The sequence below is a fragment of the Pecten maximus genome, chromosome 16, assembly GCF_902652985.1.
Source record: "Pecten maximus chromosome 16, xPecMax1.1, whole genome shotgun sequence".
Classification (NCBI taxonomy): domain Eukaryota; kingdom Metazoa; phylum Mollusca; class Bivalvia; order Pectinida; family Pectinidae; genus Pecten; species Pecten maximus.
The window spans coordinates 5,165,946-5,307,170 of record NC_047030.1 but is presented as its reverse complement, the minus strand read 5'-3'; the positions used below and the strand labels follow the sequence as shown (position 1 = coordinate 5,307,170).

Here is a 141,225-nt window from a genome sequence, read left to right as displayed (position 1 = left end):
GATATTGCAGCTCGATATCCAGACAGCAATTGATACATTATAATACGACTAGGGAAACCATTCACTGCAAAAAATGAGCCGAGGAGCTGGTGACCCTCAAACAAAATAATATCAGGGTTTAAACCACTGAACAATAGCAGCACTGATAAAGATGTATACACGAGATCCCAACTCAATACCCTGACAGCGAAAGTTAAATCATCATTATGACAAATTCCACTGCAACAAATGATCTGAGGAGCCGATGATACTCAAATAAAAAATAACAGCATGGTTAAAACCAGGGAAAGAAAAACAAAAGGGCATTATTGTATATAAATGTATCTTTAGGTTCAAGCTCATTACCGGGACAATTGTTATGTTATATGACAGGTGAAAAATCTACTACAACAAAAGAGCAGTTTAGCTAGTGATACTCAAACGAAACAATGCCACGAGGAATATCGCAGACATAGTCACAACGCGTGAAATAGAGTAATAATCTATCAATACCAAGCAACATTTTACCAGGGCCATGGAACACTCGAAAAAAACATTTAGATAAAGCACGTGGTCGGAATTTCTGAATATACTTAAATTTAACTATACAGGACTCATACTTTTATACGATACAGTTTGAAAGGACTCGTGCAAATAAATTGTAGATTGATTACTCTTTTATTTAGTTGAATAAAGGAACATGTAACTATGTATATGTAATGCTGTGAGAAATGTCATTTATTGTTTCGAAACAAATAATGACCAAATGTTTAGCAATACTCAAAATATCAATATTGCAAACACGATGTAAATCACGAAATTATGTCATCTGTAGTTGCAATATTAAAGATTAAGCAATAAGAAATGCAAAAAAAAGTCGTAAATGCATCATGTATATAATTAATGATTGTCTACACAGGTAATTATTTGCTTTGCCTCCCAACACAATACAATTTATGTCAATCGAACCTCTATATAATTTCAACCTGCCTATAGAGATAGCTTTCTGATACTGAGTTTCTTCATAGACTGTCCCTTGATGTGAATATATAAATCGTTATGCGTGTCATAATTGACAGTCAAGATTACATGTCGGTGTTTTATATTGAAGTGTTTATCAATAGACCATTATTACACTTGCACAATTTTTAAATTTGAAATGATTGGTACATGTGTACACGACATGCTCTTTAGAGTATCATAATGTTGAAATTGACATCAAATGATTGTATCGCTATCTAAAACAAATAACTAAATACCCCAATTTTAAGTGAGTGAAGGTGTTCAAAGCAAAGCTGCCTTTAAAATCGAAGCATCCAAGGAATTTCAATACCTAGCTAACACGAGACAGATGTAAATAACAGATATTACGTGGTGTAACGTGTTTGTTAGCCGAGGGCCAAGTAATTAATCATATGAGCGAGGTCGGTATAGATGTCATGGTTATTGTCGTAACAGGTTACTTTGTGTCGGTATTTAGATTGTCGAAAGTTAATATATCGCCATGTGATCTTCTAATATTATCTTATTCTAGCCACAATCAATACCAAGAGTACGTTTCTTTAATGTAAGGATTGCTTTACAATGATTCACGAGTTCGAGGTTAAATGTTTAAAGTTAATCAATAAGAAACCGTTTATTCTGTGTTAGTTTTATTTCCAATCTATGTATAATCGAGATTTAAGTCGGTATCAATGATATGGTATCATATTGCCAAGGGGATTGTTGAAACATTTGTTTACCAGAGACATCCTGTGCTTTTTGTGTTTGTCATTATATTAATCTAGCAATCACACTAATATGTAGCATATGTTATACTACGTAATCAACAAGAAGAACCAGGATTATTTTAAAGCCTTATTCACTCCATCCAACAAGCACTCGATCCACAAATTTGTCAAGTTGAAGCAATCCCGTCCCTCACGTAGGCAGAATACAATTTAAACTGCCAGATTCACGATGGTGTCAAAGTCGTAAGGGAGCTAAAACTTATAAATTATGTAGGATTATTGAAGTGATTGTTCGGATAACTCATTTCTGTCTATACCGCCAGGTTACGCTTCTTCGGGAAATCGTCAATCTAGTAATAGTAATTTGTTATGATTTTTTTCATCAACTGTCATTGCCATAAAAGCTGTTAGCTTCGTTGTTTTTACACATGAACAGAAAAAGACAAGGTGACTCGTCGGTATACAATAAATTTTGAAAGCGTCATCATAGTTATCTGCCAGATCAGATTCCCGTTGGCAAAATAAAATTTTGCAATTACCTTATTCTAATGGGGACAGTTTAGGTACATTTCGTATACATGGAGCTAGTCCGCTAAACATAGGAAGTGTTTTGAAGATGTCAGCCTGACTCCTCAAGACTGCCTGGTGCATTTCTGCTCACATTGTCATCGATTCTGTAACACGATCCGTAGTTCTATGTCATTCGAATTTATTCACTGTATTGTAATGTTTTGTTTTTCCATAGCCACATTTGTATACGGACTTTCATTTTACATATGTAGCATAGCAAGTTGTAAAATGTTTGTTTGTTATAAAATTCGCTGATCTGACAAACTTCGCACTATTTGGGAAATAGAAATAAAGTCTTAACGCCATCCTTAACTTAAGTTCACTATACGCAATCTCAGAATTTCATTTGGATTTTTTTTTAAGTTACCCTACATCGTATCACTGTTTACACTTTCTTATTTTCTTACCAACACAGGCACGCTGAACCTCTTATAGAATATCATTAATTTTAAAGATATTTAGACGAGAAGAATTTCAGTAGTAAGACCAGTATGACCTTTACACGCGGTCACATGACAGAACATAAAGATATATCTATCAAAAACGATGTTACCATTAAATCACCGAGGTCTGATAATGTAGTAAAGGTTGTATATTATCGTATTAGTTTTTACTCCATTGTCATATAAGTGAGAATCGATATCACTGAGGTCACCATGTGTTTTGTTTAAGTTTCATAAGAGCTGCTGATAATGTTTCCATGGTAACAGCCAAACAAACCTGATATAAAACCATTGTGATCGCCACCCCCTTTAGCAGTAGCGGGAGCGGATCTATCCATTCGGTATGTACAGTAATATTTTTCCATATTTATTTATATATGTTAACCTTATATATTTATCAAATCAAGTTCTAATTTTTTGTAATTTCCACAGTCATATTGTATTGGGGATGCAGTTTGGCCCGTCAAATGAAAACGGTCCTTACTTACACGAAAGACGTATATATTTATTCAAATAGTTTAATTAACTTTACTTTGTTTCAGACCAATATGAAGGGGATATCTCTCTGTGTTTTTGTAACTCTGATTTATGTTGCATGTGAGTATGCCTATTTGAATATTTAATATTTGAACTATTGAGTTGTGTCCTAAATATACTAGTTTACCGAATTTTAAACCAACAAGATTGCCTTTATCCATGGAGTATAAAAAAGGTTACTATCGCTGAAGGTAATTGTGTGATTTTTTATTTCTGTGTTTGTTCATTTTTGTGCTAAATGAATTGCACGTCGTGTGAATTGTGTATAAGAAATGTGGAGTAACATTAATTCGATCATCGTTTGAGTTTGGACATGATATGATAAATGAACAGGTATATTCCCTTGAATGCGGATCGTAGAATTGCACTGTACAAGTTATTTCTAAACAACAAATTACCTTGAAATCGATCAGCTTGATTTGTGTTTCTGCGCTGTTCTTAAGGTTAAGAATACAAACACAACTACATATATATATGTATATTCTGTAGACGATAGAATGGTTACATCTGGTATATATTCCAGTAGTTAACAAATACTATTTGCGCAACCTTTGGATGCAAATTAATTTTTAAAATCACCGCCTTTATCCTCACTGAGAAAATTATACATTGCTTGAACTTTCCGATTTGAACAGTTTGAAATTATCTTGAACTTAAGGAACTCGTGTCAAAATAGAATTAGAGTGATTTGACGTAAGTAGTTTAATACTAATAGCGTAGCAAAATTCCTTTTGTATTACATATATTACTTTTAATTTAATGAGATTTAGGTCGGAAGTACACAACAATACATATTTAAGAATGCGTTACTTATTTACACAATTGCCAGAAAGTGTCCGACATAAATAATCAGATGGTAATTTTTAAGTCAACAACTCCATCAGTCGTCTGAGTTATAGGTCTTAACCAAACTTACTCTTTTGCTATATGTTGTGTTCAGACATTATTTTCTTATTATCGCATGTACAAGTACCTTTTTTATAAATTATTCAGGAAATGCAAACAACAACGGCATTATCTTCATGATTCAAATTCATTCTGACATGAAATGTAACATATGTAGTTATTTTAGTTAGATCAAATCTTGGGCCTCTGCCTCAAGCGCTCTAACGAATGAGTTTTAAGAGTACTATAGCTGAAGTCAACTGGAAGTACCTCGTATTTACTGGTATGGTGACGCAAAAGTCCTCTAGGGAAGAATTAGTCCTGGAGGTTTCCAGAGGTAGCAACGATGCCACAGGAGTAAAGCTTTTTAATATTCGGGTCCAATCATAGACGCCAACGTAACAGAGGTATATACTTAGTGTCTCTGCTGAAGATTGATACAAAAAAAAAACAAGGACACGGAAACGACGCGGTTATCAATCACCTCAGACCAGATCCGAATCACACTCAATCAATGTTTTATGTGGCACTCAAATAATGGCTCATGACATGTTTATTAAATTCAATATTACATAGCCAAGATTCTCAATATTTTATCAGAATTGCTTTCCGAAATGAAATACGGAAGACGTTTCAACTGAAATTATAATTTCCGTTTGCATATTGAGATGTTTTGTATTTGCAGTATAGATAGGGTTACGTTAACTCTTACTCCGTCGACAGAACTATACACTTACGATGCTATGCTTTTTTGAAAACTGTGTTTTTAAAACTATTTTCATCTCTCTAAATGAAGTAATAAAGTAACATAAATACAAATTCTCGTTTTAACAATTATAAGTAACTTGATTAAATATTTACTGGAAATAGTTGCCAGAGAGGTAATACAGGTTTCGAGGTTCGAGATCTTATTTCAATCCAAAATATCATACAATTATCAAAGATACTGTATTATCTATATAATATATATTTATTATATCTATGTAATTTTGGTAAATACTAGTCCCATTAGCTCGATCGGTGGAGCGTACGACTAGTAAGCCAAAGGTCCTTGATTCAATCCCTAGCGAAGGCAGTGATCTAAATTCACATTTAGAAATTAATCATGCGTTCTGTAACATTAGTGCCCGTGTAGGAGCTCGGGAATTATACTTAGCGTTGCTTGCCAAAGCATCGCTGTAACCCCTGGAGACTCGAGGACGAGTTCTTCCTGTTGATTGAGTTCGATATTCTGGGGGAGAGCAATAACCCTGGTTAATACAAGCTGGAATATACCACTCGGCTAGAGATATCTTCTCTTTAGCTCGATCGTTTGAGAGTAAGACTAGAAAGCCAGAGGTTCAATTACTAGTGAAGGCAGTGATTAAAAGTATCTAGAAATGACAAATCTGTCCAAGGTTTACATAAAGCTGTACGCACTTTTTAACTTTTTTAATACTTAGTTAGATCGAAATAGCTTATTAAAGCATCAAATTATAGAGAAAATGGATCTTTCCATTTCCTTTAATAGTTATAAGGGCAAGCTAATAAAGGTGTATGTTTAGCTCTTTAAGTATATCTGAAATATAATCGTCGTCAAATAACAGCGTGGAGGTAAATGGAAGCTTTCTTTAATGCAGCCTTTCGGACACAATTTGTAAACGCTATTGGATAGATATATGCTCATGATAAGTATATTATATTTGTATTACGATTAGGGAATTAGCTGTATCGATAGAAAATCACTCTTTAATAGCATATCAACACCAAGTGGTTTCCATGAGTATGTCAACACCATACAAGCTAAAGAGAAATGTAAACTAATGGAAAAACGTTATTTTCACAGATGGAACTGATTATTGTGAAAAATTAAAAAATGAAAATGATAAATGTGGAAGAGATGGTAAATGCACCAATCCTACATGTCGACAAACAACAACACCAGCACCAACAACAACGGTAGCACCAACGACGACTGGACCAGGAGCTACTACTACTACTACTCCTACTACTTCTACTACTCCTACTACTACTACTCCTCCTACTACTACCACTACTCCTACTACTACCACTACTCCTACTACTACCACTACTCCTACTACTACCACTACTCCTACTACTACCACTACTCCTACTACTACCACTACTCCTGCTGCTACTACTACTCCAAGTAAATCTTCTTTGTTATAATTACAAGAAAATCACTATGATAATATACAGAAGTAGCCTTTTATAGGTATTTTGGTTTAGCTACACGGCTACAGTAGTAATATATTGAGAAACAAATAAAAGCATTATATTGCTATTTGGGGTCAGTAAAATGAAGCATTCTTCTGTATGCTACATCCATATATACTGCCAAAATTATATAAATATATTATTTTAGATACGATGTGTCTTCGCTGCAACGCTTTGTAGTTTGTATTAAATATTTCTATTTAAGAATTAAGATCAATGAGGAGCAAACTATACCTACACCGGGGAATTATTTTATTAAAAACAATAGCTTTTTACATTGGTGATAATGCAATTAATATTCAAACTATTCCAATACTTTCAAATGGTATTTTGTGTATCGTATATATTATATATTATGTCAACGTGTGTTTATATTTGCTATGTGTTTGCTTGTTGTGCTCAAACACAGTATAAGTTTAATGAATGTTCTTTCTTTTTTATTATATCATCGAACAAACATTAATTAATGCATGTCATTAACGTAGTTTTATAAGCAAGTTAATTGCAAACAGAAGACTGCTTTAATTTTACTTCACTTTCATAAACTGTCATTAGTATTCAACAGCATAACACGCGTCAGCGCAACCTTTATAACAGATTGAAATTAGAAACTTCCACGGAAACCATAGTTAATTAAATGAACGGTGATTTATATTGGAGCTGTGACGGACGATAACGTGTAGTCGGAAACCTGCCGGTTGTCCCGTTATTTATTCCTAATTCACTGTTGAAGCAGTTCTTACATGTTGCCGTGCATTATTTCTAAAAATGTGCAAATACCAAATTTATTGAAATGTGACCGTGTATGCGCCATAATTTACCTACCAGCATTAATGCTGCTGATATCATATGTCACGTGACCCGGCTAAACAAAGGATAACTACGTTTTGCATTGTACACTGATCTATCTTATCTGTATTTGGTGGTTCGCATAAATGGCATGCTTATAGACATGGTTACGGCATCAACTATTATGCAAAATATACAAAATACTAAGCATAGCAGGTTTTATTAATTGCTGGCGAATCTGTTTTCATTTCAGAACCTGCCAACTGTTCGAATACATGTGCAGCAGGCTCAAGAATGTCTTTACGAATGCACAGGTGAATATATAATGTTAGCTCTAAGCTTTATTTCGAAAGGACTTTGCATTTGTTATTACTAGAATTTGTACAAGAACAGTACATATCCGAAAAATAAGCACAATTGATCGACACATTTATGAAATAATATTACATTTATCAATGAATAAATGACGCATTTAAAATAATTCATAAATGAACGGGATATTAATTGAAGTGGTTTGTTTTATTCACCAGGTCAAAGCGCTGGATCCATACAGCGTGGTTTGTCCCCTCTGGTCCTGGTAATCGGGGTCGTCACCAAACTGTTCATCAGCTGATAATGCGGTGTACCTGATATATCTGTGTTATTCTGATTATATTGTTTCTTTAATAACATGACGAATAACACTTTCATATAGACATTTTGCAAGCATTGACTCTGACCAAGACGAGCTGCACAGTTTACAGAATTTTAATTTGGCTTAAAATCATTCTGTTGAGTACCTGGCAATCTGAATTACAAAAACATTTACTGAATTTATATAAAAACATAAAAATGCTGACATTAATACCATTAAAACTCTATGATTTGTTTACTGAGATTCTGAATATAATTCATATCAATTTTGATATGTATATGATTCCTTATGATGATTATCATATTACTTATCTACCCTGTTACCATGTTACTATTTATTTTTGATATCGTTTGTGATACAACTTTAAGGTAAAAATTGTTTTCTGTTCGATCGTATCATCGAATAATCATGTTTAAGGGTTTTTTTTAAGTCTAAATCGAAATGCTTATTCTGCAGGTGAAACATACTATTATGCAAAATATACAAAATACTAAGCATAGCAGGTTTTATTAATTGCCGACGAATCTGTTTCCATTACCGGATGTCTTCATTGAATAATTTATAAGGGGCGATATATGATTCATTCCGTATCGCTCAGCTTCAACGTTGGTGACAAACATTGTTCTCATTGTATAATTTCCTATCAAAAGCTATAGTCATTTAAGGATGTCTCCCCGGGCACAAGATGCTGCTTGTTGTAAGTGTATTAGTATTCAGAGGCTGCGATAAGGTCATGTTCGTCTCCATGTGATAGTTCACAGCTGATGACGACTTTATAGTGCTACCTCACTGAAGCATACTGCCGACGACATTCAGCATGACCCCCTCACCGTGTCACAAATTTTCCTTAATAGGGCGAACACGTTGAGCAGAAATAGAAACTATCATCTTATAGACTCTGATATGTCTCGATCAGGGTTCAGACAGAAGAGAAATGATACGATCCCAAATTAAGTCGCCTCTTACAATTCATGCAATTGAGGCAGCATGTACAATTCTAACACCTAACCAGTAGGTCCGTTTCGTATTGTGGGCATATCCAGGTTCAGAATTATTATCACCGCCAGCCATACGTTTATTTGCCCTACAAAATAAATGTTAGATTTTGCCTGGTGATTACATGTCCAGAATCAGTTTAGCAAGTACAGCAGCATAACTTTGCAAAACTGGTTGATATAGAAACGAATTAAGTTACTATCTTAGGATAGATACATGTATAACTGGTTGGTATAGAGACCAATTGATATATCATTTATTATCGATACATGCATAATTTTGTGAGTTTAAATCATCCGTCTTTAAATTTGATTTATTGCATGCTTCTATTATGATGTAGGCTATTTTGTTTATTTAGAGCCATATGTGAAGTAAAGGTTTAATTCTTTAAAATCTACAGGTCATATGCCTAATTGTTTATTTATCCGAAAAGCGTGAAGCCTATCAAGATACGATTCCACAAAAGCAATACATGTTTATTGATTACTTCTATCGAAAGCCTGGTGTAGAAAACAAAAACATTAATTACATGTAAACGAGCGGCCCAAAGGGCTTGCATCACTCACCTGGTTTCATGAGATATGAAACAAGAATGACACATAAGTATATGTGTCGTCAGTCTTGCTATGTCTATATATCATAAGTATTTTATATAGGTACATGTGCGTTGGTTTTATTGTAATTTTAAAAATGTGAGGTACTGGTGCCAAAAAGTGCATTAATCAATGAATGAAATTGACCCCTTTTGGTCCAACCCTATATAGATGCCACCAGGCAAATATAGGAAATATACATTTCTCTCTTTCAAAGAAGTTGTTTATATCAATTTAGCTAAATCAACCACTTTTGGTCCGGCCCCTCGGGCCCGAAGGGGATCAACCCCACCAATATTACAATTTTGAATCCCCACACTTTAGGGATACATCCAGTCAAATATGAGCGATATCATTGTTTAGTTCAGAGAAGTCGTTTATATCAATATAGGCAAATTAATCCCCTTTTGGCCCGCATCCAAGGCCCCTGGGGAGACAATCCCACCATTTGTTCAATTTAGAATGCCAACCACCTAGAGAAGCGGCCCAGTCAAATTTTGTTTCTTTCCAATCAGCGGTTATGAGGAAAATTGTTCACGGACGCACGACGGTCGCCGGACTCCACGGTATAGCATACCCTTACCAAGTGGACAGGTCATAGCGGTCGAAATCCATATACGCTTACCACACGGCTTTGGAAACATGTATTAAAGTTACATAAAGTAAATTTTCCTTAGCTACGAAACCGGCGTACTTACCTATCGTATGCATACTTTAAAATACCATGTGATGAAAAGAAGTTATATAGCATTTATAGATAATTTGAAATATATTGCAGTCAACAATAACAATACCCATACATAATAAACAATATCGTCTTACCTGTGGACAAAGAAGATGACGTTTTTGACATAATCTTGCTACGCTATGCCATGTCATTTTTACCGAACCGGCGTAGATGTTTGCAAACTGACGGTGTCACCTGATATCTAAATGAAGCGAAGGAGGCTTGGCTGAATATTCCAGTTAGGATGCAGAGCGACAAAGTTTTGCTGATTTTCTGTAAATCTTTAATAAATTGTTTGGTGTCATTAAAAACAATGTGTGCATAATAATATAAGAGTTGTCGCCCTTGGTACACGCGAGGTTAAAATAGGAAGAAGAGTGTGTGTACCTTAGTGTTTTATTGTATGTTGAAGCGACACAATATTAATGGTATAACTGTATTCGTACATTGCTGTAGTATACCCGGACAGACTAAGATCTTGGCCGCACAATCGTCGATTGAAATGGAATGCCATTGCAGCCCTCATGTTCCGATAATACTTGGTCATTTCAACGTGGTTCAAATGGACCTGATCTCTCGCGTTAAGTGGGAGTGGGTTTGACGCGATGACGCCAAAACAGTGCTTCATGTTCCGCGACACGCTCTTTAAATACCATATTAAAGTGTACAAATCTGTCGTTGTAATACAACACCTCCCACTGAAAGTCGGTTAACATTGTGATAACCACTCGTCTGATAAAAGTAGCATACGCTGCGAAAAGTTCTAATATAATGTTGGCGAGTTCGCGTACATTTTCATATATGTCCTTGTATGTTCGTTAGCATTCTTAAGTCAACTTTCTTTCTGTGATTGAATTGCAAACAATCTGAAACACAATGATGTCTAGTAACGCAAGTGTTCTTCATCCCTATTATCGTTGCGTTTGGTTCATTCGTATCGCATTGTGAAGCGTTTCCATGATATTGATCAAAATAGCATTAAAATCATATCATGTGATCTTGACTGCATCATTACATTCATAGATGCAACACAGATTAACACTGAGGTAACTGGAGACTGTTGTGCCAGATGTAAATATTCCAGATTTCTTTTGGCCCCGAATATATAGTTCCGCCGCCAGATAAATTCATCAAGCGCTGACTGACCCCAACGTTTCAGCTGCACACATTGATAACGTTACAATCAAACGTATATACCTGTGTACTGCACATGTATTACTCAATGACTATAAAAAACATTGTCAGTTAGTTATAAGCCTTTTTATATTTGTATATAATTTCAATAAGGCATAAATATGTAAAATCACCTATTTACATCAATAGATTTATTGTTCCAATAAATTAAATTTCCTACCTGGACAAATAAAAAATTTTGGCCGATAGCTTAATGGCCAGTCCTACACGTATGTTATCAAGTACTATCGACTTACTGAGTGGTGGTAGTGTGTTAGGGACTGTAACTCTACCCTACATATTATTTATATCACCGTTATTACATTGTTCATTAATTAGGCAAACGTAGTGTATTCCGAATATATTATTGAAGGATGGATACCTGTATATTTGAATGATATAAGGACATTGCAATACATGTTTTTATCAGTTACGTTAAGGTTTTCTATCCAGAGACATTTAGTACATAACTTTGGTTGTATGTTTTAACGGTGAATGTTTAATGCATATGGTGTCTAGATAAAAGTAATTACAAGACCACTTGTCTTTTCTTACTGAGGACTTTTCAGATCCGGTAAGAATTACAAACAATTCAATGGTTTTAAATGGTCCTAAACTAAATTCCATTCTATGATAGCATACTAAAAAGTGCAGGTACTTTCCATTCAGGGGGAAAATGAAAATTTGAGCTTAAACACAGAACCATTGGAACTTACTTTAATGCTGTTTTCACAACTGCAAACTAAAAAGAAACTGTAAGTTTTCTTTCTTTATGAAGAATTGATCAAACTGTGCATTGGGGTTTTTTTCGCAGATGAATAAAATGACCAAACATTTATAATATTTTACCAATAGAATTATATATTCAAACCTTATATGGTATGGTATAGAAAATAAGACAAAACAGTAAGTTGCCATAATAGCTGCTATTATACATATGTGTACTTGTTAAGGGTTAGCTGCCGCGGTGGACGAGTGGTTAAGGTGTCCAGACATTTTATCACTAGCCCTCCAGCTCTTGGTTACGAGTTCGAAACCCATATGGGGCAGTTGCCAGGTAAGTCGATCGGTGGTTTTTCTCCGGGTATTCTGGCTTTCCTCAAACCTCCAAAACCTGGCACGTCCTTAAATGACCCTGGCTGATGACGTTAAACAAAATAAATATAAATCATAGGAGAATAATTGTGAAATTTAGTAAGCGAATGAATGGCCACAAATCTGTACAAAACTGGTCCTGTAATATACCAAACTGTTGGTCTGCATATGTAGTTACTCAAAACCATCAATAATATGCTGTAGATGCTGGAGTGACGTTGTTGTTAGATATAGAACGGGATAATTACAAGTCACAAAATAGTCCAATCTGAAAGATAGTCAGATTGTTATGCTTACAAGTGAGAGAAATGGACAAACTGTGTATCCCTGAAACTTACATTTTCACTTGTTTTAGTCGAAATCCACAAACATCTTGACACATTGCGCGGCAACAGTAGGTTCCATGATTAGCCATAACACATACTACTACTTGATGGAGCTATTTCTGTTAAATTGCCCCATACTAGTGATTTACAGGTTTAAATGACTGGATTTGCTATTCTTATGACCCAAAAGTTAAAATTAAGTAAAATCACAGTACCATTTCATTGCAATGTTAAATATTAAGCAACAGGAAAAACAAGAAACTCCGCGTGAAATGCAACATGTGTATAATAAATACCTGTCTACGTAGGTCACGTTCTTTGCTCCCCAACACGATACAATTTATATCAATTGAACATCTATAAAACAACCTGCAATCACTTTCTTTCACTGAGTTTCCTTATATACAGACTTGTCCGTTGTATAGAAACTGACATTGCTGGCGTCTAGACCTTAACGTGAAAATCTCCTCGCACGCCATAATTTACTGTCAAACTTTCATATCAATGATTTATAATGAAGTGTGCGTAAAAATAACATTGTTATATTCCTACCTTTTAAAACTTGAAATTATTTGAGAATATGCCTAAAACATGCCCTTTAGAGTGTCCTACATGTTGAAATTGACATGAAATTATTGTATCTAAAAGAAACAACTAAAAATGCCGGTATGAAATGAGTGAGAGTGTTCAAAGCAAGTCTGCTTAAACATCAACGTATCCAAGGAATAACAGATATTACGTGGTGTAACGTGTTTGTCAGTCGGGGGCCAAGTAATTAATCATCTGAGCGAGGTCAATATATATAATCATGTTTATTGCCGTAAATGTCGGTACCTGAATTAATGTTCGTTAAAATACTGCTATGCGACCTACCAATAATAACTACCTCTAGCCGCAATAAATAGGATGCATTTCCTTAAAGTTAGGATTGCTTTACAATGATTCACAAGTTCTAAGTTAACTGAAGGTCTAATGTAAATTGATAAGGAAGCATCATATTATGTGATAGTTTTATTTCCTACATATCTTTTTTCGTGAATTCCGTGCATTAACAAAATAATAAAAATGTACCTTTAAAAAATTGCATGATGGCATTAAGATAGCATACAGAAAGTATATAAGCGGCAAAGACTTCCGACATTATAAAACGCTAAAGACCTGACCTCATTACATTTGACATGGGTATACCAAGTGAAAACGGTCAGTATTAAAAAAGATAAAAATATAAATATATATAAATATAAAAGACAGATCAATGTTAGATTACTTTATGATTCACAATACAAGTATAGAAACCTAATATTTCCCGTGTAATAAGTTTATGGTAATACTAACTCTGTGATTCTCTCATGAGACAGGGTTTGCTCCTTGTGACAATATTGTTGAGAAAATATAAAGATTGGTCTAAATGAAATTATATAAGGTGTGGAACATACATTTTATGTTTTTATCGGCGAAAACTTTGTTGATGCATTTCATATAGCTAATATCCAATATGGAACTCCGATTGTCGGTATCCAAGGTATTAGATAGGAACTAGTATCAACACAGGGACCGGTAAGGCATCTATTAACCAAAGTTTTATATGTATTTTTCGTGAAATTTATCTTACAATCACATAGATATATATCACATATGATATGTTGCGCTATTCTACACATCAGTTTATTTCATCACTTGTCATTGTCAAGATGGTTTGGTTTATTTTGTTTAACGTCCTATTAACAGCTAAGGTCATTTAAGGACGGCCTCCCATGCGTGCGACATGCATGCGTGTGGCGAGTGCGTATGTGTGTTTTTCAAGGCTGTGGTATGTTCATGTTAAGTCTCCTTGTGATAGGACAGATGTTAACTTAATTCTTTACACATGAACATAAGGAAGAGGTGACTCGTCCGCACACAAGATATTTTTGAAAGAGTCGTCATTATTGGCTGCAATGTCGACAAAGTTAATGTCTCTTAACCTTTATTCTGGTCGGTTTCGGACATGTTTTGTAATTATTTTATTCTGATGGGTGAGCATTTCAGGTCCATTTTCTATACATGTATCCTGTCTACTGAACAAGAGACGTGCGTTGAAGACGCATGTCTTACTTCTCAGGATGCACTGTGACATTTTCTTACGCGTACTTGTGTTGCCATCGATTCTGTACACGAGTCATAGTTTTATGTAATTCAAACTTACTCAATATCTTGTAGAAATGAATGTTTTCTGCTCATAGTAATTTGTATACTGACTCTAAACTTTCATTTTATGTATGTCGCATAGTTAGTTATATAAACGTTTTTACTAGGACATTTGCTGATCTGACAAAAAAACGTGCTTTTTGTGGAATAATTATTGTTATGGCGTCTAAACATAATCTATTATGACATCGCACCATTCGCAATTGTCACGTTGATACCAATTGTATCAACATGTCATTTTATCTGGTAAAAGTTATGTGTTATTAATGCTTTAAAGTCACCCTTCATCATATCACTGTTTACTCTTCATCATCTTTCCAACATTGACATGCTTTGTTTTTCCAAACTTCTTATTGAAAATGTCAGTAAATCGCAGATGTATGAAGCAGAGGAATTTCAGTAGTGCGACAGGTATCAACTTTATACACGGTAACACAAAATAAAGATATGGCTATAAAACAACGATTATACCCATCAATTCCCGAGGTCTGGTAATCTATTGAAGGTTGTAAATTATCGGAAAAGTGTTTTATTTTATCTTATTTTTCCTTTTTTCGATTGTTATATAAGTGAAAATTGATATCCCTAAGGTCAACATGTGTTTTGTTTGACTTTCATTCGAGCTGCTAATAATGTTTCCAAGGTATTAGCCAAACAAACCTTATATAAAACGATTATGATAGCCACCCTCTTTGGCAGTAGCGGGAGCGGATCTGTCCATATGGTATGTGAAGATATATTTTTGAATTTATTTTTATATGTGTTTAGCATTGTTGACCAAAACATGTTTTTTATTCTATAATTTCCATAATCATATTGTATATTGGATGCATTTTGGCCCGGCAAAAGAAAGACGTGTGTGTATTCTAATAGTTTAATTAACTTTACTTTGTTTCAGGCCAATATGAAGAGGATAACTTCCCTTGTTTTTGTAACTCTGATATGTGTTGCACGTGAGTATGCCTATTTTAATATGGAATATTTGGACAATTGATTAGCTCCCAAATACACTTGTTTATCGAATTACGATCTTATTGCTTGACCGTTATCCATGGTAAAAAAAAAGTATAAAAGGGTCATTCACGATAAAGATATTTTTGTGATGTTTGCTTCCTATGGTAGCAGTGTACAGTAAAAATGCCCAATATGACAAATGTCTTAGATATGTAAACATTGTCAGTTAACACTACATATAAACTCTAATAAAGTATATATATTTGTAATCTATGCAACATTTTCAATTTTAATACAGCTCTGAAGGATAAGTTAACTGATATTTTCTGTGATTTTAAGAGATGTGAATACCATGGTAACAGCTTAAAAAATGCTCAAAAATTGCAAAATATTATGATATTTGACCCAAAATGACACAATTCTCTACACATTTTTTTTTTCAGAAACCTATTTAAACTCAAATATCTCTATCCCAAAGACAGAATTAATCTTGTTTTGACATATGTTGTAAAATAAGTTTTTCCGCTATCTCACCTTTACTGTGGGCATCCATTTTTCGCTGTAGGCAAAACTAAATTTCCTGTGTAAACACTCTTGCGGGTAATCTGGAAATTTAAAATCCGGAACCAATTTATTGATTTTTGTTTTAAAATATGTGACGCCTGTATGTGCTTCTTCATACTGAATATACCAATTATAGTGTACATTTATTTTTCCATTTTTTATTCATATCATAAGACAGGAGTTATTTGCTTAACAAAAAAATTGCGCCATGGCCAGGCTGTAGTGTGCTACCTATGTTTGTTCAATTATGTGCATTAAAGGTATTATTTATATGAAATGTGGAGTGACATCAATTGAATCATCCTTTGAGTTTGAGCATGACATAAGTAGCGAACATGTATTCGTAGTTGAATATACGTTGTAGATTTCCATAAGTATAGCACTATACCAGTTACTTCACCACTGTGAATTACCCTGAATTTGATAAACTTGATGTAGTTTTGTACATTTCTTGATTCAAAGACTTATAAGGTTAACATAACAAATACAACTATATTCTTAAGACAATAAAATAGTAACATCTTTTATATATTCCAGCAATTAACAAATACTATTCCCGCAAACTGGGACACAAATTAATTTGTAAAAATGCATCGCTTATATCCTCACTGACAATATAATACATTGCTAGAACTGATTTGAACAGCTTAACGATTATTTTTAACTTAAGGATCTCGTGTCAAAATAGAATAAAAGATTTTTCACACAGAGATTTTAATACTTATAGCTAAAAAAATTAATTTCGTATTGTAACCCTGGTAAATACTAGCCGCAATATACCGCTCGGCTAGGGAGATCTTCTCTTTAGCTCGATCGGTTGAGCGTAAAACTAGTAAGCCAGAGGTCACGGGTTCGATCCCTGGTGGAGGCAGTGATTTATAAATTCAATTAATCATGCGCTCTGTTACATTGGCGCCCATGTATGGACCCCTGGCAAAATACTCAGCCTTGCTCCACAAACATCGCTGTTCGCTTGGAGACTCGAGGACGAGTTCTTTCCTGGAGGGGGAGTGTATTTAACCCTGGGAAAAAATAGCCGCAATATACCACTTGGCTAAGGCAATCTTTTTAACTCGATCGGTTGAGCGTAAGACTAGTAAGCCAGAGGTCGTTGGTTCGATCCCTAGCGGAGGCAGTGATTTATCAATTTAATTAATCATGCGCTCTGTTACAGTATAACATATATTAATTTTGATTAAACGAGATTTAGAACAAACGTACACTACAATAAATATTTAAGAAAGTGTAACTAATTTTTTTTCTCCAAATGTCATACATATTTCCGTGTCATCATAGTTCCTCGTTTTTATTATTTATTTTTCATTATGCATTCAAAATATTACATGATTCATGAACATAAGTATAGCACTATACCAGTGACTTCACTACTGTGAATTACCTTGAATTTGATAAACTTAATGTATTTTTTGTACATTTCTTGAATCAAAGACTTTAAAGGTTAACATAATAAACACAACTATATTCTGTAGACGATATAATTGTTATATCTTGTATATTCTAGGGATCCTGTGATAAAATTAACTTGTAAAAGTCACGTCTCAATGACATTAGTAATACATTGAACTTCCCGAATTAAACATTTTAAAGAGCATCCTGAACTAGAGGAACTAGTGTAAAAAATGGACGATAGATTACAATAGAGAGACTTGACGCTGAATAGTTATTTTACTTAATGTTAAACCAAAATAATTTCGTATCACATCTGTCCCTTTTGATTAAACGAGATTTAGGCCAGAAGTAAACTACAATAAATATTAAAGAAAGCGTTACTTAGTTACAAAATTATCAGGAGGTGTCCGACCTAACTAATCAGGGGCGATTTTGAAGTCAATATAACGTTATATGTGTTTAAGGTCTCAATCAACTAATTATTTTGCTATATGTTGTAATTTAGGCATTATTCCTTATTCTCGTTTATAGCCTTACCTATATGATACGAGGTCTGATTGATAACTTGTGAGCCTCGTATTGAAGGAGGTTTGCAAGGATGTTCTGACTATTCTCTGACTATAAAGAATTCATCGACGAAAGCAAACATGTGAAACTAGGTCAGATTTAAGTTAAATATTACGTCTATTAGGGAACACGAAAATACAGTCATTTTCTTCGAATTTCATTTCTTCTCGAAAACAGTCGACAACTTTTCGTGTTATTCTGGGCAAATAGATGATGCCAAACTATATATCTAATAAGCGATTCTAACACGATTCGTTTACAATACGTATTGTACATCAGATACGGACCATGTTCTAATCTGCGATAGAATCATAAACAATCGCGTTAAGCCCCGCCCATCGCTTTAAGCCTTGCCTCGTTTCTAATAAAAACATTATTGCGTTCACCTCTTAGCGAAATTTCAACTTAATGAGTCGTCACTGAAGCATCAAATAATGCAGACAAATTAAAAGAAAATACAGTACCAAAATGGAAACATTTTAACAAAAATAGTAAATATTGGTCATGCCGTCATTAATTGATTGAAACGTTCATTCCGTCCGTATTGAGGCATCTAGCCAAACAAAATCAGAAATAAAATGGAGCAAGTGCACAAAACTAAACTTAACGGTTAGGTCTATAGAAACACATCACCACTGGTTTAGTCGGAACGCACATATCACTATGCATTATATAGAGTAAATCCAAATACGTCGTTAAATCTTTGGTACGAGAACTTTTAACAACAATCCATATACACTTCGTCAACATACAGATGACACTCTCGCCATTATGGGCGTGGTCAAATGACCGACTTTCAAAGCTTCTCACTGATTGGTCGGTCCACTAAAGTATAACACGACACTATCGGGGATCACAGCGTAGTTGTAGCGATATAAAACAGTGTTTCTAAATATATTTAACAGTAAACGTGTTAGAAGTGGGATAGTATGTCTCCGTCGCGAGTTCAAACCAAATTCCATGTTTTTATAGCCAGTATAGCCACTCAAAACATCGTGCTATTCCCTAAATATAACACAGGTAAATATTTTAGTTTCTCCTTGTGATCAAACCACGGACCTCTTGCTCTAGCGCTCTATCGAATTACCTAAGTAAAAATGTATCGTTGCGAAGTTGACTGAAAGTAACAAGTCTTTACTGGTATGAAGTCGCAGACATCCTCTAGGGATGCATTCGTTCTAGAGGTATCCACAGGTAACTACGGTCCTTAAGGAACAAACTTTCTAATATTTTGGGTCCATTAATAGGCACAAACGTTACGGAGGAATATATTTTTGTATCTGCTGAGAATTGAAATCGAAATACTTGACCGAGTGTAGTTTAGAGAAATTTTCTGTAGCTAAATGAAAAAGACAAGGATAAAGAACAAGGAGTAGCTAACGACGCGATTATCAATCGCATTAGAACAAATCTTTTATATATTTTTTACCAAAAGTATATGTCAGCAGAATGCACATTCCTATATAGGAAATCAATAAATACGCATGTGGGTTATTGTTGCATATATAATTAAAAAGAACTAAAATCGTTATGTTTTTAAATAAATGCAGCATTTAATAATTCCCCGTCAGTTCTGTTTGTTTCCTTGACCGGATTTTAATGTTAGGTGTCAAACATCTTTATCGGGAAGTTTTCGTCGGTTCTCGTGTTGTTGCGTGGTCACGTGACTGGCACGAAGGACTACATTAACACTTGGTCGGTAAATATGGCCAGAGCACCCAAATAACGTATTTTGTCGTACAAACAAACGTGTTACACTTGTTCATCGTACTAAGAAACCGAGGAAAAGTGCTGTACATTCTTCTATTTATTCACGTTCAGTTACATAACGGCGTTATAAACTGGTATTAATTGACGAAGTGCCGATTAATTGACTACTTTTTTATAATTTTGATGATGTTTGTCATTTTCGTAGGAACGTACAGCACTTTTCGTTGTTTCGTACAATTTCCTTCACGCTCTTGTCTGTTTAATAAGTATTAATATTGGGTAGTAGGGTGCTCTAGGGCGATTTATAGAGCAAGCGTTAATGTACACGCTTCAAAATTGGAAGTCTTCAGTGTTTTAAGTATCGAAATCGGCATATAGAAACGAACAAACGTTGATAGACGAATGCAATGAATCGTAATCAATTCAATTAATTATTTACAGATGATTTCTAAAGACATAAGGTATAGTTCAAAGTTTTCGGTTGTACAAACAAGTTTGTAGATTCGACACTGTAGTAAAACCACCGTCCTCGTCGTTGCCATGACAGCCGATTTAATCCGCGATCACGAATGCACTGACAAATTGAAAGTTGAAGTATTTTGTGCAACCTGCCGTTTTTACTTAAAACTACATTCACACCTCATATTGAGGTTGTTTTACCATACCTGATCAATTGAAATAAAAGAAAACTAACACAAACACTAAAAAAAAACACAGAATGAAGCTTTCGTGAAATTACATATATTCTCTTACACACCACTTGGTAAATTGTTTCAAATGTAATTTTATTTGTTGCATTATCTAATATTAAAGCTGTACGCACTTTTATTATTATATTATTTATTTTCTATTATAATCTGTTTATCTATTTATCTTTTATTATTATTATTTTCTCTAACTTCTTGTTTTAATACCGATGTATATCGACATATAAAGCTAATAGAAATTTCAAATCATATCAATTACTAATGTTTCCATTTCCTATGAATTTATTATAGCTGTTTGAAATACAATGTATGTATTTATAGATACCGGGCAAACGAATACAGGTGTATGTTTGGCTCCTTAAGTATATATAAAGTTATAATCGTCGTCAAATGAAAGTGTGAAGAAAAAGAAAGGTATATTTTAATGCAGGCTTTCTGACATTACGTTTGGTAAACGCTCCTGGATAGATACAATCTCATGCAAACCTAAATTGTATCTGTTATTGAAAACTAACGAATCAGCTGCACCGATTCACTCATTTATGGCATAATAACACGATGTGATGTTTAATGAGGAACGTATTTCCATTCATGTCAATACCTCTCAATTTTGGAGAGAAATTCAAAATGATGATGAAAACATATCTTTACAGATGGAACTGATTTTTGTGAAAAAACACAAAATGAAAATGATCCATGTGGAAGGAATGGTAAATGCACCAATCCCACATGTCGACAAATAACAACACCAGCACCAACAACAACACCAGCACCAACAACAACGGTAGCATCAACGACGACCGGATCAGGTGGAAATAATCAACCGTCACCGAAACCAACTACTACTACTACCACTCCTTCCACTACAACTCCTTCCACTACTACTACTACAACTGGTAATCGAAGGTTTTTTTCTATGTAAATAAATACTTGAAAATCACAGTGACAATATACATTTACAAAGGTAGATTGCACCCCTTTTTCGGGTACTTATCTTAGCTACACGGCTGCAGTAATAATGTATTGAGAGAGAAAACAAACATGTATTGTATTGTTATTTTGGGTCAATAAAATAAGGCATCTGACTATAGTCTCCATCCATCTATATACTGCCAACGTTTATATAATGTTTATATCACTAGTGTCTTTCACAAAATGAATCATTATAGACTATACACCAACAGGGATTTTTCTTCGGTTTACATGTTTTATAGCTTGTATCACAAATAAATAAGTATATTTATATATATATATACAAAGAGGTCCAAACTATAACTACACATGCCAAAATGATTAAACATATAGCTTTTTTGCATTCATAATGACACTGTTTATGTTAAAGCAAACGATTTCATGACTTCAAAATGGTATTTTGTATATTTCAAATTATGTATATCAATGTGTGTTTATGTTAGCGATGTGCGCTACTGTAATGTTCAATCACAGCACAAGATCAGAAAATGTATTTTCCTTTGTACTTTAGCGAGTGGCGGTGGACGGAAACGCAGATCTGGTAAGACATATTTTAAGTTGGAATGACTGTATCAGTTTAGTATCTTGTAAAGGTTTTTTTTAAGATTACCAAGAACGATAATAGTAAAAGATTATTCGACACCTACTGTGTAAAACATGTATCTTTCATCAAGTAAATGGCATGCTGACAAACACGATGATATTTTATTTTCGCAGATTTATTTAAGAAGTACACCATTAACAACCATGCGAAATAAACAAAATTCAAAGTTAATTCATAGCTGACATTTTTTCTTAAATTGCTTACGTACTTTTGTATCTGTTTTCATTTCAGCACCTGAATGTTCAAGTACATGTTCTCAACAACAAGAATGCCTTTACGAATGCACAGGTGAATGAATAATGTTAACTCAAGCCTATGAACTGAAAAAAAATTGCATTTGTTAAGTAATACAGGAATTTGTAATGGCAATAGTATATGTACGGAAATTGAACACATATGATCGACGCATGTATTTAATGATTACATATTTATCAATAAACAATTGAACCGTTAAGATATATTCAAGATAAGCATGTTATTGATTGAAATGGTTTGTTTTATTCACCAGGTCAAAGCGGTGGATCCATACTGCATGGTTTGACTTCTCTGGTCCTAGTTATCGGGGTCGTCACCAAACTGTTCATCAGCTGATAATGCGGTTTACCTGATATAGTTTTGTTATTCTGATTATATTGTTTCTTAAATAACATGACGAATAACAGAAACATGTGGACATTTAGCAAGCATTGACTCTCACCACGACGAGCTGCAAAGTTAACAGATTTTCTTTTTCACTTAAAGTTATTCCGTTGAGTACAAAATACCTGACAATCTTAATTACAAAATCATGAACCGAATCAGAATTAAAACATGAACGATGAACTTTTTTACGTTATCAATGTTTTGTTTGATTGTTGATAAAATTAATATTTCCTTTTATATGTATATGAATCCTCGATTATAGTTATTATATTATTCATCTATTACCCAACTATTTATTTTGATATCGTTTGTAATAAAACAATTGTTAAGAATAAAAATCGTTTTCATTTTCGTTCGTATTGTCAAATTATCATGCTTTATAAGGGGCAATATAATACCCCTTCGACGGTATCCCCTGGGCGCAACATGCCTTTTCGTGGTGATTGCATGTGTATTCGGAGGCTAAGGTATGGTAATGTTTGTCTCATTGTGAAATTCTAATATGATGACGACTCACTGAAGCATATTACCGATGACATCGAGCAGGACACCTCATGCAGTCACACTATATGGCGAACACGTTGAGAAGAAATAACAACTGTCATTTTTATAGACTCTGTTATGTCTCGACCAGGGATCAGAACCCATAGTCTTCCTCATATGGTGAACGCTCAACTAAAGGCTAAAAGAGGGGCAGTGTCAAGAGACAAAAGTTCAGAAAGAGGAGAAATGATAAGATCCCAAATTTAATCGCCTCTTAAAATTCATGTAAAGAGACAGCAGGTACAATTATAATGCCCTATAAATCTAATGTGACAGGGTAATTGCATTGCATTAGGGTATTGCATTATATAAACGTCAGTCGGGATCTCTATGTATTGTATAGAAAAGGATCCAAAACTATAAAAATTCAATACAAAGATAGGTCCTAAGATGACTAAGATAACGATACTGTAATAATAGCGATCACAAAAATATCAAATTGTATATTGATATGGCATTGTCCTAAATGACTAAATTCAGATTCTTAAAACACCCTAAATACACATACGTACTCACCACACCCATGCATGTCTCACGCACGGAAGGCAGTCCTCAGTTGACATTAGCTGTTGATTAGACGTTAAACAATAATAAACCAATTCATGTTTGCAAGTTCAAGCGCATGGCTTAAGTAAAACTGGTGGAAAGGATAAATATATGTTTATCCCAAAATTACATTTCTGATCAAGTCAAGGTCACGCGTACCTGAGCAAGTCAGTCGAAACAACGGTCCGCAAATATTTGGATTTTTGATCGTTTTTAGACATTTGTTGTCGCCAACTTTTGTCATGGATATTTGGGAAGACTAGACCTTCTAACTTAGCGCTTTAGTAGCGTATTTTGCCAAAGGATAGTTTTGTTTCGACCGTGTTTTATTTGAACAATGGATTGATACTATTCGTGCTGACCACTACTCACCTGACGCTACTGTGTTCTGTATGTTGTATATATATATATATGCATACGTGATCTATACGTACTGGGATTACCGGCCATATTATAGTCTATATTCTTCATAATGGGACTCCCTAAAAAACATGTTTCTGTGCCGGATAGACTCGATGAATTATCTAAGAAGCTTGACAACTTCATCACCAAAGACTATATTACCTCTATGATTTCGCAGTTGAAGGAGGATATTCAAACAGAAATTCATCGCGAGAATGAGGAACTTGTCAACTCACTTAAGTGGAGGATAGGAGATCTTGAAAGTGAAAATGAGCAGTTGAGAGAAAAAGTGAATGTCTTAGAACAGAGGCAGACAGATACTGAGGAATCTATGGCAGAAATGGAAAATCGTTTCAACGATCTTGCGCAACATGGCCGTAAGAATTCTATTCGGATCCACGGACTACCTGATCCATCGCCCAGAGAGTCCGTTGAGGAGTGTGTTGAGAAAATTTTGGAGTTTGCCAAGACTAAATTGAAGGTACCCCTTCAGTCCGGAGACATCGACATCGCCCATAGACTTGGGAGCTATGATGGTAACAAGAAGAGGAGTGTGATTGTTAAGTTCACCCACCGCAGGAAGAAACATGAAATTGTTCGAGCAAGGAGGAATCTCAAAAAGACTGGTTATACAGTATTTGAAGATCTTACACCAGCCAACCAGCAAAAACTGAAGGAGGCTTATCGTCTGGACTGTGTGCAAAATTCTTTTAGTGTGGATGGTAAGCTTTTTGTTGTCCTGAAAAATGGAAAAAAGAGACGGATCTATCTAGATACCAAACTTACTACCCAGTTTCTTGAGAAAGATTCCAACTTTGGATATAAGAGACAGTGACTTCCATATTTACGCGTTCTATAGTTAATAGGTCGTGCGTGACTTGGCCATAGATAGGCCTTTTTCGACCTGTGCTTTCAAATAGCATATCATGGTTTGAAGTCATATGTCGATATGGATTCGTAAGTGAGGATGTGTATTTTTTCCGTATATTTTCTGTATGGATTCGTAAGTGAGGATGGATAAATTGTTTCTGTCGTGTAAGGTAAGCTATACGAAAATATCTTATTTACGATATACACTAGTGTTTTCTCCGTATTGATTCGTTAGCTACATGTATATAGGTAATCATATATATATATAGAGAAATATATACAAGAACTGCTTCTTGTCTCTTTAATAATATTCTATGTATAGTTTGTTGGCTTAAAATACTTGCTGTATGTTGTTAACAGCTTTTATTTTCTCATGCAATAAGTCTTCTCTCTTTTTTGTGCTATATAACCGAATTTGACATTCCGGCCTTTTTTCTTTTTTTTTTGTTCTGCTTAGACTGCTTTTAAAATTCAGCATATTTACTTAGTCTTGATATTAATGCTATCTTAATATATACTTATATATATATATATTAGTCTCGCTTGAAATGCAAATATAAATATAAATTAATTTTATTTTAGTTATTTATTTTCTCACCTTTTATATGTGCACTAGTATTAACCTTTATTATTTTATTATTGCTACATGTATAGTTTGAACACTTTCCGGATTTGTCCTTTCCGATCTGATTCAGTTAGATGTTTTACTTGATGCACATAGAGAAAGAGCTCTGTCAAGCGCTATATTGATATTGACTATGTATAAGTTTATAGTCTTTACTGTACTTCCGGTAATTTATTTGCTATGAGGTTATGGTGAGTAGCGGTCTAGTGTCTCTTGACTAAAGATATGCTTTTACTTCCACACTTTCTTTTCTATCTTTCTTTATCTGTATGGGGAGATTCAAATTTATTATTACTATGTCTCGACTATGATATAACATGAGTAGCATTTCCGTTTTTTCGGCAAACTGCCAGGGTCTTGGTGATAGAATCAAACGAAAGGATGTTTTCTCCTACATTAAAGACAAAAAATATCACATTTATTGCTTACAAGACACTCATTTCACATCACAACAGGAAGATTTAATCAGAAATGAATGGGGTTTTGAATGCTATTTCAGCTCTTTCTCGTCCAACTCTCGTGGTACCGCAATTCTTCTGAATAATAATTTTGAAAATAAGGTTTTCAAGGAAAAAAAAGATACAAACGGGAATTTTCTTGGAATTGATATAGAAATAGATGGTCACAGAACAACGCTTATTGCCCTTTACGGTCCTAATCGAGATACACCAGATTTTTTTAACCTCATCTTAGATACTGTCGATAGCTTTGGTAACGATAAGATAATTGTTTGTGGAGATTTTAACCTCGTTTTAAATCCTGATAAAGATTATGATAACTATCAAAATATTAATAATAGTGCAGCTCGAAGGAAAGTTTTAGAGATTATTGAAAATCTGTCTCTTGTTGACATTTATAGAGATAGCCACCCAGATACCAGAAGATTTACCTGGCGTAAAAGATATCCAAGAAAGCAAGCAAGACTAGATTTTTTTCTTATTTCTGATAATCTTGTTTCATCAGTATCACAATCTAATATTGAACCTGGTTACAGAACAGATCATTCGGCTCCATACATATCTCTAAATTTTAATGATTTTAAAAAAGGGAAGGGTCTTTGGAAATTTAATAATTCTCTGCTGTATGAAAAAGAATATTTGGAATTAGTAGAAAATGTTATAAAAAGTGTCAAATTGCAATACTCTCTTCCGGTTTATAACTTAACTGCTGCCCCAACTATTTCCAATAGCGAAATTCAATTTATTATTGATGATCAGCTATTCTTAGAAACTTTGTTAATGGAAATCAGAGGGCAAACTATATCTTATGCTTCATACAGGAAAAAACAGCAGAACATTAGAGAAAAAGAACTGATAAGAGAAATAGAAACATTAGAAGCTAATTATGATCACAATAGAGAGGAATTAGAAGCAAAAGTAAAAGAGTTAGAAAGTATACGGATAAAAAAGATCAAAGGTAGTATAGTTAGGGCCAGGGCAAAATGGATAGAAGAAGGGGAAAAACCAACAGCATACTTCTTCAGTTTAGAGAACCGTAATTTTACTTCAAAAATTATTCCAAAACTACAGAAAAATGATAATATTATAACGGACCAAAAAGAAATTTTAAATGAAGTACACAATTTCTATGAGGATTTATACAGATTTAAGGAAGTCGAACATGTTAGTCTGGACAATTATCTACATGGTTGTAATATTCCAAAATTAGAGGAACATGAAGCCAATAGTATAGAAGGTATGATTACAGTAGATGAGGCAGGTATATTTCTAAAACATATGAAAAACAATAAAAGCCCTGGTTCAGATGGATATACTGCTGAATTTTTTAAATGCTTTTGGAAAGATCTAAAGGACTTTGTTGTTAGGTCTATCAACTATGGTTTCTCTATTGGTCAACTTTCAGTAACACAGAGACAAGGCATAATAACCTGTATTCCTAAGGGTAACAAACCTCGACATTTTATAAAAAATTGGAGACCTATTTCTCTTTTAAACATTTCATATAAAATAGCTTCTGGAATTATCTCCCAAAGAATAAGAAAATATTTAAACAAGTTAATTAATTGTGATCAAACCGGTTTTCTATCTGATCGCTATATAGGTGAGAATATCAGAACTCTATATGATGTGATGCAGTATGCTGAAGAAGAAAATATTCCTGGAATGCTACTATCAATAGATTTTGAAAAAGCATTTGATTCTGTTTCATGGAATTTTATTGAGAAGGTCTTAAATTTTTTTAATTTTGGAACTGACATCAAAAAGTGGGTCAAAACTTTGCATTGTGAAGTTTTTTCTTATGTAAATCAAGGTGGCAATATTTCTTCTGCTGTCAACATCAAACGTGGATGCAGACAAGGCGACCCGATCGCTGCATATATATTTATTCTCTGTGCTGAAGTTCTTGCTGCTAGATTAAGAAATAACAAAGATATTAGAGGTATACAGGTAGATAATACAGATATTCTTAATTTACAATATGCTGATGATACCGGATTGTTGCTTGATGGTTCAGAAAAATCTTTAAAGGAATCTATTAATGAGCTAGACAATTTTTCTAAGATATCGGGGCTCAATATTAACACAGATAAAACACATGTTATTTGGTTTGGAAGCAAAAAATATAGTCAGGAAACTTTTTTGCCACAATTAGACTTACAGTGGGGTAAAAGCAGGTTCACATTTCTAGGAATAGACTTTTCTGTTGACCTAGCTGAAATGCCAAGGATGAACTTTGACAAAAAAATAGTAAAACTTAAATCTCTAATATCCTCTTGGAAAAAGCGGAATTTGACTCCTATTGGTAAAATTAATATTATAAAATCCCTATTAATCTCTCAGCTAAATTATCTTTTTATTACTCTGCCTAACCCACCTGAGAGATTCATAGTGCAATTAAATTCCATAATATTTGACTACCTTTGGAATGATAGGCCTCATAAAATAAAGAAAGATATTGTTATCCAAAACTACTTAAATGGAGGCTTGAAAATGATAGATGTCCAGGCTTTCATAGATTCACTTAAGTTAGGTTGGGTACGTAGGATGTTTAAGTCTTCAGGCAAATGGGTTATCCTCCTAAAGACTATGATAGATTTTAAAAAGTTACAGTGCTGTGGGAATGCTTACATATCTGTATGTGAATCTAAGTGTTCTAATAAATTTTGGAAAGATGTTTTCAGAATATGGAAAAAATTGAGAAATTCTAGACTATTTAGGAAAAGGGCATTGGATCATGACTCTTTTTTGAAAACTCCATTATGGTATAATACAGATATAAAAGTTGGAAATAGCACCATCTTTTACAAAAACTGGTTTAATGTTGGAATTTATACAATTTCTGACTTGGTTAAAAATCATGGTAATCTAAGTTTCTATACAATTAATGAGTTTCTAGAAAAATTCAGAGCCAACACTAACTTTCTCCAATACCACGGACTGATATCTGCAGTTAGATCTTTTATGGATAATTATGTTTTAGAGCCTCCATTTGAAAATCCAGTTCAGCCATTTATACCTTTGCATTTAGAAATTTTCTATAAGAACCATAAAGGCTCAAAAGACTTTTATAATTGTCTCATCACACCAGCTTCTGTACCAACCGGTGTTAGGAAATGGCAGGAACAACACTTCTACTTTAATGAAGACAAATGGAAAAAAATCTTTAAAATTCCCTTTAATGTCTTCCGCAGTCCAAAGTTACAATGGTTTCAACTGAGAATTATTCACTATATCCTAGTCACAAATACTTTTCTTTTTAAAACACATATAATTGCTAGTCCTTTATGCACTTTCTGTTATAGTGAACCAGAGAAAGTAACGCATTTGCTCTGGGAATGTGTATGTGTACAAGAATTATTGCAGGAATTTGAAAACTTAGTTGATATATTGTTTATTGCTTTTTCTATGAACAAAGAATCTTTCTTATTTGGTTTATTATCTTCATATGCCAACCCTGTTGATAATGAAATCATTATTATAATTAAATATTATATCTATAAAACAAGATGTTTCAACAAAGCTTTAAATATAACAGCCCTTGTTAATGATATCAAGGATCATTTTACTGTTCAAAAATATATCAACAATGGAAATAATGTACACAAAAAATTGATTTTTGAAAATAATTGGAAGAAATGGATGCCATTATTGGAACTAAACTGAATATTTTCCTTCTGGCAGTGTCGAATCTATTTAATTTTGGTAAAGAAGTTTTTGAATTAAATTATTTCATTTTAATATATACATCTTTATTTTTGAATCTCCCTCCCCCTCTCCTCTCTCTTTCCCTTCTTTTCTCTGCCTTTTTTCTTCTTTGTTTTCATGTATAAATTAATTATGTGTGTATGCGAGTTTGAAAGTTTGTTGTGTGTGTATGTGTGTGAGTGTGTGTACGTGTGATGGTGTGTGCGCATGTGCTGTTTGTATGAACATGATGTTTACAAGTAATTTATAAGTGTGAATATGATGTTTGCTTTTCTCTCTTTGTTGTATGTATACAGTATATATTTATATACCGTCTTTGTTTTCATGTACAAATTGATTATGTATGTATGAGTATGTTTTGAAAGTTTGTGTGTGTGTGTTGTTCTGTGTGCATGTGCTGTCTGTATGAACATGATCTTTGTTTACATGTAATTTATTAGTGTCAATATGATGTTTTGCTTTTCTCGCTTTGCTTGTGTATGTATTATGTATACAGTATATATCTATATACCGTATACCGTACTATGTTAATATATCTCTGGATATAAGATTGGATGTGTGTAAATGTATGCAGTATGCAATATGCGTGGGAATTTTATATGCAATATTTTGTCGATGTACGTGAGAGCAAGCAAATGATATATATAGATTAGGTTTTTGTGTATGTTTGTGTGTGAGTGTGTAAAGGAATAATTGTATTTTATGTATATTGATGAAAATCCTGAATAAAAAGATAATTACAAAAAAAAAAAAAAAAAAAAAAAAAAAAAAAAAAATTACATTTCTTTCACAACTGATATTGAAAGAGATGAAATTCGCAATATTGTTTTTGTTTACGCTCAGTGCTACTTCACCACTTTCAATGCGCCTGACTGCTAATTTGTGACCCCCAACAAATATGATTGGGTAACCTCTAGTCTTTGACCACCGACTACTTTTACTACTCTCACTTATTCGTTATGTGTACGTCATTCAAAAGATCAACCTGAACACGTTTTGTTGATTTTATCGGGGATCAACACTGGTATAACTTGGTTAAAGGGCTGTGCTCGTGGAAAGGTCGTTTAATTTCTGATGATGGTAAAATAAACTACGCAAGGAAGCGATATATTGGCGATTCCAAACTGACATCCCATCTTCCTCGTGATTCCCGACATACAGTGGACCTCGATAGCCATGAAATGGTCGCGGACTCTAATGTGGGCCTAAACCTTGAACTCGAGCTTCCCTTTCTCTTCTACAATGGGAGCTAGCTAGATGCGGGTCATTCGATATGGATATTGTACCAACAGAAACAAAAAAGTGAAAAAAAATAACATATTGTACCATAATTTTCCGTTTGAATTTTGGAGGGAAATTTATCAAATTTAGGGAAATCATACAAAATATCTTGAAAACTGTACAAATTTGAAGAATATCCCAAACATCAGTTATTAATCCCTTGTTACATTTGTACACATCAAAGGGCTTTTGATACCAGCGCAATAAAATAATTGTTTAGACGTACCGCCCCTCTTAGCTCTACACAATGCGCCCAAAAATCGAAGCTTGCATTGTTTTCTAATAGGTGGAGCGATGATAACCTCAACATACCAAGTGCGAAATCTGACCTGTTCTCAAGGGAACCCTTGAATCAATTAGACATATAAATGATGAACTGATTCGAGGCGACGCCAGTCCGAATTGGTTAGTGAATACCATAGTTCATAACCAAACATACTTCTTTGGAGTACTATAGATACATAGAGTTTAACCACTGTCAAAGGATTGATATAAACAAATACAATTTCATAAAGCAAAACATTGACCTCACAACTTATGAATAATTTTATCAATGTTGGGTCGACCTTGGTTTACTTTATTAAGTGTTATTCTAACATGCTTAAAATCTTTACATTCTTTGAATCCAGTGTCCCCTTAATACCACTTCCGGGTAGACTGTGAGCTAGCATTGATTTTCTTGTTAAAAGCAACAATTACTGATTTTGAGGCATTATATCTAAACCGCCTTTTACAGCTATGGTTATAACATAGATCCATAACCATATCCAAATTTCGCTTTGATAATGAAAAGAAATGTCATCTGCTTACGTGGTACATGTGACATTGATATCAGAGATAACTAATAAATATGGGGAGCTGCAGATGTCATTTAGTAGATCATTAATATAAACACAATATAACAGGGGGTCCTCGACTTATCTTGAACATGTTTGAAACAAAATTTTGATACAAAACGACACTAAACATATCCTTGTATAAAGACATAATTACGCTTACAGTATTTCTATCAAAACCCAAGTACATGTACATAATATAATAATAACGAGGTACCAAATACAATCAAAAGCTTCCAACGCGTCCAAAAACATGTGAACCGCTTGCCCGCATGCTCAGCTCCATACTCAATGATTTCATGCACAATACATGATATTATTGTACTGCTTAAGTCTTTTTAAAGTCCATGCTATAAAGGATTTACACCCAAAAAAATTGGCAATTCTAATTTTGCCAAAAGAAGTTTTGTTGTAAACCTTCAGAATGACAGGTTAAAGCGAAATCGCTCTATAAATATTCGGATCCTGTTTCGGTTTGCTATGACCCTTATATAAAGTTCAGATCAACCCTTGCTTTAAGAAGTTAGGAACATATTCAAACTTAGCAAATGCGTTATATAAAGTGCATAGAGAAGCATACAAAGAATCATATGCGTATAGAAGGTTTTCGTACACAATAGCTTATATACCTGGAGATTTTCCACGTGGAAGAAAGTGCCAGAAACTTAAACTTCGTCATTCGTAAAACTTATCTCAGAAGTCCGTGGTAACGGCATATCACGACGTTGGAATTTACTCAGCTCAGTCTAAACATGATATTTTAAGTCATCCTCAAAACAGCATTCTGAAGTGTGAGAGTATATGCCGGCGAAGTATTCTCCCCAGTGCAATGCCAACGCGGCAGGATCCCTGACGGTTCGGTAGCCGAATGTAATTTCAGCTCCAATTGAGCCTTTAGATCTTCCTCTAGAGCAAGATTTTACAAGAGACCAAATTGATCTCTGATTAACGTCAGCTGTGACCTCTATATAATAGTTCAGAGTAATCAGATGTTGTTGCGATAAATGGCGAGATTTACGCTTCGCATCCTTGTATAAACGGAATGAGAGATAATCGGGACACCGAGGACGACCTTCGTTATCCCAGATACACCTCAGTCGCCACATCTTACGCTGTAACTCTTGCAGTTCTCCCTTTCCGTAAGGTTTAACGAACTTCCTGAACTTCCGCATTTGGAGTTAGGATAAGGAGACATCATTGACGTCCGTATATCTGTCAAAATCCGATGAATCATTTAACTGTAGAGTGTGGACACTGACCATTGTAACGAGGCGTTGAAGGTTAACCTGATCAGCTGCAGTTCCTGATGTAGTGTCACCCGAAGACAATTTAAAGACATTATGTTCAATTTGAGAACACTCCACAGAACACTCAGTTCCAAATGATATAGGAAGATAGGTCTATGTTTGGATACATCTAAGTTAGCTTGGCCACCAACATAGCAGTTCGATATGAGGTCAAACTTTGCCAAATCTTTGATATGATGATGTATTGAAGAAGAAACATCGTCGTCGGACTGAACGTAAGTATGTAACGCGCCGTAACAGATGGAAGAGGTCGTTAACACGAACAGTTGATGCCGATCTAAACCACGTCGTGAACGGACTCCTCGGTATTTTTGGTAGTTCGGTAGACGAGAACCACTGAGGTGAACGTTGAAATCTCCCATTATGTAATCGATCCTTAAAGGGAAAGCAAATCACGCAACAAGTGTAATTTGCGAGGCTGTTGACACAATGTCGGTCAAATCACAAGGCATACGTCGCAAACATTTATTTTTTTCAAATGGCACACGCGAGTACAGATGGACCGTGGTCAGACATTATCAACGTTGTCGTTACCGTTACAACCATAATTATAGTTATAAGAGTGGCTGTGTGAAGTTAGCTCAACATACGACATACGACATACGACATTCAAAACTTCATATATTGTGTTTTTACCAGCCAACGAGGTTAATAAAAAGACCGAATGTCAAAATGATATTTCATTTAGACAAAAATGTATAATTTAGAGATATATACAATATAGTACAAATGATATTAGTTGTGCATCTGAAATAGATAATAAACTTTCCTTCATTACAACCTATATCTTGTCGCGTAATGATACGATTCACACAATTTACATATATGTAGTTGCTACGTTGAGAAAATTTGTACTCGACAAAATTACAATTTTAAGTAAAGAAATGTTGGGATTTTACGCACCTGGTGACGATTGTTTATTATCTTTTACTCTCTTTAGTTTTTTTTCCTATATTTGAAAATTAACTACAGTTATATACATAATGTAGCATGATAAACAACCGTTACTTGATGGGGAACCTCCATATTACTGGTTGATATAAGGATAAATTAGAATATTATCTAAGGTTAAATACGTGCATAAATGGTTGATATAGAGACGAATAAATATCTATTATTAAAAGCATCAATACATGTATAACTGGTTAGTATAAAAACTTTTTAATTTATCATTAAAGAATCGATACACGTATAACTAGTTGGGAACATATTAATCTTCATACGTAGTTTAGTGTTCGTACTACGTTATACGATGTCTGTACGATGTGCACACACGATAGTACAAACGTGCGTTCGGTGGGCGATCGAAACGAAATGTAAGTTCGGAACGAATTTGATAAAAAGAAGATATATTCATAGTCTTTGTAAACGTACGTGCACGGTGAGCGATATTGGACTATGTTCTATTTCCAATTAATAGACCTGTATATTTCCTAGTGTTACTTGTGGTAAATAAAAATCTGACTGTAATTATTTGTATTAGTCTAACAAATCCATCGTATTTCCTTGTTTTCCAAAATGTAAGGAAATGACCTACAACTACTCTATGTACAGTATAAATATACCTTCCGACGTTGAATATGAACGCTATGCAAACGTAGATTCATACAGATGTACATGTACATAAACAATATAATTATATCTGTATATGTCTATGCATAGATAAAGCTTCAATTTCGCTTTGAAATATATATACTTCCTTGAAAAGACTCATTCGATCTTACGAAACAGATATCCGCACGATGTTTTAGTGCCTTGTGCGCTCCCACAATTGTACAGTAATTGCCAGTAAAATATACAACTGATTGTTTTATGCTTATATTTATGGTCTAAATCCCTGACGAGTTACTGTACAAATCATGTCACTTCAGAGGGTCAGACATGTTGCAATTGACATAAAATGAGTGTAAATTTATCTAACTACCCAAATATGCTGGTATTCAGTTAATGTATACAAAGCAAAGTTTTTTTTTTAATAATAATAATAAAATTTGATGTCTCCCAGAAACAGCTGAAGATACAATTCTACAGGAGTAAGAGTTATATGAACAGATCTTACGTGGGGGAGAACGTGTTTGTCGCTGGGCAAGGTAATTAATCATTTCAGCCAACGTTTCCCTGGTCCCATTCTCATTGTTCTGTAACAATACACGTTAGGGGGGCTTTATCAATATATTTGAAGAAATAAAATGTTTCGACATTTGAAAAAAAATGATAGTTTAAACTTCACCATGTAGTCTTCAAATTATTCTACTTAAGGAGATACGATCAGGAAGTTACGAACCGCTAGTCATAAAATGAACATGAGTGAAAAAATTAGGTCTGTCGTTTAATTAGAGGGAGGTAACACTTTATTGGTGTCACATACATATACCACATCGATACTAACATCGCTACGTAATTACACTATAATGTAAAGATGTAATTTGTCCATGGTTCAAATATTAGCAGTTTAATAAACATTTTAATTCGGATTAAGATGGAGATTTTACAAGGACCGTTACTTTATATGGAAGTTTTATATTCACTGTGTCTATATTTTTGCGATTTATTAGTGAAAATAAAGATTGTGAAATACACAAGATAGCTGTATAGAGAGCATATGTGTGTCTGCTGAAAATATCTCTTAAAACGCTACTAACTGTAAAACGTTCTCAGTCATCTAATTAACGAGCTACCGTAACAACTCTACTCATTATGGCAATGTTTTAAGTACTAATTGTTTTAACGAAATCACAATTACTTCTATCCTTGTTATTAATTTGTTCTTCAACATCATTAATAAACACGTCTAAAGCAGTTACATTAATTACCATTTTAATCACAACCACAGCCAGCAAATAATAAAAATCGCTTTGAAATTACTAACTGGTGGGGATTACACCTGGGGAAAACCTGGTCCATCTGAAAAATTCAGCTTTTATAAATAGCTGTTAGCATAATCAAAAACCGTCGATGGTCAGGAAATTTGGGAATCACCCTAAATAGGGGACATAAACCTACTGAAAACACTTATAAAGAAAGTGATAGGCACCTTAGGGTTTTACGTGGATATGACTAGACTATCGTACGGAGACTGGATAATTATATACTATGTAGTATATTTTCTCTGAAAAAAATATTCATGTGAAAATGAGACTTGATTACCGCACGTTAGAGGGAAGCAACATATTTTCTCTGAAAACATAATTCACGAGGACATGAGTAGATTACCGTACAGTGAAGTTGAGGCATATAAATTATCTCTGAAAAAATATTCGCGAGAAAATGGGACGGGATTAATTTACGTTAGACAGGAAAAATAAAATGATCTTTGATAAAAAAAAAACCTGGCGAATCATCTATTGTCACTGTACTTCCATTAGTAAGTATCCTAAAAGATCATCTAACATCGCAAACTCTCAACGCAATAATATAAAAGCATATCTATTCATGTTATCAATGAAACCAAGTCTTCCCTTTGAAAATTGTCTTTATCCTATTCCAATTACTACAAAAGTTTTTTTAATTTTTTTTTTTTTTTCATTCGATTTGCTTGCCCTTAGCCAACTAATATGTTTTTATATTACCACAAAGCTATGATAATAACAAAATGAATACATCTAATATTACGGATCTATGTTATCTCTTGTTTGGGGCATTAGTTATAGAAGATAAAGACATCCTGAAAACTCACAAACAGGCGCTGGGCAGAGTACTGTAATGAATTTACTGCGATCCTCATATAAATATAAATTTTCAATTGGGTTATTTACTCATAAATATTTGCGCACAAAAAAAGTCTTTTTCTTGAATTAATCACATCACTGTATATCGACCTTTGCTGTGGTATCCAGACCTTTGAATAAGGTTAATTGCGATAGAAACAAAACCTTTCATCAGATGCTGATATTTTATTCGAAATGTAATTTCTCTACAGTAATGATTGAGCACAAACATACATATACCTAAATTCAATGGTACAGCTTGATTTCATTCTCCACTAACTAAATTCCAATCAAACAAAATTTGCTTTTTCGTACAGATGAACATTAATCTCTATGGCAGCTGTTAATCTTCAGTGCAATGATGCCCTACCTTGTTCCGAAGCATGACGTCATTATGATTTCGCGCCAAATGTTGTTTTACCATCCTTTGAAGTAACGTTATAATCGTAGATAATTTAACAGGAGTTGTCAGTAGAAAACATACAAGTATCTCACCGAGTGGGTTGAAATCGGAATAGATTTTTAATAGTAGACCAAAGTCACGCCAAGGTCAGCAGGTCACAAATATAGTACAAATGGAAAGTTCACATTACAAGGAACATACATATAGGAAATGAAAGCCTTTTCTGATACGGTTGACAACGGTACGACGACACCGACACCACTGATAGTGGGATTTTATCCCGAAGAGCAAACAAAATGAAACGAAACGAGCATTTGACAATTAAAGGTACTGTATTGTTTCATCCTACAGAAATACAAATATGATCTGTATTCTACAGGGAAACATATCACTACATGTAAAATGACTCCTACATGCATATCAACTTCAGTTTTATCAGTAGGTACCCGGCCAATATATGTATCACAGAGTACGTGCTACAAAAAGCTCCATTGTGATCGGCACGTGGTATATTGTCACATCTATATTTGTTATTTGCGACACAAGCTGCGTAAGTCATCACGTGCGCTATGTAGTGTTGCTCGTGTACTCCGTGTATCAAATGTGACATTGGGCCACGTGCGTAGATCGCCACGTCCTCCCCGCCATGTGTCTCCGAACTTCGTGGAGCTGCTGCCACCTGGAGGTAGTCTTTGTCGGCTGTAACAATAAAAAGGTAGGTAAAGAACAATACAAATGTTTTTTTCACGTTTTCAAGGATTAACATCTGTTTGGTTATATCTAGTCAACCGCGCCTTAACTTAATTCATTGATGTGATGTGTACCTCATTTGCTATTGAGCAACATGACCGAGATGATAAATCTGTTGATAAGTTTGATAACTTGTGCCCAATTCCCATGTATATATTAAGATACAATAAAATATGTTTAAATCAAATACATCTGTTTGAATTAGGTTTTTGCATACTTTGGCAATTAATTATTCGTTTTCGTTTATCAAAAATGCTATCAGAAGTCATCGTATCTTTTTATGTTGAGATGATTAAATATGTACATTTTGTACAAACATATTAATTGGAGGAAGGACTGTCTTCTCGAGTCACCTACTATACAGTAAATATATTTTGTTAAACAGAGCATACTGGTGTCGACGGCTGAAACATTGATCCTTTTGCCCCAGTCGTAGGTCTCACCATTACCATACAGCAGAGTGGTAAAAGGTATACCATCTTCACCTAAATACTTCTCGCCTACGTTGTTTACAACACCTGTAAGAAAACAAAAACGTTACCGTTAAAAGGATTAACGCGAAATTGCGATCAAATTTTCTAATTCACGAGAACATTAGGTAAAATCAAGAGGCCTATCGGGCCCTGATGATCATCTGAGTTTGAAAATATTAGTAAATTTAACTTTTTTTAGTTCTTCCATCAGCCCCTTTGAAATTGAAACAAAAACTGGTGTTTTGATACTTGATCGTAGAATATCTTGAACATTACACATATCTTTGTCAGTCTACAAACATCGTGTTGACGTCCCGGCGCTGGTGTAAACAACATTGATTATTTCGTGGGCAGCTTCGATCTGGATGTTACTAACCAAATATCTCGTTGCCTCGTTCTGGATGTTACTTACCAAGTATATCGTTGCCTCGTTCTGGATGTTACTTACCAAATATATCGTTGCCTCGTTCTGGATGTTACTTACCAAGTATATCGTTGCCTCGTTCTGGATGTTACTACCAAATATATCGTTGCCTCGTTCTGGATGCTACTAACCAAATATATCGTTGCCTCGTTCTGGATGTTACTTACCAAATATATCGTTGCCTCGTTCTGGATGTTACTTACCAAATATATCGTTGCCTCGTTCCGGGTACCCGGCGATGTTGAAGACATGCGAGTGGTCTGCCGTCACCATGATGAGAGTGTCACTTTCGTCGGTCATCTCTGTGGCAACTTTTATGGCGTCCTCGAGAGCCAGTACCGAGTACAACGCCCTCTTGGCGTTGTTGTCATGGTGGGCGTGATCGATCCTACCCTCTTGACAACAGTAAAAACATTGTCTGTATAAATTATTTCCGTACCATGGTTATATAGTTTTTGGCATGGTTGTGGTAGAAAAATGGTTGGTCAAGTTCTTAATCAATAGCTTTCATAGAAACATATTTTTTATATTTGAGCTGATACTGAAAATAGAAATATTTCCGTTTACCCTTTATTTATGTACCTTCAACCAATAGGAAGAAGCCGTTTTCGTCCTTCTTGAGGACTTCAATTGCCTTCCGCGTCATTTCTGCGAGCGAGGGTTCACCATTCGTTCCGTTGTCTCGATCCAACTCATGCTGCATGTGGCCCGCCTCAAATAAACCTAGTACAGAAATATAAATGTATTAAAACCACGATTCAACAGTTTTACAGAAAATTCGCAATAACCCGTTCGTGATAGAACAGCAAAAGAAAAAAATTTGAATTTGATGTTTAGTTTCTATGACTGAATTCTCAGATCGGTAATCACGCATATGTACCTGTACATTATTTGGCACATATTAGCGAAACACAACGTGTCGAAGTAGCACTAATATCACTACCGGCAACTAAGGAGATGTTTGCATTTTTTTGGTGCTGTTAGCATTGTTCAGAGATGTTCTCATGACATAAGTCAATCATTTAATGACCAAGATAGCCCGTTTGGATGAAATACCTGTCGATTAGGTGCAGATTAACTTGAAGTGAGGTCATATTTAGTTGCAACCCAGATATTGCCATTTTGCCATTTACAGTGTTTCCGCTATCAATAGATTCTACAATTTCGGGGTATTTTCGTGTTTTGTTTTGGGGTTTTTGGGGGTTTTTTTTATTTTTAATTCCCACTGGAGTCAAGCAAGACTTCTACTGTGCTTTTAAAGAACATATTAATTGATTAAATGGTTATTGTTTGCACCTACATATTTTCACTGTGCCACTGCATATCAAATTAACGATTCTAAACGATGGTAGAATTAATTGCCAATGATAACATTTTACATGAATGTCACAAACCCTGAACTCCTTGGGTCATACAAATGAAGTTGATTTGCCTCGAACAAAATAACGAACGGTAAAATTTGGGACATTTTTTTTTCTAAATGCGATTTGTATTACCTAAAGACAAAATGCTTTACGCTTAACCTGACAAACATTGTGCAAATCTTACGTCCTCGGGGTCTTTTCATCACATAATTCATGTTACATTTTGGAATGTTGCTAGAAGTTGTTGTTTTTTTAATGTCTGGAGACAGTTACCTAGAATATAGTCCGTCTTCGAGGCGTCGATAGCATCAAACTGGGATTTGTTCCAAACATACTCAGCTTTGAAATCTTTGTGTTTTTCTTTCCAAACCTAGGGTGAACATTTATACATTGTCATATCAATTAGATGACAGCCATAATTTAATTAGGTGTCAATCTATGAAAAGTAAATTAATTATCTTAACATTAACGCCTGTAATTCAACTATTCTGGCTCCAAAAACTGTCCTCCAATTACTTTCTTTCTATGTGTTTTGTTTAGTCACTTGATTACGTATCGTGTACTCATCTTCAAATGTTTAGGTCTAATTATCTTTTTTGAATCAGGTTCGCCTCAAATTCTAAAATTATTAAAGCTTAAAACAGAAATTATTTCATCGGTTCATTGTCGTAAAAGGTCAATCATCACTATTATACACGGCAACAAAAACATCAATGTATCAATTAACATAACGCAGTATTTCTGTATGTAACCCGATCCGTCAGGACTTTATCTACACGTACTTAATTAGTATTAGAATGGCATTATTATAGCTAAACACATAACAAGAGGTCCATAGACCTTAACAGTCACCTTAGTTTTAAATATTTCCGTTAATTTGACCTTTTTTGGCCCCGCCCTTGGGGTCAGTCACTGCTAACATGTGCATACTATCAAACTGTCATCAAATAATGATAATGCCAACCATGTTAGAATGAATCCCGATAAAAATCAAACAAATGACAGACAAAATTAAAGAGTACTTCATTCTACTTCATTTCCGTCTTCAGAAGATATCTTTCGAAATCTCAATTAATTTGACTCATTTTGATCTTGCCTATCAGCCAATGGGGGTCGGTGTGCCAAATTGTGCATACAATCAAACTGTTACCCCATTCTGATAATGTTAACCAAGTTAGGATGGATTCAAATAGAAATCAATGTCAATTGTTTCCGAACGCACGACCGACGAGTACGACTGACAACTACGGACAGAATGCGATTGTAATAGGGTACTTGATATTTCCTCCCAGGTGACCTAAGATATAATTCTCAGTAGCTGTTTGCAACAGGCGTCAAAACCGATGGCCATGTTGATAGTGAGACATCCGCAGTGTACTCTTAAAATCAAATAACATCTACATTGTACATAGCGAGTTGCCACATGACAAGGAGTTATCTTGGCTTTCGAGGATTCCTGTGACCGCACAAGAATATTACCTAAGAATATGGCATGGGCGGAGTGATATCATTCTAATAAGTGAGCAATTTAAAGGGAGGCTACTCTTATTATAATATACCTGTGTGAGGTCGATGCCATCTAGACGTTGCAACTTAGCATTATACCCGTTAACATCTTTGCTTCTTTCAGGGTCAAGGTGATTCATCGGCAGGAAATATCGTCGTCCTCCTCCTAACATCACCTTTAACGGATATATACACACTCCATAGTATTCAAAACTACAAACATCTTTATACTACAAACTGAAAACTCAAATTCACTTTTCGGGGTGGAGAAAGTGGTACCGATTACCATTTACCATTTATTTGTCTGTTAATTTTTGTTTGTTTGAATGTCCACGTCTGATGTCAGGGAAGGAGGAAACTTGAACAATGACAGTTAGTAAGAAACTACATTCGAGAGGCAAGACATAAACAATGTACTTTGTCGCCTATTAGGAGACTTCGTCTCTCTCATGAAGAAAATTGTAGAAATATCCTTAAATATAAATGAACAACTACTAGGAACTGTATTATTATTTGTTGAAGAAACAGAATAGGCTCATCATATTAAGATGAAAGAACCTGACTTTACTATTATATTACGTGCAATACTGGTTATTTACATCAATGTACGCGGTGCTACTACTAAAAAAGTATATCCCTGCTCAGCTTGTGTATAGTCACTAGTCGATATACTTGGAATAGACTATTCAATCTTTCTTTAGTTTTTTTGTCTTTTTGTTGTTGTTTTTTTTTTTTATTTATACATTGTACAGTTTACATTTTAAAGAGAGCAAGTTAATTAAAACTGAGAGAAACCGTTACGGTTACGGATAAAGTATTAAATAATCCTCCTTACCTTGGCAAAGCTGTTGTTGTAAACGAGCTGGGCAGCAATGTCGATGCACCCTCCGGTCACGCCCATGGCCTTCATTTTCGTGTCCCCCTCCCAGTCACGTTCCGCTGACTTTGCGTATGCACAGGCGGGCGTAGCATGTGTGATCCTGGATGTTGTGACAGCGCCGACGGAGCGACCTGGTAAATCAAAGCGATCAAACTGAAACTCCAGTGTGAGTTTGATAGTGACATATTGACAAACAAAAATGTAGAAGCCCTCTTTCTGTACTGTAGTGACTGATCTGTGTATAGAATGTTCCTCGTTATGATTATGTTACTACTTCTATATCTAATTTCTTGCGATTCCCTGCAATTCAATATTGTTAACCAGTATTACATTCCGGCAAAGTCAATATATTGTTTTGTGATTTCATCTTTTAACAATATGTTACATATGTAACAGGATGGTACTCCTTGTGACCTCGCCTCTAACAATTTAGTGTGATATGTGTACTAGGATTGTATATATGTAGGACCGACTTACCATCCTTACGAAACCAATCGAAAGCACACGGGATCTCGTTGCCAACCTGCGATGGACAGTTCTTGGCAACGGCCCGATCATTTAGACCAATCAGACGGTAGTTAGTCTTTTCTCCACACAGCAGGGCCGTGGCAGTGGAAGCAGATCCCGTCGTCTGTCGGTCATTTGAGTACGTCTAGAACGGAAACGGTACATACGTCCTTAACTCCACTAAATGTATCAGATGTTTCATTGGCATTTTAAAATCTTATATTGGGAAGCTTGGATCAGAATTACTGTCATAGTAAAAACGTGTGGGGGGAGGGGGGAGAGGGGCAATCGGTTCTGGTGTATGTGGGCCTACATCAGAATTTTCAAAAGAATCTATCCAACTATCCCTATAAATGAAAAGCTTTCTGTCTTAAAATGGGAGAGATTTGAGGTTTATCACTTGAGAATTGTTTACGTGAACGTCAAAATGCTCTTTCTAAGCAAGAGATTTGGTTAATTCTACAACGGGATATCATTATATGTCATATCATTATATCAATACTGAGAGCGCTGTTTATCAGAAAATAGATTCCAGCAGTATTAACCTCGTGTACTTTTCCTTTATAGCATCAAAACTGAATGTACTCAAAAAGAAAAGTTTATACATATGTTTCTTAGAGATGAAACTTACAAACCTTCCGTCAACATTGGAAATCTGAATATTTGATCTTTTCACAAATTCGATTAAGTTTTGATTGTGATGTAGTCAACAAAGGTCATGTTTCCTCAAGTTGTAATTGAAAAAGCGTCCTAAATTAGTCCAATTCAGTCGTATGATTCAGATATGCACTGTATGCACTTGCAGCCATGCTGTCAATCTTGCCTCACTGGGCAAAAGATCACTAAAGCTAGAAACAGAAGTCCAGTCACTTCGCATTGGAATTATCATGCATGTGATATATAAGATTTGCAACCCATGATCTTTATGTATGGAACCAAGCTTGTCAGGTAGTGGGAAATCTTATATCAATGTTTGTGCTGAGTCGTGCTGCATGGTCACAGGTAATGAATCAGCACATCTGAATGAAACTATTATAACAAGGAATTCACATGGCATATCCTTACTCACATTTCCTATCATGGAGACAGAAATTGGCATTTGGTGGAGTAAAATACAGGCAGGAAATATTAGCGTCACGTACAGAGAAAAGAAAACTCTATGTAGAGAGCTGTGACTATCATCATGAAGTGTCAGCCATCACTGCCGTTGTAGATGTTGGATTTTGAATTGAAATGACTAAAAAACCGTTCACATATAAGCATCAGAAATAGGTACTGTTTTGTGTGTTATAGAGCATAAAGCAGAAAAAAGAGCTAGCATGACTTGTTTCTTTCAGAGGCTGGTGTGAGGACAGTCAATCAATGGAAGCCGACATCATTATGATGGATTTCCATGAAGCAGAAAAAGCAGGGAATACGATGCATGAGCGTTGTTTGCGATGTGATAAATAGGTCATTCCAGTCTAGCCATCGTCCATTAATCTTCATGTGTAGGGACTAACAGCCTGTAGAGGAGTAGTCCATTAATCTTCATGTGTAGGGACTAACAGTCTGTAGAAGGAGTAGTCCATTAATCTTCATGTGTAGGGACTAACAGCCTGTAGAAGGAGTAGTCCATTAATCTTCATGTGTAGGGACTAACAGCCTGTAGAGGAGTAGTATAATCTTCACGTGTAGGCTAACATCTGTAGAAGGAGTTGTCCATTAAACTTCATGTGTAGGACTAACGTCTGTAGAGAGTGAAGTATCCATAATCTTCATGTGTAGGGACTAACAGCCTGTAGAAGGAGTAGTCCATTAATCTTCATGTGTAGGGACTAACAGCCTGTAGAAGGAGTAGTCCATTAATCTTCATGTGTAGGGACTAACAGCCTGTAGAAGGAGTAGTCCATTAATCTTCATGTGTAGGGACTAACAACCTGTAGAAGGAGTAGTCCATTAATCTTCATGTGTAGGGACTAACAGTCTGTAGATGTTAGGGACTATCATCTTAGAACTTACAACTGATCGTTCCTTTTTGTAGTACTTTTGTAAGTTGAGGTTCATACTTTGCTTACGAGATTGGTATATTAGTATAAAACTGGTAACTTTCTACGGATTTCAAAGGGATTCATTAACCAAACTTAGAAATGGATTTTTATAAGTGTCGTGACTTGTTTCCGAATCAATTTCATTTTTACTTCGTCCGTTGTATCAGGCATATGGAATGAAATAAAGTTTATATTACATGTAACCAACCTTTGATAATCCTATATTAGGGAAATTTTCAAACTCCAGGACAGTTTCCTCGCCAGGGGCCCCTCGTGTTTGACCCCGAAGGATTCTGGCTGCCGTCACAGTGGACACGCCCATCCCGTCGCCTACAAATAGAATAACATTGCGTGCCTTGTTCGTGTTGGGCTTCCGGTTCAAAGCTTTGTTCAGTTCCTGTTGCGCAAGCTTTTTCCAGTCGGTGCAGTCTGAAAAATACATTTACATGTATATGGACTTTCCATACCGTATACATATTTACAATTGTTGATACAGTATATATATCTAACAATATTTTGAGCGGTACACTATTTTTTATCAGCGTGTGTCAGATTAAGCAACCATGATATTCTTGATTTCTGTGCTAAGAGAACTGCAACGTCGGAAACAGGATTTTCAGTTAGAAGGGGGGGGGGGGGGGGGGGGGGGGCGTGCCAAATTACGGGGATCTTGCATTCTAGCGTATTCACGATAGATTCCTACAATTTGTTCGGGGTGTCCCACATGGGACAGCAAAAAGACTGCTTGCTAACTTCGTATTTTGCATAAACCCTTTTTTCGGTGTCCGTTCAATGAATAATTCTATTTCCACGGCTCGGTATTAACGCCGATATAGCCTTTTCATTAAACGAATGGAAACAACTAAAAATAACCTTTTATTTCCGTGTATGTTATCATTTTCAAAGGAGATTAACTTCACAACTTTCTGCTAATCAGGGGGCTCATGCCACTCGACAATATCTTAACACTACATGGGTCTATAACAACCTTCAAGCCGTCCGTCAGTATGTCGTTACCACAGGGGACTGTAACAACCTTCAAGCCGTCCTACAGTGTGTCGCTACCACAGGGTACTGTAATAACCTTTATATCACCTAACAGTATGTCGCTACCACAGGGGACTGTAACAACCTTTATACCACCCAACAGTATGTCGCTAACACAGGGTACTGTAATAACCTTTATATCACCTAACAGTATGTCGCTACCACAGGGGACTGTAACAACCTTAATACCACCTAACAGTATGTCGTTACCACAGGGTACTGTAACAACCTTCATACCACCTAACAGTATGTCGTTACCACAGGGGACTGTAACAACCTTCATACCACCTAACAGTACCACAGGGGACTGTAACAACCTTGATACCACCTAACAGTATGTCGTTACCACAGGGTACTGTAATAACCTTTATACCACCTAACAGTATGTAGTTACCACAGGGGTCTGTAATAACCTTTATACCACCTAACAGTATGTCGTTACCACAGGGTACTGTAACAATCTTTATACCACCCAACAGTATGTAGCTACCACAGGGTTCTGTAACAACCTTGATACCACCTAACAGTATGTCGTTACCACAGGGGACTGTAACAACCTTTATACCACCTAACAGTATGTCGTTACCACAGGGTACTGTAACAACCTTCATACCATCCAACATTATGTCGTTACCACAGGGGACTGTAATAACCTTTATACCACCTAACAGTATGTCGTTACCACAGGGGACTGTAACAACCTTTATACCACCTAACAGTATGTCGCTACCACAGGGTACTGTAACAACCTTTATACCACCCAACAGTTTGTAGTTACCACAGGGGACTGTAACAACCTTCATACCACCCAACAGTATGTCGTTACCACAGGGGACTGTACCAACCTTTATACCACCTAACAGTATGTAGTTACCACAGGGGACTGTAACAACCTTTATACCACCTAACAGTATGTAGTTACCACAGGGTACTGTAACAACCTTTATACCACCTAACAGTATGTCGTTACCACAGGGGACTGTTACAACCTTTATATCACCTAACAGTATGTCGTTACCACAGGGGACTGTAACAACCTTAATACCACCCAACAGTTTGTCGTTACCACAGGGGACTGTAACAACCTTAATACCACCCAACAGTTTGTCGTTACCACAGGGAACTGTAACAACCTTTATATCACCTAACAGTGTGTCGTTACCACAGGGTACTGTAACAACCTTTATACCACCTAACAGTATGTCGCTACCACAGGGGACTGTAATAACCTTTATACCACCTAACAGTATGTCGCTACCACAGGGGACTGTACCAACCTTTATACCACCCAACAGTATGTAGTTACCACAGGGGACTGTAACAACCTTTATACCACCCTACAGTATGTCGTTACCACAGGGGACTGTAACAACCTTTATACCACCCAACAGTATGTCGTTACCACAGAGTACTGTAACAACCTTTATACCACCTAACAGTTTGTCGCTACCACAGGGGACTGTAACAACCTTTATACCACCTAACAGTATGTCGCTACTACAGGGTACTGTAACAACCTTCATACCACCTAACAGTATGTCGTTACCACAGGGGACTGTAACAACCTTTATACCACCTAACAGTATGTCGTTACCACAGGGGACTGTAACAACCTTAATACCACCTAACAGTATGTAGTTATCACAGGGGACTGTAACAACCTTTATACCACCTAATAGTATGTCGTTACCACAGGGTACTGTAACAACCTTTATACCACCTAACAGTGTGTCGTTACCACAGGGGACTGTAACAACCTTTATACCACCTAACAATATGTCGCTACCACAGGGGACTGTAACAACCTTAATACCACCCAACAGTTTGTCGTTACCACAGGGGACTGTAACAACCTTTATATCACCTAACAGTATTTAGTTACCACAGGGTACTGTAACAACCTTTATACCACCTAACAGTATGTCGCTACCACAGGGGACTGTAACAACCTTAATACCACCCAACAGTTTGTCGTTACCACAGGGGACTGTAACAACCTTTATATCACCTAACAGTATGTCGTTACCACAGGGGACTGTAACAACCTTTATACCACCTAACAGTATGTAGTTACCACAGGGGACTGTAACAAGCTTTATACCACCCAACAGTATGTAGTTACCACAGGGTACTGTAACAACCTTCATACCACCTAACAGTATGTCGTTACCACAGGGGACTGTAACAACCTTTATACCACCTAACAGTATGTCGTTACCACAGGGGACTGTAACAACCTTTATACCACCTAACAGTATGTCGTTACCACAGGGGACTGTAACAACCTTTATACCACCTAACAGTATGTCGCTACCACAGGGGACTGTAACAACCTTTATACCACCTAACAGTATGTCGCTACCACAGGGGACTGTAACAACCTTTATACCACCAAACAGTATGTCGCTACCACAGGGGACTGTAACAACCTTTATACCACCAAACAGTATGTCGCTACCACAGGGGACTGTAACAACCGTTATACCACCCAACAGTATGTCGTTACCACAGGGGACAGTAACAACCTTTATACCACCTAACAGTATGTCGTTACCACAGGGGACAGTAACAACCTTTATACCACCTAACAGTATGTCGTTACCACAGAGGACTGTAACAACCTTTATACCACCAAACAGTATGTCGTTACCACAGGGTACTGTAACAACCTTTATACCACCCAACAGGATTAATTACGCCTATTATTATAGAGTGCGCATTGAAGTTTGTACACTGTGTAACGTGAAGATATATGTGGTGTGATGTTCAGCTAAAGATGTGAATATTTTACGTACAACTAAAGATGTGAACATGTTATGTCCAGCTAAATATATGAATATATTAAGTTTTAACGTCCAGCTAAAGATAGGAACATTTTTATGTCCAGCTAAAGATCTGAACATTTTACGTTTTAATGTTCCAGCTAAAGATATGAACATTTTACGTCGTAACATCGAGCTACACATTTTATGTCCACCAACAGAAGCTACAGCTTTACATTCAATGTTAATTGTATTCGACTATGAAGTCGAACTCCAGAAATACACAAATATCACATTTGTATGGTTTCTCGTCAATAAATTCCAAAAATAGATTATATGTATTATTTTCTACATCAGTGTCGCTTCTCCCGGTGATGTTTATGGTAATTATTTGACCTATTTAAGGTCATTGTATCATATAACTTAATCTAGGTATAAAAGTGAAGCAGTCTGGACATTTATAAAATAGGAGTAACCTTTTAAATACATCATTTTATCATGAAACCAAAAAAAAAGATAATTTAACACTTTGATGCAAGGGAGGTAACTTCTGCTAGTTAATTATTCAGAAGATGTTTTGGAGGTTATTTGCTGCTTATACTTTTAAAATCTTAATCCTCGAAATTCAAATTAAGATCGGTGTTTAGTAAACTTCGAGCGTCTGCAATCATTGGTATCCTGATACGAACAGTGTTTTTAGTAAGTGAAAAGATTTCAAAATTCGATTGTTTTGCCGTGAAACTTTCGTCAATCTCTGCTTTATGTTTTGAGCCATAATATGGACAAACGACCCAAATTTGTATTAATATCATGTATAGATAGATCGTGATGATAGAACCGTTCTACCAATAAAATCGACTTGAGGAATCCAAAGGTTTACCGTTAATTCATTTCCGTGTACTTGGTGCTCTTTTAAAATTAAATCTTATTACTTTAAAAATTGCATTACGGCTACACATTTTGTTAAACTTGGAATTATTTCTATATGTCTCAATAAGTCGAACTTCAAAAACATTCGGTTTTTCGAAAGGTAAAACGTAAGCAAGTTGTACATACAATCGGTACCTCAGTGCTGTTCTCTGGGTAATTTTAAAATCAATGATTTTTAAATATTCAATAAAAATACAAAACTTATTTTGCATATTATGCCCATTTAATTTGAATGTTTTGAAATAATTTATGCAATATCAAAGTATCAAATACATTTTTGAAAAGAAAACTTAGATATGAATGTATCCATTTAATAAACATGTAAGTTCTTCAAAACTTTCAACAAGGGAGGTAACTTTCCCATTTATTGTTGGACACGGCTTCGTCGCATGACTTTTTGTTGGTGGGCATTTGATATATATATATAAAGGGACTAAATGGTTAGATTTCAATCATTTCTACATGCATTTGATTTGCGCATAGGTACGCATAGGTATTTATTTACACACATCGAAAAATGATGATATGAATTAGATGCTAGGTTGTTCATATTTATTTTATTTTTTTCATTATTTTTAAACAAATTGTTATGGACACTTTTGAAATTTATAATTAACATAAAGTGCATAACTTTTTACATCATTTAAAATCTTATACCCTTTTTTATATATTATTTAAGTGAAAATCTAGCCATTTAGTCCCTTTAAAGCCTATGACATTGTAATTCAGAAATAATATACATATCATATCAGTAAACGGAGAGGTGCCAGTTTGGGCCCTCTGGTTGATATCATCGATAGATATAAATACCTTGAAGTTAGGTGGTCAGGATATGACAATACATGTATTAGTCTGGTATAGCACATCCTACTTCCTCTTCAGGTTAGCACACCTATATGGATGATGCAATGATATCAGAACTTGTCTGAGTCTGAGAGTGACAGTGAATGAACGACACTACCAGTATGTCCCCAACAAGAACATACTTCAGAATCGGCAGAACAAGACATAATTCATTTTATGTATTCTTTGTTTAAAAGTGAGGGACCAATGATATCACCTTGACAAACCCCTTTTAATGTTTGAAAGACATATTTTATTTTATATCTGACCTTTGGTGTCATAGCAAAATGACCTAATTACATTTTTACATTTCACTGCACAATGTTGAAGGGTAATATAGGTAAACCACAAGTTTAGTTTCGTCATTTCATTTCAAAATCTGTAAACATTCTCGCCCAGATAAGAGTTATTGTATGTATTAAGGCACAATATGATATAAATGTGACATCATTGATATTTATAAAATTGGGTTACTGTGACCTACTTTTGACTTTTGCTATTTTTTGTATTGATTTTATTTTCAACATATCAATGCATTATAATTATGAAAAATGAATCCAAAAATATAATTAAGTTTCGTCAAAATTGAGTCAATTAGAAAACTGACCACCACTTGTCCTTTTTCAAGATGGTAACCATGGCGGCTATCGTGCATTTCAAACCGACCCGAAAAATCGCAAAATAAGAGCACTTTGGTCAAAGCCATCGCAGGATGATTTCAGGGGAGTTTAAGCTAAATCCCACATGTTCCTTTGATATAACATAAAATCAAGGTCAAGGTCAGAGGCAATTTTGAGTTATGAGGGGGTTAATTGGGGTCAGGAAGGAGTTTTCTAAATGGCGGTCATCAACCAAAAAATAAAACGCTGCAAACATCAAATCACGAAATCATGGCCCTTCAAATATCGTACAAACTAAAATAGAACCAACCACTAACGATACAGATACTGTCGTAGCTAAAATAGAACCAACCACTAACGATACAGATACTGTCGTAACTAAAATAGAACCAACCACTAACGAACCAATGAAAGTCTGTACAGATTATGAAAAAAGAACTTTATATATGGACGGCGTTATGTACAGACTTCGGTCAACTTTTTTTCTTTATATTAGAACTACACTTAAAAGTATTTTGTTCTGAAAAGAAAACGTATGGTAACTTACCCACAAAGACACAGAGTGCCAGAAAGATGACCAGATGTTGTGTCCAGTTATCCATACTCAATTCCCGTGATCGTCACAGCACTTAGTGTCCTTCTTACCAATCCTCAAAATTCCGATATAGTATAGTGTCACTATTCCGTAAGTTTGGTCTTATCGGACGTTATTCCACAATAAGAGAGGGAGGCAGTATCAACTGCTTGATATTATCCTGGACTCGGAACACCAGTTCAACGACTTTCTTATATAATTACAATAGCAGCATTGGATTAACGGTTACGGATCCTGCAGGTTGCTATGGCCACTGATGCACGTGTAATTAGTAACTTGAACATCACATGTATATATATTATATACAAATGCATGTATATATAGCTACGGTATCGGTGAAATATGATGGTTTACGTTACTTTCGCGATCTGGGTCACTTCTGATAGATAGCAGCCGGTCATTGTTATATACTATATATACTAATCCGCAATCTTGACAGATATCCATGTACACAGTTTATAAACACCGCCACACTGGCCTTCCACATTTATTTTCATAAGTAATTTATAATTATATACTTTTGCTATGGGATCAAAAAAGAAAATTCTGTCACATCATCTTTTTCTTTTCTTTGTTGTCCATATTTTTCTTGCACTGTACATGAAAAACTGATGACAATGGCGCGACGACGATGACGATGGCAGTGTAGAGGAGGAGGAGGAGGAGGAGGAGGAGGAGGAGGAGGAGGAGGAGGAGGAGGAGGAGGAGGAGGAGGAGGAGGAGGAGGAGGAGGACGACGACGAGGAGGAGAACAAGAAGGACGAGGAGGACAAGGAGGACGAGGACGAGGAGTTCCATTCAAAAACGTCATCTGGACCGGCCGTAAAACAAAAACAAGATTCCAGCAGGCTCTTGGATTAGCAGGGAAAATTAGCAAACTCAAGCAATCTATTTGGGTTCATATGCTGAATCAACTCACTCACTTTAGAATTAAATCATAACATAGTCACTACGGCCAAACTCAATTGTACAGTTTCCAGACATTAATAGGCCAGGTTAGATTAAACAGCAATTATCACACATTTATTCCCTTGAAACGTATTGTTATGTCCAGTAATAAACTGAGATGTTGATATAAAGAACATCCCTTTCGTGATTTAATCTCAACAAACAAGTACATTGCATAAAAATCATCGGCATTTCATCGACCTTCATGATTTGCTTGTTTTAATAATTTTTGCATTGCCACGTTTTATTTCATATCATATTGAAGATTGATATCTAAAACAAAACTCAATGACATAATTGTAACACATAACATATTTTATTTTTTAAATGAAACCATTTAGTTAAAAATGAAGACTACGCATATACTTAGAAAAAACTGTGTACAGTGGTACGATAATAAGAGTATTGTATGACGTCATGCATAACGCATGTTGTGGGATGATGAGCACAGTCACTTGTAATGGCGTCACTTCAAATGGTTTCCAGCTTGTTCGAGGCAAGAGGAAGTACTGCCAACCTTTTCTTAAACAAGTCTTCCTAAATGACCTACTTCGAAACATATATGCGTCAAATTGTGGAGTTACTTTTCTATCGATACCCACTGGTAGTCCCACACTGGCTGATGACATTGCCTTAATTTCCGTCTCTCCATTTGCTTTGAGTCCAGTACTACTTGGACATTCTCCTTCGATATTTACAAATCGTTAATCCGAATATTTGTAAATTTCGTGCCTAGAGAACCAAATTTCAAATTGCTTATAGGCAAAGCGGCGATTGAGCCTCAACAATCTCAAGTTCATCTTGGCACACTCTGTAGTACATCACTAACGAATACTGAACGAATTGACCGAGCATGTAAAATAGATTAAAGTTTATTGCACTCTTACATTTGGATTTAACAATGGGAATGAGTGCGACCTCACCACACGTATCTCTTGCCCTTGATTCTCTACAGCTGTGAACGCTGGCCCCAGTTGGCAATTCGGACACCAAGTCTATTTGACAGTTTCAAAACTTAAGGAATGAAATCTATTTGTTCAACATTCATGATGTCGTGACAACATTGGCTTCTGAACCTATTCCATGAATCGCGTTCCTTATATTTATATTTTAATTATTATTATTATTTTATCTGTTAATTCATCTAATTCATTTTTTTAAATGCATATTTTCATGTCTTTTACCTGGGAGTTACGTCAGAGAGAGAACAGCCATTTTCGCGGTAAAGTGTCGGACAGTTCTTGGCCCGGTCTTAGTAACTGTCAAAACAACAACACAAACAAAATGTACTTCCAACTGCAACAGTACACTTTTTATGAGTTAAACATTTAGGAGACCGTAACAACATTCGATATTGCATGGACCTTGATTATTGAAAAGGTCACGTAAAGAACAATCAGACGCGGAGAGTACATGTACTCTACCCGTGGTCACGCGGCCCCCTTAACTCCCTCCCCATCCCCTCTTGTTTTCCTATCGTAACTGGTCCCAGGCGATAGTAAATACGCTGTACAGCGGCTATTTCTCACGTGTACATATCAAATTCTTCTGGCGCTTGAAGGTTTACGAATGAAACCACAAAAAGGATTTATTCCTGATGTTGTTACTATTCTGACCAAATACGGCCATCTTGACACTCTTAGGTATCAGATGTTTCCGACAAGATAGGATGGAGCGAATCATTGCGTTGAACATAATTTTCTTTGTGAGAGGATAAGTCGCGACTTGGATTTTAGTCGGTTTAAAACCTATCAATGATAGCTACCTTGCCCTTGACATTCTTAAGGTCGTGTCCACACTTCTGACATACAATCTCCGTTCAGATTTATTTTACCCGTAAACCCAGGACTTCTTACGAAGCGACTACGGTAATCATACCTGGCCGTATATGCCCAGGGCTACTGAGACAACACTCTCAGTGAATCATATTGTAACACCGCCATGCTTGACCGCAGACACCTTTCTGACTTCCAAACAGGTTTTGCTGGTGAGGTACTGCATTGAGCATTGAGTATTTAACGAAACTGAAACACGTTGTTACGTAAGATTCCATTGAAAATGTATACTGTACCCGCAATGGACCCCAGGTTACCTTGCACTTTTACAATCCAAGGACATACCATCTGTGTATTTCACCTATACATTGCCCAATATTAGCAAATCCAATGGCAAAATTTATTTCCCTTCAAAAAAATCCAGAACCATTTCTGGAACTAGCATCATTATAAAAATAAGACAAGTTGTTTATCAATTTGTCTGAAAGGTACTGCTATCAATATTTTACCTGAGTATTGATTATAAATACCAAAAAATCATTGACACGTGTACCTACCCCTCTGAAGTGGTCTGTTGATACATAGGGTAGGTGAGTTTGCAACACTGAAAGTCAAAATCTAAGATGTAGTTTTAAGATTTCAAGCATAGGAGTACCTTTGTACATGACATATGGTTACCATAGAAAAGTATAATTTCGTACCTGCTACCTGTTTTGAGATAGATTTTTTTTAAGTTTCTAGCTATTCTCGCAATGAACGAACCAACAATTTGGTTTATTAGGAAGAGTTGGTAGGCGTTTGTGAATACAAGAGTGTTCCATTTTCAAAAGAAACACAGGTAAAACCATAGCTTATCTCGCAAACACCCTGGTGTTTGTACAAACTATTTCAATAGCAAATAATATTTACTGGAAGTCTGGTCACGAACCTTAAGATCCCTGTAAATGTAAGGCAATTACATAATGTATACCTCATTATCAAGCACGTGACTGCAATTCCTAATAGTACTGTGGACACACTGTGTCATCATTGCCACCGTGACAGTACATGTAATGATACATGTAACACGTAACATTAACTATACACACAAGTTTAAGGGCAACATTATTATGGCATTCATCATTTCACGGTGCTTCTTTATATGGGCAGTGGAGAATTCTTACAGACTATCCTTGGCGGTGATTGGCTCCAGTTTGACAGCTCAACCAGCAAGCGTTAGTTTCTGCTGATGTGTGCAGCTTTTTCTTGTTAAAGCTGTTCGTGTCTTACAAGAGCTGTTGATGTATGATTACATGTTTCTCTGATAAAACTACACATGAACTTACCACCAGTCAGGAAGGAATAAACCAGATTGATAAATACCCTGAGATGGACGAGTAATTCTATACTCGCGTCGCTTATGACGAATGTGTAATCTGTATACAGACTCAGCTAACAAACTCTCAAATTGCTAATTAATCAATACGTTTTAAATGATGTTTTCAATATAGTAAATATCTTGTGACCATTTTCATGTAATATTTATCTCCGTGAAGGGAAAATAAAGATTGATGGTGATCAATCAGAGTTCAGTCTGTGTGTTCAATAAATCCCACCTCCAAGTTCAAGGTGAAAATCCGAGGTCAACGTTCAAATCATTTTATCAAATTTGCTGGGGCCAGTTTCATCAATTCCTTAACTTAAAATATTCCACATAAAAGCATTACAGAATTTAAGTAAGGCCCCTTCAGTAGGATATTTCTTCACATTCTGTAATGATTTAGCTGTGGTAAAATTTCAGCTATAGATTCTGTACGATATAAAAAATCGCTACCTGTAGAATATAACAACATCATTGATTTATCACATACATATTTATTTGAAGAAGTGCTATCACATTTCATGAAAAGAAGAAACCACTTCAGTATATATTACATATTTATTATCATTTACTGACTAAATCCAGTCTGCAATATAAGATATTTACAAAACTCCTGAGTACACAACACACGCCTTACCGCCACACGCCTTACCGCAAATCAATGAGTAATCTTCGGGAGACACAAGTAATCACATCCTACTGCAAATGAGTTAATTTTCGTGATACACAAAGCTATTTACTTAATTAAGTTTTCGTGTTACATAGATGTCTTACTGCGAACCAATCAATTTTCGCGAGACATAAATATTTACTACATGTAATTACTTCATAAAAATAGTTTTCATTTGACAGAAATATTTATGGTTTACTGGAAAATAATTTCTTTGCACGAGACAAATATTTAAGTTCTACTGCGCTCATGACACGCCCACATTCACGCACGCACAAACATCCTGCGAATTAACGGTTTACTGCATGATCGAATTCGAAAAAAAAATCTAAATAATAATATTCACAAAAATTCAATGACTTGTAGGATTATGTACATTTTCAAGGCACTTAACCAGGGAACATTACATACAGTATACACTCACGAAAAATTAATCATGACCAGCATATGAAATGGATTTCATGATAAAATAATGTTCTTTATATTGTACCTTTAATGAATATTTGAATAAATACTATGAATTATGGTAAGATGCCATGTTATCCCCTCTTGCTTATATATGTACTTTTACTTAATGACGACCCATTAGACAATATTATGCACGTTGTTTCAGTTTTTAACCACAGACACGACAGACGTTTCTTAAAAAAAATGTAGGATTGTCCAGTGGTCCATTTACACAGACCATTGATACATGAGGTCCGGGGTCCACGGTCTGTTCCTTAACACATATGGTACGGACCGTTGGTTTAGAAACTTATGCCAAGTCCCCATGATTCATTGCAGCAGTGTTTAGAGTAGTTATCCATAAAACACATACAATATAATTCCTATCATTCAAAGTTCAGTGGCGAGTTGATGTTATAAAACATATGTGATACAGGACGGAGCTTGATTCTACGGCGTATAAGGGAGATGTGTAAAATATAATAAGTATTATAAAATACCTCCACATTGAGCACATTAAAAATTTTGTAACGAAAACGACAATCTATACATTTGGTTTGTTTTGTTTTATTTCACAAAATCACACGAAAGCCGAAACCAATAAAGATTATCGAAACAGATACATTTTATGTATTTCCTGATATCAAATGTCCAATGAGGATAGACATAGGAATGTCCGTGTTACTCTCCAGAAATGAAAATTGACTTTGAATAACTGTTACACTTGCAGTAAGATATTTAGCTCAAATAATAATAACAATAGTGATACAGATTCAGAGGGGAAATCAAACTCTGAGCCTATCTGATTTTTTCACAAACTCCACGTACGTGAATGACGGTTTGATATTATCTAGCGAAGTTTCACTCACCAGAAGTACCAACTAATAAGAGTTATGTCCCTTTATTTTGAATATTGGCACAATACATGTAGCGGGGTTTTTTCCGAATTAAATTATCATTACAAATCTTGATACAATTGCATAACTTCATTGTTTCTGTTTTCATGATTAATTATATCACACATGTTTGACTTTGATCTTAGAAACAATGGGTGGGACGTCAAGTCTAATGATTCAATATAGTGGGGTTTAGTCAAAGTAATTGTATAACAATGTTGTACATTGGTAAGTTAATCCGACGCCGTTTGTTAAAGCAGAACATTTCGTGACCTGACAATTTTTATATTTATTCACCAGAATAACATTTAACATTTTAAATCCAATCTCACAAGACAAATGTCATATATAATATCATATTTTGTCATCAGATTGTTCAAGATTCACGAAAAATTCGCCAGAGTACAATCGCAAAAATGTGTTTACAAACGTTTGATAAATTACAGTACAAACATGTATTAACAAAGGTCTTTGAGCCATCGCTCTATAGACATCACATTAACATAACACAGATGTACACTATCAACTTTTGTTGAGCTGCCTCACAATATTCTCACACACCCATATCGATATATATACATAAATATACAAGTTTTTGATTGTCTACGTTATAAACTGCGTCACAGTTTTCTAAACAAAACGTCTGTACACCTGAGCGAACGATATTCACATGACGTCATGCATGCTGTATGACGTAAATTGCTACACATGTATATGTTACATGACATCATTTTTTAAAAGTTTGATATCATCATTATTTTTCAAAACCTACTGTATGATGACGTCGTTGACGATCATTTTCCAATATCGTTTTGTTCCCCGTAGCATATATACATATTATAAAACTACATTGATGACGTCACTGCGTCGCACATGTAACACGAATTCCTTTTTGGTCGTGCACCTTTCATCGTACATTGTAATATCATGACGTCACATTTGCTCATTACTACATGTATGAGGTCACTTTTTTGCATGATTTCTACCGATAAATTATCATAACACTACATGCACCCCTGAGTCTGGTACATGTTTAACAGGTAAGCATGCTACACACTCTATTTGGTTGAACTATGAACTATGAACTATGAACCAGACGGTAGTAGCATGACGTTATGTCGTCCCGTATAACAATACGTCATTCTGTTAAAACAAGTTGATTGGACATCAAACTGACTCTCGTAACAAGCCATACTTATTTTGATGCGATGACGTCATACTGCATCTCGTAATAAGCCATACCTGTGTTGATGATATGACGCCATTATGTCTCTTGTAACAAGCCATATTTCTTTTGATGCGATGACGTCACTATGGCTCTCGTAATAAACCATACTTATTTTGATAATATTACGTCATACTGCATCTTGTCACTAGCCATACTTATTTTGATGCGATGACGTCATACTGTCTCTTGTAACAAACCAAACTTATTTTGATGCTATGACGTCATACTGTCTCTTGTAACAAGCCATACTTATTTTGATGCTATGACGTCATATTGTCTCTTGTAACAAGCCATACTTATTTTGACGTCACCGTTGATCACTCGTGATATGTGATATCATGACGTCATACACACAACCAACGAATCACGATCCAATTAATAAACCTGTGAAATCCGACCCACTCTGTACTACAGCGTTTATATTGGAAGCGTTATCAACGTATACAGAGGCGTATTGACCGACCTGAAAAGACAAGAAGTACAAGTTACGTTTTGTCCCACTCGATTGTTTAAGAGAAAATGGTGTTTTGCAATAAAGAAGAGTTTTATGTTGAAAACTCTTCCGAACGGCCAGGTAAAAGTTACGAAATAGTCTTTGAATTATAAATATATGTACAGTGTATTAAGTTCAATCTGTGTTTTATTTGACAATTCCCATCTAACGATAAATGTATATATTGTATATATATATATATCATGAAAAATATACAAAAAAGAATCAGAACTAAGTGTCAGGACACTTATATAAATCTGACATATAAATTGTTTTTACTGACCAGCTAAATCGGCCAATAAAAAAATCTGTATAAAATCACACAATTTCAAAATCTTTAAAATTCAACATTTATTTTTAGCGAACAATAATATATTTACAAATAAGATACCTAACACTATTATTTTGTTTACTCCAGAATTATGCCAGATATTAAACATGCATACCTTTAGTTCCAAAAATCCTGTGAAGCTCACTGTAAAAACCCTACTGTTACTTTCTAAACCAGTATAGTGTTTCAATGACCTGAAACAAATGAAACAATTCCATTATACAGTGAAAGTTGTTGTTACAAAAGCTTTAAATGAAAGGAATTATTTTTGGAAATTAATATTTCCCTGTTTTTCCCAGGTATCTATTTGGTGCGATTTCAATACATCTATTGTCAACGAATAATACTGAAACTGATTCCCTTAAAAGTAACATAATCCGCGCGATCGAAATACAAGCATAAATGTGATTATCAAACACAATATCAAATAAGATAAACTTTATCAAATGAAAATGTTCAAACTTACGCAAAATTTTGACATAAACTATCTATGCAGACTTGGGTGTTGATCGTATCTCGTTTTTTCAGACTGTTTCGTCGATTCTTCTTTTTAGCCCTAATATGAAGATTCAGAGAAAACTGGTAAATTCCGTCTGTAGGTGCAGCAAACCGACCACTTCGAGCGTTAAACGTGTCACCTCTATGGAACGCCCCACCTGCAAAAGGCTTATGGAAAAAACATTTGTTTTAAGTTTGTTATTTGAGGGGAAAATTTATGCCAATACGCGGAGTCCTTTTGATCGCTGACATTCGCGTAATTTGCGAAAAGTATCCCCAGTTTACATATCGAAATCTCGAAATTAACCCCCGCGAAAACGAGTCATTCATTCTCTAAGTTCTAAATTCATATGACCATAATTGTTTTTAAAATATTAATAATAGTGAGAAATGATGAAAACAAATCCGAATAGTTCCTTACGTCCTCTGCTGAAGGCCGTAATGAAGTAAGAGTTATTTCCCTTTATTCACTAATCGGACAATGTCTAAATTTTGGTTTATCGACCAGTCAGTACAGAGGATCAAAAATGAAAAATAACGAATTTTACCAAAAACAAACATACTCAAGCTGAAAAATGGAAAAGTTTGGATAGGCTTCAAAATTACAGGTACATGTAGAACGGTTCGCATTGGCAATTGATGGTAAGATGATCGAAAATTATCACTTGATAATCGAACTATGACTACAAGTTGTCTCTGAAATATGTGGTCAATTCATGCTAATGACTGGTCTTCATTTAAAGCACATATATTGGTAAAGTGTTTCTACAGATATATGTTATATATTAAAATGGTACCTGATGAAACGTTTTAAGCTCCATAAATGTTTTCCCCGACACAACAATGTTTCTCCGTAGCCGCATGTGGAAGCCGACGGATATCCGGGGAATATGAGATAAGACTTCCGCTTCGTCCTGTGGAATTCGGATTCTACTTCCGTTTACAACTTCCTGACATGCGCTGCACTGGATTTAGAAAGACAAAACATATATACATATATTAATAAGTTCAAATCTCTTTTACCGAGGTGAGGATACTATTATATTCAAAGTTATAATTAAAAGCAATTCACAATGGTATAAGCGATCAAGGGACTGGACATTATGTAATAAGTGATCTAGGTGGCTGGCCTCCGGGTTATGTCATTAATTATTGTCCGTAGGAACGTGTCAAGCCCATGTACAGTTATTCGGAAATAACTTTCCTTTTGTCTTATCTGTCAATGTTTATCCATGACGTATTGTAGTAATTGTTATATACATGTTGGTACCTATAACGGATCTGTCCTGCGCATGATAACAGTACATATAAAAAAAAACACGTTTCGGGACGAGATTTCATTAGGTACACTATTCTGTCTATAGTTTTTACCTTTTCATTGACCAACTCCTCTGCTCGTTTTTCTGCAGCCTCTGAAAAATATCACGTATTGTTAATTTAAAAAAAAAAAGGCTGATATATTACAGATAATTCAGTCGGACATTTCGCCGACAGGAAGCCATATTTGTACATCTGTTTTGTTTTACTTATTTTGTCTGTAACAATTGAAATGTGAAAACAATTAATTCTCACCATCGAATGTTCTTTTCAAAACGATACAAGCCTATGCATAGGTACATCATTCACATTCATGCTAGAAATGTCTAAAGAAGACATACAAATGTAGATAACTTGCATATTTATTGATTCAATATTCTCTATATAATTATCATCTGATATTTTCTTGTGTAGTTCATAACTAAAATTGACATTTTATTTGCTATTCTTATAATCGTTGTAGCTGATTGAGGATATCGCTGAAATTGATTCAAATAAAACAAGGATTTTCTATAGCTTTATGTCCTAGTGTTGTAGGTCGATACCTATAATAGAGACTATAACCGACTGCTCCTTGAATCTGGTGTAAAAATGTGCTGCAGTAATCGTGCTACCCTTTTATACATAGTTAGGCGATGAAGGAATGCGGTTTTGTTTGACATTGGTTGGTATAATCGTTTCAACAGTGTAGCATATGTTACCCCTGGTTATGGAATTAACAGAAAAATGTGCAAAAGTACACATAAACATATGTTTATTTGTAACAGAGCTATTTCCTGGATAGAGACGTGATTTGTTAGGTTGATTTGTAGATGTAGAACTCATTAATCGGCATTATAGTTCTACGTCTAAAACGCATGCTCATTGGTGAATATATTATAAGTAAGAAAATGAAATTATTGTTTTATTGGTATATTTAATTAAAACAATATGTTTTTAATATAAATCAAAACTCGCTGATAAAAACACTATAATGGTATGATTTTTACACATTTATCAAGATAGCTAGACTTTTTTTACGGAGAAAACAGACATCACACGTGCGTGTTTTAACAAAACATGACGCTTGTTACTCCTACAGAGAAACCGTGTCGGCGTTACTGCATTTACCATGCAGGCTTACTAAACCAGATAACAGACAGTCGGGGTGTCTAAAGGTGTCCGATATTATGTTAAATGCAATGGACTGGATCTGGTCGGGGTAATGTGTTATAACTTGAATATGAGCTACAAGAAATATAGATATACCAATCGCCAAGCTTGTCAAAGAAACGAACACACGGGAACAAAATATTTAAACTATTTTAACAGTCTAATATTTTTTATCGCAAATTCCAATGATTATTCATGAACATATGAAATGAGATGGAATTTTACTTAAAACTTGAAAGATCCCTGCTATGTCTGAACTTGATACAGATATATTTGTAAACACATAAAACGTTCATGGAAGCTAACACTGCAACAGGGCGGAAGAAATGTACTTAGTGCCCCATTACATAATCGTAAGAGGCGACTAAATTTGATATATTTTCCCTTTTTTCCAAATAATACTTTCTTCTTTCTAATGTCGCCCTTGTCACTTTCCAACTTTTGGCCTATTGAGCGTTGCCCCTTTGTTCGGCCCTGCTTTTGATTTTATCCCCTAGACATACCAGAGTCTTCTAAAAATGATTTTTCTACTGATGCTTAAAGCTCAGCATACTTGTATTAGGAATAGGACCACTGGTTCGCCCGTTTTCAGTATAATGTGACCATTTGGAGTGTCCTGCTGGGTGTCTTCGGCCGTACGCTTCAGCGAGGTAGCACTATAAAATCGACATTAGTTCCGTGCTATCAAGAGACAAACAACAGCAGCCTCCACACACACTTATCTTGTTAAGCCAAATACAAGATCGAGATTAAAATTAGAATTAAAAATAATAAACTATCAAAAATAAATCAAGAAACACTGTCTTACTCGATTCTTGAGAAGATTTCGTATGAAACATAAAATAAAATTCGCGAACATATCCATGTGCATTCAGCAAAACTAAGTATTTTTTTAGTATAACTATGGAACCCGTGATACATTACGTTAGTCAATTATTTTTATATATGTTTTCATAATGGTTTAAATTTCTTGTTTTCGTTTCCCTATATTTCTAAAAGATCCATATCTAATCTTTTACAGCAATTGCGAAAAAAATCACACTTGTTTGCCCGAATGGAAGCGCGCGAAAAGTCCTCTGTGGAAAGAAATTTCATGATTTGCTGTAATGGAATACACGACATTTTCCCTTTTACATGTGTATGTTGATTGGGCACGTAAGCCATGCTTTGTTACCGTAATACACCATAACCTTCTATATTTAGAGAGGTATCGATTGTTTACTTACTAAGAAGAAATAGACAAGGTAATTTCTTAATTACTCCATCCTCGGAGACCACACGTGTCGACAGAAGTCTCGTCGGATTGATTTGATGGCCGGTCTGACGGCATGTCCCCGAAATGTTACAGATATCAGAATATTCTTCAGTGTAAATAGTACATTGCGGATCTTTCAGATCGCCAAAGATTTCCAAAGGAGAAGGGAACAGAAATGGCGTGTCGTGGTACGTGTATGTGGGATATGTCGGAACTATCGAGAAGGCAGCAGAAACATATTCTCTTGTGCGTGAATATCAGGTGTTAGATCAAAACCGGAATTAAACAATGGTTTAAGATATATCAAGTGTAATGCAGAAGTTGGTAAACATTCAATACATATCCTATTGTTATCACGCATCGTTACCATGACAACATGTATTGTAAAAGAGAAATTAAACTTTAATTCATGTTCAAGGGAAAAGGTAGGATATTGAATATGTCTCGTCTAACACGCAGTTTGTATTGAGAAACGGAAATGCGTATTAATTCCTAAAATGGATGAAAATGCAAGGAAGAATAGATCAAACACGGAAGATTGGACAATTCTACTTCCTTCCAGTACGGAACTCTGGGCGTCGGTTTTGTTGCTTTTACTTGGGATAGGATTAGTGACAACAAACGGGGTTCTTTTGTGGCTGATAAAGCGGAAAAAAGGGAACAAAGGCAAAAACTTTCCACATCAAAATGGCTGCTAGTCAAGCTACCAGCGATTTGTTACTTGGCCTGTTTATTACCCCAATGGAGGTTGTGCACCACGTGCTACCCCAGGCCGGTATAAATGAGTACATTTGTCTGATCCACCAGGTAACCATATTGTTTTTTCCTCTTGTGTCGACGTCTCATTTGATATTTGTTTCACTGGAACGTTTTCTGAAAGTCGTACATTCATTGCAAGCCAGTACGATTGCATTGAAATCCAAAGTCAAACATATAGTTTATTTCTGTTGGGTGTTTCCATCTCTCCTAGCTATTCTGCCATTCCTCGGGTGGAATCGACTGCACACAGGATCACATTATACCAGCTCATTACAATCCAAATATAGGTACGTATCTTCGGCTCAATGTAGTCGTCTTGAACACCTCAAGTGTTCCTATATAATCCTACTGGTGACGTTTATACTAAGTATGTATGTCGTAATGGCAGTAATGTACTTCCAAGTCGTCGTGGTAGCCAGACGGAAAATCGAACAGACAGCGATGGTTTCGGATTGTGATATGAGACAGGAAGTGAGAATTTTATATATACTATTGTGGTCAGCCTGTTTTTTCGTCGTAAGTTGGTGCCCGTTATTCTCCGTGATATCCGTAGAATGTGTGTACGCACCTACCCCGGACTTCATGTGGGTTTTAACTTTTGTATTTGCGTATAGTAACAATTTCATCAGTCCGATTGTGTATGGCTACGGAGATAGAGCCATTAGGGAATTCGTCTCCAACAAGATTCGTGGGAAAAGAAGCCATGTTACTCCAGTACCACAGCAACAGTCGGAGGCTCTGTCAGTACGCACGGAAAAAACAAAGGTGCATATCACAACATGTGTCGTAATATACGAATAAATAAAATAACGAAACTATTCTTATGTTAAGTTTATATCTAGTGTATATATTGTGTATGGTTTATACCCCTGCCCCCTAAGTTTATATATACTGTATATATTGTGTATGGTTTATACCCCTGCCCCCTAAGTTTATATCTACTGTATATATTGTGTATGGTTTATACCCCTGCCCCCTAAGTTTATTTATACTGTATATGTTGTGTATGGTTTATACCCCTACCCCCTAAGTTTATATCTACTGTATATATTGTGTATGGTTTATACTCCCTGCCCCCTAAGTTTATATCTACTGTATATATTGTGTATGGTTTATACCCCTGCCCCCTAAGTTTATATCTACTGTGTATATTGTGTATGGTTTATACCCCTGCCCCCTAAGTTTATTTATACTGTATATATTGTGTATGGTTTATACCCCTACCCCCTAAGTTTATATCTACTGTATATATTGTGTATGGTTTATACTCCCTGCCCCCTAAGTTTATATCTACTGTATACATTGTGTATGGTTTATACCCCTGCCCCCTAAGTTTATATCTACTGTGTATATTGTGTATGGTTTATACCCCTGCCCCCTAAGTTTATATCTACTGTATATATTGTGTATGGTTTATACTCCCTGCCCCCTATGTTTATATCTACTGTATGTATCGTGTATGGTTTATACCCCCGCCCCCTAAGTTTATATCTACTGTATGTATTGTGTATGGTTTATACCCCCGCCCCCTAAGTTTATATCTACTGTATGTATCGTGTATGGTTTATACCCCCGCCCCCTAAGTTTATATCTACTGTATATATTGTGTATGGTTTATACTCCCTGCCCCCTAAGTTTATATCTACTGTATATATTGTGTATGGTTTATACTCCCTGCCCCCTAAGTTTATATCTACTGTATGTATTGTGTATGGTTTATACCCCTGCCCCCTAAGTTTATATCTACTGTATATATTGTATATGGTTTATACCCCTGCCCCCTAAGTTTATATCTACTGTATATATTGTGTATGGTTTATACTCCCTGCCCCCTATGTTTATATCTACTGTATGTATCGTGTATGGTTTATACCCCCGCCCCCTAAGTTTATATCTACTGTATGTATTGTGTATGGTTTATACCCCCGCCCCCTAAGTTTATATCTACTGTATGTATCGTGTATGGTTTATACCCCCGCCCCCTAAGTTTATATCTACTGTATATATTGTGTATGGTTTATACTCCCTGCCCCCTAAGTTTATATCTACTGTATATATTGTGTATGGTTTATACTCCCTGCCCCCTAAGTTTATATCTACTGTATGTATTGTGTATGGTTTATACCCCTGCCCCCTAAGTTTATATCTACTGTATATATTGTGTATGGTTTATACTCCCTGCCCCCTAAGTTTATATCTACTGTATGTATTGTGTATGGTTTATACTCCCTGCCCCCTAGGTTTATATCTACTGTATGTATTGTGTATGGTTTATACTCCCTGCCCCCTAAGTTTATATCTACTGTATATATTGTGTATGGTTTATACTCCCTGCCCCCTAAGTTTATATCTACTGTATATATTGTGTATGGTTGATACTCTCTGCCCCCTAAGTTTATTTCTACTGTATATATTGTGTATGGTTGATACTCTCTGCCCCCTAAGTTTATTTCTACTGTATATATTGTGTATGGTTTATACTCCCTGCCCCCTAGGTTTATATCTACTGTATATATTGTGTATGGTTTATACCCCCTGCCCCCTAAGTTTATATCTACTGTATATATTGTGTATGGTTTATACTCCCTGCCCCCTAAGTTTATATCTACTGTATATATTGTGTATGGTTTATACTCTCTGCCCCCTAAGTTTATATCTACTGTATATATTGTGTATGGTTTATACTCCCTGCCCCCTAAGTTTATATCTTATATTTAAGTCCGATTTTGTCTAAAAGGCGTGTTTATTTGTATCAATTTACTTTTTCATATTGTTTTATTTTTTTCTCTTTCTAGATAATAACGTGTCCAGACTACACTTTTTAAAATTATATTTGTTCGCGTACGATGACATATATTTTACTGTACCGCCATACCATGCCTTAAATCAATATTTCGGAGTTATCATTCACTGATAACATGAAGTTTTCTCGAGGCATCACATATCAATCATTTCACGTGTTCGTTACCTTACAACCTTTGTAAATCTTTGAAGACTTTGAAAAACATTAATCATAATGAATTCTCCGTAAAATCCACTTCGACACAAGATTCGAGTATTGAAAAGTATAAGATATATAATACTATACGACATGTACACTGTGATATATGCTTATCGGTTATGGACTGATGAAGAGGTGGATATGTGGTGGCATAACCATGAGAAAAAATTAATGACCGCGACAAGGTTGGAGTAAATATCACACCTCATGCCTCTATTACCCTATGTTCACGGAAATGAACGTCATTCATTTGTTAAAACAGATATGAAATTGCTAGTACAAAGTGGAGATTTTATTATTACCTGAGAAGTGTCTTGTAGAAAAACTGAGGCTTTAGTTGACGTGACGTCAGAACGGTTTATATATGACACACCAGATAATGTTTGGATCTAGTGTATTGTTTCGGATAATGTCGTCAATAGGACGCGTCAGTGACACTATAGTCACCAAGCGTGTGAACATTTAGAAGACAGTCTGGACATAGCTTCAACATAGATAAGCAAACCTTGATTGTGACATTTTGACATTAAATGATTAAAAGAAAATGAAATGCATGTACATGTATATATTTGAAGCCGTCGCCTCTTTTCGTAGGTATTTGACCTGATATTTCCTAAAATTAGTGTTATCACAACCACTGATATTGTTATCTGATAGTTATTATATCATTATTATATTCAGAGTGTCGACATGGATATGACAGATTAACACACATGGAGGGAAAGGTTCGTGCCAGATCTAACCGCATACGGCACATTTCACGTGTAAGTGTCCTGCCAACATATATGTATGGACAAACTCAGTGTGTAATGGACGGCATGCTGGCCCTGTAGCAAGACACGTGACTCTCGTAATTGGCATTGCTTGCTTTCCTGCACGTGTTCGATACGGTGTTACCAGGGAGATATAACAGAACATCAATACATGTTACATATTGTCATTAATCAACGTGAATCTTCATCATTATGTGGCAAGTGTGCCTTCATAGGGAAAGTGAAATGTATATACAAACAATTGTAAGTGTTTCAGACTGCAAAACGGACTATTGATAATAAAAATATGTATGTTAACTGTTTTCTTAGATTCTTTTCTTGACATTTTACATTGTATGGAACAAAAGTCAATGTGAAAAGTCAGATTCAAATTCTAAGCCATTACGGGAGCTCTGGATGAAACGAAAAGATGTAAAACTTGGGCGATATACGGATAAGCGTTCCTTATTACAACATCTGGTAATATATGTATTTACAACTCTCCCTTCTTCAGCTTAATACATTTTGACTGCGAATAAAATTAGCATATACGCAGTGAAAAAGGGTTCAGCGGGAATCGGTAACATAATTATGACGTCGTCTATTTGTGACGTTACCGGAACGTCAAAAAGATGGCGCCATTTTCATAGGACTGACCAATGCAATTTTAGAGTTTTCTCCTGTTATCCTATGATCTCTAAACAAAAACCAAACGTCAAGTGAGTATTTTGTCAAAAACTAAACTGAATATTGCAGAAATGGGTGCATATTTAACTTCCCCACGAGGTAAGCTAATAACAAATAGCTGAAGCGTACAGGTCCGATAGAACATTCGACCACGTGACTACTAAATCTGTGTCATTACATGCTGTGCTTGACGACCATAGTTAATCTGAGACGGAAATAGTGGATTGTGAATATCAATTAAATAAAGACGTAAAATGTATTAAGCAAAAATGCTGAGTTGTTTACTTTGATTAACAATACTGGTGTCTTAACGTAGATTCACTGGAACTGTGTTATCTCAGCATCCAAGGTTGCCGTCGTTAACAACGTCGCAACAAACCTTGAATTTAATTTTCTTCGTACTAAATTGGTTTGATTTGTACCTCATTTTGACTTCGTATACGGTAGTATGACCGCATTTGGCAAAGAACATATCCTATTGAGCGCTAACGCGCTAACCATAGGAAATGCTCTTTGCCAACTGCGGACATACTACCGTATACGCTGTCAAAATGAGGTGCAATTCTTAGGTATCGCCTCCTGTCAGATATGCTATACAAAAACTTGAAGACACGATAAAAAAAGGGTTATCAGTCATTATTTCACAATACTAGTATGGATTATGAAAACCACAACCCAGTGTGACTTTGATACTTGTATAACCATGACTGCGTTCTGTTCTAGTCAGATCTAAGAAACTCTTCAGCAAATGACTTAACGCCCAAAGGATCTACTGTCGATCGACGACTTGTAATTACAGAGAGTGGTGGTAATAAGCTAATCACCATCTACTGTGCTGCTGATCTCATACTTCTGTTCTTATTCGACCTTCTTCTGATCAGGTTAATGTCTGAGTGTTACTTTCCTTACTCCATATTTCTGACACGGGTGCCTATGGTTAATGATTTACTATCTATAGCTCTAAGATAAGATGTCTCCTACCGTTTTACTGGTGAAGTAATCACGAGAAGCCCGCCTGGCCTGACATGTATGACATTCAACTTTTCGTAACTTTTAATACATGTTATATAGCGTGGCTGCTTACTGTACAAAGTTCAGCTTGGGAAAGCCTTACCTTATTATCTTTTAAGAATCTCTTAGGCTTTACTTTGGTTTGCGTATTGCAGTGTTTGAATAAGTCGTAAATGGCTGGGCATAATTGAGAAGAATATTTTATGGTGCACTTTATATGTTGTAAGATGTTTAACACTTTAATAAACAATTGGACTTGAATTGAAATATCCTAATTTTATATCCATACGTCCGTGCTTACGTGTGTATTGTATTGTATTGTATTGTATTGTATTGTATTGTATTGTATTGTATTGTATTGTGTATTGTATTGTATTGTATTGTGTATTGTATTGTATTGTGTTGTGTATTGTATTGATATATCTATTGGAATTATGAAAATAGCTCATTCATATACATATACTGTATCATATTACGGGGTCTCCGGCCCTAACACGTGGGTTTTCATCGGGTATTCCGTTTTCCTCCCACAATAAGAGCCCTAGCACGCTTCTAGGAGGTCAACAAGCATGGTTAGTATAAACTGATTTTACTTGTTTCGCATTTTTTTCAAAATAGATAAAGTGTACATTTTATCATATGATTTTTGTTTTTGCGTTAAACAGTAATTTGTTAATGTGTTTGCTAAGTTTACTCATTATAAGAAAAATGAAATTTGTTCATTTCGTTTGTTTATTTACTTGCTTCCTGTTATGTTATCCTATATACTCACGGATGTTACAAAAAAAGGTACTTCATAGTCCTGTAGTGAACAGTTTTGCCAGATAAAAACTACTCCTCGCGCTCTGACGTATCCACTGACGCATTAACTGACCACCCACATAACCTACCTTTATCTTCCCATTGGTATCTTTATCAATCCAGATTTTTCTTTCCCTCCCTAACGGCCGTTAGTACTGAATGGGTCGTTACTAAAACACTTACGCCGACGGAAACAGCAGGGCGAACTGGCACTTATCTGTTTATTAGGTATAATAACTATTTGTTTAAGACTCACAAATAATATTTTACATATGATAAGAATGGAACAACATGGTTGGGATTGTTATTGTGTACCGCGCACATGTACAACACCTGTCCATAGATGAATGCGGTAATTAGTACATGTAACAATCGGTACGAATTTTGGCCAATAGTCTTGTTTCAAGTTAATAATATACAGATATATGGACTTTAAAGACGCCGATATATTTATTTATCCATTTTGAAAATCATCCAACGATGCATAATTGATCATTTTTAATGATAATCGGCTATACGTTATCACATCAAAATACTATAAATTTGGCAACCTCGATCATTTCATAACGAGCCTTTTATCACATATAGTCCCAACAGAGATGGTCACTCATAAGGTTTTTTTATTTTCATTTTTATTTTATTTATTTTTTATTCTCTTTCTTTTATCTCAACAGTTTAATTTACTGCTAAATCAAAGTAACATAACCGTCTCAAAGCGGTATACAGATCATTATTTATCATATTATTATTCTTGGTTATTGGGCCTTAAGCAACCAGCCAAAGTTTTTCCCAACTCCCTAGGGAGTATCCAGTCGGAGCTGCCATTAAATTTCGGCTTACATACATTTCTTGTTCTGCCGTACCACGTACTTATTTATAACGGAGTCGACTGGAACACAAAATATTGTGTTCAAGGATACAGCACAGCGCTGGTACTCAAACCTTCGACCCTTCTAGTCACGTAGCCCTAGGCCGGCGTCCTATACACTAGACCACAGTGCATCCATCCACGAGTTTCCTCTCTCTATAGACGTAACAATGTTACTTAGTGCTTTTATATCGATTTTTATCGCAGGAAAAATGGAACCTATCAAGATGTGTTATCTTTTTAATTTGATCTTTATTTTCCCAAGCTATTGCTTTCAAAAACGTTTATAAAAGAGTTTTTTCATGTTAAGAAGTTCAATGATTACCAGGGTTGCTATTTCCGATATCGATTTATAGATATGTCTGGAGAGTAAACACGACCTAGTAAGAAGTTTGTTTTCTGATAATAATATTGACTTAGCTGAACAAAACTTTAACAATTCCAAGGAGTAGAATGATAGAGTAATTGATTGATATGTTCGACATTGACCTTGGTCTATAACAATGACTGCTTACGAGCACTTCCGTGACCACCTCATACAGGACAATAGTCGGGAATTTACAGAGATATCTACATGCCATCAAATCAAAGAGAAAAACATACGAGTGATATATTGTCTCATAGAACTTAAAAACAAAAAATGAAAGAAATAACAGAGAGTATCTCCTTGACAGTATTGATAAAGGAATCGAGAATGAGAATCTCATATAAACACTTGAGAGGAACAAAGGTAGGCAGACAGTGCTATCCACTTTTCCCAAGGCTGGGAGGTCGTCCCATATGGAGGAGTTTTCGCCGATAAGTGTTTAGGGGGTATAACTCTATTGTCTTTGGCAATATGTTGGCAATATCTGTATTTATTTGCTTAATCGGAAGCAAAAGCTCTCTTCGTGGTGTTCTGAAAGGTCAATTCTAGTTCTTCTCGTCCCTTTAACATCGGTATAAACATTTTAAACATAATATCAGACCTGCTGTCTACAGATTAGTCAGCATACCGAACATTTTCAAAAACTATTACTTGTCAGAAAGCATCAAATTTACCAATGTAGTTAATTCCATTGTTCGGGGATACGTTGTATTTCTTCTGATTTTGATATTCTGTCTTTGTTTAAGTAAATAAACAAATAAATGCCTGTGTAAAGTGACTAAGCTAATAAGGTAATATAAAACTCCGGTCTCCGTAGTAGTACAGATTTGTCAGCAATCGTGACACAATCGGGCCAAATTCAAAGTTATTTTTTAAAGATATGACATTTAAAAAACGCAATATTTGTATTAAGATTCGTAGCAGAACAATTTGTCTGAAGCACACTATCGAGATAACCACTGATGTGATTTTACGTCCCTCAGATTTAAGCTAAACACCTTTAACAACTGTATTAAGATATAGTGTGCGTGAGGTTATGTTTAACTGTATTTAGCTGTGCCAAAACAATGTTTACATTTCTCACAGTATGTTACTTAAGGAAAGTGATTTCCAGTTTGTTTTTAGTCCTAATAAATTAGTTCGGACAAACTAGAGAAAGAAGAACTGTTTTTATCTGTTGTGCTTTTCTGTAAAACGGTTGTTTTTTGTTGTTAAAATTTAAACGGTTACAGTAAAGGTATTTGTTTTGGAGCAAGTTTGCTTGAAAAGAATGATAGAGAATGTCAAACAATATAATTTCTGAATAAATTACCTTTTACCATTGCTCGAAACTGTCTCATCATTTCCTCTTGGGTTATAATAGCCCCCGGGGGACCCGGGATCCCTCGAGGCCCCTGGGGACCCGGTGGTCCCATAGGCCCTGGTGGAGAACGCTAGAAAAAAACACACCAAAAGTTAACGATAGATAATATAGGGTTTATATTGATTATATGTAAGGCACAGCTGTATACAATAGCATCGTCACGTGAACTGGTAATATATTACGTATTAAAATTAAGGCTATATTTGAGAGTTTCCTGAACACAGGTGGTGACAGATTTGCATTATGTCCTGGACACGTGTCTATGACTCAATTTATTTAGATAATTTTTGTCACAATTATGTACATATGTCAAATTTCAGATTTATTACAGAATATTGCATAAGTTTATCAATTTTACATCTTATAAGGAGTGAGCATAAACTATATTTCATTTCATTTCCAATATCGTTGTGTAAATTAGTTTCCTTTTAACTTTCTGTCATACATATATGTCATTACTTTTATCTTATCAATAATGTGTCTCATCCAAGCGTCCATAGTTTTCCTGTTCTGCATCATCCGTCCGTCCGTATTTTATATGTTCAATGTCATCCCTGCATCCATAGTTTTTTTACGATGGATGTCCTCAGGGCGTCCATCGTTTTTTTTTTTTTTATATATATTATGTCATCCGTACTCCTACGTTTTTCTATTTTATGTCATCCGTGCGTCCATCGTTCTGCTATATCTTTTTCTGTTTTGCTATTTTTGCTCTACAGAATACGTTTATCGTGTTCGACCATGCTTTTACCATGTTTATACGTCACCTCAATACATGTCACGTGACATTTCCGTGTGCTAGTCCGCTCGTGTTCAAACATACGCATTATTTCACTTACCAGTCTATTGTTTCGTTTGTGCTTCCTTTTCCGACCTGATTGTTTGCCGTCTGGAAGTCGTTTAGAATGCTCTATAAAAGACAGCCAACTGCCCTGTGGATCAACGGCCTTTCTTCTGGCGTTCTCTAACTCCTGTAGGGGAAAAGACACGGATCCTTAATTGTGGTGACTCCTTATTTAGAATAAGTACAGAGAGAGAAAGCAATACAACATCATTTAGCATTTTCTTCTGAACATTTCTTGGAAAGTATTTTTAAGCGGCATGATAAAAATGGACATGTTTTATTAGTAATTGATGTAAAAATCGCAAAGAAAATTCAACACATCTCTCCTTAATGTGAAAATATGAGTTACGCATCTTAACACGTTACACAATAGGACGCCTTTCTCTATTGGAATCAATGTTTGTAACTATTTTGTACCCCTGAATCTATTGTCCTATTAATGCTCAGTATCCGCGTGTTTCAAAACCTTTCGTAATTCTATAGTTTTAAGCTGTAGACCTAGGGAAACGAGGCAATACTCCTCCAAACAGTGTTATAACACCTCTCCTCCTGTTTCGATACCGATGCTCTTCATTTTTGTGGGATCAATACTTTGAAGTTTTTTTCGCGAAATATTAATGTCATTATCTGTCAACAACAAGCAGGCTAGAATGAAATGTTCTTAACCACCAGAAGATAATTCTAACTGAAAATCCATCAAACGAAGGCAAATACCAACAAAACATTAGACTAGAAGGAATATGACCAGGCAATCGTCTTCAGCTTCATCGACGACACCGGCCATTCAAATCTAGGTCAACTATAAGTTTTCACATTCTCAAAAATGTGGCAATGGAATCACCAGGCACATCAAAAAATATCGACCACGTCTGACTTCATATCGTTCAAGGAAATAGAGAACCGGGTAGTTCCCAGTGAAATGATAATGAAGACCACAAACTTTCCCATATGTAACACATCGTATGGCCTGACATATAGGTTGCTTTCCAGGAACACCGAAATGAGTTTTCCAATGGTATCCTCTGACATTCTTCTCGATGAACGCCTGCACAATCATGCTGAAATCAAAATACCAAAATCCCATACTGTTTGACTGGGTCAACATGACCACAGAGATGCCAATCTCTCACATGATTGTCTCGGTCAACATGACCACAGTGATACAACCTCTCATATGATTGTCTCGGTCAACATGACCACAGTGATAAACCTCTCACATGATTGTCTCGGTCAACATGACCACAGTGATACAACCTCTCACGTGATTGTCTCCGTCAACATGACCACAGTGATACAACCTCTCACGTGATTGTCTCGGTCAACATGACCACAGTGATACAACCTCTCACGTGATTGTCTCGGTCAACATGACCACAGTAATACAACCTCTCACGTGATTGTCTCGGTCAACATGACCACAGTGATACAACCTCTCACGTGATTGTCTCGGTCAACATGACCACAGTGATACAACCTCTCACATGATTGTCTCGGTCAACATGACCACAGTGATACAACCTCTCACGTGATTGTCTCGGTCAACATGACCACAGTTTGTAAATACTGAAATTAACAATAGTCTTGTTAATTACTCTAAAGATCAACAACCACGATGCTGTATAAAGAAACAACATAAGGCAAACAGTACTTATCGCTAATATAACACAATTTCTTCATCCGAAAAGGTTTTTTTTTAAAGTCAATATAACGCCAGGAAACAAGAAAAGGTTTCCAAAGAAAGTTGTGTTATTATTTTGTGTGTACAAGCAATAGCATTAAAATCAAACTTTGTGACTTATATGTTTAGAGTTAATTGACTAGCCTATTAAACATGACATAGTCCATATGTACCTTAACGCTGGCTACCACTGTATAGTAATCAACCTAATGACAGTAAACTGACACCTGTCTTCGATGTGCTAAATTAACGTACGGAAGGGAATAGAAATCACATGCTCGCCTTTCTGTGACTATCAATCATATCGCACAGCTGGTGTCTATCAAATCAGAAGTACATCATAATGTTTAATTGTTCTCAGTTTAAAATAAACAAAGATCATTAAACGCGTTTAATACATCAGTATGACAATAATATTGAGCATATCCAGAGCAGATGGAAACCTGTTATGTATCACCACACGACCTATCATAGGTAAATTATCATTTGTTTAATTACTCATTGTTATTAATTTGTATGCCCGATCATAGAAGACAACGTTCTATATAAGGTTTCGAAATTGGTAAAACTTGAGTGATTCTTTATTTGATACCCTGACATTATCTAATTTTGTCTAGTCGTCATTTCAGCAGTCGACAACCCAACACTGCCTATTTTCCCTTGTACATGTCGCATCCTTGTCTGAATATCTATTATACATTGTTTTAGTTATTGAAATACTTTCGTTCATTTCTACCATTAAACTGTGTTGACACTGCTGTAGTTATTACACCAGGGAGGGTTGGACATGCTTTTGATTTTGCCGAACCTCTAGTATCATTCTTCTGACACGTTTTAAGAGTATTTATTCATAATAGTACATTGCTTTATCACTGTAGTTAAGTTTGCGGCATTCAGAATTGGTATGTCGTGTAGCTCGACCCATCACGAATACATTCGGGAGGGGGATTTTATCGCCTTAGTACATAAGTATTTGGTTTGCTCAAGATTCAAATTCTGAATTTCACATATGAGCAAACTCAACATATCTTTCTTGGTTATTAGTGTTACGGTTTAGTCTACATGCTGACCTTCTTGTTTATTCCGAGAAATAGTGTCACGTGTTGTCGTACAGTTACGACTTCAGTTGTTTGTCCCGAGCAATAGTGTCACGTGTCGTCATTCCGAGAAATAGTGTCACGTGTCGTCGTACAGTTACCACTAAAGTTGTTTATTCCGAGAAATAGTGTCACGTGTCGTAATACAGTTACCACTAAAGTTGTTTATTCCGAGAAATACTTACAGTGTCACGTGTTGTCCTACAGTTACCACTAAAGTTGTTTATTCCGAGAAATAGTGTCACGTGTCGTCGTACAGTCACCACTAAAGTTGTTTATTCCGAGAAATAGTGTCACGTGTCGTCGTACAGGTACCACTAAAGTTGTTTAATCCGAGAAATAGTGTCACGTGTCGTCCTACAGTTACCACTAAAGTTGTTTATTCCGAGAAATAGTGTCACGTGTCGTCATACAATTACCACTAAAGTTGTTTATTCCGAGAAATAGTGTCACGTGTCGTAATACAGTTACCACTAAAGTTGTTTATTCCGAGAAATAGTGTCACGTGTTGTCCTACAATTACCACTAAAGTTGTTTATTCCGAGAAATAGTGTCACGTGTCGTAATACAGTTACCACTAAAGTTGTTTATTCCGAGAAATAGTGTCACGTGTTGTCCTACAATTACCGCTAAAGTTGTTTATTCCGAGAAATAGTGTCACGTGTCGTCGTACAGTCACCACTAAAGTTGTTTATTCCGAGCGAGAAATAGTGTCACGTGTTGTCGTACAGTTACCACTAAAGTTGTTTATTCCGAGAAATAATGTCACGTGTCGTCATACAATTACCACTAAAGTTGTTTATTCCGAGAAATAGTGTCACGTGTCGTCGTACAGTCACCACTAAAGTTGTTTATTCCGAGAAATAGTGTCACGTGTCGTCGTACAGGTACCACTAAAGTTGTTTATTCCGAGAAATAGTGTCACGTGTTGTCCTACAGTTACCACTAAAGTTGTTTATTCCGAGAAATAGTGTCACGTGTCGTCGTATAGTTACCACTAAAGTTGTTTATTTCGAGAAATAGTGTCACGTGTCGCCATACAATTACCACTAAAGTTGTTTATTACGAGAAATAGTGGCACGTGTTGTCGTTCAGTTACCACTAAAGTTGTTTATTCCGAGAAATAGTGCCACGCATTGTCCTTCATTTTTTTTTTTTTTTTGTGAGGGCGGGGAAGGGGGGGGGGGGGGGGGGAGTTTTAACCTTACTAGTTTGTGGGCCTTATTGAGTCATAACCAAAACGGCGAGCATTGTTTTCATCCTTAAGTAGTAGTTATTAATACCCTATATCATATTTTTAGAAGGTGGCATTGTCTGATTTGATTTAGATGAACTATTGCCATAGATACAAAAGACGGAGTTTATCCGGAACATGTAGCTTACGTCAAATTTGTGTTTTGTTCCTAGTTTCCTCTGTACATCGGTGGTGTGGAAGCTGAAATAATTTTTCTTACATCAGTTTGGTTTCTTTTATTGCTACTTTTAATTTACAGTCGGTAATGCATATCGACACATATCATTGAAGTAAATTAGATATATGAATTACAGATGATACGGATACAAATGTATTTATGTATCAAGACGATTAAACACACCTCAGTGTACTCTTGATGGAGACGTAACTAACAGCTACCTTTTAGAGTTGAACACGGTACAAGATACTAAATGTTACATAAATGAATTCCTTCAATCTTACCAGATCATCTCTAAGCAGACGATCTACAGATCAACAGATAGCAAGTGTTTAGCGGTACCTGTGGCGTTAGACACAGAAATGTCTTTGAACACACGGCATAAATAAACAGATACAATCTTAAGCTGGATTGAATAGTCTATTCCTGCTTCAGACACCAAAACAATTAGAAATCTAAAATTAAATTATAGCTTTACAATCCATATGTATATAGTTGTGTTACATGTGTGGGTATATATAATTCCAATGCCACTTCGTTGTTTATGATAGTTTTATTCTCCGTTAATAAAACCCTACAATTACAAGAAATACTAATCATACAATCAAAGATGCACACTCCATGAAATATAACATACAATGAGTTTACACAAAATATAACCCTGTCACATTTGTGTATTGTATGTCTGCACAAAATAAACTAGATTCGCGAGTGCTGCAATTCATCAACAAGGATATGTTCCGATGCAACATCACAAAAATATTACAATTCAATGTTGTTTGTTGTGTTTATGACTACCTAAACTGCTAGGATGTTGTTTTTTTCTTTTTTTCTGATTCCCCTTGTATTCGTTTGTAGTAGATACCTCCACAGAACAACAGGAAGGTCATCGCATGCTACCTGGGGCAACTGGTTAGAGTGTCTGCCGAAGCACTCACTAACAGCGCAGGGCGGTCGACGTCCCTGATATCAGTTTCCACGAGAAACAAAAACTTCCCCAGGTAGGGATCGGGCATACACTCGGATTTTAACTAACTGATTACATTGTCCGATGGTCAACTATCTGAGCTATCGCGACCCCTAATATTTTCTAGAGATACTAATTGTAATCCTCACTCATTACGTTTAGCAAAACCAAACCTCACTCTTGTCCTTAAATTACCATAGCTGTTTATAGGACATTAAACAAAAACAAACCTCACTCTTTTCTTAAATGTACCTAACTGTCAGGACGTAAAACGAAAGTAAACTTTACCCTTGTCCTTAAATGACCATAACTGTTTAAAGGACAATTTACAAAACCGGTGTCGGCGATGAAGACGTTCACTATTAAGTACCGCCTGGTCTTATTGCACGTTTTCCTTTTCAGTTGTATAGATGAAAATCTATAATGTGTTCATAATATTTCCCCGTTTTATAGCTATTTAGTTAGAATCACGATTTGGTTGAGATGTCCATAACACTTTGTTTTCTATGTAACACTTAAACATTAGTTTAGCATTATCTTATTTTTATGAGAAATTGAAGATGGTTTTGACGGATCGAATGGATACACAGAGTATGCAAACATTTTTATATGTAGATACTGGTATATTGTTAGATGACAGAGCAAAAAGGAATCCCTTTATTTTTAGAAAATATAATTGAAATTTGAATGAAATTTTTATTCGATTTTTTTACTGATACCCATGGTGATTTATATTGAATAAAGGAAAAACTAAGAGACGGTAAGCCCTCAATTCTTTGATGAAAACCTTTTAACACTGTTAAACTCTCGAAAAAAAATCATCAATTTTCTACTAAATAGACAACGTATCGGGCTTTGCGTGCGTAACCTCGGAGGTTAATGGATATTTAATGAGGAGCACCTTAGGGGTAACAGCATTAGTTAATTATAGGGACGTGGCATTGCCCACACCTTTTGTATTGAAGTTGGGAGGTAGCCAAGCCCGGGTCCCCCAACGTGTTGGAATAAGGTGAGGTAGCCCTCTCTCCTACGAAGGTTAAGCCGAAATCAGACACGAATGAAGCCAACTTAACCAAGTTAGAACCATTTTTCCTTATCTTAGTTATTGTGTAAGCATGTGCTCTGTTGTGTAGTGAGTTTTATCATTGATGATTACCATATATCTTTGTATATTATGAAATGGGTGCAGCCTTTTAGCAAACATTTGACGCAGATCGTAGAAAATCTTAAATATGTATCTGTTTTTCCCACAAATATATTGTCCTGTCCGCTGATTAGAGTTACATGTTGGCGAGTTTGTATACTATTTCTATGTTTAAATTATGCTTATATTCCTCTGTCTACTTGTCCATTCCCAGTCTAACCACGAATCCAATCTACATACATTGTATATACCTCAAAATTTTGAGGGTAAAATATGTAAGAAATTTTAATTTAAACGAATGAATTAAATGTTATGAAACGAATTACTTCCGTGTTCATTATTTTAATTTTCAAATGTAACGACATTTCAGATCAACGTTATGTCGTATGGATTAAATACAGTATGTCTGTATTAAATGTGAATTTAAATTCCGTCCATGGTGACCGTGATTGAAACCATCATTTTTTTTCAAGACAAATGAAATATTCTTAACACAGATAACTATCAGCACCAAATGTATAGCCCGCTCATCCCGGTTCAAAATAACATATCAATCAGATTGAAGATTTCAAATTTATTGGTATGGTTTTGCTCGCCATTGTTGTAGTTAAGTTCATTTTTTTGAGATAAAAATAAAACGTGATACGAGGCAACAATCGATCATGAATTGTGGGAAATGTTATGTACAAATAATAACAATAAACGGTAGATATATATATATATTTACATTCTGTGTTGCATTTGTCTATATGTCGTTAGTAAACCAAATAGTATTCATGAGACTGTATACTACAATTTACAGTGATTCGGTCAGAGTAGGAATACAGCCCCAGGTGTTGCTGGTCAAAACAATGGCCGCCAGTTACTTTCGGCCTGGAGAGATTTCGAATGCTAGCATTTATTATCCACAACAGAAAAAATAAAGCAACTTCACAAGTTATGAGAGTAATATTTTATAATTAAAACAAAATGTAGTCAACACAAAATTACTATAAGTGCCGTTATTGATCTAGGAATTATCAAATTGTCAATGTCGTCACACTCATAGGGGCTCGTTTCCGAATTTTCAGAAATGTAAAACACGACGACATTAAAAGTCCAGTATTTATATAAAAAAAAAAAAAAAAAAATCTTGTGGAAAATCGGGAGTATCGACATGGTATTGTATATTGGATTTTAGTTTTGTGGTTATTCACAGATGTTAAAGGCCTACCTTACAAAATCGAGCCCCTGTGAAGTTGAAAATCGTCTGCTAAGATGCGACTGGTTAGACTTGAATCTGTTTCGAACGAAATATATTTGGAATCGTTTTCACCTACTGTCAAGACGACTTTCATTTAGAATTTAAGAACTGATATTCTTCTGAAAATAATGTAAATCCAGTCGATAGAAACTGAAGTATTTCCGAGGAATCGAGTATGTCCTGTGCAATACCCGTTCAAAGCCGCGTCACTTCTAAATGTTAACCGTATAGCATTGCGCCGAAAAACGGCTTGGATTTTAAACAATCAGAAATTATGCAATTGTGAATAATTTGACGATATCTACAAACGTATAGAAAATAGAAAATAAAGCCAAATTTGTGCAAAACCATTGTATGTGTTTGCTATTAATAACGACATGAGGGACTATATTAATCCTTCTGGACGTTTCGGCTGTTCCGGTATTTGAATCTGATGACGTCAGTGATAGGGGAAGCGGCAAATTTAAACGCGTCTTAAGCTACAGTAAATAAAAAGAAATATGAATGTAAATATAAGCATTGAACTGTGTCGCCGGACGACATTAAATTTATCTGTCACCCAAATTGTATTCATATCGACTGTATACTACCATTTGGTAACAGTTCAATGCTTAAATATAACTATATATATATATATATATATGAAAACAGGTATAGCCCTGAAGTACTACACCCATCATACCGTTTAAACTGAGGCTGGAAATGGTTACTTGTTCTTTTTCCTTCTGACGTCATATTTATTCCACTTATCTGTTAAATCTCACAGGTGAGGAATCAAAGGAAAACACTTTCTTGCCGATTAAACAAACAATACTGACCTTTAATGAAACAACCAATCAGAGGATACATCTGGTAATGATTTAATTGTTTCTGGCAGTAATATGTTCATGGTGCTGTGTACCTCTCTAGACACCTTTACAGAGATTATGACCATCCTTTGCTGTTAGATAGATGGTTTTGTTATTTTTCGGTTTTTTTCTTTCGTATGAGGAAGCGAAAACCTAGGTGCACATCGTCGTTGGGCATACCTAAATATCCCGCCGCTACGTTTTTTGCTTGACTATATAAATTATATAGTAAAGAACACACGAGAAGCACCTTGAAATATGAATTTTGTAACATATACAGTATGTATGTTTAAAATAATCATACAACTGCACTATACTACTGCTGATGCTAGGGACACCATTCTACTGTTTTATCCTTTTAAAACTCGTTAGTGATACTATGGACATCAAGCAGTTGTTTGGTCCTTCCGTGACTCGTAAGTGATGATAGGGACGTCGTACAGCTGTTTTGTCCTTTTAGGACACGCTCGACAGTGATATCAATTATCAGACCAGGTTAGCTAATATGTGATGTTCCTATTTCTAAAATAACATATGTTTTTAGACAACAATTTAAGTAGATGGCTATGAGAGGCCCTCATGTTACTTTTTATCGCGGAATCATACCATTTCTCTCACATATGAACAGTTTCAAGGATATCGATACTATATATACGTGTGTGCGTGTGTATTACGATGTCAGGTTCGCGAACAATATTGGAATGTCGACGCAAATTTTACAGAATATTTGGCGCGTGGGGTAATCGATATTTGCCCGGGGGTCATGACAAACTCCTTGAAGTCAATATCAGATATCAAGTCAACTGTTTGAAGGTTACGCTGAATCTTTATCGCACAATCTTAAACACGCTCGAATGCGAGAAGTAGGAGTCAGAAATAATCGGCAATAGTTTGGTATACACGTCCCTTATACTAACGGTAGTCTCACCCGGAAAATGAACTTTAAGATTTTTTATTCGGATGAATACAAGTAACTCATGTTAAACCGTGACCGTTATTTTGCCTTGTTCTTTAAATGTGATTTCGTACTCCGAGTTAATGCATTGATTTATAGACTTTTTTCCAATTTGTGTTTACAGAGAAAACCTAGCACGACTTAACGCGGATATGATTTAATAAAACCTGAGCAAACTGGTCAACTATTATATGAAACATTCCGCTGAAATTTTAATTAAATTTGGGTAAATGTGTTCAACTGTTCCACGCGATTACGCCCACATGCATATATACATGTAAATGAATAAGTGTGAACAAACAGTTCATATATGTATGAGTGATGCTTAACAGGAAATTCTTTCTCAAAAAGCTTTTTTAATTTAAATTTAATAAATTGGTTTTAAGGACATTTTAAACGGATTTTCAGAAATGGTATTCGCACGTGAAAACTAGTGATCCTAAATCAAATCAAAAGATTTCTTCGCTGAACCTGAGTGCTTCCCTGTTTTTTATAATTCAGTTCTTAATGTCAAAAGTCAAGATTGCTGTTATTATAAATAGAAAATTGGTATATATATATATATCAAACTTCATCAAATGCATCGTCACCAAATTTACATGAGCTTGCTTTGTATGTTAGTATTGATCATTAAATACCATTTAAACATTTGAGAATAAATTCTTTTATTTTTACGATCATAAAACTAGATACATGTGACAAACATGGAGGGAATTGTTTACAGTATAATAAATTCTAGATTTCCATAAAATGATTTACCTTGTAATGTTGAAATCTTATGGAAACAGAGCTGTGGACGAACTAATACTTTATTCTGAATGTTTAATACCTGCCGAAAAGACTTATTATAAATAAATTGTTTTTTTGATTGTGTAAAAAAAAAAAAAAATTGTTTTATCATTACTTTACACCACACCTGGTTATAATAGCTCACCTGACACCTACCAGTGTGAATACCTGTAATCGAGTTTTTACCTGTGACAACTCGTCAACTGACAGTCTATATTAATGAGTTGATTCGCTGTGACAGGGTCCTTAGGTCGCGTGATAATGTACAGTAGCTTACATTAAAGTGTCGATGTATTACTACACGGAAGAGTATATGAAGATAGCTACCTAAAATTTGACCCCGGCAATTGACCCATCTGTATATACTAACAGACAACTCTTTGACCCGATCGGTGAACTTTCTGGATAAAAACACGTGTTTTTACTGTTGGTGTCACCCCATCACATCCATAAGTGTCAATTTGACATTTTTATATGAAATATAAAGCATTTTTCCGCCACATTATCAAATGAAAGAAGCATTTAAAATCCAGCCTTTTTGACCCTCAGCGCCCTTTCGTAGGAAAACTTCATTCGTTTTGATAGCAGAATGCCACCTCGCATGGTGCATCACCTAAGATATGGCGACTTGAGAACATTGTCACATTCTTGTGTCTCCATGGCTGTAGGATATCACTCGTTAAACTTCAAATGCTATCACGACTTGATAGAATGGCTCAGTAAACGGAGCAGTGGTAAAATGGAAATTATCAAGGATTTTTTTTTCTATACGGAAATGCCTTTCGATGTGATATTGAGTAACAGTAACAGCTTATCCTAGGAATATTACACGCAGTTTGTTTTAATTTTCATAGCAAAGTCACTTTGTTAAATAAAGTTGAATTTAGGAATAAGTCAGTAAAGGACCAATTTACGTCACCACGTCACAGAGTATACCCGTGGCGTTATCAATTACACTTGAACAAATGACGTCCTGTTAGATATCCATTAAATTATCCAATGTAATATTGCTAAAATATGTCACTTGAGCAATATACCCTAGGGCATTTTGATTGGCTACCAAAATAAGAATTCGATTGTAACGTCACAATTTTTTTTTTTTTTTTTTTTTGTTCGTCGCAAACTTTTATGATTTTTGCCCTACAAGACTTAAAAAACTACCATGACTTGTATAACATTTCATTTTAAATATATCTCGCATATATATCCTATACTAGTATAGAGTGAAGACAAGCATTATATACCTGATTACATAGTCCGCTGATACATATCATTCAAGGTTAAACATTGGTTACTGCTGCATGAATCTTCAGATTATAGACATATGCTTAAACGTCATCCTTAAAGAAATGACGATAAATTGTCGTCAATAACCTAAAACAAGCTTTCAACGATACCAAGACTGTGATTCTGTGATAATAAGAATTTGCTATTGTTATTGATAAAGTTATTTCCCTGTTCTGTGTTATAGATAGAGTTACCTCCTAGTACTATGGTATAGATAGAGTTACCTCCTAGTACTATGGTATAGATAGAGTTACCTCCCTTTCCTATAGATAGAGTTACCCCCCTGTACTATGTTATAGATAGAGTTACCTCCCTTTCCTATATATAGAGTTACCTCCCTGTACTATGTTATAGATAGAGTTACCTCCTAGTACTATGGTATAGATAGAGTTACCTCCCTTTCCTATAGATAGAGTTACCTCCCTTAAACGTCCTTCCTATAATAGAGTTACCCAGTACTATGTTATAGATAGAGTTTACCTCCAGTACTATGTATAGATAGAGTTCCCTTCCTTCTATGAATAGAGTTATCCCCTGTACTATGTTATAGATAGAGTTACCTCCTAGTACTATTATAGATAGAGTTACCTCCTAGTACTATGGTATAGATAGAGTTACCTCCCTTTCCTATAGATAGAGTTACCTCCTAGTACTATGTTATAGATAGAGTTACCTCCCTTTCCTATATATAGAGTTACCGCCTAGTACTATGGTATAGATAGAGTTTTCTCCCTGTTCTATGTTATGGGTAGAGTTTTCTCCCTGTTCTATGTTATAGGTAGAGTTTTCTCCCTGTACGATGCTATAGATAGAGTAATCTCCCTGTACTATGTTGTAGATAGAGTTATCCCCTGTACTATGTTATAGATAGAGCTAACTCCCTGTACTATGTTATAGATAGAGCTAACTCCCCTGTACTATGTTATAGATAGAGTTATCTCCCCTGTACTATGCTATAGATAGAGTTATGTCCCTGTACTATGTTATAGATAGAGTTATCCCCCTGTACTATGTTATAGATAGAGTTACCCCCCTGTACTATGTTATAGATAGAGTTATGTCCCTGTACTATGTTATAGATAGAGTTATCTCCCTGTACTATGTTATAGATAGAGTTATCCCCCTGTACTATGTTATAGATAGAGTTATCTCCCTGTACTATGTTATAGATAGAGTTAACTCCCTGTACTATGTTATAGATAGAGTTATGTCCCTGTACTATGTTATAGATAGAGTTATCCTCCTGTACTATGTTATAGATAGAGTTATCCTCCTGTACTATGTTATAGATAGAGTTATCCTCCTGTACTATGTTATAGATAGAGTTAACTCCCTGTACTATGTTATAGATAGAGTTATCTCCCTTTATGATGTTATAGATAGAGTTATGTCCCTGTACTATGTTATAGATAGAGTTATCTCCCTGTACTATGTTATAGATAGAGTAACCCCCTGTACTATGTTATAGATAGAGTTATCCTCCTGTATTATGTTATAGATAGAGTTATCCTCCTGTACTATGTTATAGATAGAGTTAACTGCCTGTACTATGTTATAGATAGAGTTATCTCCCTTTATGATGTTATAGATAGAGTTATGTCCCTGTACTATGTTATAGATAGAGTTATCTCCCTGTACTATGTTATAGATAGAGTTACCCCCTGTACTATGTTATATATAGAGTTATCTCCCTGTATTATGTTATAGATAGAGTTATCTCCCTGTATTATGTTGTAGATAGAGTTATGTCCCTGTATTATGTTATAGATAGAGTTATCCTCCTGTACTATGTTATAGATAGAGTTATGTCCCTGTATTATGTTATAGATAGAGTTATCCTCCTGTACTATGTTATAGATAGAGTTATCTCCCTGTACTATGTTATAGATAGAGTTACCCCCTGTACTATGTTATAGATAGAGTTACCTCCCTGTACTATGTTATAGATAGAGTTACGCCCTGTACTATGTTATATATAGAGTTATGTCCCTGTACTGTGTTATAGATAGAGTTATCTCCCTGTACTATGTTATAGATAGAGTTATCCCCCTGTACTATGTTATAGATAGAGTTATCTCCCTGTACTATGTTATAGATAGAGTTACCCCCTGTACTATGTTATTGATAGAGTTACCCCCTGTACTATGTTATAGATAGAGTTACCCCCCTGTACTATGTTATAGATAGAGTTACCCCCCTGTACTATGTTATATATAGAGTTATGTCCCTGTACTATGTTATAGATAGAGTTATCCCCCTGTACTATGTTATAGATAGAGTTATCTCCCTGTATTATGTTGTAGATAGAGTTATCCCCCTGTACTATGTTATAGATAGAGTTATGTCCCTTTACTATGTTATAGATAGAGTTACCTCCCTGTACTATCTTATAGATAGAATTAACGCCTTGTACTATGTCATTGATAGAATTAAATAGAGTTTTATCCCTGTTCTATGTTATGGGTAAAGTTATCTCCCTGTTCTATATTATGGATAGAGTTATCTCCATGTACGATGCTATAGATAGAATTATCTCCCTTTATGATGTTATAGATAGAGTTAACTCCCTGTATTATGTTATAGATAGAGTTATCTCCCTGTACTATGTTATAGATAGAGTTACCCCCCTGTACTATGTTATAGATAGAGTTACCCCCCTGTACTATGTTATAGATAGAGTTAACTCTCTGTAATATGATATATATTACATTTTTTACTGAAGTTGCACTTATTGAAACCCGTTTTATTGTTCATGAATTTGACCAGACTGACATTAATATGCACCTATGAAAAATGAGTGCACAATTCAAAAGCCACAAGTTTCTTCCGTAGCTTGTACATCAAACCTCAATAGGCTTATGTTGTAGGAATAATTCCCGGTCAGTTGGTTTTGCTGAAGTGATTGGACTTTCCTACATCTATATAATACACGTAGACCGCGATCATGCACATTCAGATAATGTGACTTTCAATGAAATTTCCAGCAAAAAAAATTGGTAAAAACGAATACTCCTCGCCCAAAAGTAATCCTTACTTTTGAATATAGTAAATAGGTCCTAATGTTTAAGATATGCCCTTTTATAATCACAATAAATTCGCAATCATCACTTAAACGATGCGATTCTACCCTGATTCATCCCGATCCTGTAAAAAACTAGTGTCACGTCTATGTTTGTCAGGTGGTCGGAGTAACGCCTGTACAAGATGACATGTACACAAGGAATTGTTTACTCGGTCAAAAAGGACTATCAGTAAACATTCAATAAATGAAGCTGCCCTTTTTTGACCAGTTTTAGTGCTTGTATCAAGGTCACAACCAACTCCGTAATGTATTATTATTTCGTAAAGATTGTTGTTCAGTACAAATCGAAGCGGGAGACAGCCAGACAACACAGTCTAGTCAATGACTAATTTTCAAATTCAACGACAAAATATAATATTTCAATTGCGTTATGCTATTTTTATATTGTGTTGCATAATCCTATATTTGTCTTAATAATACTGTTTGATCGTCCCCTAACGGGGCCGCAGGTTAGATCAATCAAAATCAATCAATCAATAGTTTATTTAAGTGTCACATATTAATACATTACAAAGTAAAATACGTATTTGAGGAACACTAACTTTAAACAGGGGCCCAATGGGCACGAATCGCTCACCTGCAATGCAGTGATCTTTTCATATATGGATCCTGCAGTTATTTGAAAGCATGCTACAGGGCCAATATAATGTCTCTCGGCACTTTGGCTATTCAGAAGTCATTTAAACATTTAAAAATACTTGACCGACGTGACCTTGAATGTGAGTCAGGGGTCATTCATTTGAACAAACTTGGTAGCCCTTCAACCGAGCATGCTACAGACCCAATATCAACTCCCTAGGACTCTTGGTTATTGAGAAGAAGTCGTTTAAAGATTTTAGCCTTTCTGACTCATTTGACCTTGAATGAAGGTCAAGGTCATTCATTTGAACAACCTTGGGAGCCTTCACCCAAGCATGCTACAGACCCAATATCAACTCCCTGGGACTCTTGGTTATTTAGAAGAAGTCGTTTAAAGATTTTAGCATTTTTAACTATGTGACATTGAATGAAAGTCAAGGTCATTCATTTGAACAAACTTGGTAGCCCTTCACTCCAGCATGCTACAGACCCAATATCAACTTCCTAGGACTCTTTGTTATTGAGAAGAAGTCGTTTAAAGATTTTAGCCTTTTTGACCCCTGTGACCCTGAATGAAGGTCAACTTTATTCATTTGAACAAACTTGGTAGCCCTTCACCCCAGCATACTGCAGGCCCAGTATTAGGTCTCTTGGCCCTTTGGTTATTGAGAAGAAGTTGTTTAAATGGAAAAGTTGACGACGGACGGACAACGGACGCCGCGCCACGGCATAAGCTCACTTGCCCTTCGGGCAGGTGAGCTAAAAACCAATATCAACATACAGCCACGTGGTGATTTATGAGACACTATAGATCATATGAATATGTTCCAACTTCTAAAAACCGTATAATAAGGAAGAGTTAAAATAAATATGCAATCAGAATGTACTCAGACCCAACGGCGGGAGAAATACGAGAGTGGTTGGACCAATCCCTACCGACAGATCACACAACCCCCGCCAACTCCTGGCCACGTAGCCTCAGGTGAACCTACCCGTGTCGGTTTGTGTTTTTCGGGAAGCTTTAATTTGGGCAAGACATTGTACCCCTATTGCTCTTTATGACATGCGACGGGCCTCCTTTGTGTTATTCCGTGAAGTAGGCACCAACTACTACAAGGAGACTCCATCTCAAAATGACTGGCTGTTACAAACCATTAGACATGCACAAGTTCTAGTAAATGAAGACTTGTACTTACAATTTATTAGGGAAAATACGTGTTGATTATCTTGAATATAGGGATTTGAAGTTGTTTCGATCTTTACTATGATATTAAATTCAACAGTAACAGTAACTCATTAAATTTGTCCCGGGAGCAACATTCAGTCCTTAAAGAACGATATGACATATCGGTAAGACAAACATGTGATAAGCATTTATGCAAGGGTTAAGGATACGTGTCTCATTTTGGAATATTCGTGTGATTCTGTAAGAGTTAAGGCTATATGTCACGTTATAGAATATGTGTGTGTTTCTGTAACAGTTAAGGCTGTATGTCACATTATAGAATAACCGTGTGTTTCTGTAAGAGTTAAGGCTATATGTCACATTCTAACACAATTCGTTTGCAACGCGTGTTTTGATTGGTTACGGACCATGTTCTAATCTGCGATAGAACCATGATCTATCGTGTTAAGTCACGCCCCGTTTCTAATCAAAACAATATGGCGTCAAGTTCGACTCGTAGCGAAATTCAACACCTTGCACCATTTATGATTGATGACCCATGCGATTGGAAGCAAAAGTGAAGAATTCGAAAAGAATTAATTAACTGAATAAATTTAATAGAAATCGTTACCATCATTCTTACCGTCATTTATTGATTGAAACGTTCATTTCGTCTGTGTGTAGGCATGTAGGCCTAGCCAAGTAAAATCCGAAATGAAATGAAACAAGTGCACACAACTTTCACATAACGGTTGAGCCTGTAGGAACACATCAACTCTGGCTTTGTCAAAACGTCCATGACGTTATGCATACTGCGTAAATCCAAATATTTCGTTAAATTTTCGGTAACAGGACTTTCACAACAATCCAAATACACCGCTTCGTCAACATACAGATCGAACTCTCGCGATTATGGGCGTGGCCAAATGACCGACTTTGAAAGCTTCTTTCTGATTGGTCAGTCCGGTATAGTAAGACTAGTCACTAGCGGAGGCCACAGAGTACTTTACAGCGTACTTGTAGCAATGTAAAACAATGTGTGTACGTATATTTGACAGTAAACGTGTTAGAATGGGGATAGTACGTTGTTAAAATCTCGACCTATCGGTCTCGTGTTCAAACCAAATTTCATGTTCTAATCGGTCTCGAGTTCAAACCAAATGTCATGTTCTAATCGCCAGTATAGCCACTCAAAACAACGTACTATCCCCTAATTATAGAATAACCGTGTGTTTCTGTAACAGTTAAGGCTGTTTGTTACATTATAGAATAACCGTGTGTTTCTGTAACAGTTAAGGCTGTATGTCACATTATAGAATACCCGTGTTTTTCTGTAACAGTTAAGGCTGTATGTCACATTATAGAATAACCGTGTTTTTCTGTAACAGTTAAGGCTGTATGTCACATTATAGAATAACCGTGTGTTTCTGTAACAGTTAAGGCTGTATGTCACTTTATAGAATAACCGTGTGTTTCTGTAACAGTTAAGGCTGTATGTCACATTATAGAATAACCGCGTGTTTCTGTAACAGTTAAGGCTGTATGTCACATTATAGAATAACCGCGTGTTTCTGTAACAGTTAAGGCTGTATGTCACACTATAGAATAACCGTGTGTTTCTGTAACAGTTAAGGCTGTATGTCACATTATAGAATAACCGTGTGTTTCTGTAACAGTTAAGGCTGTATGTCACATTATAGAATAACCGTGTGTTTCTGTAACAGTTAAGGCTGTATGTCACGTTATAGCATATTTGTGTGTTTTTGTAACAGTTAAGGCTGTATGTCACATTATAGAATAACCGTGTGTTTCTGTAAGAGTTAAGGCTATATGTCACATTCTAACACAATTCGTTTGCAACGCGTGTTTTGATTGGTTACGGACCATGTTCTAATCTGCGATAGAACCATGATCTATCGTGTTAAGTCACGCCCGTTTCTAATCAAAACAATATGGCGTCAAGTTCGACTCGTAGCGAAATTCAACACCCTGCACCATTTATGATTGATGACCCATGAGATTGGAAGCAAAAGTGAAGAATTCGAAAAGAATTAATTAACTGAATAAATTTAATAGAAATCGTTACCATCATTCTAACCGTCATTTATTGATTGAAACGTTCATTTCGTCCGTGTGTAGGCATGTAGGCCTAGCCAAGTAAAATCCGAAATGAAATGAAACAAGTGCACACAACTTTCACATAACGGTTGAGCCTGTAGGAACACATCAACTCTGACTTTGTCAAAACGTCCATGACGTTATGCATACTGCGTAAATCCAAATATTTCGTTAAATTTTCGGTAACAGGACTTTCACAACAATCCAAATACACCGCTTCGTCAACATACAGATCGAACTCTCGCGATTATGGGCGTGGCCAAATGACCGACTTTGAAAGCTTCTTTCTGATTGGTCAGTCCGGTATAGTAAGACTAGTCACTAGCGGAGGCCACAGAGTACTTTACAGCGTACTTGTAGCAATGTAAAACAATGTTTGTACGTATATTTGACAGTAAACGTGTTAGAATGGGGATAGTACGTTGTTAAACTCTCGACCTATCGGTCTCGTGTTCAAACCAAATTTCATGTTCTAATCGGTCTCGAGTTCAAACCAAATTTCATGTTCTAATCGCCAGTATAGCCACTCAAAACAACGTACTATCCCCTAATTATAGAATAACCGTGTGTTTCTGTAACAGTTAAGGCTGTATGTCACATTATAGAATAACCGTGTGTTTCTGTAACAGTTAAGGCTATGTGTCACATGATAGAATAACCGTGTGTTTCTGTAACAGTTAAGGCTGTATGTTACACTATAAAGCGCCCATGTGTTTATGAAAGAATTACACATGTACAAAAATTACATGTAAAAATGTGGTTTGATTTAAAGAATTTTGGAAAGAGGATACACAACACGGTTAAATAAATGTTTATTAATAGTACACTATGCAACTTAATATCATTAGGCAAATGTTTAACATATTTATAAATACTTCTTTACGAGAAAGTGCCGTAAAACCACTGAACCTGATAAATCGAAATTCAACATGATCAAGTCGTGCAAGCGACACAAATATTACTTTAAATGTGCAAATTGTCATTTAAATCTTAATTGACAAACGCCTAATGCTACGTTTAATGTTAAATTGTTCAGGAGGTTATCAGGTACGTGAAATTGATCGTTTTTAAACCTTATAAAATTGATTTAGTATGTGAACGCATCTGTCGTAATATCTCATTCAAAAAACGTATTAGAGTTAATTCAAGGCAAAATTTAATTCATTTTTTAATAATACGAAAATGGAATTATAAATAGTTGAGTATACAGTTAGAATGTGAGAAGTCATTCCCTAAACAGATTGGGATGGATTCTCAACTCGAGTACATGTAAGCTGTTTGACCAAATTTTCACAGTATTATCAACTTGATATGAAATATAACTTTATTTTCGAATCATTAATACATATCATAACTGAAGTTTTATTTCTTTACATAATATTTTTTATTTCACGTGAAATTGATACACTAGTTTGATAAATGCAATATTGCGGGTATCCGAACACGAGTTTCAGATTCTATATATTACATAACCTGAAAAGACGACTTCATAGCATGTGATGCGACGACGCATGTGATGGAAGGGCTCATTTTTTTATGGGACATTTTAATTGATATGACATCGCATACATGACGGTACAACAGTATTGCATATGTATTACGTGTCCTAGCTGTCATCTATAACGTCGTACAATCCTTCAGCTATATAACAATGACACTCGTATCAGGATTTCGTCGTCATTTAGAAAAAATCTACTCTTTTTATTTTATCAAAATCATGTATTTTTTTATTCACTGATATCAAGCTGACAAGGCTTTGCATATAGATTCGGATCACAGTGAGTATGCCAACATTCTCGACGTGGGAACTCTGTCAAAAACGTATACCAGATTTTTTTATATGTATTAAACGATAGTAAATATTTAAACTAATACATCAAGAATTTGTGACAAAATTAATTAGTATTTCCGAGTCACCGTCATCCGTGGATTCCCTTGGGAAATGCTCTTCTATTGTGCATACATCATCGTCGTCGTCGTCGTCGTTGTTGTTGTTGTTGTTGTTGTTGTTGTTGTTGTTGTTGTTGTTGTTTACACGAAGAAAATGACAAATAGAAAAACAATAGTTTTTACATGAACAAGAGGCTTAATATGTCCAACCACTAATTGTCATGTTAATCATTTTCTTTAACACAAATTAAATCAGCATAAACGAATTCAACCAACACAAATGACAACAGATGGTTGTGTTTATGTGAGTGCCTCCTGTTATATATTCCCGATTTGGTTATTTAGTGATCACACAGTGTACACCGCCTCGTAGGAACGGCATGTCGAGATTACGTGGGGTTTACCATTGTATCCTCTTGTAAAGTTTGATTCCATGTCATGTTTACTGGTCGTATTGACACGTAGTCCTGAAGTGGTAGCCTGAGTTAAAACGACATTGATACCCTTCCTTTTCTCAATAAAACCAATAAACCAAAGAAATTCCTGATCTCTGAGCAAATATGCCGAACGAGCATTTTTATTTAGTAAACGGCTTTAAATTCGATATTTTTAATATGTTCTGAAATCATTTCGTGTTGACACTGAGTTACGAGCCGTTTTTATCTCGGTCTTATTTACTTAAACTGCGGTCATTTGTTAGAGTCCTATTGGCTTGTGGTCAGTTTTCGTTTTGTGTCTATAAACAACTGACTGTTCTTCGTTAGGAAGAAGTTTGGTCATTAACAGGCCAACTTAGTTCAGACAATACACACTTAACAATTTCTTATAATACGTTTATAGTACAGCAGACAGTAGAAAGAGTAGATAGTAGACATTGGTCACGTAGACAGTAGGCATTGGTCACGGAGACAGTAGACATTGGTCACGGAGACAGTAGATATTGACCACGGAGACAATAAATATTGACCACGTAGACAGTAGACAGTGACCACGTAGACACTAAACATTGACCCGGAGACAGTAGACATTGACCACGTAGACAGTAGACATTGACCACGTAGACAGTAGACATTGACCACGTAGACAGTAGACATTGACCACGGAGACAGTAGACATTGACCACGTAGACAGTAGACATTGACCACGTAGATAGTAGGCATTGACCACGTAGACAGTAGACATTGACCACGTAGACAGTAGACATTGACCACGTAGACAGTAGACATTGACTACGTAGACAGTAGACAGTAGATAGTAGACATTGGTCACGTAGACAGTATATATTGATCACGTAGACAGAAGACATTGACCACGTAGACAGTATACATTGACCACGTAGACAGTAGACATTGACCACGTAGACAGTAAACATTGACCACGTAGACAGTACACATTGACCACGTAGACAGTAGACTTTTATCAAGTAGACAGTATACATTGACCACGTAGACAGTAGATATTAACCACGTAGATAGTAGACATTGGCCACGTAGACAGTAGACATTGGTCACGTAGACAGTAGACATTGGTCACGTAGACAGTAGACATTGACTACATAGAAAGTAGACATTGACTACATAGAAAGTAGACATTGACCAAGTAAACAGTAGACATTGACCACGTAGACAGTAAACATTGATCATGTAGAAGTAAACATTGACCACGAAGACAGTATATATTGATCACGTAGACAGTAGACATTGACTACGTAGACAGTAGACATTGACTACGTAGACAGTAGACATTGACAAAGTAAACAGTAGACATTGAGCACGTAGACAGTAGACATTGACCACGTAGACAGTATACATTGATCATGTAGAAGTAAACATTGACCACGAAGACAGTATATATTGATCACGTAGACAGTAGACATTGACTACGTAGACAGTAGACATTGACCACGTAAGCAGTAGACATTGACCACGTAGACAGTAGACATTGACCACGGAGACAGTAGACATTGACCACGTAGACAGTATATATTGATCACGTAGACAGTAGACATTGATTAGATAGACAGTAAACATTGACCACGTAGACAGTAGACATTGATCACGTAGACAGTAGACATTGACCACGTAGACAGTATATATTGATCACGTAGACAGTAGACATTGACCACGTAGACAGTAAACATTGACCACGTAGACAGTAAACATTGAACACGTAGACAGTAGACATTGACCACGTAGACAGTAGACATTGATCAGGTAGACAGTAGACAATGACCACGTAGACAGTAGACATTGACTACGTAACAGTAGACATTGACCACGTAGACAGTAGACATTGATCAGGTAGACAGTATACATTGACTACGTAGACAGTAGACATTGACCACGTAGACAGTAGACATTGACTACGTAACAGTAGACATTGACCACGTAGACAGTAGACATTGACCACGTATACAGTAGACATTGACCACGTAGACATTAGACATTGGTCACGTAGATAGTAGACATTGACCACGTAGGTAGTAGACATTGACCATGTAGACAGTAGATATTGACCACGTAGACAGTATATATTGATCACGTAGACAGTAAACATTGACCACATAGACAGTATATATTGACCACGTAGACAGTAGACATTGACCACGTAGACAGTATACATTGACCACGTAGACAGTAAACATTGAGCACGTAGACAGTAGACATTGAGCACGTAGACAGTAGATATTGGCCACATAGACAGAAGACATTGACCACGTAGACAGTAAACATTGATCACGTAGATAGTAGACATTGATCACGTAGATAGTAGACATTGACCACGTAGACAGTAGACATTGGGCACGTAGACAGTAGACATTGACTACGTAGACAGTAGACATTGGGCACGTAGATAGTAGACATTGACCACGTAGACAGTAGACATTGGGCACGTAGACAGTAGACATTGACTACGTAGACAGTAGACATTGGGCACGTAGACAGTAGACATTGAGCACGTAGACAGTAGATATTGGCCACATAGACAGAAGACATATGAACTTAACACATTGAGCACGTAGACAGTGGACTTGTAAACATGAAGACAGTAGAAACGCATCAATTTCAGGTTATACGTAGAAAGTATACAGACAGAGAGTAGACAATAATTACTGTTTATGGACACAGAAAGGGCCAGTGTCATACATTTTGCAAACTGTTAGTACAGTTTTAGATAAACATTTTTTTTTTAAATATCCTTTGAATTATGCAAAACTTATTTCATCATTAGGACACCAGTCATAATTGAAGGAAAGAATTGTTTTAAGCCATAAAGTGTTTTCATAAAGACTAAGTTACCGCACTGATCAACTCTCTATTTGAATACGTGATGATTCAAAGCAAATCGGGGTCACATTGTTCCAAATACATTCAATTTCTGTCGATAAAGTGACGAATGCTTATAAATACCCACGAGTTTGCAAATCATACAGAAATGTCTTTCACTGATATTTCTTTAATGAAACATAACAAACAATGTTCAATCACCAATACTATTGTCCTGCGTATACATAGCAGACGACACGAATCTGTGTAAGGCAGTGGTTACTTCCGGTTTTCGACAAACAATTTACTTAGCGTACTTAATTGTGAAAATAACGGAACGAAACCTTAAAATTGGACAGAACAAATACAAATATGACAGTTGTGATGAAAGTTTTCATTAATTCTTTACATAGTTTAAATGGTTTGCTTTGTAGCTAGTCAAAAGTGTCACGGAAAACAAGTATTGCGTTGTTGCCTCGTCGCCACCTTCGTGAGCGAGGGACTGTTTAGTGGCGCGGCATTGTCCGCGGGAAAACAATGCGTGAATGGGTCATTGTTCTCGGTAAACAAGGAGTACTGGTGTATGTAGGTAAGATGGAGGAACCGACCCAATAACGCCGATGATAGAAAGCGACATCGGAATTTGTGGGGAGCTGGGGAAAACTTATTCTACCATTGAAAGTACCTTTTACGTGCCCTTCAACGCAAAGATCACACTGTCATATACTTGATGAAAAAATAAAATGATTAAATGAAAATTTCAAATATTTGAAAATATATCAGTTTTACTACTTATGCCCCTAAAATATTTCGACTGATAACCCAACTTTTAGCATGTTAGTAAAACGATGCTTTCCTTTCCTTTATATACAAATACTTACATTCTTTAAATCCGTCACGTGAGTAACAATATAAGTTTTTTGAAATTCCAGATCATACTACCCGTCTGACCCCTCAATTAGATATGTTTAATCAATGTCAGCTGTGTTCACCATATTTGGCGCCAATGCCTGACACCAGACGCCTGGCGACACCAGTTTTTTGCCTTTTTTTGTCCGACAAGGCTGGCCTCAACCTTTTAACTAAAGCTACGCTGTTTGCATATATGTATATTTATAAATACAACTGTTAAACATAGCACGTTTCATTGACAATTGTATTGTTAGTCAATAGAATAAATTGATATTTGTTTATATTTGTCATATTGTTTCTTTTTATAAAACTCAGACTTAAGTTTATGTAATTGTTGAAATGACGCAGAAAATCAAATTTAAATTTGTTTTATCTCTTTTGATACATATTTACTGGACCAAAGGCTGACGTTAGATGTTCCATTAGTCCGAATGCACTTGTATGACGTATATTGATGTTATCAAGCTCCGGGCGTCAAGGCACCATGTCAACAAATAGAACATACTAATTGAACTGTATTTTACAGGATACGGAGGCTGAATGGAACTCGGACATGGTCACGTGTTTTCTTGCTGTTGTACGTTAAAAGTGTTTTGTATACACTTCTAATTAAACATTATTTTGGACAATGTGTTGTTTTATGACTCACGTGAAAAAAATTATTCAGACTGACCGACTAAAACTTTTAACGGACTATTTACATAATGAATTCCTAGCTCTCCTAACCAATCAAATACCACATTACAACAGCGATGTCACGCTATGACTTAAGGTTGTAACATAATGTACATTTTTACCTGTAATGTAAATTTTAGCATGAATAAAACATATGTTGCGCCGCCATGTCTCTGCATGGTCTGTGTCGCCATGTTGGTCATTTGTCAACATATGTTATCACGTGTCAATGTTCCCATGTTGGTCATTTGTCAACATATGTTATCACGTGTCAATGTTCCCATGTTGGTCATTTGTCAACATATGTTATCACGTGTCAATGTTCCCATGTTGGTCATTTGTCAACATATGTTATCACGTGTCAATGTCGCCATGTCGGTGATTTGTCACCATATGTTGTCACGTGTCAATGTCGTCATGTTGGTCATTTGTCACCATATGTTGTCACGTGTCAATGTCGTCATGTTGGTCATTTGTCACCATATGTTGTCACATGCCAATATCGCCATGTTGGTGATTTGTCACCATATGTTGTCACGTGTCAATGTCGTCATGTTTGTTATTTGTCACCATATGTTGTCACGTGCCAATGTCGTCATGTTGGTCATTTGTCACCATATGTTGTCATGTGTCAATGTCGCCATGTTTGTCATTTGTCACCATATGTTGTCACGTGCCAATGTCGCCATGTTGGTGATTTGTCATCATATGTTGTTACGTGTCAATGTCGCCATGTTTGTCATTTGTCACCATATGTTGTCACGTGCCAATGTCGCCATGTTGGTGATTTGTCACCATATGTTATCACGTGTCAATGTCGCCATGTTGGTGATTTGTCACCATATGTTGTCATGTGTCAATGTCGCCATGTTAGTGATTTGTCACCATATGTTGTCACGTGCCAATGTCGCCATGTTGGTGATTTGTCACCATATGTTGTTACGTGTCAATGTCGCCATGTTTGTCATTTGTCACCATATGTTGTCACGTGTCAATGTCGTCATGTTTGTTATTTGTCACCATATGTTGTCATGTGTCAATGTCGCCATGTTGGTGATTTGTCACCATATGTTGTCACGTGCCAATGTCGCCATGTTGGTGATTTGTCACCATATGTTGTTACGTGTCAATGTCGCCATGTTTGTCATTTGTCACCATATGTTGTCACGTGTCAATGTCGTCATGTTGGTGATTTGTCACCATATGTTGTCACGTGTCAATGTCGCCATGTTAGTGATTTGTCACCATATGTTGTCACGTGCCAATGTCGCCATGTTGGTGATTTGTCACCATATGTTGTCACGTGCCAATGTCGCCATGTTGGTGATTTGTCACCATATGTTGTTACGTGTCAATGTCGCCATGTTGGTGATTTGTCACCATATGTTGTCACGTGTCAATGTCGTCATGTTTGTTATTTGTCACCATATCTTGTTACGTGTCATTGTCGCCTTGAAACAACTAGTGGAATCTCACGCAGAATGGTGGTGCCCGTATGTTTGTTCTCCAATGATGAGAGAGATATACGCAGAAATAAAGTTTCTTTTCTTAAAAAATCCTTTTGTCATGCGTTGTCATACTTTGTCATGTAATTGTGATATATTAGTATGTCGTTACATTTGGAGTCACGTGCGCGTTTCTTACTTGACAGTTTATATAGAGAGCGTCCTTTTATATAGCAGTGGCGTAGGAAGTCGTCAAAAAGTGGGGGGGGCACAATTTTTTTTAACCTTAAATTTTACGCACTAAACAAATCGTATGCCATCTCCGCAAAATTAGCCAATAATTATCATTTCAACATCCCATGATAATTTTGATAATTTATGTAGTACAAAATAAGTTATTTACGCAAATCAGAATATATATATATTAAATATAGCAAAACATGAATCACCAGGCCCGGCCAGGATTTTCGAAAGGGCGGAGGGGGGGGGGGGGGGGTCCAGTAATTTAGTAATAATGCGAGCGCCGTAGGCGCGAGGCGATTTTTTTTGTGGGGTCCGAGGGTCCGCCCAGCGGGTCCAGGGCAGCGCCCTGATATGGGGTTCAAGGGGGTCTAAGCCACCGCGGAAAATGAATATAGCACATTTCCAATAATTCGGGATCAGGCGCGGATCCAGGAGTTTTCGAAAGGGGGGTCCAGTAATTAAGTGATCAAGCGAGCGCCGTAGGCGCTAGACGATTTTTTTCCTTTTTGCGAGAGGTCTGGGGGCCGCCCAGCGGGTCCCAGGGTGGCGAAGCCCCCCTGTAGATCTGCAATCGAAAGGGGGGGGGGGGCAGTAATTTAGTGATAAAGCGAGCGCCGTAGGCGCGAGCCGATTTTTTTTTTGTATTTTCTCGTACCTGTCGGTAATAAGTATCACTCTATTCACGTTAAAACCGCGCATTCTTCTTCATGTTGTGTTTCTGTATTTTTCTCATTATGAACTCAATTAACTTCACAAATTATCATCAACTTATTGAATCTATGTGATGAAGTTAAGCAAAATTGCGTATTAAGATATAAATATTGACTTACCAGGCTATTGCAGACGACCGACACACAGGTCTGAGGATTGATATACTAGTATAAAAGTCGGAATGTTCCGGATGTACAAGATAAAGTTTTTATCGTTGCCTTCAAGAAAACATTATCGGTTCGGAAATATACAGATATTTATCGAAATGAATATATAAATTCGCGTTTTATCCCCTTTTTTAGATTTTGGATGTCAAAAAGTGGGGGGGCAAAAAGATATGTTTGCCCCCCCCACTGAAAAAAGTGGGGGGCAATTGCCCCCCCCCCCCCCCCCCTGCCCCCCCGCTTCCTACGCCACTGTATAGGCTTAAACCTGATGGTCAATCTAATTATTTCACAATAAAATGTGTTAAAATGGGAAAAAAGAACGTGCTAGGCAAAATGTGTCATGATATATATCGTCCAGAATACTAACAATGTTATCCTCTTTGACGAAATCGGGATAGTACATGTAGTTCCGTGTATGATACAACCGTAAAGAGCAAATGTCCGTGTGATCGGTTGGACGAAACTAAGATAGGTTTTCAAGTACAAATGTACAAATGGTACATTTATCCAGGCCTCACTCAATAACATTTTCCTTAAATTTATTTGTCATATTAAGAAAAAATACTTCAAAGGAATTTCCCTTACTTAAGGTTAAAGAAACTTTCCCAACTCATGTTTGTGTAAAGTGACCGATAACTTAAATATTTTGTCTGTGCATAAATTTATGCTGCATATGTAGTGGTACGCCTACCAAATTATACTTCCGGCTCAAATATTCATGTGCTTACGTCATGGAAGATTATTTTGCAATTATTTAGATGTAACATTTTCAACTACATGTTTATACAAAATAAACTTGGAACCAGTTTCGTAAGAAACATTACAATTTTTGTATATTTCTTTTACTTCTTTACGTAATTCGACCATAGCTATCAAATGTTTTGATATTCAATTAAGCAGAATTAAATTGTAATAGAAAATTATCTCTTTTTTTTCATTTCTAGTTTACACATTCGGGCAGATTTAAGTGTTTGATTTCACATTGGCTTCACAATAGTATTTTCAAAGAAAAAATGAAGATTTATAACTGTTGAAATTCTAATTCTTCAGTCTTTTTTACTTTGTTGGAATTTCAATTTTAAACTATCTACACGATGCGAACAGATGGAAAGATGAAAGAGACGTTTTATCAAGTCCATCTTATCGATAAGACGTTTACGTCTAAGTAGGACGTTAGAGGGTCTATTGTATAAAACGCTAACTCGCCTCCCCACCCGACCTCGTTAACGATCGCTACCACCACCAGTAAAACTACCCCAATGAAAAGAATTCGATCCCGGTTTCCGGAGACCGGACAAAGTGATATTAATCTATTAGACACGCCGAGCAGCACGCGACCTGATCCCATTAATTAGCCATTCGTTCACGCGGAATCTGGCGCGTTTTTATCGACAAATAAAGGCGCCGAAAGTTACTTGGTTCATTTGGGGAGTTAACATCTCATAAACGTTTGTAGATAGAAAGAATGAGTTTACTGTACACTAATAATCTAACGACGGAGAGCGCTAAAAAAAACCGTGACAAGTTAAACTGCTGTTGATTTGTCACATTTAAATGTATGAATAGTAGTCCTGGTATAAATATGTCACGAAAAAATGTCTTATACAAGTACATAATAGGAGTAATTTGTGGAAAACTATTAAAGAGTAAAATAGGATCATTTATTGAGAAATACATATTACGTTTGTGAGAGATTTTTCTGAAATTGGTGTTTTTATTTATGGTTTAAGAGATATTCCGAAAGATGTTAGGTTTTCTTATCAAATTAAGTTTCAACCAGATACAATTGTCAAAACAAATTTGTATAACTGCGGATGCGGAGACGTGTAATTCTAGAATAAAACCTCCAGACCCTACCCCCACCCACCCACCCACCTCCTACTGCCCGGGCCACCATCACTACCCCTCCCCATACAAATGTACACTACACCATTCTTACCCTTATCATCAGTGAACAATGAAACATGCATGCATGGCTTATACATTTTGTAATTACTGGACGATGTATGTTAATTATCAAATGATACCGACCTCCGTAAGTCCCCGATCACTAGTAGCATGTACACCCTGAAACACACTTCAATATTTCATTAGAGATAAATATAAGATGCCCATAACAGATCCTGTAATAAACGCGAACAGGTCGAACTCAGCCACCATACTTTAAACCACGTGAAACAGGTGAGTGACGAGAGAAAAAATGCTTTCTACTCTGAAAAATAATGATCAAATGTTTTTGAAAAGTACATGTAATTGAACTCTTTAAATATATTTATATACTATTGTATAGACACGAACACATGTTTAAGTCCATTGTGATATCTGGGTAGGTCGATGTACAAGGCCATTGTGATATCTGGGTAGGTCCATGTACAGTAGATCTATAATTATATAGACACGAACACATGTATAAGGCCATTGTGATATCTGGGTAGGTCCATGTACAGTAGATCTATAATTATATAGACACGAACACATGTATAAGGCCATTGTGATATCTGGGTAGGTCCATGTACAGTAGATCTATAATTATATAGACACGAACACATGTATAAGGCCATGGTGATATCTGGGTAGGTCGGTGTACAAGGCCATTGTGATATCTGGGTAGGTCGGTGTACAAGGCCATTGTGATATCTGGGTAGGTCGGTGTACAAGGCCATTGTGATATCTGGGTAGGTCGGTGTACAAGGCCATTGTGATATCTGGGTAGGTCGGTGTACAAGGCCATGGTGATATCTGGGTAGGTCGGTGTACAAGGCCATTGTGATATCTGGGTAGGTCGGTGTACAAGGCCATTGTGATATCTGGGTAGGTCGGTGTACAAGGCCATTGTGATATCTGGGTAGGTCGGTGTACAAGGCCATTGTGATATCTGGGTAGGTCCATGTACAGTAGATCTATAATTATATAGACACGAACACATGTATAAGGCCATTGTGATATCTGGGTAGGTCCATGTACAGTAGATCTATATGCGTTTGTTTAGCTATAATTTGTAAATGTTACCGTATACTTGTATGCCAAACTTATTCGCCATTCATAACAACAATATTGACATTTTATCTTAACCAATCAGCGCCCCCTGTCGGCCTTTTACATCATTGCACGTTTGTTTCGAGATTAACCGGCTACTCTAAATGTCAGGACAAACACGGCACGAAATATCCGGCGCCAGTTACAGTCACCAGACTGTAAGATTAAATATATCTACTGGGTCGTTAATGGGTAAATCATATTTGATTTTCATCTTAATATGGCCCCAAACAAACACCTAGGGTAGGCGGCTACGGCTTACCTGCTGCATATATAAAAATATGTAGTAAAACTGATGTCAAGTGTACCGAAAAATCAAAAAAAAAAATCTTTCAAATCTTTCTCGAATACGCCAACAGTTAGGTAAGGTTATTTTACATTTTTAATAAAACTGGAAAGCATAATGAACATTCCTTCTGTTACATTTCCTCGATATACAAGTACTATAGCTAGGGATATATTGATAAACTTCGGAATCAAAATAAAACATCTGAATTTGCCTCTACATATGAGGCATTTTAGGTTAAGGCTGTAGGGACTTTCTTTTTGATAAAAACAAGCTCATTTACCGGGTATTTATTGGCCTTTGAACATATAACGATATATCACCTTTTTTTTAAATTCTTGTAATAACAGTAATACTTAGAGGCCGGTATACAAACTTTATTTTTGAAAACTGGTCTAGTACACGTTTATCTCTATATCAATAACACTATCTGTGGTGGCCTTACGTCATGAATGACGTCATTATACGTATACATTTCTCTGAATGTATGTGTGTCATAATGTTTAACGCAGATATTGATCTAACGAAAGCAACATTATCCAATGAAATAAAATGTATGGAAATAAAAAGTGACAGAAATATCCGTGGCCCGTGTTTCTTCTATGTATAATGTATTTCAATTTTCAATTTTAAGAAACTCATGTGTAGTTATAGTTAAGTTTCAAGTATTTCTCGTATTTGATGAGCAGATCAAGTCTGGTTTCAAATATTTTTGTTGAGAAACTATGCTTATCATTGCCGTCACACACAAATGCAGTGACTCAGTTTAACTTTACTGATGTTCTGATGTCAAATATTTCGATCGCTTTCAAAACTGATCCACGCGTGGTATCTAGAAACCCTTTAGGATGCGCTATTTGTACATCGTCCAATTAAAAATATCACCATTCTCTGCTACCTTTAGACCATATTGAAAATATTTCAAGCTTTAAATAACAATTTCATACCCAACAATAATGTTTGGAAGAGATCCGGATTGGTTGGTTTAATAGTTACCATGCCAATCACGCGCGTTAGATTGAGCGTTCGGACAATGACGGAGCTGTTTGAGTAAGAACTTTCTCTTTATACGATCCGTGTGTACACTTCATTGTAATTATCCTTCAATCGGCGAGAGAGTGCCTTTTCTCCGTGTTGCGGACTGGTATGGACCTCAGCGTCGCCATTACGGTTCAAGTTGCATCTACGTGGCTCCGTTCGAGGCCAGCAAACGAATTCCAATCGTTCAACTGAAGACATCCACGAAAATATGATGAATTGATACCCTCCTCTTCGATTAGCGATGTAATTCCAGAAGATTTCGTCTGTCGGTGGGTGTATGTGTGATTTCGATTATAAATAGGAACCTCTGTAGCGTAAAGTAAAGTGTGGACTACTTGTGAGGAGTTTCAACTCCTCCTTACAACTGTCCACGGAAGATGGCGAGCATGACGCCTCACATGCTTACACTCACAACAGGTTAGCCAGTCATTACAGTCTATTCATGTAAAACTGAAAATAAGCTTTCTTGGCCTTCCTCTGCGCCTGGGCAGTCGCTCAAACCCTTAGACCGAAAGCAAGGTATTTGCAAGTGGTAGGTTAGGGAGGAAAATAGAAAATGTCTGTAATATATAAATGCCGCCTCTCCAATACAATGAACTTGATTATATGATATATCATGATGTACATGTAACTATGGACCAATTTTTAAGTGGTTTCCATGGTATGGCATTGCCATGGAACGGGACAGTACATATTGTGTCCAATTCCGAGGGGGTCAAATGTGTCTTTTGAAAACCTTGACCGACGTAGTTGGAAAAAAATACATCATATATTTTAAATGTTGCAATGAGCGCAGCACGTTCATATTTGTCACCTTTCTCATCCCAAATACAGAAGCTACGAATTTTGATTTTGTTTCATCTTGACATATTACTGTCCAGCTCCCTTTCACAGTCGAGACGTGTCGCTTTGAGCTAGAAAAACCGTCCAACTTTGCCCAGCCATTCCATATTTTACGGGACTGCAGTTCACGAGCTCACGCGTAGTGGCTCCAAAACCGCGGAGTCAGGCCGTCAAGCCACCAAATAGACCGACCTCGTCCGCTCCTCAGGGCCTGCAGATTTCTCGTCGGTCTCTCCACGACACGCGATGGTCCCTTTGACTGAATTCTATATAACTTTTTACAAGTGAGACGTCAGTCAGTAATTCGAGAGATTTATTAAGCGCGAGGAACTGTATTAGTAAAATTAAATCTACAAGATAGTTAGATACGACTATTTCTTTGAAAGTGGATAGATCTTTAAGTTTCTTTGAAAGTGGATAGATCTTTAAGTAAGTTTTCTAGGTCTCGGAAACACGGAGGATTAAAGGGCTACCAGCGTTGAAGTAATTTATGAGAGCAACATAGATTTGCTAATTATAAAGACTCGGGTATGATTTATGATCGCTTTGAAAAGAAAAAAAAATTACCAAGAATAAATTAACAAGATGTAAATCAATCGACCGCGTGAAGATAAACTGTACGCGTATGTATGTACGTTAGTCAGTGGTATATTACATTCGCGATTAAATACTTGAACCCTTGACACACTGGTGCCCCAGCCGTGACCGAGACCTCCCCTCTTTTCGATCTGCACCTCGATATCTACGTATACAACCCCGCCACACGTGTATTCAGTCAGTAAAGCTCTTCATACATAACAGTTGCATCCCTTGTAGCACAAACATATTGATGAATTCGGATAACTCTACAAATCAATCATCAACATTTCGGACTTGAGCAAATCTAGTTCGCCGGAAGTACTTGGTAGTTTCATAGATATCAGTGAATGTACATGCGAGTCAACAGCTTTCGTGTCATCATCAATAAAATCAAGTCCATCAAATGTCCACAGAAAGTAAGGAATATTCCTGGTGGAATTCTTTCTTTGACCACGTGGTACAATTTACCGCCATTTTTTCAGACCAATGCCGTGCTACATTTCATTCGTGGAATTATCGTATGAGTAGATTCACGATTTGTGTCCGATTGCTTTATTAGTCTGAGGATAGAAACCCGACTGTTTCCGAATAAAAATATTCATATGTAATAATAAATGTAGCGATATTAGGCATTGAAAACCGTTTTGAAATCTTAGGTTTATTTATAGATTGTACAGCGGAAGTATATGTATATATCTAACTTACGTATTCAAATGCAACGATCGTTTCGATATTTTTAATGATATTTAAAAAAAATATTTTTAAAAATATATATATATGAAATGATCACCAGCGGTGTTCATGGTTCTGTATTCCGTTTAAAAGTAAGATGGCAAAGATTTCTTTACTAATGATACTAGTTGTTAAGGAGTAATATACACATTCTACAATCTGACGCCCGATTTTATACAGAAACAACTCTTGTCAATTGATTTAATTTGCGATTGTGGAAGTGGAGGAAATTGTGCTGTAATAAAACGCTGACTGATGATGGTAGGTCGATGGTGTAAGAACAGTATATAGCTATAAATATATATGTATGTAGGTTTGGCATATAGGGACAACTTACACATCTTTATCAATAAACGTTCCACCTACTGCTTTATATTGTTGAACCCATAAGAAAAACCTAGGGCAAATAATAGACTCTCAATAAACCAGATTGACTTGGCACCAGTTTTCCAATACTCCTTAGCTTTAGGAAATTCCAGAACCTACTTTTTTCAACAGAAACAAACTGAAATTTAGGAAAAGTTTCTCAACTATGATTTTCCTTCAATCCAATACTGTTTCCTGATGACAAAAATGAAGTTAATGAACTTCTTAAGTTAAAGAACGTTCGATTATCCTCCTAAAAGAAACAAGTTAAGAAATACCCTTAAAGCAAGTAACACAAATGGATAGGGGACTGCTTCCTGAAGTTTACCTTTCTCAGTTCTCCCACCTGGCTACGTTGTCTTTCTGGTGCTGTCAACATTCGATACTCTTCTTGTGAATATAAGTTTGAGAGGACGTCGGGAAAAAGGCAAACATTAGGTTATAATGATGAGCATGCTATTTTTCTCTATTACTCATAACCCTTCGATCTGTTTACTACATGTACATGCGCAAACTATGCTAACATGTATCTATATTTTAACATTACACATTCACAATTAATACCCTATCTCCGGTTTACCAATTTAGATATCACCGAAATGACTAAGCTTTGAAAACTAAACTGTTTCGAAAATACGATGATGTTTCGCCAAAGATGCAGCTTAAAAACAATTTTGTAATTTTTTGTATAGAAAGCAACTGTTGGTTCCCGCGAAATATTTTGTGGCGACCCTCTTGGGGGAAACTGTATGCTACTCCTAGTGAAAAAACTCAGCTCTCTTCAGCCCCTTATCAAATACCGTCATGGTCACTTCACAGAAAACACAGAATCTTATCTAAACTCGCGGATGCGAAAAGGCAAGTGCTATAAATAGCGTTTAGGAAGTTCGACAAGGCGTTCAGAATCGCTCTACCTCCGTTAGAGGCTATTTTAGGTGGTACTCCCCAATTCTTTACCCATGCATTATCACACTAAGGTGATCGAAACTACTGTCTTCTCAAATTGCGTAATCTGAAAGATTTTACATCACCACCCACAACAGACAATATCTACAGATATTCGAGAGTTTTCAGGGAATTCAAAACAAACTACGAATTTTCTGCAAACTAAGGGGATTCAAGAACATCGCTGTGTTTTTGTTCTACAACCCTTAGAAAAAAAATATTTAAACAAAATACATTGCTTTAACATAAATAATGATCAAAATAATAACAAGCTGACTTTTGAATTAGTGGAAACTTGTGTCTTTCTGCCATTTGATGACAGTTGCCGGGAACCAATCATGAGTTAACGTATAATTAACATACATGTATGGCGGACATTTCCGAGCAGTTTCCGATAATTTTTTGTGAGTTCTTCGCCGTTGAAAACACAAAAGAGTTCTTGCAAGAGCATTTTGAAGACCTATAAGTGGGGTTTTTTTTTGTTTTTTTTTTTTTTGTGTTTTTTTTTTGTTTTTTTTTTTGTTTTTTTAGATTAGTCAGAAATAAACTATCAAAAGAGTTTCCATTCCTTCCTTACGGATGAGCGTCGTTTTCTGTATTGGTGATGGGAGTTTCGCTAAACCGTAAACGCTATAATAAATCATCTTAATATGAAAGTTAAAGGAAAACACGAAGCTGACAGAATAAGGAGAAGTTCAAATTCAGATATTTTATTAACGCCATACTCAGTTTATCAGTATACCATGACCAGGTTAAAGATTTCTTACGGATTGAAGATAAACTTGAGGCTCTGTGAAACACCTAGACATCTATCGAAATACTTATTGTAAAAAAAAAAAAAAAAAAAATCTGAGACATCAGCAGTAGAGATCGCTTCGAAATAGAAGGTATTAATATCAGAATCTACTAGATGTGATTATCTGAAGAAAACTAGGGGGTATATAAATCCAATGTATGTATTGAGATAGGCTCTCAACAGTTCCGCATTCAACATTTTTACATGTATCTGATGTATAACATTACTCTGGTATCGCACCTACGTTCCGGAACTTGAACAAATTATCAACACTTTAGCCGAAAATCAAGTGTATCGATGAAAATTACACCCTTCGTTACAAATCTCACACGCCATTGAGTTTTTATTGGGTTGATATACCGAGTGTGCTGAACGAAAGCCGGCGTAACGTGTGTTAGTTGAGCTCCATGTCAGAGAGTGCTTAGTCTCAATACACAACGTCGACGCCACATTTCAATGAATGGAGTTACCAGTATCAGAAGAATGTGCAAAATAATATTGATTTCAAATGTAAAAAATTGTTTAATATGATTCATATTCAGACGTGTAAATAGACCAAAAAACAAAAAGATAAACATCAAAAGTTCGTAAACACAACACCAAAGATAAAACAAACCAGCATAATGTACACAGATCATCCTAGCGTATGGTTAAGGTAACATATTCTCGATTTTCCTCTCACGGATTTTTTTAGTGTTTTCTTTCTCACATTTGGAATTTTAAAATAGTAGTTATCCAAAGCTAGGTTCCATATCATGTTAATTGGTGGACATTAGCTCACACTTTTCAATCAACAAAGACTCTTAAGTATATCTAAGTGGGAGGAAATGTGTAAATGGTAGTGTGTGTGTCTCAGTATGTTATTGGGCACAATGCTTTTATTATCAAAACATAACGTGTCCATGTTAACGAGTCATTTATACTCTCATCATACCTCTACATGTTTATAAATACTTGGTCTATTTTTTATAGAAATGATAAGTTTGTGTTTGTTACAGTGTTACTACTATCGTAAAGAAAATGAATTCAATTAACTAGCCTACAGAAGCTGTTATTTCAAATGTCTTTGACGGCACAAAAAAAAAGTTTCTAACGGTACGTGACACAACAACTACATATCAGGGTGTATTCGTCTTTTTAGACGTAAATTGTTCGCAAGCTCGTAAGAGATTAAGAATTTCAAAAGCTAAACACTAACCCCTATTTCTTTCATATCTGTAAGAAAATGAATTCTTGCATTATCATTAATTAACAAAAAGAAACTTCAAAAGGATGCTTCTTTAATTCTGGTATTCTTTGAAATATAAGTGTATTTTCAAGTGAATATGTAGCTACAGTATAAGTATGAGAGGTAGCACTAGAACAACTGTACATTGTAAACCCGTGTAGACTGTAGCCTATTAATTCAACATCAAAGAAAACACATACATGTATAATTCTATCTGGAAAACGTCAGATATGCTGAGTTTTTTCCCCAATATTTCAAAACAACTTCTGTAAGCCCGTCCCGGATTCACAGAGATTATGTGTATTATGGTCATGCCAATTTAAGGGTTTCTAGTTAATGAGCCTAGATTACATTGCTTAGAATTGGTTTAACCTAATTGTGAAAATGTCAATTAAGCTGAATAATTAGCAAACGCTGGTTAGCTTAACCTCACTATGTTTGCCATACAGACTATGGGATAACAATGTTCTGTATACTTCCCTTACAGACAATGAGATAGCAATGATCTGTATACTTCCCTTACAGACAATCGGATAACAATGATCTGTATACTTCCCTTACAGACAATGAGATAGCAATGATCTGTATACGTCCCTTACAAACAATGAGATAACAATGATCTGTATTATTCCCTTACAGACAATGAGATAAGAATTATCTGTATACGTCCCTTACAGACAATGAGATAACAATGATCTGTATTATTCCCTTACAGACAATGAGATAACAATGATCTGTATACGTCCCTTACAGACAATGAGATAACAATGATCTGTATTATTCCCTTACAGACAATGAGATAACAATGATCTGTATCCTTCCCTAACAGACAATGGGATAACAATGATCTTCTGTATACATCCCTTACAGACAATGGGATAACAATGATCTGTATACTTACCTAACAGACAATGGGATAACAATGATCTGTATACTTCCCTTACAGACAATGTGATAACAATGATCTGTATACTTACCTTACAAACAATGGGATAACAATGATCTTCTGTATACTTCCCTTACAGACAATGGGATAACAATGATCTGTATACTTACCTAACAGACAATGGGATAACAATGATCTGTATACTTCCCTTACAGACAATGAGATAACAATGATCTGTATATTTCCCTTACAGACAATGAGATAACAATTATCTGTATATTTCCCTTACAGACAATGAGATAACAATGATCTGTATATTTCCCTTACAGACAATGAGATAACAATGATCTGTATACTTCCCTTACAGACAATGAGATAACAATGATCTGTATACGTCCCTTACAGACAATGAGATAACAATGATCTGTATACGTCCCTTACAGACATTAAGATAACAATGATCTGTATACTTCCCTTACAGACAATGGGATAACAATGATCTGTATACTTCCCTTACAGACAATGGGATAACAATGCTCTGTATACTTACCTTACAGACAATGGGATAACAATGATCTGTATACTTCCCTTACAGACAATGGGATAACAATGGTTTGTATACTTCCCTTACAGACAATGAGATAACAATGATCTGTATACTTCCCTTACAGACAATGAGATAACAATGATCTGTATACGTCCCTTACAGACAATGGGATAACAATGATCTGTATACTTACCTAACAGACAATGAGATAACAATGATCTGTATACTTCCCTTACAGACAATGGGATAACAATGATCTGTATACTTCCCTTACAGACAATGGGATAACAATGATCTGTATACTTCCCTTACAGACAATGGGATAACAATGGTCTGTATACTTCCCTTACAGACAATGGGATAACAATGATCTGTATACTTCCCTTACAGACAATGGGATAACAATGGTCTGTATACTTCCCTTACAGACAATGAGATAACAATGATCTGTATACGTCCCTTACAGACAATGGGATAACAATGGTCTGTATACTTACCTTACAGACAATGGGATAACAATGGTCTGTATACTTCCCTTACAGACAATGAGATAACAATGATCTGTATACTTCCCTTACAGACAATGAGATAACAATGATCTGTATACTTACCTAACAGACAATGAGATAACAATGATCTGTATACTTCCCTTACAGACAATGGGATAACAATGATCTGTATACTTACCTTACAGACAATGAGATAACAATGATATCTTGTATACTTCCCTTACAGACAATGGGATAACAATGATATCTTGTATACTTCCCTTACAGACAATGGGATAACAATGATCTGTATACTTACCTTACAGACAATGGGATAACAATGGTCTGTATACTTCCCTTACAGACAATTGGATAACAATGATCTGTATACTTCCCTTACAGACAATGGCATAACAATGGTCTGTATACTTCCCTTACAGACAATGAGATAACAATGATCTGTATACGTCCCTTACAGACAATGAGATAACAATGATCTGTATACTTACCTTACAGACAATGGGATAACAATGGTCTGTATACTTCCCTTACAGACAATGGGATAACAATGATCTGTATACTTACCTTACAGACAATGAGATAACAATTATCTGTATACTTCCCTTACAGACAATGAGATAACAATGATCTGTATACTTCCCTTACAGACAATGAGATAACAATGATCTGTATACTTACCTAACAGACAATGAGATAACAATGATCTGTATACTTCCCTTACAGACAATGGGATAACAATGATCTGTATACTTACCTTACAGACAATGAGATAACAATGATATCTTGTATACTTCCCTTACAGACAATGGGATAACAATGATATCTTGTATACTTCCCTTACAGACAATGGGATAACAATGATCTGTATACTTCCCTTACAGACAATGGGATAACAATGATCTGTATACTTCCCTTACAGACAATGGGATAACAATGATCTGTATACTTCCCTTACAGACAATGAGATAACAATGATCTGTATACTTCCCTTACAGACAATGAGATAACAATGATATCTTGTATACTTCCCTTACAAACAATGGGATAATAATGATCTGTATACGTCCCTTACAGACAATGAGATAACACTGATCTGTATACTTCCCTTACAGACAATGGGATAACAATGATCTGTATACTTCCCTTACAGACAATGAGATAACAATGCTCTGTATACTTCCCTTACAGACAATCGGATAACAATGATCTGTATACTTCACTTACAGACAATGGGATAACAATGATCTGTATACTTCCCTTACAGACAATAGGATAACAATGATCTGTATACTTACCTTACAGACAATGGGATAACAATGATCTGTATACTTCCCTTACAGACAATGAGATAACACTGATCTGTATACTTCCCTTACAGACAATGAGATAACAATGATCTGTATACTTCCCTTACAGACAATGGGATAACAATGATCTGTATACTTCCCTTACAGACAATAGGATAACAATGATCTGTATACTTACCTTACAGACAATGGGATAACAATGATCTGTATACTTCCCTTACAGACAATGAGATAACACTGATCTGTATACTTCCCTTACAGACAATGGGATAGCAATAGTCCCCTTTCTCATGTAGATCACTATACTTCATGTTTCGAAATTTTAGTTAATGCTATGAATATTCGTTAAGGACCTGGTGAATTCGTCATTAATATTTTGGTACTCGTGTCGAGAATGGGAGATTTCTGGGATTACTGGGTGTGTTTGTATGATACTTTTCTCATAGGAACTCTTTAAAAATATTTAGTTTCACCATGTTTTGCGCAGAGGTATTTCAAGATCAGTTTTGTTTACAAAGCAGTATTTTCTGGTTGTTATTGAAGTTGATATATGAGTCGAGCAGACTCTTAAATAGCAGCGAAAAAGACATTACCATTCCCCATAATAAAGGGTCATCAAGTTTTATTTGCCCAGATGGTAAAATGGTGTCATTGGTTCTAGCAAGGCACGTCTCTAGTAAACTTACTCGTCGAGAGTTGTTACAACTCACTGTCCTCTATCATGCAAATTTAAGGGTTATAAACATGTTATAAACGTACATGAGCACAAATATATATCCCATAAGGACAGGTAAATATATATTCTATAAAGACAGGTAAATATATTTTCCATAAGGACAGGTAAATATATATTCCATAAAGACAGGTAAATATATTCCATAAAGACAGGAATATATATATTCTATAAGGACAGGTAAATATATATCCCATAAAGACAGGTAAATATATATTCCCTTAAGAACAGGTAAATATATCTTCACTTAAGAACAGGTAAACACTTTTACCCATAAAGTCAGTTAAATATCTCTCCTCCACAATGAAAGGTGAACACTTTTTTCCTTTCAAGACAGGTAAATACCTATCCCCTTGAAACAGGTAAATATATATTCACATATCCTCCACAAAGGTAAATATTTATTTCCGTAAATATAAATAAATATTTACATTTATGTATTTCCTAAAATAACAGGTAAATACTAATATTCAACAAAGACAGGTAAATATATATCCTCCACAAAGACAGGTAAATATATATCATCCACAAAGACAGGTATATACATTGTATCTATCCTCCACATAGACAGGTAAAATCTATTCTCCACAAAGACAGGTAAATATCTATCCTCCACAAAGACAGGTAAATATCTATCCTCCACAAAGACAGGTAAATATCTTTTCTCCACAAAGACAAGTAAATATTTATCCTCCACAAAGACAGGTAAATATCTTTTCTCCACAAAGACAGGTAAATATTTATCCTCCACAAAGACAGGTAAATATCTTTTCTCCACGAAGACAGGTAAATATCTATCCTCCACAAAGACAGGTAAATATCTATCCTCCACAAAGACAGGTAAATATCTACCCTCAACAAAGACAGGTAAATATCTATCCTCCACAAAGACAGGTATATATCTATCCTCCACAAAGACTGGTAAATATGTATCCTCCCAAAGACTGGTAAATATTTATTCCTATAATGATATAGTTATAGTTGTTTCTGTTATAGTTTATTCTATACATAAAGATACTAATGGACTTGATATACAGTTGCTTTTATACACAGATTGATATAAAATGTGTTCCATTTGGACCCGAAAAGTGTGACTTTTATAGACAGGTTTTGTTATCTGGCTTCGAGGACAGATTCAATTCGACGTAGATAAAATGGTAATTATTAAAAATTTGATCTTTTTACAGCTCGTCGACAATTGATAGTCATTTAGGTTAATCAACTGTGACATATTTAATTTTTTAAGTACATAAAACAATATGTTATTAATTATGAATTGATTATATTACCACTATTTGCAAGTCACAGATATGATAATATCTTCGTGTTAAATTATAATCATTTTATCTGCATTCATCAAAAAACAACGATAAAATGTACGGTAACATAGACAAACAAATGATTAAGACACAATAAATCTGACGTCCACGTCTCATTTATCTCTTTCATACAATACCAATAATAATATAAACTAATATAACGATTGTTACATACAATACCAATAATAATATATACTAATATAACGATTGTTACATACAATACCAATAATAATATAAACTAATATAACGATTGTTACATACAATACCAATAATAATATAAACTAATATAACGATTGTTACATACAATACCACTAATAATATAAACTAATATAACGATTGTTACATACAATACCACTAATAATATAAACTAATATAACGATTGTTACATACAATACCAATAATAATATATACTAATATAACGATTGTTACATACAATACCACTAATATAACTATATACGATTGTTACAATACAATACCAATAATAATAAATACTAATATAACGATTGTTACATACCATACCAATAATAATATATACTAATATAACGATTGTTACATACAATACCAATAATAATATATACTAATATAACGATTGTTACATACAATACCAATAATAATATAAACTAATATAACGATTGTTACATACAATACCAATAATAATATATACTAATATAACGATTGTTACATACAATACCAATAATAATATAAACTAATATAACGATTGTTGCAAACTGTTTCGTTTTCACAATCTCAGTTTAAACCTGTGTTAAATTATCAGGTGAAATCAAGGTTTTCGTGGTGTCATCCTGTGTATGCTGGAAATACTTATTTGGAATTAGATTTCGATAGGCACCTCTAACAATTTTGAGACGTCTCCTGCTGCCAAACCAATTAATAGACTGATGATCACTAAGAGCACATACCCCCTACATCTCGTGCACTGTGTCTCATTATCATGGCCTTTGTCACGTCAGTTTCTAGTGTGGTAATATATTTCGTTATATTTCATTTTCCATTTCGTATATAAGTAATTATTCAGCGCGAACATGTTTCATAAAGAGGAAACCAATTGATACTAATGTTTGTTACACAAATCATGTGTGCCAAAAGGGAAAATACTAGTAGATAGGGTGATTTTCGAGGACAATGGGTTTTCTTCTATTCCCTGGTCGCGTTAACTATTTCGTCGTCACATCAAGTGTTATTTCTGAACAGTTGGTAAAAGCTGTTATTAAGTATTATTTTTTGTATTCAGTTGACAAAAAATAAATCAATACAGGCATTGTTCTATTAAGTAGGAATTAAATATTTCCAATTCTCTTAATTACATGAGGTATCGTTAACACACTTTTAAGTCCTTTATCTGGGATTACATAATAAGTGACACATCATACATAACTGCATACAAGATTTATTGATCGATATAACCATATAGCATTGCTATAAACATGATTGGCACTGGCGGAAAAACCCAACGACGTATGAGGTTTTGACGGTTATTTCTCAATCACTCGTGGGACCTTACATTGTAAAGTGATAAAATGTCTATTAAGAATCAATGTTAAGGATCTGACTAACGAAAAGCGGGACAAAAAAGACCATGTGATGCGATGGAAATGAAAGGCCTTTTCTGATTTCATATTTCACGGCATCCAAAGATTGTTATGTTGTGGCAGGGAGAAGAAATGAATGACATTAATAATATGAATTAAACCGACACCCTCCAAACAAGATTTAGGAGAAAATATGTCATTGTTTCTCAAATCATGTACCCTTGTTCTCATTTTGAGGATGTGACTTAAACAAGATATGACCTAGATATGTTTAGCGGATGTCGTCGTGACCTAGATTTGTATGGCGGATGTCGTCGTGACCTAGATTTGTATGGCGGGTGTCGTCGTGACCTAGATTTGTATGGCGGGTGTCGTCGTGACCTAGATTTGTACAGCGGATGGCGTCGTGACCTAGATTTGTATGGCGGGTGTCGTGGTGACATAGATTTGTATGGCGGATGTCGTCGTGACCTAGATTTGTACAGCGGATGTCGTCGTGACCTAGATTTGTATAGCGGATGTCGTCGTGACCTAGATTTGTATAGCGGATGACGTCGATGATGCAAAAGATGCCTACCTTTCAGGAACACAGAGTCGTATTTCAATGGTCAAATACAAATGTAATTCATTGTGTTAATATCATCTTGTTTTATCGATTTTAGTTATTAACTGTTTCTTGTTTCTTTTATGTTACAATAGCTTTTTTGTTTTATGCTACTTTATTATTTTTTATGCTATGTTTTATACAACTATGACTTTTTTGTTTGTTTTCTAATGTGATACCTATTTAGTTTGTTATATATTACTGTAATTTCTTTGCTTCTTTTTATTACTGTAACTGTTTTGTTTGTTTCGTATTTTGTGATATTTTGTTTTTTGATATTCTGTAATGTTTTGTTTATTACTATAACGATTACCATTACTTTTTTGTTTATTTATACACAGATTTTTTTTTATTGTTTTATGTTCTAAAACTCTTATTTGTTGTAAACTCCTATTATTTTGTTCCTTGTTTTAGTCTTTTTTAAAGCTTTTTATTTGCTTTAAACTACTTTTTTTTTAATTCATAATCCACAATTTTTTTATTCGATATTCTATAATCTTTTTTATTTAATTTTTTGTTTTACTATACCGTTTTTTGTTTTGTTGTTGTTGTATATTTATACAACTTCTTTGTTTATTTTTTGCTTCTATAAATAGCAATCTCTGTGTAGAGGGCGTTGATTGGTAAATTGGATATTGTTTTTATTCACTGGTCGAAAATACTTTATATCACTAACTGTTTAAATGAAACCAAGTAGATTCGATTTATTATCATACCAACTTGTAGATACAAGTTTTATCTAAAATTACACACATACATATAATATTGTAAATCTTAACCATCGTACTACAAATTCGTTGATATTTTGTCAGTTTGAAATCTGATACATGAATGGAACATAGTTGTTTCCTCATTGATTATATGTTAATAGTATCATTGTGATTGTGTGACTTCTGTAATGTATCATCTTAAAAGTAGCTAAACATACGGCTGTAATTAAAGTGATCTGAAATGATGTTCTTACTGCCGGTGGTACTTTCAGTCCTGAATGCAATGATTGATTGATATATACACAGTGATTCATCGATGTACTTCGTAATATTGAGTAGATATTGATATACCTTTTCAACTTGATACATCATATAAAATGTGACAGTTACAGAATAAATACATAATGCATTTCATATGAATATATGAATGATTAAAATATACAAATAACATTCACTAATTTGACTTTACAATTTATGACGAAATGTTGTAATCATTAGAATATTGTGCCCTTCAATAAATCTTAAATACATATCTGATTGGTCTTGTAGTAATGAGGATGTTACAGGCAAGAAAGTTATCGAATTGTCGAGTCAAACCTCCCCTTTATCAAGGCACAGGGAAATTACAAACGATCACATACAGACATAGATTTGTATTAATCTATTCATATATATATTTCTTCACTTGTGAAATATTAAATGCTGAAGTTGAAATATTCCATTCAGTATTCTCACCGACACATCATTAGAAATATGCATCACTGAAAATTAAAAAAAGATAAAATAGATTTGTTTCAAAATAAAAGAAAAAAATCTTAACTTTAAGATCTTCTCACAAATACTTGTATTGCCCGAAACAATAATATAGGCTCTTTCAATAATTTTGAATTAGAATATATAAACTATAGTTGTGTATTGACTTTCATCTTTCTGTTGTAAAAGGTACTGCCTTTTATTGACAAAATTAAATAAATATAGTGCCGGAAGAAAAAAACTTTTTTTTTTAAATTTATGCGTTAGCTCATGATGCCTTATGTGTTCCATTGATTTTATTGTCCGTGGTACGAGGCTGAGTAAACAGATTACACCGACGACTAAACACCTGTAATTCAGGTAAGAGTTATAGTGCGGCTACCTCATTACCTGTTCCTATTATACATCTATAAATAGAGAGTGGGAATGCATTGTCCAGTTGTGTAATGTAAGTAGCTATTAGCTTATATGAAATATACTCACTAAGGTTCAAGAGACACATTTACACTCAATTACCGATGTTGTAATTTTTTGAAAACATCTTGCTTTACAAAGCCGGAGTTTTCTATCCAGATCAAATTTCATCACATCAAACTAACTCTACTTGAGTTGTATTTTGTTTTATTGAGTATATGCCGAGACGTGAAAGAGTTCATATTGAGCAAATACAGGAACGTGAAGAAGTGCAGGTACATTCGGGATTAGAACAGCACAAAATTGAAAATACCCAGCATTTCTAAGCTAATATCTTTAAAAAGTACTAAAGATATAAACATCAATTTTATGTGTTAATGTTCAATTTGTGAACGCACATGCATGTATTTCAGGACAATGACATGGTGTTTATCATAATTCGCACAATAACTGTAGTTTTAAGGGTGTATGGTATATCAATATGATTTGTGTCTTCCTTTGAAGAACTCCACAACAGTGAAACGACTGAAACTTTATCGTACTAATGTAATCAACCACTTACACACTTTTCATTAATTATAAAGATCCACATCAATTGATAACACATTTCAGAGGTACAAAAGACACACAGAATCTGATGACGTACGTTTGTAGTTTTAAATTACATAATTCACATGAATTAGTCATTGTTTTATCGAACTATTTAAAAGAGCACTGATTAACCAAACATAACATGTAATGATGAGGTTACATTTGAACTATCATACTACTTTATCTGTACATGGTTGACCCTCGAGATGTTTGCCTATTGTTTTATCCCGAGATAATTCAAGGAAATGACATTGCATTTTTATACCAAGACATTTTGAAACAATAACCGATGATAAAACAATGTTACATCATATGCTATCCGGACGGAATTTTGCGTCCTTTTGTTCTATGCATGATTTTAAAGCAACGCACAATATATATGAGACATTAGTTCCATGAAAATTATGCCAGATTTAGTAATCGTGTATTTAAAATCATAAACTTAATTAAAGCAAAAACGTGCTTACCTCATCATTGCTGCTTAGATTTGAATATCCATCAATATCATCTCCAAGGTCAAGAAAATCCTGGTAAGTGGACATTTTAACAGGTAACGTGTGTAGTATTACTATCACGCAAAGTAGGATTGGACGCACGCCTTCCATTGTCTTTTCTCCAAACGTTTCGAAAAAGGCGAAAAACACGGGTAAAATCCGAAACAGGTGTTAGAGAGAATCCGTCACAATGGTTTTCTCCACGTACCACTTTTTATAAGCATCACCGTCCTGACAGAGGTGAACGATATGAAGCTAATGTGACGATTTGTATCATCCTTTATGCATAAACAGCGTCTTTCCAACAGTTCCGTAACAACTTAAATATTTTAAAACTCTTTTCAGAACATTTAACTTTATACTAATTAGTTTGTTGCAAAAGCCATAATGACTATCCTATTCTAGAAAAAAAATTATATGTCACGTAACTATTTGTTATTGTTTTGACACAAAATATGATAGCATAAATAAAAAATATGCATCCTCGTCTAAATTCACGGAAAGATTTTCAGTAACAGGACTCAAACAGGCGATTGTGTGTTTACATGTGGAATGGCAATAGAGTGAACCCACGCCTGTATGTATATATATATACCTTGCGTTAAAGTTAGCAAGTGCAGGTATGGCTATGTACACGTTGGATAGCACGCTCGTCCAATGGCTGGTGTGTTAGGCTAGAACACACAGACGCTGTGGAGGAGTATCAATGAACACGTATATCACCAGCGAGCCGTAGTAGTAGTCCGTAGCCGTGTAATACTCAGCCTTGTGCTCTCTCTCATAATTCAGGCAGGAAAGTTAACGTAGTAAAATCGTATTGTCATATATAGACATTGTACGTGTATGGTATCACAGGCGTGATACACAGCTCCTACCGAACTATCTATTTTTATCGCTCATCATTTAAATATCAGTACTGCTGTAATTAAAACAATGAGTGATGTTACAACAATCTCGAGGTTAAACTGATTGTTACAAGGATAGACGCTTTATTTATATAAATAGATTATAGACCTGTTCCGGGTGTCATGCATATAAGAGATGTTACAATAACTGAAAATAATGAAAAACAGAGGTTAACCCACACCACTGTAGTCAACAGAAAACCATAGCATCATTCATAAAATGAAAGCACATCTCACAGAAAACCATAGCGATATTCACCAAGAACAGAAGATCTCTTAGAAAACCATAGCGATATTCACAAACGAAACATTACATCTCTCAAAAAAACCATAGCGATATTCACAAACAAAACATCACGTCTGCCAGAAAACCATATCGTCATTCACAAAACAAACAGCACATCTCGTAGAAAACCAGATATTAATTCACAAACCTACAGCATATCACAGAAAACCATATCGTCATTCACAAAAATACAGCATATCACAGAAAACCATATCGTCATTCACAAAACGAACAGCACATCTCGTAGAAAACCAGATATTAATTCACAAACCTACAGCATATCACAGAAAACAATATCGTCATTCACAAAACGAACAGTACATCTCGTAGAAAACCAGATATTCATTCACAAACCTACAGCACATCTCACAGAAAACAATATCGTCATTCACAAAACGAACAGCACATCTCGTAGAAAACCAGATATTCATTCACAAAAATACAGCATATCTCGCAGAAAACAATATCGTCATTCACAAAACTAAATTACACATCTCTCATAAAACCAGAGCGTCTATCACAAAGCAAACAGAACATATCACAAACCATTTAGCTCATCAAGCGTCATTCAAACTATAAAACAGACGTTGACAACCATTGTGCCATTCATGAAGCTTTTAACTATTTACCTGACCAATAATGTAAGTCATTATGGGAGGGGGGACATAGGAAAGAACTGGGGTCGCCATGACAGTGTCTTTGTAATATATTGAAGAAAGACGAAGACTCCATCCGGAGGATGAATACTTACAATGGGCTTAGTTGATACATATACCAATATTAATTGTTTATACCCACTATATTTGTGTAACTGTTCCATGTTCTATGTCTATATGTGATCGTATGTAATTTACTTGTGTGTTGATAAAGGGGCAGATTGCCTCAAACATTCGACAATTTACTTGTCTGTACTGTCGTTATTACTACTTGACAAATAATATTCAATAAAATATATGCTAAACATGTTATTTTATTGGTTGTGATAGATAACCTTTTATATGGCTATCCTTACCAACCTGTATAATATGTTTCACAATCAATGTATAAGTATCAACCCATTGATGTTACTATCAAAAACTTGTATTATCCTATTATCTATTGCAGCACATAACACACACATCTATAATTTAATTTAAATTCTTCATTTCGTTACATATCAAAGGGGGAAAATTAAGTTAATTTTGGAAAACGTATATCTATATTTTAGGTATGTTAAAGACAGACATACGTTCGTGTGTACCAAAACTGTTTAATATTATACCAAATCATCAATCAATGTTTTATAAGACGTTATATTGTAAATGTCCTGACGGATTCCTGACGTTTGTTTTACGAGGATAATAAAATACAAACCATACAATTCTGGAGAGGTTGCTATTATCTTCATTATTACACATGTATTTTCATTATTACACGTGTATCTTCATTATCACACATGTATCTTCATTATCACACATGTATTTTCATTATAACACGTGTATCTTCATTATAACATGTTTGTCTTCATTATTACATGTGTATCTTCATTATTACATGTGTATCTTCATTATTACATGTTTGTCTTCATTATTACATGTGTATCTTCATTATTACATGTGTATCTTCATTATTACACGTGTATCTTCATTATTACATGTGCATCTTCATTATTACACGTGCATTTTCATTATTACACGTGTATCTTCATTATTACACGTGTATCTTCATTATTACACGTGTATCTTCATTATTGAATGTGTGCTTATAAAATCATTCTGCATTTCCTTTTGTTCTGATGTCACATATATTCATACTGCTCTTTATATCAAATTTTATGTTGGGAAAATTTTAAGAAGTCTTACCTTATGATAAGCCAGCATGTATTTGTTTCTGACGATAGTGTCTGGGAAAAAATTGACAATATACTACCGCTCATGTTACTCAGACTTAGGTGTTAAATTCTTTACTTCTGATCGGAGGGTTTATAACCAGTGTAACGGAAACATTGAATGTATCTTCGGAAGCAATATTTTGTAGTAAATGAAATGACAGATTCAGGCCCAATTACTACTGTATATAATTATCGATGAAAATTCAATTTAAAGTGTGTCAACATGTTATCAAATAATGAAAATAACAGAGAATACCAACATAATAACGAAATCTTAATTTTAACTCAAAATCGATCAAACGATAGCAAACTTAAAAGATCGAGATTTGCATGGAAACTCTTTAAAAAGAATGTTAAGACCGAAGGAATAACCCGCCATGCAAATCTAAGTAAAATACAGTCACACTCTCAAGAAAACTAGGGTGATGAGACAATGGAATATCAACAAGCATCGAATATGTCTGACTTCATATCGAACAAGATAATACATTTATCACATTACTGGCCCGTTCCCCCATGTCATACGGCCATGTCATCAATATGTGTAATAACACTATCGTGACGTCATAGTAAATATATGACATCGCATGAGTGTTTATGTAGACGGAAGCGTCCCAGCCGTGCCGGATTTCGCCTGTTTTTTTGTTTTTTTTTTATAGAAACGAAAATTGAACATGTTTTGCTTATATTCTCATAGATAGTATTTATGTGCTCAATCTAATCTTACAGTCGTGGCTCTGTCTAATGGAACTCATAAAAGTCGATCAATATATTGCATAAAACATTTACTCGTGTAAGATCCTCTATATCATTTATCACAGAAAAACGAAATAATGCATGAGAACGACTCCTTAATGTAGTTTAGAGTTGAAACAAAACAAAACATATCGAAATACATTTTTGTATATTTCAATAGATATAAAAAAATTAACAACTAGAGAAGAAAGTAAATGAGAGATCTAACAAGTACAGGGCACTACTGATACCATATCACATATTTCTTATATACCGTCACACATCTTTGCTAAAAGTCAACTGAAAGTTTATTCTTGATAATGTTCATATATATTATGTACAATAATTACCAATCCCTTAAAATTATATATTTTTCAGTGTAAAGTGTCTCATATTTATCGAGCATTGCTTCTCTCGTAATTTGTATCATTCATAATATAAAATCAGATCGTACAAAACGTACAAGCGAATGGTATCTTTAAATATAAATTTGGTAAGAGGTATCGCTTATGCCGAATGTCTAATACAAATTAGCATTATACAGCTCTTTCAAACCTCTAGGTCTTTTCAGTGATACCATGGAAAGTGAGAGTGTGTTACTCACGAAGGTAAACCTGTTTTAACCCTACATTTAAATAAGTTTCGTAATTTGTGGAAAGTTGAATAATTTCCTGCTAACATGAAGTTGTCACATTCTATATAATAAACAGAGCCGTCACAACGTTAATGTTCTTACCGTAATGTTATCAAATTCCTTATCATGACAACTTTCTCAACTGTCTCTCCTATGTCTAGATATGTTTACACAAACAATCTTTGCTTCAAGATGACAAGTTCTTTTCATAAATCTTCTAAAAATATTAACCTCGTGATAATATGAAGTTTCATCCCTAATACAACGTTCAATGTACATGCTTCAGAGCAGAATCCGTCAAGAAAAGAATGTATAGCCGTTCCACTAAATTACTGTGATATAATTTTATAAGCTGTGTTTTGTATCAGGCATACCTCTAGAATGACTTTTCGTTTACATTATCGACTTGCACTCAACTGAATGGCAGCGAATTAATATGATATTCATTATTTTACTCCAAGATATACTTTTAAATATATTGTCGGAACTGTACTCGCTTGAATGGGAACATTTATGTATTAGAATTTGAAAGTAAAACATCGTAAATTGCATTCTTTTTGGTTGAATATTTTAATGCACGTGTTTTGCATGCCAATTGTGAGCATTGTCGATAGACAGCCGTTTCCTCCCCCGACTTTAGAAATATAATGAGCCACGTGCCATTCAGTTATTCGTTTGCACGTGCGGATTCGGGGTTAAAGCAACATACCTTGAAATCGTTTCAGATACTCTAGACAAACACATTATCGGAAGAACAACACGGCGGATCTAGGCTTTGTCTGCCTAAGGTTTCGTTAGGCAATGGACTTGGCCCACGGGGTAACTTAAATACAACGCTCTTCCGTTCTTAGCCGGACCCGGATGTAGGATTATTGGGTGCGCTAAAATAGTCCAAGCATTTGTGCAACTAGCCCAAGGTCGTGAATAAAGAACGAGATTTTGCGAGAAACCCAAGCCACATTTATTCGGTATAATTTTGATACAGATGGAACTTTTTATTTACAAATAATTTACAAATTTTTAGATCACTAAAAGTCGACGCCTCCTTGTTAAATAGAGTCAACTTAAGTTACTCCGTTATACTGCCATTGACCTTGCATTGCCGACTATCCATTATACTGACACAGGAATAGGCTAGTCACCTCTTACACCTATTAACGTCAAGTAGGGACCTTAAAACAGTATATGTAATGACAGAACAACAAATGAAGTCTTCCTCACAAAGGCGAACATTTAAATCCAGGGCCAAACGCACAGCAGTGTCAAGGGAGATACTTGGAAGGAGACAGTAGGCAGTGGATAACACAAAAGAAAAAGAAGGATATTGAAATGAGACGGCAGGTACTTTTAATCTCCATCTGTAGGTACCTTAAGTTAAAATAATTATACATATATACTTCATAGACTGATACAACCATTGATGATGACGGTTTGAAGTTTGTTTCTTCAGGCGTAGACACCGTCATTAGCCCGTCCTAACTTCAAGGGTTTCCTCAGTATCTGCCTGTGATAAAATAGGGAATAGTCAACTAGCTTATTTGATATCGAGAAGATGTTAATACATATACCACTCATGATGAACGCTTACATATTTCAATTATGATGCAAAATGTTCACCAATATCCACTATCAGTTTTATTTCTTGACCTTCACATTGTCGTGACGACATACATTGACCAATATCACATGCGTACGACAATTAGATCGAGCAACAAGGACTTGTGGGTTACAGTTAAACAGATCTTTAACATGTATTAGAGATAATAATTCTCATAACTGGTTTGTAAACCAATGTATTATTATATATAGATTCTAAACATATGACATGTGTACCGACTAAGACATCTTAATAGTTAAGTATCAAAGGAATCAATTGTTTAGACCGACTGTTGAAATGATACAAAGAAGCTCATCTTAAGTAAATCACGTGTATTTGCTTACGAAAAAAAAGATAATATTGAAGTAAAAAGGAAATAGTAATCTTTAAATCCAAATCGAAAAAGCAGGGGCAAAATATAAAGACAAAATAAATGAATTTGTATTGTAAAACCTTTAACAATACAAGAAAAATAACACAAGGTGTTCCGGGAGAGTAAACGTCTTCTACTATATAGTCCGTCAGGTAAATTTACAGATGTGGATATTTCTGGCTAAGGGATTAGGTGCCGTAGATCTTGAGACCGGGGCTCGGACAGGTCACGAGTCTTAAAAGTGTCTTCCTTCGTCATTTGTGTTACCTTGTTATATATCTTTATGTGTGTTTTTGTGTGCACTAATTTGCCGGCATTTCAGCATGAAATTACATAAGGTGTGTCTCACAACCAATGAAAAAAAAAGTACTATGTGACGTGGTAAAAAGACTGAATTGTCATTAAAGTCATCACAAGTCTCACACTTACATTATGGGGGTGCTGATTTGTACAACAGGAAACGAAAGACAAATGACGAAGATATACCTGCCGAATAATTTTTTCATATTAGGTGAAAAATAAATAGAAACATAAAACTCAATCCTTCCATTCTGCAACAGTTGATATAAGGTGTCCATTCTGGAGACATTTTCTGAAAGTCATGATTCGAAAGATTATTGAAAATATAGAACATATCTTGTAAATGTTTCAACAAAAACAATCTTATCGAAGTTAATCAATAGCAAAAAAACGGTATAAAACATACAGGGAAATGATTGATAAAATACACCACGCCCCTCTTCACAACAAAAAATCTCTTCATGTTTCTTAATATACATTGTGATTGATATCTGAAATGTATTCCATGTCGTGCAGTCAATAGCCCGCCATTGTGTTTAGTAGTTGGCCGTGATATATTGTGTCCTTATAGTTTCATTAAAGAATAAATAGCTAGAAAGGAACTAGTACCGGCACACTCTTATACTAAGGCATGTACACGTTTAACCCGTGTACTCGTGTCTCAACACACTGTAAACATAATATACCCGGCATAAAACTGATTTTAAATGTTATTTGATTTTTTGTTCTTGATATTTCCCCCGTGGATCAGTTAACAAAATCCCATTCGAGATATGCACGAGATACACATTTTATATCAATTAAATCATTGGGCGTGCACTAATAAAAGTATTAGCTTTTGCGTTAGAATTGTATCAGATAGGTATACAAACATGCATTCTGCTAAACACAATGAAAACAAGATAGTGATACCACGTACATTAATGGTTAACAACAAAGTAGATGATTAAAATTTAACCTAATCCAGGGTCCAATACACATGTTGTTCTACTCAAAATCATTTCGTTTTGCTGACCGACACATTTTATTATTTTCCCGAGTTAGCTGGGAGGACAGTCGACATAAAAAATCAATTATGTCGAAAATATAAAGGTACATTGTATATTGCAAACGCGTAATATATTTCATTGCTTGTTTCAGATACAGTTAAAGTGAAATAAATAGAGGATATCTAACAATGTGCATTCTATTTCGAAGCTTCATTTGTAATGACTAATCACTAATCACGTGGCTATATCTTTTTTCGGGCTAAATCTGTCAAATAAAAAAGGCATATATTTTTTGTGATATTTTAGCAGAAGTCCTTTCAGGGTTTTCCCGCTAAACACTAATTGCGCTAATTGAAATTTCTGTATATAGTTAGATATTGTTGGGGCGCCAAATCATCATTTCGTTACTCTAGTTAAGGATAATCTAAATAGCAAATCCAGTCTTTGAATCACTACTCAGTTTACCAAGAGTAACGTTAATGCATTCGTATTATGTATCATGGCTAGCTATGTCCCATGCTATTGACATGTTATTTCCTGAGCTGTTTGTGAATTTGGAAAATGTGCAAAATAATCATGTTTAAGAGCGCAATTTAGGAAAAATGGTCTAATCGCTGAATTTGAGGTGAAAGATGCATATTTCTGAAAAAAAGTCCCAACTCCACATTGTCTCGAAACAGTCCTAAATGTTCGGGTGTCTCAACAGTATCCAATAGAAACATTTTATTAATTGAAATACATTATGTACCTCTTGATATGTCATATTCATGAATAGAATCATGTTGATATTTATGCTATTAAGAGAGTAAAATCTGGTTATATAAATTAGCATATAGTGGGTTTATAGCATGTTTTGTTTTGTTTTGTTTTAAAAAGCCTTTGCTAACATAACGGCATGGTTATTTTGTGCAATGTATGTGATCTACATGAGGTATGTTCTCCTGAAAAAGCATGTTTCGCATGTTTTGGCGAAATTGACTAACGTCAACAGCAAGACACATGATCAGGCATGCTGCATACTAACAATTAATTATGTTACTGCTGTTAATATGCACCAGAGTAATGGTTTATATGCCAATATCACTGGGTATCATCCTATTTTAATGACCCTTAAATCCAGTTGTGTGCTAAAACTTGAGTGTGCCAAGATAGACACGGTTACATTAAAAAAAAACTACTACACACAATAATTGAATTCGACACAAAATAAAATACATTTTTTAAATTCAGCCGAATAATTATTAGTTATTGTCATATTAACATGAAATAAAAAAAAAAGGGGGAAATTAATTATCACAAACAAACTTAAACCAAAGTACACAATGATGTCTGTTTTCTGAATTTTGGGATAATCCACAAAAATTCGCGATGAACGTTAAGAGAATCGTAAATCAATTAGGCATCCTGTTTGACCACGGGGAGATTTGAAGTGCACTTTCACAGCACGAGATTGAGGCTGTAGAGGGATACCATTTAGTAAAATAGAGAGTCCGTTAATACTTTTATTTTGAATTAGTTTACCAAACAAACTGCAATTACATTAGGCATACAGGTATATTTGATATCATATCTTATCAATATTACTGAAGTGCAAAATTAAATGATTTTCATCATTTTGATTACCATTGTTATTAAAACGGTATTATTATAATCCCTTTTATACCTCTTGTGAGCGGTGTACGCATGCATGGTTAGTATCTACATGATTTGAAAAAAACTATTTCCGCTGTTTATACGAAATTGGCTTGAATGAATTGGTAAAAACTAATTAACAGCTCCTCAATCAGTTTATATTGTATCATATTTTCAGCTTTCAACCCGTTATATGAATAATAGTATGGTTATATTTATATATAGATCATAAAAATTAACATAATAGAAACTGATCGTAATAGACAAACGGGACCATAAGCTGTCATTGAAGTACAAAATGTTTGTTGATAATATAGATAATGTTTGTGTTTGAATTCAGTATCCACTCATGGAAGCTGGTAATGCTTGTGAGTATTTTCTGTCCATACAAATACCATATGAGGGACCTCTGTTACAACTACTGTGGACTAGCCTGTAAATCAGAAGAATAGCCGACAGTGTGTGGTGTTTTATCAAAACCCTAAGTCTGAAAGGAGGGGGTACGTCAGTTAACCCTGCCATTCATCATACTAATAGCTATTACAAATTCCTCTTTATCGGAGATTATTAGCAAGCGGTGCCAATCTCACAGGCAAAACACGCAGCGCTGTAATCTTGCTTCAATTTACCCCCTTGTCATATTCTATCTTCACACAGAACTGAAATAAAACCTATTACTTAAAGCGCTAATACAGCAATGACGGCTCTACAGGTCTAATTTGTTTCCTTCTTGTTGTATTTTCTAAAAGAAGCTTGAATTAATGGATTCAAAAACAGTTTTAAAATGATTGAAGAGACGCTCTCCGGTTTACTTGCTTCTTTTTTTCTTAAAGAAACAAAAGTGTCTAAAACAATTTGATGTATACTTAATATGTGTAGTTAGTGTAAGGTCAACATTCCCAAGTCGTTGGTGACTTTTGTAGTTATAATCAGGTACAAAATCAATAGGTCTGAACCAGTGGGGTCCGCGTCTACTGTCTACATCTAGATAATATAACTTCTCATAGTCATAGTGTTTATTGATAGGCTGATATGTGTGAACAACCCCCTACTCCTTATTAAAGCTTTTTTGAGTTTAAAAACACATTAAGATAGGTTTAACGTTTGAATAAAAATATGTTTTACAAACAAGATTTGTTATAATGATAAACTTTCCTCGTTCTAGTCAATTGATGCCTGCAGTAGTCTTTATTAAAAACATGATGCACACTAATATACAATAAAAATGTTTTATTTAGTATTTTGTGGTACTTCATAATATACGATTAAGATGCGCCTTTTAGTATTTTGTACTGTGAAATACACAATATCGATGTGTTTTAAGTCACCTGGATAAAGGCTCAAGTGACCTATTCTAATTGCCTTTGCCCGTCGTCTTCCGCCGTCCGTTCGTAAACACTTGTATTTTCGACTTCTTCTCAAAAAGATATTGGGCCTATAGCATGTTGTGGTGGAGGGCTATCAAGTTTGTTCAATTGAATGATCTTGACATTCATTCAAAGTCACAGGGGTCCAATATGCTAAACTCTTTAACAACGTCATGTCATTTAGCGAGAGGCCCAGAGACCTGATATTGGGTATATAGTAAGCTGGGGTATATGGCTATCAAGAATGTTCAAATGAAAGACCCTGCCCCTTCATTTAAGATCTTTAAACAAATTCTTCTAATTAAGTAAGAGATATTTGGCCCGTAGCATGCTGGAATGAAATGCTATTAAAATTGTTCAAATAAATTATTCATTCAAGGTCAAAGAGGTCAAATATGCTAAAATATGTAAGCAGCGTCTTCTCATTAAGCAAGTAAGGCCAAGAGACTTGATATTGGGTTGATAGTAAGCTGGTTATCAAGAATATTCAATGAATGAAATTGACCTTTATTCAAGGTCACATGGTTCAGATTTGCTAAAATCTCTAAACGAATTCGTCTTGCTTAGCTAAAGGTACAGAGACCTGATATTGGGCCTTTTGCATGCTGGGGTTAACATTTACCTCACCTTCAAGGTCACGGGAATCCAATCTGCCAAAATATATAACACGGGGCACCGTTAAGGCCGATGGAAAACTTATTTATTTATATATTTATTTAATGTGTGCTGCTATACTCCGGTTTATTTCAAAGATTCTTGTAACTTTTTTATAACTTTTCAGATACATGTAACTGTCAAACGAAAACTTCATATATTGTGATATTCGACACACTAATTAGTAGAGTCTCTGCTTTGTATAAGATAACAACAACTTTTAGTGTTTATACTCTATAACTCTGTAATAATACAGCTGTAAAATGAAGTTTGACTGTATTGTTTCTGTAATTTAATTTATTTTCGAAGGTGATTAGCACTTGTGTGTCTTTTTTACATACTAGAAAACCTAAAATACAGCCAGCTGAAGGATTGCTATTTGGATTTGTTTTATTGCTAAAATTATGTTTAAGTTTTTATCCGTATTTACCTGTTTCAGTCGTCATTTTAATACGTTTCCGCTCCCCATCTACCCAGCTTATCGGCACCTTAAGAATGAAAACAAAGGTTCTTCCATCCTTCCAGATGATATAATCGGATATAATCTGTTGCGAAAACAGTCATACATGGCGAAGCAAAACAGGTAAAAAGTAAAAAAGACGGCATTTAAATTGTGAAGCGCCTATATCGACTTGTAGATTAAAAGAAAAAGATGGGAGAATTGTTGAGATAGAAAGAAAATAATTAAAACAACAAATAGGTCCGCCATCGGCTTCAAGATCACGAAAAGGATCATTCATTTCGTATCACTTGTATTCCTGACGGGTACGACTCTATTTCAATTCTTGAATGAATTATCATACTATTAGATCGGATTTCAATAGTTTCCCCACGAAGAAACGCCCACATTTTTAGCTCATAAAGAGAAGATTTGCCGTTTTGATCCGTTAAGGTTGGTAGTATATAATAAAAGGACCACACATGTCTTTCAGTCAATTTCCTATAGTACCGAGTCACACGGTGTTCTCGCTCGGGGATTTGTTTGTCGTACATGTTCTATTGTCGGGGCGTGACTCCTTAAAGCTTTGGCATGTTTGTATTGTAAAACATATCTGTCGCGTCAATTTCAATCATCATGGCTGTCACAAATCAAAGGATAGTTACACGGACTTGTAGCTACAGCTGTTAATTATAGTTCATTCAGTGTATAAAATGTTTATAACAGTTGCTCTTTGGGTACAGGTTATGTATACCATTGCTCCAAAGAGGCGACTGATGTGAAAAGTCTGCCGAACTTGGTTGTTGACTTGTTCACGCTCCTTGTTGACAAAAAGAGGCCATAATAGATATGCGTTAGGTATTGCAACATTTTATATTATTTTTATTCCATTGTATCCTTGCAGACATTTTTTTCTAAACGTCCTTATAGTTCGATTTTGGAAGTTTGGAGTGTACCCAATTTAAGAAGATAATATTTTCTGTCCTCTGAACCTGTCAAATTTTATACAACTGGTATTGTCTCCCTGGTATTGCACAGGCAGATTATGGCGCTAAGGACCAGTAAATTTCCTGTTTTTCCCACGTGACTTAAATTGGTGCCATACTTCAGTGATTTTGTTGAGTTTTTAGGCTCAAAAAGAGGCTCATTGGCAACACTCTTATTACTGTTCCCTTTACATTATACAAATAATATCGTTATATATATATATATATATATATTGCATATAGATTTGAAATAAATTTGATATTGATTTGATGCAGATGATATCAATTTGATATACTGTAGATTTGTAGATCTAATATATATTTGACATAGTGTTGATGAAGATTTGATATGATTTGATATATTGATATTGATTTGATATAGATTTCTTTGGATTTGATATATATTTGATATAGATTCAATATAGATTTTATAAAGCTATGATATATATTTGATAAATGTTTACTATATTTGATATATATTTGATACAGATTTGATGTAAATTTGATACAGATTTGTTTGGATTTGGTAATTATTTGATATAGATTTAATAAAGATTTATCATAGAAATTGATATAGATTTGAAATAGATTTGATATACAATGTAGATTATATATAGCTATAATATCTATTTGATATAGATTTGACATAGATCTGATATAAATTTGATATAGATTTGATGTAGATGTAATATATATTTGACATAGTTTTGATGAAGATTTGATATTGATTTGATATAGATTTGATGTTGACATAATATAGATTTGATATAGATTTCGGATTTGATAGAGATTTGATAAATATTGCTTAAATGGATGTCTTCAATGAAATAAAGAACGGTAACCCTGCTAGAATACATGCTCTTACTCTCTGGTTTTTTTCAAGGGTTGAATGCCGATATTCTCTATTGTTTTTATACGTATTCTTATTCTCAAGATATCAACACATATCATTTATAATTTAATCATTTTAAAAAATCCTAAGTTAAAGGAATCCATTTTCGAGAAAATTGTAAAATTTTATTTTCAAGGTACCCTTTTCTCTCCGATATAATTCTATCCTCGGAAAAAGGCAAATTAAAACAAATGACGTAACGATATTAACAGTGATACTAGCACTGAAGGATTTAAGTTGAAGTTCTTATCCACGGTTAATCGTAGCGTCAGGGAAGGGTCGTGGCTGTTGAGAGAATTTACGTCCTCATCTTTATGCATCAGTGACCATTTCCGTGATAAAATTGATATCCTTTTTTGATTTATCAGGCACCTCTCTCCAGCTACGACACATTCAAGGAAACAGTGCGAGTCTTTACCAACGAAAAGGAATTGACATTTTATCAAATCATATATTTTTTTCAATTTAAATTGATACGAATTCTTACATAATATATAGATGATAAAACAAACGCATGACAAGTTAAGAAATACAGTCATCATACGACCATGGCAATTTGAAGAAAGTTCAATTAAATGAAACAAATTAAACTAATGTGTGTTCCCGATCCGGAAATGGAAAAATAAATTAAGTCTTTTAAACCGCCTAATGTCCAAGGGTGACAGCCATCTTGCATGTTTCCTGGTAGTATTTACATTATGATGATATGGGATCAGCGAACATTAACATGGGTTGCCTATGTATGCATGCTACATTAATCATGGGCTTATTTATCTATCAAAAGTCCATTGATCAGAAAAAAGGTTAAATCTCAGTTATATAGAGGATTTATAAACAGTTGGTGACAGTTATCAGGCATTCGATATTCAGTTCAAATCAGATTAACTTTTCTTTCCACAAAAAGAGATCAAACACAACAGATAACATGTACCGCAACAATAGTTCAAATATGCTATTCAATATCACATTATAATACAATATCATAGCTGATTACTTCAACATCAAAGCTGAGTAACACAATATCACAGCTGAGTAATACAATATAACAGCTGAGTAATACAATATCCCAGCTGAGTAATACAATATCACAGCTGAGTAACACAATATCACAGCTGAGTAACACAATATCCCAGCTGAGTAATACAATATCACAGCTGAGTAATACAATATCACAGCTGAGTAACACAATATCACAGCTGAGTAATACAATATCACAGCTGAGTAATACAATATCACAGCTGAGTAACACAACATCACAGCTGAGTAATACAACATCCCAGCTGAGTAATACAATATCCCAGCTGAATAATACAATATCACATCTAAGTAATACAATATCACAATTGAGTAATACAATATCACAGCTGAGTAATACAATATCACAGCTGAGTAATACAATAGCACAGCTAAGTAACACAATATCACAGCTGAGTAATACAATATCACAGCTGAGTAATACAATATCACATCTGAGTAATACAATATCACAGCTGAGTAATACAATATCACAGCTGAGTAACACAATATCACAGCTGAGTAACACAATATCACAGCTGAGTAATACAATATCACAGCTGAGTAATACAATATCACAGCTGAGTAATACTATATCACAGCTGAGTTATACAATATCACATCTGAGTAATACAATATCACAGCTGAGTAATACAATATCACAGCTGAGTAACACAATATCACAGCTGAGTAATACAATATCACAGCTGAGTAATACAATATCACAGCTGAGTAATACAATATCACAGCTGAGTAATACTATATCACAGCTGAGGAATACAATTCCACAGCTGAGTAATACAATATCACAGCTGAGTAATACTATATCACAGCTGAGTAATACAATAGCACAGCTGAGTAATACAATATCACAGCTGAGTAATACAATATCAACCTGAATAATACAATATCACAGCTGAGTAATACAATATCACAGCTAAGTAATACTATATCACAGCTGTGTAATACAATAACACAGCTGAGTAATACAATATCCCAGCTAAGTAATACAATATCCCAGCTGAGTAATACAATATCACAGCTGAGTAATACAATATCACAGCTTAGTAATACAATATCACAGCTGAGTAATACAATATCAAAGCTGAGTAATACAATATCACAGCTAAGTAATACAATATCACAGTTGAGTAATACAATATCACAGCTGAATAATACAATATTACATCTGCGTATTACAATAGCACGCGTGAGTAATGCAATAACCTATATTAATAATACAGTGTCACGAATGTGTTAAACAATTTACAATATCATATGTCAAATGTGTTTTGCAACGCCACACGCGTATTAGTCAATACAACATTTGTTTAATTCAATCGTGTACATTTGTAATACAATATGACATAATGTGCATTATTACAAAATATAAAGTTATGAACATGTAATGTTTAGATATCTTAACACTTAGTTACTGCTATAAAATTAATGTGATCAAACGTTCTTGATGTTGGCGTGTGTTTCTGATTCCCATCCCTGGTCCTCGAGACCTACAGTATTAGCCGAGTTTTCCACGGGTTCCGAGTCAAAATCTGCCAGAACGTCCTTCATGGTATAATATTATGTTTGAATGGATAAAGTAAACTAATTAGCACCGCTGTGTTCTCTCTGGTTATAACGTACAGCAGTTTACCAGCTCAGAAGTAGAATTAAAAATGTGTTCCAAGTCAAACATATACCTTTGATTAGATGTAAAACCCCTCCATTACGTTACATTAATATCGCATTTTACGAAATTAGTGAGAATTTAAATATAACTGATTCATAAGATCAATCATGTTTTCATTTTAAATAATTTAGAATATCGGAATGCTAGTTTTCAAGGAATGCATACATGTTATTTGGTCCAGTAAGGTGTTTTTACATTTGTCAGACGAATTCAGTAAGTTACTAAGAACAACCTCCTAATTGATATGACCAGATAATTGGATTTGGAATTACCCTGGTGTTAGTAAGTTAATCAGAGGAATTAGTAAAAAATAGTTAAAGACACACAAAGAGGCTTAAGGGTCATCTATATAGGAGCATCATGTTAGATTTCAAACACGAACAAATATCTACATTTACACAAAATAGTCATGTATTACACCAAAATGTTTGTTTGGACATGTAGTTTCTGAAATTTACCAAACATTTGCTGTAGATGCTAACAGATTCTACTATAGAGTAACTTTGTGGTAAGATGAAACATGGAATAATTCTAAGTCACACGAATAATCACACCTTAAAAAAAGCCAAGCTGTTATTCTTACAAACGTCTATAGCACACAATAGGATCATTTGTTTGACCTGATTTGACTTTATGTACGTATTAACACTTCCTTTGCTTTGACATTGAAATGCAAATGGCGGCTGTGAATAATATTAGAAAGTAGTAAGAGGGAACTTTTTAATACCAATCGTTAAACTGGTCAGTTAGGGGCCTTATTGAGAAAAAATATCTTTTACCCAAACTCAACGATTGGACATATTTTTACAACGTCTAATAAGACCATGTTTAATGTTTCAAATACCTCCTTATATGCCATATTTGTGTGATATTATTCACAACCGCCACCAGTTGCATTTCTAGGTCAATGTTTTTACATATATAATAAAGTCAAATCTGGTCAAACAAAGGTTCCTATTGCGTGGTTTAGACAAAACGACATGGCTATTTTTGTGCAATAGATGCGATACAAATGTGATAATTGTGTCCCCCTGAAACATGCATATTTCCCATGTTATGTCGATATTTACAATCAACTTAACAAATTACATGTCAACAGGACGTACCATGGTTTGCCATGATAAATACTAAAAGTTGATCAAGCTACGGCTGTTAAATTGCACTAGGATTTATAGGCCTGCCTGTAACATATCACTGTTTGACTAGCTATAGGTAAACTGTTTAGTTGTCCCTTTAGGTACCTTACCATCCACACTTCCTTGGAGAAAACATGGTATATGGGAATATTGAGTGTTATACGCGTAATACTATGTCAATATATTCAATCGTTATGCAGTTTCAGGGGAAGAATACGCCTTTAGTTCGTTTTCCCTAACGCAGGTTGACTGGCCCAAACTACGGTCTACTCATCTACCAAATATTTTCTCTTGAAATAATGAATATATTATAAGTTTAAATTCATTAACATGAAGTTTGTCACTTTTTAACTTTAAAATTACCTTTACATTATGTATACCTACACGTTGTCATGTGAACAGACAACATACATTTCATATGTTTTAACTGTCGGGAGAACATAACTTGATCAGGTTCTAACTGTTTAACTGTCGGGTGAACATAACTTGATCAGGTTCTAACTGTTAAACTGTCGGGTCATATACACCATTAA

General features: G+C 35.3%; 3 protein-coding genes across 5 annotated transcripts; 1 reads left to right on the top strand and 2 right to left on the bottom strand.

The window, feature by feature from the left end:
• The first annotated feature begins 15,557 nt into the window (after positions 1–15,557).
• Positions 15,558–22,960, top strand: LOC117314551 (integumentary mucin C.1-like). The gene is made up of 6 exons (XM_033868619.1): positions 15,558–15,605; positions 15,780–15,834; positions 21,447–21,689; positions 22,277–22,306; positions 22,601–22,657; positions 22,878–22,960. Exons 1-6 carry the CDS (start codon positions 15,558–15,560, stop codon positions 22,958–22,960), a joined length of 516 nt encoding a protein of 171 aa, XP_033724510.1.
• Positions 22,961–37,465: 14,505 nt separating this feature from the next.
• LOC117345003 (alkaline phosphatase-like) lies at positions 37,466–52,638 on the bottom strand. Of its 3 annotated transcripts, none has more exons than XM_033907922.1 (10): positions 52,381–52,636; positions 45,840–46,060; positions 43,572–43,746; positions 43,050–43,225; positions 42,268–42,390; positions 40,982–41,078; positions 39,927–40,067; positions 39,548–39,739; positions 38,933–38,965; positions 37,466–38,396 (listed from the first exon to the last, which is right to left on the bottom strand). In XM_033907922.1, exons 1-10 carry the CDS (start codon positions 52,433–52,435, stop codon positions 38,107–38,109), a joined length of 1,503 nt encoding a protein of 500 aa, XP_033763813.1. In that variant the 5' UTR covers positions 52,436–52,636; the 3' UTR covers positions 37,466–38,106. The 3 variants fall into 3 exon arrangements, with proteins under 3 accessions (XP_033763813.1, XP_033763812.1, XP_033763814.1); XM_033907921.1 differs by having other exon boundaries at positions 38,840–38,965; positions 52,381–52,634; XM_033907923.1 differs by having other exon boundaries at positions 38,184–38,396; positions 38,805–38,965; positions 52,381–52,638.
• A 4,351-nt stretch (positions 52,639–56,989) lies between these two features.
• On the bottom strand, positions 56,990–123,756 carry LOC117345002 (adipolin-like). The gene is made up of 8 exons (XM_033907918.1): positions 123,167–123,756; positions 75,247–75,378; positions 74,357–74,477; positions 62,446–62,486; positions 61,872–62,039; positions 61,043–61,242; positions 60,692–60,770; positions 56,990–60,215 (listed from the first exon to the last, which is right to left on the bottom strand). The coding sequence occupies exons 1-8, from the start codon at positions 123,302–123,304 to the stop codon at positions 60,117–60,119; spliced, it is 978 nt and encodes a 325-aa protein (XP_033763809.1). The 5' UTR covers positions 123,305–123,756; the 3' UTR covers positions 56,990–60,116.
• Between the last annotated feature and the right edge of the window lie 17,469 nt (positions 123,757–141,225).

Bases quoted from the DNA above. Each gene is read 5' to 3' on its own strand.
- LOC117345003 (XM_033907921.1), bottom strand. From the start codon at position 52,435: ATGGATAACTGGACACAACATCTGGTCATCTTTCTGGCACTCTGTGTC. The intron at 41,079-42,267 runs GTATATTATAAT...TGTTCACCCTAG, and splicing joins ATGGCATCGACCTCACACAG to GTTTGGAAAGAAAAACACAA. The intron at 40,068-40,981 runs GTAACTGTCTCC...TTTCTGTACTAG, and splicing joins GAAGACGGACTATATTCTAG to GTTTATTTGAGGCGGGCCAC.
- LOC117314551 (XM_033868619.1), top strand. From the start codon at position 15,558: ATGATAGCCACCCTCTTTGGCAGTAGCGGGAGCGGATCTGTCCATATG. The intron at 22,307-22,600 runs GTAAGACATATT...TTTTCATTTCAG, and splicing joins TGGACGGAAACGCAGATCTG to CACCTGAATGTTCAAGTACA. The intron at 22,658-22,877 runs GTGAATGAATAA...TTTATTCACCAG, and splicing joins ATGCCTTTACGAATGCACAG to GTCAAAGCGGTGGATCCATA.
- LOC117345002 (XM_033907918.1), bottom strand. From the start codon at position 123,304: ATGGAAGGCGTGCGTCCAATCCTACTTTGCGTGATAGTAATACTACAC. The intron at 74,478-75,246 runs GTAAGTGAAATA...GTTTTTTTCTAG, and splicing joins ACAAACGAAACAATAGACTG to CGTTCTCCACCAGGGCCTAT. The intron at 61,243-61,871 runs GTACCATTTTAA...TTTTTCCATAAG, and splicing joins AGCTTAAAACGTTTCATCAG to CCTTTTGCAGGTGGGGCGTT.